General features: G+C 38.0%; 4 protein-coding genes across 12 annotated transcripts; 2 read left to right on the top strand and 2 right to left on the bottom strand.

Moving 5' to 3' along the window:
* Positions 1-724: 724 nt before the first annotated feature.
* On the bottom strand, positions 725-40,185 carry PROS1 (protein S). Its single transcript, XM_070750162.1, has 15 exons — positions 39,555-40,185; positions 27,107-27,264; positions 26,412-26,436; positions 21,451-21,537; positions 17,626-17,748; positions 17,371-17,502; positions 15,429-15,554; positions 13,663-13,784; positions 12,724-12,842; positions 11,797-11,986; positions 10,609-10,776; positions 8,579-8,747; positions 4,307-4,458; positions 3,026-3,242; positions 725-1,837 (listed from the first exon to the last, which is right to left on the bottom strand). The coding sequence occupies exons 1-15, from the start codon at positions 39,637-39,639 to the stop codon at positions 1,656-1,658; spliced, it is 2,055 nt and encodes a 684-aa protein (XP_070606263.1). The 5' UTR covers positions 39,640-40,185; the 3' UTR covers positions 725-1,655.
* A 2,714-nt stretch (positions 40,186-42,899) lies between these two features.
* Positions 42,900-95,038, top strand: ARL13B (ARF like GTPase 13B). Of its 4 annotated transcripts, XM_070750166.1 has the most exons (12): positions 42,925-42,987; positions 45,165-45,329; positions 47,328-47,398; positions 49,196-49,445; positions 69,941-70,046; positions 73,635-73,837; positions 76,416-76,530; positions 78,103-78,358; positions 78,932-79,045; positions 85,263-85,331; positions 86,578-86,616; positions 92,823-95,038. In XM_070750166.1, exons 2-11 carry the CDS (start codon positions 45,271-45,273, stop codon positions 86,583-86,585), a joined length of 1,251 nt encoding a protein of 416 aa, XP_070606267.1. In that variant the 5' UTR covers positions 42,925-42,987; positions 45,165-45,270; the 3' UTR covers positions 86,586-86,616; positions 92,823-95,038. The 4 variants fall into 4 exon arrangements, with proteins under 4 accessions (XP_070606265.1, XP_070606267.1, XP_070606264.1 ...); XM_070750164.1 differs by lacking the exon at positions 86,578-86,616 and having other exon boundaries at positions 42,900-42,987; positions 45,169-45,329; XM_070750163.1 differs by lacking the exon at positions 86,578-86,616.
* Positions 58,461-68,781, bottom strand: STX19 (syntaxin 19). The gene is made up of 2 exons (XM_070751736.1): positions 68,626-68,781; positions 58,461-60,643 (listed from the first exon to the last, which is right to left on the bottom strand). The coding sequence occupies exon 2, from the start codon at positions 60,585-60,587 to the stop codon at positions 59,706-59,708; it is 882 nt and encodes a 293-aa protein (XP_070607837.1). The 5' UTR covers positions 60,588-60,643; positions 68,626-68,781; the 3' UTR covers positions 58,461-59,705.
* Positions 95,039-97,797: 2,759 nt separating the features above from the next.
* NSUN3 (NOP2/Sun RNA methyltransferase 3) lies at positions 97,798-120,199 on the top strand. Of its 6 annotated transcripts, XM_070750168.1 has the most exons (7): positions 98,085-98,168; positions 98,528-98,637; positions 100,157-100,208; positions 102,265-102,608; positions 103,134-103,288; positions 106,629-106,750; positions 119,929-120,199. In XM_070750168.1, the coding sequence occupies exons 1-7, from the start codon at positions 98,161-98,163 to the stop codon at positions 120,188-120,190; spliced, it is 1,053 nt and encodes a 350-aa protein (XP_070606269.1). In that variant the 5' UTR covers positions 98,085-98,160; the 3' UTR covers positions 120,191-120,199. The 6 variants fall into 6 exon arrangements, with proteins under 6 accessions (XP_070606268.1, XP_070606274.1, XP_070606271.1 ...); XM_070750167.1 differs by lacking the exons at positions 98,085-98,168; positions 100,157-100,208 and adding an exon at positions 97,798-97,968; XM_070750173.1 differs by lacking the exon at positions 100,157-100,208 and having other exon boundaries at positions 97,875-98,168.
* The last annotated feature ends 23,980 nt before the right edge of the window (positions 120,200-144,179 follow it).

Genomic DNA, 144,179 nt, shown 5'->3' on the forward strand with positions numbered 1-144,179 from the left:
ATTCATTGGTATGAAGTAGTTGATTCCAAAATGTTTCAGGCTTATAAATGGTTTCTTTCGCATGTTTTTAGACAATAACTTGTGATGAAATCAAATCAAATATTTCCTTTTGCAAATGTCCTAGGCAGTCAATTAGTCACTTACAGTTATCTGTGGATTCTGTTTTTGTATATATAAAACCTATTTTCAGGAAGTCCTAGAAGTATCGGTGGGTTACTACTGGTATAGTATTATTCTACAAAGTGGTAGTGGTGGCAGGAGGTTCCCCCCATCTGTCCCAGATGCTTCTGTGCGTGCACAGAAGCGTATGCACGAACCGATAGCAATGGAATCCATCACTGTCTAGGTTTCTTTTTTCTCAGCATTCTAAAACACTCCTTGATTGCAATAATTCTTTGAAATATTAATTTTTTATACTTGTTCACAAGTGAAATTGACAGCTTGAAACATTTAGAGATTTTTAAAATAGTTTTACTCCACTTTGTAACAGTGAATTATCTTTGGTTTCAAATATTCAGACAGCTGTTTAAAAGAATCTCTATGACTGCAGAAAGTAGACAAATAACAGGTACTATCTACTAGAAATGTAAGGATATTTGTAATCAACTGATCAATGGAAATCATGATCTTAGATGCTTAGATGTTTCTAAGGTAAAAATAATTCTGAACCATTAAGACTCACAAGCTATGTGCACTGGGATTTTTAAAAAATCAAATATAAATCTTTCACTTGTCAAAATATGTTTATTCAACTAGAAAAATATATGCTATGCTGTGAAACAAAATTAGAAGGTTGTAATTCTCATCTGCAAAATCTTATGTGATACTGAACTTTTTTTCAATAACTATGCAGTACTGGAATGTTTCATAAGAAGACATTGTAAATATCCATATAGATCGTCAATCAACCCAATAAATTGGACATATCCTATTCATCCTATTTTGCTTTGTATTATTTTTAATAAATAATATAAAGTTATCTGTTTGGATCTGTAGTAATTATTTCTTTACAAAACTGAACATTAGTTTACATTTTTCAGTAAGGAGAAATGGAGTAGCTGTTTAACAGGAGCTGCTGTAATTAAAAGCTTATATAGGATTGAGATCAGATCTCATAAATTAGGATCCATATTTGTTTGAACAAATGCTTTGTGTTTTTTTTCCTTTATCAGTTTGACTATTATCCTTGAAACATTATTGCAAGTTTAAGAAAATGGATGTGCATCATCCAATGACAATTAAGTCATCAATCCAGTGACAATTAAGTAAGAGTTTATATCCTATCCTGCCCGATCCTATCCTACCTTCCCTACTCTATCCTTTTCAAAGGACCAAAGGATCTTAATTGCGTTCTTTAGAAAAAAATGAAATATCCTATTTTTATAACCAGAATATATAAATTAAGTGCAAATAGATGTTTTCCACTTTTATTCTTCCAAAATGCATGTAAAATACAAAATATGATAACTAAAAAACTAAAAATCCTGAAATGACATCAGCAATGCTATCCTGATGGAATGTTAACCTTGGTTCTGTCCATTTATGTTGGACATATTTTTGAAATGTATATGTTCACAAAACAGATTATTGGAAATAAAACAGCATTTACAGTTCAATCCATTTTGTGCAGAACAACTAGAGGTTTCCTGTAGATTTTAAAAATCAGAAGGGTAATCCATGACTTCAGGTCTCGGTTGCAACAGTAGAGGGCAAGAATGGGATCTAATGTCATTCCATTTGGAAATGGCTTCATCCAAATCCAACTCCTTATCATTAATTTTCACCTCCATACAGCCATTGTAAAAAACTGTAACTGGGGTTGCCTCAACTGGAACATCTGAATAAAACACAGAATAGTTAATACTAATTCACACATTAAAAAAAAAGTTAACAGGATAAAAATGTTTACAGAAAAATCATAAGGTCCAGGAGGGAAGTGTTTTTAATAGGAAAGTGAACACAAGAACAAGGGGACACAATCTGAAGTTAGTTGGGGGAAAGATCAAAGGCAACGTGAGAAAATATTATTTTACTGAAAGAGTAGTAGATCCTTGGAACAAACTTCCAGCAGGGGGTGGTTGGTAAATCCACAGTAACTGAATTTAAACATGCCTGGGATAAACATATATCCATTGTAAGATAAAATACAGGAAATAGTATAAGGGCAGACTAGATGGACCATGAGGTCTTTTTCTGCCGTCAGTCTTCTATGTTTCTATGTTTCGATATTTGATATGTGAATCAACTCTGGTTTTTCTGAAAGAATTTTGTAATCATTTTAGTACAATTCATTGACTTAGTAATACAACTGATCTCAAAACATTCTTTATATCACATTGTGATATTATCTCGGAAATATAGAATCTATATTTATGATTAACCTTCACATTTAATGGTATTGGTAATGTACTTACTAATTTGATAAAAGAATATAATTGTTACTACTGATTCCTACTTAAAAAATCTGTAGTATCTAAATAGGATACAGTAGTATCTGAATAGGAGATCATGCTGTAGATGGATATGTTTCTTAGTTAATTTAGAAATTCAACCTAAGAAATAAAATAGGCTCTTCTCTTGAGATAAACCCATTACAAATGGGTTGTAGAAAGCCCAAAATGTGGATGTATTAGTGCAGCTCTATTTTCTGATAATGTATTATAATTATTAGCTATTAAACTTTGTGTAAGGCACAATTTCTTGTAATAAGTACCACTAAGTGTTGCACAACATAATGTGAAATTCATGCCTTGTGTTGAACCAACTGTCTACTATTTCTTAATTGATTTTCTCGGGGCTAAGCTGAGCTATGAATACAATTAAATAACTTTATTGTCTAAGTAAAAAACTGAAATTTTATCATTTCAAGGCTGATTTTTATTCATTTTTCATGGATTCATGGAAACCCATCCTACCATAGTTGGTGAGTGCCGGAGTGGATTCTTTTCAAGTTTGCCTTCTTCACATATCTAGAAGACTGTAATCCTATATGCATTTATTGAAAGTTAATAAGAACAAGACTTACCAGGAATGCCCCCTAGGTAGGTATCAACAGATTCATTAATTGCTTCTTCAAGGACTGAGAGCTGGGGTCCTGAATAGGTGATAACTGAAGGTGAATCAGTTGTAAGTTCAAGCTGTTGTCTACTTATCTTGAGTGTGACTGACACTCTTTTTGAGGTACACAAATTTCTTGACTCTAAGTGAGCAACAATCACATTCTGAATAGATACAATGATTTCCTGAGATTCAGAAACAAAATAAGAGGGGGATAATCAATTTCAGTTTCTATTTCATTTTTCCATACCCAGAAAATCTTTAAAAGCCTACATAATGAATGAAATAGCATCACCAAATAATGCAGAAAATGCATTTCAATTAAGTGACAAGAATACTAGAAATATGAATATTTCTGTGAAAATATGCATGAATATACTAGTGAAAATAATTCAATGAATGTGAGTTTCATAGCTGAATAAATCAACTTATCTTTCTTAGTCGCATTTCAATAAATCATAATTAAACACAAATTTACAATGTTTGCAGCCCTGATCTGCTGCTTTAACATTTAGCACCAACATTTTTCAAACTATTTTCTAAATATAAACAAGATCATTTTTGACACGAAAAAACATGTTTCCAAACATATATATCATCTTTCAGCAGATGGCTTGCTTTTTAAATCAGAAGCATTCAGAGTCTTATTAACAAAATCAAGACGGCAGAAAGATCAAAGCCCTGTCCAATTTGTTGCATGCACGCATGCAATCCCATTTTACAAGATGGCCATATAAATATGATACATAAATAAATAAATGCCATGACTTCAAACTGTGCTGCTGAAACTGCCATCTTAACTTTTTTCACCTCCATCCTGCAGTCACTGCTTCTTTTAATTATCTTTTCATGAAAATCCTGAACAGTAAAGACGTAAATCAGAAAAATATTTCTTTATACAGATCCACAGATTTATTTCAAACAAGGAATTGCCCTACGAACATTTTGAATGATGTGATTGGGTGGGGGAGGGAGAATGAGAAATTTATTGCAATCTCCCTGGGGTTAGTGAAAAAGATTAATTTATGCTTGTCAAAATTTAACTAATTATACACACATCTAAACATAATTACCCCTCAATATCTTATCTGGCTTAAGCTGAGGGAAATTCTACTGAACTTAGTGGCGTCAAATTGTCACGGCAAAGGGACTAAAAAGTTCCCAATTATTTTTCCTTGTGTCATGTTGGTACTAGATACCTAGGTTAATTGTCTCCATCAGGCATGCATGTAGTGGGAGCAAAGAGTACCTGCACATTTCTTAAGTTGTTATCCACAATAGACAAAGCAAGAGGAACTGTTTCACCTGAAACCAAGGCAAATATTACTCCAGTGCCAGTGGATGGACGGATAGCCATTGCCACATTTATTAACCAATCATCTGCGTTGCTTGAGAAGTTATCTGTTTTAGTTTAAAATATACCAGAAAGCAAGAGAAAAGAATATATCAGCCAGTTACAAAATAATCATTTATTTTCAACTTTTCCACTTTTCCATCTTTTGAAATAGATTATTTTACTCTTTCCTGAAACATGTAGTTTTTTAAAAAATAGTGCCGGGTGGACCTCACTCACCGGCGCCTTTTGCTGGAGGGCTCGGGCAGACACAGGACACATGGCAGCCACCATGTTTTCTCGGCCAATGATCAGGCCAGGGTGGCCTGATCAATGACGTGTTCGGGTGGGGCCTGCCAGCCCTATAAAAGGGCGGGCAGGCCCGGGCTCAGCCTGTTCGCCCGGACCATCATAGCAAGCAGACACCCGCCCGCCCTCCCTGTTTTACAGTGTGCTATGCTGGGTCGCCCTTAGGCGGCCGAATAGGAATTTTTGGTGGTCTGGCCTCTTAGCTATGGCCATTTTTTCGCCCATTCCACACCGTGGAGAAGGATAAGCGGTTAGGGGGTGCTTGCACCTATTAGGTTAATTGGCTTACCTTTGGTCATTTGGGTAGGCAGGTTAGGGGCGGAAAACTGGGTGGTGGTTTAGCAACTGCGTGTTCTCCGTTGGGCATCTTTGGGGATGATTGACAGGTTCTCTCCAAGCTTGTGGTATTGGCGACCTGAGCAGTTGGGGGGAACCTGTCTTTGGGTCCCGCCCATTTAAGTCCCCTTCTAGGGGTTAGCCGGCGGGACCTCCCACATGCAAGTGCATGGCAAAGTCTCAGGTGAGGGAGGGGTCCCTCACCTGGATTAGCATGGAGCTACGCCCATAAGTTGCCCCGGAAGTTTATTCTACGTCATTTTCCGCCCCGGAAGCAATTGTTTGACCCTGCGGGTCCTTGTTAGGGTCATAGTTAATTATGCTAATTATGCTAATTTAATGAATAAATTATGCAAATTTTATGTTAAATAAAATGACCCAGTTTTAAATCCAGCTCTTGTGTCCATGTCGTTACTCCGCATCTCCTGCAAATGTTCTACTTATAAGATTTTCCCCCAGAAGAGCCACCTTATGTATTTCTCTATCCTGTTCAAACTGATAAGCAGACTCAATATAACTCTTGAAATATTTCTGCAATTTGCCAGCTCATATATTTGAAGTATTTGCAGATAAGAGGTGCTCCATCATAAGCAGCTTTTATCCAATAACATGAATAGGTAGATCATGGCAACAGTTTAGGCCTATAGCTTTGAAATACTTCTGCTATGACCTACAAGGATATCTGGGCAGAAACACCTACCTTGTAGGCAAGACTCCATATTTAATACAGCTGCAACAGCCAGTTTGGTACAGTAATTAAAGTATCAAGCTAGAAACTGGCAATCCATGAGTTCTAATCCCAGGTAGCTATGAAAATAACTGAGTGACCTTGGGCCAGTAGCTTCTTAGCTCTAGGAAACAGGTAATAGCAAGCTACTTTTGATATGTTGTTAAAAAACACAACTCCAGATGTTATCATTCTTGGACCCAGATATTTGAGGCACAATAGCTCACGATCTCAACATCTTCTGTTTGGATTACTGTTTTGATCTGTCTTTGAAGAATATTCAGAAACAAAATGTTGCAGCTCAAGCACTGACAAATAAAACCAATTCAACAAACTAAAACCATTTCTTTGGTCACTGTATAGGTCTCCCATAGACCTGTTACCTATAGGTCTCCTAATAAAATTCATATCATGGATACTGGCTATACAGTCATACCTCGTCTTACGAACCTAATTGGTTCCAGGGGGAGGTTCGTAAGATGAAAGATTCGTAAGACGAAACATTGTTTCCCATAGGAAACAATGTAAAGTCAATTTATCCGTGCAACCAAAACCCCCCCCCCCCCCCCGCAAAAAAAGGCGTTCGGCGATTGCTGGGAAGCCGCGCGGCTATTTTAAAAGGTGACAGCTGGGCTGGGGGGCTTCCCAGCAACCTCCCGAACCCCGAACCCGTAAGTTCGGCAAACGTTCGGGGTTCGTGAGGTTGCTGGGAAGCCCCCCAGGCCGGCTATCACCTTTTAAAACAGCCGCACGGCATCCCAGCAGCTTCCCGAAGCCCAATGCCAAACCCGAACTTCCACGTTCGGCGTTCGGCGACTGCTGGGAAGCCGCACGGCTGTTTTAAAAGGTCACAGCCGGGCTGGGGGGCTTCCCAGCAACCTCACGAACCCCAAACCCGGAAGTTCGGCAAAAGTTCGGGGTTCGGGAGGTTGCTGGGAAGCCCCCCAGGCCGGCTGTCACCTTTTAAAACAGCTGCGCGGCTTCCCAGCTGTCTCCGAACGCCGAACGCGGAAGTTCGGGTTTGGCGTTCGGCTTGGGGAGACAGCTAGGAAGCCGCGCGGCTGTTTTAAAAGGTCACAGCCGGGCTGGGGGGCTTCCCAGCATCCCCCTGAACCCCGAACTTTTGCCAAACTTCCGGGTTCGGGGGGGGCTGGGAAGCCCCCCAGCCCGGCTGTGACCTTTTAAAACAGCCGTGCGGCTTCCCAGCTGTCTCCCGAAGCCGAACGCCAAACCTGAACTTCCGCGTTCGGCGTTTGGAGACAGCTGGGAAGCTGCGCGGCTGTTTTAAAAGGTCACAGCCGGGCTGGGGGCTTCCCAGCAACCTCCCGAACCGAACCCGGGGTTCAGAAAAATTTTGCCTCTTCTTACGAACTTTTTTCGAGTTACGAACCGGCATTCGGGAGGCTGCTGGGAAGCCCCGCCGCCCGGCTGTCACCTTTTAAAACAGCCGCGCGGCTTCCCAGCTGTCTCCCGAATGCCGGTTCATAACTCGAAAAAAGTTCGTAAGAAGAGGCAAAATTTTTCTGAACCCCGGGTTCGTATCACGAGTTGTTCGTAAGACGAGGAGTTCGTATCTTGAGGTACCACTGTATTTGTTTCAAAAAGAATCTGCCTATCTTGTACATTTCAATGGAGAAGGCAGGTTATAGATTCATATCTACCACAAAGCTAAGGATTCCAAAGAAAGTCTATTTATCTTTTTGCTAGGAATCAACAGTAGCAAATAATAAGTCAAACAATCAGTTAATCAACCTGATAGCAAGGACCAAGGTGTAACTGGGCTATGGTTGCTCCAACTTTATGGAATATTTGTAACAAATAAGACCTTGTACATTTATTTTACTTATTAAAATAAACTCATATCCCATAATTAAACTCCCTCTTCAATTCCTCTTCCTAACTCATCACAACATTTAACGCTCGTAAATTTTCCTCTACAATCATATATATTTTTAACTCTTAATAATAAGAAAACAATAAGAAAAAAGACAAATCAATACATCTTATAGCCATTATTTGTATGGAATATTTGTATGGAATGTAAAATGGTACCTTTCCTATTAACATAAGAAGAAAGATGCTATGGTATATGTATTGTTGTATGTGCAGTGTGAAAAAATAAATAAAAATGCAAAAACAAAACAAAGTGTAACAAGAAATCAAAAACAACCCTCTTCATTAGGCTTATTTTGAGAAATATGTTTTGCCATACTGTATACTGTATATTTAACAGTTTTGTGATGTTATGATTGTAATTATATGTATGCAGTGGTGGGTAGCAGCTGGTGTGCTCAGGTGCTCCGTCACGGTAGAAAATTCTGGGATGCGTGTGCAGCTGCGCGTCCCCGCCCCACCCCTGTGCGCCCCTGCACATCTGCAACAAGCAAAATCTTGTGTGAGGACGCTAGCACAAGTGTGATTTTTGTGATTTTCATCGGTTTTTTGCTTCTGCGCATGCGCAGAAACAAAAATAACATCTGCGACAAACAGCCCTTCACTGTATGTATGTATGTATGTATGTATGTATGTATGTATGTATGTATATATGTATATACATATAGATGATAGATATTTATTTATTTATTTATTAATCAGATTTGTTTGCCGCCCCTCTAGATAGATAGATAGATAGATAGATAGATAGATAGATAGATAGATAGATAGACAGACAGACAGACAGACAGACAGACAGACAGACAGACAGACAGACAGACAGACAGACAGACAGACAGACAGACAGACAGACAGAGACATATACCAATACTATCCATATTTTGATTGGGGGATAGCTTAGAAATTTAAACAAGCAAACTTACTATAGCTAATGTGAAACTTTGCCATGCCGGTGCCAGGATAGTAAGATCCCTTTTCAACATTTATTAAACAATGTTTGCTTTGCTTCTCTTGAATTAAGTCTTTTACACCAGAGGTTCCTTGATTTAACAAGTTCCAACCACGAATACACCCATCCAAACGGGGGTTAATCTGTTAAAAAAATTATAGAGCTGATTACATCACAAATAATAATAATAATAATAATAATAATAACAACAACAACAACAACTGTGTTGTGCTTTCAGAGTTGTGAAACATTTCTTTCAGATGTTTTGCACTGCATTTTAAAAGTAACTATACATGCATATACAGTATATAAATAATCTGTGTCCTAGCAGGTTACATTCACAGATTTTTCATTGATTTAACCTAATTCACTAATCTATTAAATAGTGCCAGACTAACACAAAGCAATGTTAAAAAGCTTTGCATAACCAAATGTATTTCTATCTTCATAAAATTAACCCTACGTTTTGGAGTATGGATTACTAAGGTGACAACAGCTGTCAGTGTATGCTTAAAGTTCTGATGATCTAAATTTATTTATAACAATCTCTTGCAGATCAGGTTTTATTCTAACCTTTGGGGATATAATTCTCAAAAGGGTCACTTATTTTCCTGGTATAGGATTCCATAAAGCCATGTTTCAATATTTTCCAAGTACACCATTTGTTCATTGAGGAACAACTGAGTCCACAAAAATTTGGAATATGAAAATACATGATTGGACTCCAAGGGAAGGGACATAATGAATTACTTTCAGTGTAATTCTTGCAAACATAACTGACAGCTGGGATCAAATATTTCCTTTTGCTGAAAGCTAGATGTGATTTCTACATGTCAGGCAAATAGCCAACTACTGATCAGAATTTATGTCCACAGCATTTTTTCAGTCTTTTGTACAACTTGAAATTGCCCATTTTTTTGTGTGGAAAAAAAGAAAGAAAATGAATTATCTTTAGGTTAAAAATGTTTCAAAGCAGATAGCTCAGTAGATAGCCTTGAATTGTCAACATGGCTACATTTTCAAAATAGCAATAATGGAATCTCACACATTCAAACTTATTTATATTTACAGTCTTACTTCAGGCAGCGTTAACTATTATTAATCTTTTTTGCCATTTCATTCTATTACTAGCAACTCTGTCTTTTATTTTCTTCAGCAAAGTAGGAAGCATATAGTTTTTTTTATCTCTGGAACAGTGTTTTTCATGGTAGAGTGTCTTTATAAAGAGACATCGGATTTCTTCTTCTTTTTTTATAATAACAAACATCCTTAATGTCTTTTTACAGCTATCTCACCAAATGCTTAAAACTGAAGCTCCTTATTTCTTCCAACTATAATTTACTTCCAAATTACTGCAGGACAAATGCTACTCTAGCTCATGAAAATAGAAGGGAAAAAGGAACTCTTTTTGAAGCTATAGCATTTAATAAGATACCTCAAATTGTATTGCTTCATGGCAGATCACTTCACTCCTATTTATGCATGGAATAAAAGACAATACAAGATTTTTCAAGGATTTTTTCATTGTTGTTTGAACTCTGATCCTGCTTGGGGATCAGATTATTCTACAGGTGTCATGTGAACCTAGGAGGCAATTGACTCTCAAATAGGTGTGTATATTTAGTATATGTGAAGGGATATGAGTATAAATGTGCACATTTCACCACATTTATTCCTCTTCTCAGCCTTTCACAGTCCTGGGTTCTCTAGAAGTGTTGTGGCTGTGATTTCCTGGATTCTCAGGTAAAATAGTCATGCTATTCAAGAATTCAAGAAATTATAATCAACACTTAGTGAGAACATTAGATTAACAAGAGTCTAAAAAACAGTAGGTGTAGACTAGTATTACATTCTAAAAATGTAAATTCCTAAATTTGATTTTATACAATATACACATATCTCTATGAGAACAATGGCAGTTTCAAAAGAAAACAAATCCAAACATTAATGGCTATACCTAAATTTACTGCAGTATGATGCCCCAACAAACACTACAAAAATTACCAATTTAATGAGACTATTGTCCATTCTGCGAGGGAGTCCTGCAATGTACACTTTTGTTTCCAAAAATCCATTGTAAAGCTTGAAAAGAGGTCTTGGGTTATTGATGTTCATCACTGCTTCTTTCGCTATTTTCACACTGATGCTATGCTCTAGTTCTTCCACAGATATCTAAATATTTTAAAAAAAAGTATAAGAAGTGTATAAATGCTTAGAATCTGTTCCAATCCGAAAACAAGGATGTGTGTGCAGTAAGATTCTTTTTTGGTTGAACGGATTCACATAACTAGGACATTTGCTAAAAAATATGAATAGTGTGGTAGCCTAGAGGTGGAGCTCTTGCCTCACAATAAGGAGGCTGTAAGCTTGCTCCTAGGTAGAGTCTGATATTTCTCTCTGGGCACAATGAGAATTTATCTGCTGAAACAAACTCCGTATTGGCGACAGGAAGGGCATCTGGCAAGTAAAGACTCAGCTCCATTCAGTTGCCCAGACTCCAGCCCAAACAGGATTATGGGGTCATTTAAAAAAAGATGATTATTGCTAAAAAGAAATTAACCAGTTTAACATGGAGTGGCACAATGTACTTTGTGAGGCCCTATAGGCCCTTAGCATGTATCCATCCAGAACCCCAACACATGCTTTGTTTAATATACTAATAAATATAACTAGACACTTTGAATTAGTTTAATTTCCTATAGAAGACAAAAAGAGGCGGGTAGGGTCTTCAAAGGCCAAGCAGGGTTTTCTAAGCAGGCCAAGGAAAGTAAAATCTAGGTAGAACTTGGAAACTGGAAGGATTATGATGGAGAAAGGTGGATAGTTAGCCACCCTAATATAGATCTAGACCAGTGATGGCAAACCCTTTTTCCCTCGGATGCTGAAAGCGTGTGCACGCACCCTATCGCACACGTGTGAGTGCCCACACCCATAATTCAATGCCTGGGGAGGGCAAAAATGCCCTCCGTTGCCCCCACAGAGGCCCTCTGGATGCTAGAAATGGCCCATTTCCCGACTTCCGGTGGGCCTGGTAGTCCCAGTGGGCCTGGTAGCCCCGTTTTTCACCCAAAAATGCCCCCTCACCCCCAAAACCTAAAAGTGTATTTACTAAAGCTATTTTTCTCTGTATGTTTAGGTTTTTTATATGACTTTTTAATTCACAATAGTTCTCATTTATCGAAAAAGATTTACCATGTGCCACAAGCCATCATTAATAGCTTTACCACCACTTGTTACTTTTGTCCCAAGCTCATTTTTGAACTGAATTTCAATCTTTCCATCACGCAATGCAAGTAGAAACCAGGATGTACTGTTTATAGTTTCAGCATACAGTATCACACCTTCCTTATCATAAGTCCGGAAGTCAAATTCTGCAGAAAATCTGAATTGAAAAAAAAAGGGAAGCCTAAAAATTATGCAGCAAGAAGACTACAGCAGCACGAAGCTTACAACTTCAGCCTGATGATGGTGAATGTGATTTCACCGAAACCTCGCATAGACACTCAAAATATTACACCGGGAAAAACCCGAACTCAGAACAATCTACATACATACATACATACATACATACATACATACATACATACATACATATAGAGAGAGAGACAGAGAGAGATAACCTAGCAATGTAAGCAAGGACATAGAATATGGTTTATGAAGTAAAAGATAAAGTGTTAAAATGTGTTAATTAAACTAATTCAAAAAGAAGTCAGTAATAATGACAGTGTGAAAGTGTGAAAATATTTAAACAGCATTATTGGTTTTGGGTAAAAAATGGACAGAGGTGTGGAAGAAGGAAGTTACTGCCAGCTTTGGGGGGGGGTTGTTTTATTTTATGCACATATGTATGCCTTTCTCTTTTCTTTGGTTTATTATTATTATTATTATTATTATTATTATTATTATTATTATTATATTAATTAGATTTGTATGCCGCCCTTCTCCGAAGACTTGGGTCAGCATACAAACAATACTCTTTTTATTGTTTCCTTTATCTACCAGAAACAATGTTACACAATAAAATACAATTAATTGGCACTGCTAGTTATATATTCATCATAATAGCCGTAAGCAATAGAATTGCATGCTTTATCTGCATGCTTACTCATGTCTACTCACCTTGTAACCTCTGGCAATCTAAATCTCAAATACAAAACAGGGATTCCAATGAATTGTTCTGCCAGATAAAGCAATTCGTAATTTTTTTCAAGATTCAAAGGCAGACAAGCTGGTATAGTCTAGAAATAACAGGCAAAAGAAACATTACATAATGATTCTTCCAAACTCTTCTTGTCCAAATGTGCCTGCCATTGTTGAGGCCTAATATTAGTATGTAACCATTTGTATAGTTAATATTTCCAATGTTTTCAAAGGTAAATTGCAAAGGTAAATTACAGGCGAAACCCAAAACAGGACAAGAAAGGAAGATTTAACCATGTATTGTCAATCATAACAACAATCCATATAATATCTCCTATTCTTGCTCACTGCAGAAAAACTAAAAATCTCAATGATCCTACTTTCTAGTACCAGGATATCTCTGGGACCGCCTTCTGCTGCATGAATCCCAGCGACCAGTTAGGTCCCACAGATAGGCCTTCTCCGGGTCCCATCAACTAAACAATGTTGTCTGGCGGGACCCAGGGGAAGAGCCTTTTCTGTGGTGGCTCCAACCCTCTGGAACCATCTCGCCCCAGAGATCAGGATTGCCCCCACCCTCCTTGCCTTTCGTAAACTCTGCCGTCAGGCATGGGGGAATTGAAACATCTCCCCCTTGCCCATATAGTTTTTGTGTATGATTCGATTATGTGTTGTTTTTTAATATATTGGGGTTTCTTTTTTGGACTTTTTAATCTAAAACTGTAATCTAGATTTTTAAATATTAGATTTGTTACTATGTACTGTTCTTCACCATTGTTGTGAGCCGCCCCGAGTCTGAAGAGAGGGGCAGCATATAAATCCAATAAATCTAATCTAATCTAATCTAGTATTAGGGCCTGAATAAAAATGAAGCTCCTGGAATAAATAAAAATAAAAATAATTGTAATTATATTTCACCTCACAAGTCCTCATATCCTTGGAAATCTTGAAACCTTTTCTGCCATCACAATAGCATGTGAAGCTTCCTGGAGAATTGACACAGATTTGGGAGCAAGTATTCTCAGCACATTCATCAATATCTGCAGGGAAATGGACAAAAATGAAACAACTGGTAGAACCCTTGAGAATCATGTAGAAATAATATGAAATTGAAGAATTGAAAGAATAGCACAAACACATATTTAGGTGGCACCTAAGAATTCATGACTTATTAAAAATGGATGCAGCAATTCTACCGCATTTAAAATTATCAGTTACCAGTTATACCAAATGCGGTTGATGTCATAAATATCAGGTTTTTAGTTTGGGCCATAAATAACAACAAAGGCTTACTGAATATTTGGTAGGATGCCATTACTATCGATTTATCTTGGCAAGGCCCCTTGTACTACATTTTCGTGATGTTTAAAATGCAATTATAATGTCCCTAAGACTTATTTTTATTATATGCAAAAGAACCTTTAGTGATAGACTGCTTTAGAAAAGACTGCCGTTTCTAAATTCCAATAGCTGAGGCTTTATTTTCAAGTTCACTCATTAAATAAGCAACTAGAAAATGTATTAGTGTTATTATGAGGAAAAGGCTAACTGAACAAATAAAAACAGTCACTGAGCTGAGGTATTCTTGCTAAGGAAATTGTTGAGTATTGAGAAATAATAACAATAACAATAATAACAACAACAATAACAACAATAATTCAATAATACTGAAATCAACATTTTATGCTATTACTGTATATTGCATAGTAAATCAATAACATCTTAAATAATGTTTGAAATGTACCATATATGTATACTGTTTATATTCATTATAGGAAAAAGTAATTCAATCCAACTGTATCACATAAATCTCTGTGCAAATTCTGAAAAAACTCGGGAAGCAATTTTCCAGAAAGAAAATGTGAACTGAGCAGGACAAAAAATTATCTTGATGAAACAAATCGCCCCTCTCCGCGTTTCCGGAGAGAGGTGGCATACAAATCTAATAAATTAAATTAAATTGAGTTCTCTACTTTATTGACCAAACACAATCAGAAATTTGGAGGCAAATGACAATGTGAAATGTAGCGTTAAAACTTGTTTTTTAAAATCTTATTTATCAAATTTATGTGCTGCTAATCTCACAGTTCAGACAAATTTGAGCAGCTTACAAAGATAAAACAATTGTTCTAAGCTTATAAATATAAAATGGGTTAAAATTAAAATTACAAAAATAAAACAAGCTAAAACAAGAGTTGCCTTTTCTCTTTGTGTACCAACCATCTTCAACCAGTATCATTTTCTTCAGGACCCAGTCGCCATAGCTAGGTTTAAAGGCTTTTTCTGAAGGCTGTACACCCCTTATAAAAGGTTCTCTTTTGGCTTTTCTTACAAAAAAAGGTGTACAGAATAATCTTGGGAAAAGTAATTTAATTAATGTTTTTGTCTCAGAATTTCATCATTTCCTAACATTGATAGTCTAAAGCACTGATTACATGCTTTATGGTCTACAGTATACGTTTGGTGTGTGTGATTTTATGTTTTGCATTTTAGATATAAACAACATATTCGTGTTCTATACAAACCTATACATGGCATATTTCTGTAACATATCATATATTTTGCAACATGGAATTTATATGAAATCAAAATGGGATTTGTCTCTATGGAAAATTATAGTAAATTCTCTACGAAAGACAAATTAGTATTTTGTTTAGGAATCTACTTAAAATAAATATATATACCTTCACATTTCTTTGTAGTTGAATTGTAGAAAAAACCAGTTTCACATTCACATACATACTTCCCAGGTGTATTTTTGCACTGTGCTGTCCCACAAATGTTTTGATACAATATGCATTCATTCCTGTCTATACATAGAAAATGTGCATTAATTTCCCCACAAAGGGAATTGTTACTTTTCTATTCTGTTGCAATTTTATACAATGAAATAAAGCTGGAAAAGTCCTGCAAATATTAACTAACCCCAAGAAATTATGGAAAATAAAAACATATAAAACACAAACAATGTAAAAGTTAATAGGATGTGGACATTTTACTAATTGTAAGGATTCGATTCTCAAATGTTCATTAAATTGCTAAGGATACTTATCTCATTTTCTACATTATTGCTAATTTAATTTTTCATGAATTGTCTAAGGTTTCTTTCATGTGCTCATTTTAAGTTAGGCTTTCTGAAATTCCATTAATATCATCTAGCATGGGCCATAGAGTAATAAAATACATAATCCAACACATATGGAAAGAATTATATTTAAAGCAGGGATTTGTTTCAGGGACCTTTTAATTAAATGTAATTATCCTTCTCCATAGCCCAACATGGGGTGAAGGAAAAAAATGTTTTGTAAGCAAAGCATCTTAAGCCAAAGCCAGAACTAATATAGTGATCTTTCCTCTTTCTTTGGTCCTGATTCAATTTTATGTAAGTATAGACTAAATCTGTTAGCAAGCATGGTAGATTGCCTGAAACACAATGTCAACATGCTCACAAACTAGTTTTCCATTGTATTAATGGATGATAGATAAATTTGGGCATTTATGATATAGAAGTAGGAGGACTTGTGGCTTCGTGATAGGGCATGGAGGACATTCCAAATATAAGATGGACAGGCTGGTGCAAATCTTGTCTGAAGGCTGGAATGCTCTTGTTGACCACCTTATGTTAGATGACTGTAGTTTCACTCAATATGCAAGAGTTTCCTATGTTCCCATTTACCTCAGGGACCGCCTTCTGCCGCATGAATCCCAGCGACCAGTTAGGTCCCACAGAGTGGGTCTGCTCCTGCTCCGGTCAACAAAACAATGTCATTTGGCGGGCCCCAGGGGAAGAGCCTTCTCTGTGGTGGCCCCGGCCCACTGGAACCAACTCCCCCCAGAGATTATAATTGCCCCCACCCTCCTTGCCTTTCGTAAGCTACTTAAAACCCACCTCTTCCGCCAGGCATGGGCGAATTAAGATTCCTTCTCCCCCTAGGCCTTTACAATTGTATGCATGGTATGTTTGTATGTATGTTTGGTTTTTTATATTAAGGGGTTTTTAATTCGCTTTTAGTATTGGATTATTATTGTATACTGGGGCGGCTAACAGCGACAATAAAACAGTGTACAATAGTAATTTGGTATTGATGATTAAAAATCTATTAATATAAAAACCAAACATACATACATACATACCATGCATAGAATTGTAAAGGCCTAGGGGAAAAGAGGATCTCAATTTCCCCATGCCTGGCAGCAGAGGTGGGTTTTAAGTTGTTTACGAAAGGCAAGGAGGGTGGGGCAGTTCTAATCTCTGGGGGGAGTTGGTTCCAGAGGGCCGGGGCCGCCACAGAGAAGGCTCTTCCCCTGGGTCCCGCCAGGCGACATTGCTTAGTTGACGGGACCCGGAGAAGATCCACTCTGTGGGACCTAACTGGTCGCTGGGATTCGTGCAGCAGATTGTTGTTAGCCGCCCCGAGTTTTCGGAGAGGGGCGGCATATAAATCCAATAAATAATAATAATAATAATAATAATAATAATAATAATAATAATGTTCAGAACAGGTGCATTGATATCTGCTTGTATAGCAATGGGCACGGTGATTGTTACAATTTAGCCTTTTAGTCTTATTTCATAATATAAATTGAGTTTTTGTTTCCAGTGTGTTGCCATTTGTACTTTCTTACCTTTGCAGCGCATTTTATTTGGCTCTATATAATAGCCATCTTCACAGTAACAGCGGTAGCTTCCAGGAAAATTAACACAAATTTGATCACATCCTCCATTTTTATTTATAGGATCATCACATTCATTTATATCTGGGGGGGGGGGGAGAGAGAAAACAACCTTTTGTCATTTGCTGAACTGACACATGTATATTCAACATAAAAAAGATATGATAAAAAGATATACCCTGTTGTCAGTTAGCTTAGTGACCATACCTTCTTCACATTTCTCTCCTTGCCATCCAGGTTTACAAATGCACGTGAATGTGGCTTTTCCATCTCTGCATTCTTCATAACCATCAACATTGCATGGCAAAGGATTACACTGGTCTGGTATTACTAGAGGAAGATTACAGAATCAGAAAAGTACTAATATTATAATCAGCTCTCTTTTAATTCAGTTTCATTTTCATCCTAAAAAGGAAAGGACTTCAATGACTGAAGATAAAAGTCATTGTATCATACATATGCAATTTTAATTTTTGCTGGACTTTTCATCTTGTTCTCAGATGCAAGGTAGGACAAACTTCTGATCTCTTTGCAAGTGAATGCTACCCATTTATTGAATTTATTTATGAAATTTCCTAAGTAATTACAGAATTATTACAATTTACAAAATTAACATTTTAAAATTTCATAAAATATTATATTGAGTAAAAAAAAAAACCTACCAAAAATAATCTGTTCCTATTCTCCATGCATTCAATTAATCAAAAGGATTATATAAGCATAGTAGTTTCTTTGTGTCGTAAGTCATTTAGGATTTTATATATCAAACTAGCAATTTGAACTAGGCATTGTAACACTAAAGTGTAATCTGTGTTTAAAGTCAAATGTCAAATCATGATATTAAACATTCTGTCCATGTGAAAATTCTAAACTTTTATCAAAGGACTATTACAATTAATTAACTGGGCAACTTTGAAGCATTTATTTCTTTATTAATTTAATTAAATTTATAAGCCGCCCCTCTCCGAAGACTTGGGGCAGCTTACAACACATAAAAAAGAAAAACAATACAATATAATCATCTAAATCCAATTAATTTAAAACTAAGTGTACTAATCTATAAAACCCAGTATTACAGTGATCCCCCGAGTTTCGCGATCTCGATCTTTGCGAAACGCTATATCGCGATTTTTCTACCCAATGACGTCACTCCCTTCCTTTCTCATCTTTCTTTCTCTCTCTCTTTCTCTATCTTGCTTCTTCCTCTCTCATATTCTCTTCCTCTCTCTCTCATCTCTTTCTTTCCTTCTCTCTCTTTCTCTCTCTCTCCCTCTTGCTCTCGAGCAGCAAGCGAGCAGCCAGGCGGGCGGGTGAACGGGCAAGCGAACAGCCGGGCGGGCGGGTGAACGGGCAAGCGGAGCGGCTGGGCGGGCGGGTGAACGGGCAAGCGAGCAGCCGGGCGGGCGGGTGAACGGGCAAGCGAGCAGCCGGGCAGGCGGGCGAACAGGCAAGCGGAGCGGCCGGGCGGGCGGGTGAACGGGCAAGCGGCAAGCAATCTTGGGGTTTCCCCTTTGCCTGGGCGGCGGGAAGACCCAGGGAAGGTTCCTTCGGCCGCCCAACAGCTGATCTGCTCCGCAGCGCAGCAGCAGCGAGGAGCCGAAGATGGGGTTTCCCTGTTGCCTGGGCAACGGGGAAACCCCATCTTCGGCTCCTCGCTGCTGCAGTGCTGCGGAGCAGATCAGCTGTTGGGCGGCCGAAGGAACCTTCCCTGGGTCTTCCCCGCCGCCCACACGCAAACTCCACCATCTGCGCATGTGCGGCCATGTAAAAAGGGGCGCGCATGCGCAGATGGTGTTTTTACTTCCGCACGACTACATCCCGAAAAATCGATTATTGCGAGGGGTCTTGGAACGGAACCCTCGCGATAATCGGGGGATCACTGTATTAAGAAACCAATCATACCCTCTCAAACAACAATGTAACATTCATATGTAACATTCATCGGATAGGAGGCTGGGGTCTAATCTTCCCAACCCTGGTGGCATAAATGAGTCTTAAGACTCTTGTGTAAGTTGAGGAAGGTGGGGGCAGGGGGAGTTGACTTCAGAGGGCCGGCCGAATGCCCAGAGGGAGCTGACTTCAGAGGGCCGGAGCCCCCAGAGAAGGCTCTTCCCCTAAGCTGTGCCAAGCGACATTGTCTAGTTGATGGGACCTGGAGAAGGCCGACTCTGTGGGACCTCAATGGTCACTGGGATTCATGCGGCAGAAGGTGGTCCCATAGGTAACATGGCTCGATGCCATGTAGGGCTTTATAGGTCATTACCAACACTTTGAATTGTGTCCGGAAACTAATTGGCAACAAATGCAGTCTGTATTGGTAAGTGGGCCTGTTAGTTTGCTAGAAACTTTGGGGATTGAAGTATCCACATCTTAAATTGTCAAATTTTAAAAAAACACTGTATTGTATGAATAGGTATTTGCCAGTGATGGGTTCTAAATCCCATCACTACCAGTTCACTTATGTGCTTGTGCACAACACTTCTATGCATGCGCAGAAGCATCTGAGGCAGGTATGCAGAGCCTTCAACCACCAACCCTACCAGTTCATAGAACGGGACCATACTGGTAGAAACCCACTGCTGGTATTTGCCCAAGACTGGTCTTAGTGAGCGAAACAGCTAAAAATGAAATTAAAAGTCCATGCTACTTTAGCCTGATGGATATTCTGTGACGAAGCTGAGTGAAAAAGAATTCTCAGATATGCTTCTTTCTAGAGAAGTCCTTGAACCAAAATGTATTTGTAAATTATGCCAAAAATAAAGAAACTCAATGAACTCAGTCTGTATCAACCGGCAGCACTGAGACATATAAATATATACTTGTCAAGTGCTCTGCTGAGGCTACAAGCAAATTTGTTTCATTACAAATTGTTTAAGCTAGGGGTGTCTTAGTGATCAATTGCTAGATTTGTGTTTGTTTTGTTTTTCCTGTTGTCCCAATAGTTTGTGCTATGACACAAGCACAATTGAAGAAAAATGAACACCAGAGAATTAACTCTCGCTAGAGACTATTTAGCAAGATAACATGCTCAGGCATGCTTATCACTGATTCCATCCCCAGAGTCTTTAATGACAACAGAGAACACATCAAGGAATAATGAATAAGAACACAATTTAATTTGAGATTGCACAAACTTTACTGCAGCAGTTCTGTCCTCAGGTAAGACAATTAAAAATGGTTCCCTTTAAGCCTTCTTTGTTTTCGTGGATAAAAGACAGAAACTGTTACTGAAGAATAAAAATAACTGTACTTTGGATCTTTTAAATTTCCTTATATAATGTGAAAGATAACCAGACTATAATTTCATCAATACATACAAGAAAAAACCCTTTATAAAAAGAAACGTCAAAAGGAAAAAAAAACTTCATTTAAGTTTTACCCGGGGTGGGCAGCAGCCAGGATGGGGTGGAACACAGTTCCATCGGTAGAAATGAAGCTGTGTGCCCAGCTTCAGCTGATTACGCCCCCCCATCCTCTTCCTCCTCCTCGGAAAGCAGCAGGGAGACCAGCACCAGCAGGAGTTGCAGGGGTCCCATTTCCTCTCCCCTCTTTTCTCAACAGCTGATTGGCACTCATTCACCTAGCTACCCTGCTTGAGGCAGGGGGCGACCCAGGAAGGAGAGTGTGGGAAACGCAAAGCAAATTATCATCCCAGAAAGCGATACTGGTGAGATTGTAAGTTGAGGACTTAACAATTCACTTCAACAATGATGATCGTTCAAGCCACTTCCACCTGGTCACATGGCCGGCAAGCCACTCCCACCCAGTCACATGACCATCAAGCCACACCCACAGTGTGGCCGTAAAACTTTGGCTGCCCATTACTGGTTTTACCCACCAATTTCTTTCATAGACCTTTTATTCATTGTTTATTACAATAAATATTAAAATAAATACTTTCTACTCTTGCATTACATGAACAAATGTACAGGTAAATGTATTAATGCAATCAATTGCATTACTAATTGCAATTATTTTACATAATAGTTTCCATCTCAGTTCAGAAAGTATAAAACATGTAAGAAATCATACCTGTTACACAGGACCGCAGATCAGCTGGAGAATCTGGAGTCAGAGGTGGCGTTCTGAAAATTCCAGTTCTGAATGAAGCCAGACAGTCTATGAAAGCATCAATCACCTGTTTATTGACCTGCAATATCCACTAAAAACAACATTACATGGTGCAGGGCTTCCTGACCTGTACATTTTTTCACTGTATTATTTAAATAAATGAAGGAGTTATAATATACTATAACAACAGAGATGGAAGGGACCTTGGAGGTCTTCTAGTCCAACTCCCTGCTTGGGCAGGAAACCTTACACCACCTCAGACAAATGGCTATGCAACATCACCTTAAAAATGTCCAGTGTTAGAGCATTCACAACTTCTGGAGGCACGTTGTTCCACTTACAGTAACTGTCAGGGAATTTCTCCTTAGTTCTAAGTTGTTTCTCCCCTTGATTAGTTTCCATCCATTGCTTCGTGTACTGCCCTAGGTGCTTAGAGAATAGTTTCACGCCCTCTTGTTTGTGGCTGCTTCTGAGATATTGGAACACTGCTATCGTGTCACCCCTAGTCCTTATTTTCATTAAACTAGACATACTCAGTTCCTGCAACCATTCTTCATGTTTTAGGCTCCAGTCCCCTAATCAACTTTGTTGCTTTTTCTCTGCACTCTTTTTAGAGTGTCCGCATCTGTTTTACATAGCGGCGTCCAAAACTAAATGCAGTATTCTAAGTGTGGCCTTACCAAGGCATTATAAAGTAGTATTAATATTTCAAAATGAACTTGATTCTATCCCTGTTTATGCAACTTAGAACTGTGTTGGCTTTTTTTGGCAGCTGCTGGACGCTGCATATTTAAATGGTTCTGTACTTGGACTCCAAGATCCCTCTCACAGTTATTACTTTTGAGCAAGGTACCACATATACTGTACCTGTGCATTTTCTTTTTCTTGCCTAAGTGTAGAATCTTTCTTTATTTTTAATCAGGGTTTTTTTCCCTTTCCCTTGCAGTGAACAGTTTGATCCAACATTTAATGGAGTTTGAAATTTACTGTGCTATTATACAAATCAGTCAGTTTTGTGACAGTTTCTGACAAAAGTAGGGAATTGAAAAAATGGTAACAAAACCAAGGCCACCTAGGTTGCTCAATATTTACACAATGTTATATCTTTTTGGTTTGAGATGAACGCAGATGATTTTGAAAAGCAAATACCCTAAAGCAGACCTGGCTGTTATCAGAACAAGGAATACATGCAAAAGAGGGTCACTTCTAACCTTCTCCTTCAGTCAGACACAAAACAAGGAAGAAAAAAAATATAAATTGATGGCAGAAGATATGATGGTGAATGTGATTTCGCCGAAACGTCGCATAGACATGCAAAACATTACACAGGGCAAAACCCGAACTCAGAACAATCTACATATATATATATATATATATATATATATATATATATATATATATATATATATATATATATATATATATATGTTTTTTTTTTTTTTCTTATGTCGGATGACCCTGGTATATTTTTAAGGAACGTCACAGCTCCTTTTTTTTTTGCCTATAGGCCCAGCCTAGGGCCACTGCAAGGCAGTAATATATTTATAGCCGACAAACTATATTTTGTATGTGTTAAATGTTTATAGCTGGGATTTTAAAATTAAGGGAGACCAGGATAGATCTATTTCGGCCTTATTAGGCCTCATCAGCTGGCCACACCCATTCTTTTACTGGGATTCGATCTGGGAAGCTTCTGCATTGTAAAGCAGAGAGCTAGCAATTAGACTTAAAAATATACCAGGGTCATCCGACATAAGAAAAAAAAAAAAACATATACCCCTCCCTGGTACAAAGCTGGATGGATTCAGATCGGATGGGTCTAATTGCTAGCTCTCTGCTTTACAATGCAGAAGCTTCCCAGATCGAATCCCAGTAAAAGAATGGGTGTGGCCAGCTGATGAGGCCTAATAAGGCCGAAATAGATCTATCCTGGTCTCCCTTAATTTTAAAATCCCAGCTATAAACATTTAACATATATATATATATATATATATATATATAGCGCGCTGATGAGGTCAAAATAAGGACGAAATAGATTTATCCTAGTCTCCCTTAATTTTCAAATTCAGCTTAAACATTTGACATATATATATATATATATATATATATATATATATATATATATATATATAAATAATAATAATAATTATTATTATTATTATTGTTATTATTTATTAGATTTGTATGCCGCCCCTCTACGAAGGCTCACAACAGCAATAAAAACAGTGGAACAAATCTAATATTAAAAAACATAGAAAACCCTATCATTATTTAAAAAACCAAACAGCACATTCATACCAAACATAAAACAAAGTATAAAAAAGCCTGGGGGAAAGGTGTCTCAACTCGCCCATGCCTGGCAGTATAATTGAGTCTTGAATAGTTTGCGAAAGACAGGAAGGGTCGGGGCAGTTCTAATCTCCGTGGGGAGTTGGTTCCAGAGGGCCGGGGCCACCACAGAGAAGGCTCTTCCCTTGGGGTCTACCAAACGACATTGTTTAGTCGACGGGACCCGGAGAAGGCCAACTATGTGGGACATTATCGGTTGCTGGGATTCGTGCGGTAGCAGGCGGTTCCGGAGGCACTCTGGTCCAATGCCATGTAGGGCTTTAAAGGTCATGACCAACACTTTGAATTGTGATCGGAAACTGATCGGCAGCCCATGCAAGCCACGGAGTGTTGAAGAAACATGGGCGAATCTTGGAAGCCCCACAATGGCTCTCGCGGCTGCGTTCTGCACGATCTGAAGTTTCCGAACACTTTTCAAATTATATTTGATATTTGAAAGTAACTTTAATTCTTTTCATTGTGGTTTTATTATAATACATTACAAGGTTTTGAACTATATGCCTATTCATTTGTTCTATACCCCTTGTTGTTATACTCTTGATACTTCACGCTCTGTATATGCTAAAGTCTAACCCACCTCTGCAAAAACAAGAAACCAATGCAGTTACTTTTACTTAGGGGTGTACCTAGAAAATTTAATTCTTTGTGAAAATAAAATCATACAAATAAGTCTATTTTGACTGTTAGTGGTGTTTACTGTTTATTTTCTGTCATTTGTAATAATTATTTAATAATAATTTATTAGGCTTGATTACATAAAATCTGGTATAAGTGAATAGAAAAATAAAACTAATCAAGGATACACCTGTGCTGCACTCTATGTAACAAAGAAAGCTGATAAAATTATAAGAAGATATTCTTCTTTATAGTTTATTTCAACCAAAAATGAAATAATTATCTAATTATTTCATATAATTAAAATTTATTAATTATAATTAAAAAAAGAGCCGGGGTGACGCAGTGGGTAGAGTGCTGTACTGCAGGCCACTGAAGCTGGCTGTCGATCTGTAGGTCAGCAGTTCAAATCTCATCACCGGCTCAAGGTTGACTCAGCCTTCCATCCTTCCGAGGTGGGTAAAATGAGGATCCGGATTGTGTGGGTAATATGCTGGCTCTATTAAAAAGTGCTATTGCTAACATGTTGTAAGCCGCCCTGAGTCTAAGGAGAAGGGCGCCATAAAAATCAAATAAATAAATAAATAAATAAATAATAAAGTGTTGATTAAATAATACATTAATTAACAAGTTAGTAATGGCATTTAACTAAACCTTTGTAACAGAAATGAACAGAATCATATTGCAAACAACATGGTTTTGGTTTCAGCAAGTGTTCCAAAATACTTTTAGATCTGACTCTACAATGCCACACCAACTAGATAAAACAAATAATAAAGAGGGTGAGTCAAAAACTAATGCCATTTTCTTTATTTCAGGTGATGTTTTTGATAAAAATACCTGCAATTTTTCCCAGTTATAAGTGATTATATCATTTATGTTCTGAAATATTTTGTTTCTTACTTTTCAGGTTTGTAGACTCGCAAAGAAAATTCAGAATGGCTGCCCCCTTAGAGTAGCTTCAAAAATAAAGAACAGTGATTGAATTCCTTGTTGTTGTGGGGAAAACTCCTGTGAACATTCACATTCACAATTGCAAAATGTGTTTGAGGACAATATTTTAGATTATAGGCCTCATTAAAGAGGGTTTGGGAAGCAAACATTATTCCAGTGATGACAAAGTGAAAACTGCAGTGAAGAAGTGGCTCAAAGAACAGTGTGCATACCAGTCATGGCAGAGTCGCTGGAAAAAATGTGTACTTTCAAGAATTTTAAGTGTTTGTGCAAAACTGTTCAATAAATTCATTTTTTTTTAAAAAAAATTGCATTACTTTTGGAATGTACCCTGTATTTTGAGAAGTAGTGATGTGATCAACAGAGGACCAGCTTCATTTTGATGTATGCTACATGTTCCTGTGTTGGTAGTTATACCTGTCTAAATAAAATGGCATTACTTTTTGACTCACCCTCATACTCATAAGAGCCGGGGTGGCGCAGCAGGTAGAGTGCTGTACTGCAGACCACTGAAGCTGACTGTAGATCTGTAGGTCAGCGGTTCAAATCTCATCATCGGTTCAAGGTTGACTCAGCCTTCCATCCTTCCGAGGTGGGTAAAATGAGGACCCGGATTGTGGGGGCAATAGGCTGGCTCTGTTAAAAGTGCTATTGCTATCATGTTGTAAGCCACCCTGAGTCTAAGGAGAGGGGCCACATAAAAATTGAATGAATGAATGAATGAATGAATGAATGAATATATATATATATATTATGTGACACTTTTTTTCTTTCTTTAAAATATATAGGTGCCATTTTGTGCCAGGCATGGGACTTTCAAAACAGTCAAAAGCTATTATACTTGTAACTTTAAAAAAACAAAAGGTGAATCATAAAATCAGCACTAATTATTTGAATAATAAAACTTTTTGTATAAGCAAAAATTGTTGGTTTTTAAGTTTCATTAAAAAAAAAATCCTGTTATCATTTAAACAGTAATATTTTTTTAAAAAAAGTAAACTTACCTAAATACTTGGGATAGAAATAATCCTGTTTAAAAAAAAAAGAAATTAGTTAGAATGTATATGAATTGGTAAGAAGTACATATGCTTTGTTTAAAATAATGACTTGATTAATAGCTGGATCATGAGGTTAAAAAGTAGTTTTTTATACTTTATGTTATTAAATAATATAATAAATTTAATCTGTGCTTTTTAATGTAAATAAATAGATGTAACAAACTATCATTTTGAAAATGTATGAATTAAAACAATGTCCAGATATTTCACAATTATAACCTGTTCACAGGAATCAATTATATTACAATGCCATAGAACCTAAGGGTGGTCTTGTTTGAAAGAACCAGAACAGCTCTTAGAAGATTTCCTAAGGGGCATTCTATGTTCACAAAAATGTGTTCAGTGTGACCTCAGCAAATCCCAACCATCAACCATCCTAGAAACCACAGTGAAGCATCCCAGATCTGGTCCACAGCGAACAATGCGTAGGATTAAAAGGAAAGCTGCTAATTTCAAATTGGAAAAACTAAATACAACTTTTGATTGCTTCAACAATGGCGACCCCAATATCACAAGGACAAATGATAAAAATGGATACCAAGGCACACGTGTGTCACGATTAGGACAAAATGAATATGATTCCTCCGCTACGATTATTTTAATTTTGGGAAACAAAGCACCATAGGTCAGAGAGCTCTTACCGTTTCAGGGTTATTTTCAAAGATTTCCCTGGCTTCTTCTCTATTGCAGTATTCTTCAATACATTCCCTCTCCATATTCCCCTTCTTGCTTTCTTCCATAAAGGAATTTGCACGGCGTTTTCTGACCAAAAAGTTGGAGGCATGATTCTGAGGTAAAACTAAATGAAAGCAAACATTTTTATCAGCAACCTTGTCTTGTGTCATCAAATAAATGCCAGAAAATGAAATCAAAGTTCTTACAATTTTGAGGACTGTATTTAAGTCAACTTACAGAACTGGAAAGAAAGATCAAGCTTTCATCGATTTTCCTAAATGAACTCAAAAATGTGAAAACCAGAGAAATCCACAAATTCACCATAGGTACTTTAGGTTAAATTATTAAGAAAGTGTCTTATATGCAACTATTTTTAAATTTATTAAGTGGGTAACTTTTCTTTTAGAATCCCTGTAGATTTTGGCCTGTTTCTTGAACATTTATATGTATTCCACCTCTGCTTTTTTCAATACTATCTCTGATGACGAACTGATGATGAGAACTCAAACATTTCATTGTCTTTTATGAGAATTTATAGGAATAGTATTTTGTTATGATCTAATTATGAATTTAGCTTATTTTCTTTCTTCAATCAATACGATTCTTATTTTGCTGTTTTTAAGTATGCCAACATTTATTTGCACACAAATGTTCCTTCCTTTAAGAGATGCCCTTCTGCATTTCCTCTTGGGCAGATTTTTTTAAAACAAAAGACCACTCTAGGCAGCCTTTAATTTTGCTATATTTATAAAACCGCTGGGTGAGATCATCCAAGGACATGGGGTGAGGTATCATCAATATGCCGATGATACCCAGCTTTACATCTCCACCCCATGCCCAGTCAACGAAGCGGTGGAAGTGATGTGCCGGTGCCTGGAGGCTGTTGGGGCATGGATGGGTGTCAACAGACTCAAACTCAACCCGGATAAGACGGAGTGCCTGTGGGTTCTGCCTCCCAAGGACAATCCCATCTGTCCGTCCATCATCCTGGGGGGGGGATCATTGCCCCCCTCAGAGAGGGTCCGCAACTTGGGCGTCCTCCTCGATCCACAGCTCACATTAGAAAACCATCTCTCAGCTGTGGCGAGGGGGGCGTTTGCCCAGGTCCGCCTGGTGCACCAGTTGCGGCCCTATCTGGACCGGGACTCATTGCTCACAGTCACTCATGCCCTCATCACCTCGAGGTTCGACTACTGTAATGCTCTCTACATGGGGCTACCTTTGAAAAGTTTTCGGAAACTTCAGATCGTGCAGAATGCAGCTGCGAGAGCAGTCATGGGCTTACCTAGGTATGCCCATGTTTCACCATCACTCCGCAGTCTGCATTGGCTGCCGATCAATTTCCGGTCACAATTCAAAGTGTTGGTTATGACCTTTAAAGCCCTTCATGGCATCGGACCAGAATACCTCCGAGACCGCCTCCTGCCGCACGAATCCCAGCGACCGATTAGGTCCCACAGAGTGGGCCTTCTCCGGGTCCTGTCAACTAAACAGTGTCGGTTGGCGGGCCCCAGGGGAAGAGCCTTCTCTGTGGCGGCACTGGCTCTCTGGAACCAACTCCCCCCGGAGATTAGAACTGCCCCTACTCTACCTGCCTTCCATAAACTCCTTAAAACCCACCTTTGCCGTCAGGCATGGGGGAACTAAGACATCTCCCCCTGAGCATGTTTAAATTGTGTATGGTATGCTTGTGAGTGTATATGGGGTTTTCTTTTTAAATCTTAAATGTTTTAAATGTATTCAGATTATTTATGATTTGTTTTTCTCTGCTGTGAGCCGCCCCGAGTCCTCGGAGAGGGGCGGCATACAAATCTAAATAATAAATAAATAAATAAATAAATAAATAAATAAATAAATAAATAAATAAATAAATAAATAAATAAATAAATGCCATAATCAACCAATCTGAGCTTGGTTGTTTCCTTGGATCAATTCATTCTTAATATTACCTCATTGAATAATGAACCACCTACAGGCAAATAATCAAGTTTAGAAATAGCAATCACCCCTTTTTCCAACCTGACTTCTTAAATTATGATGGAATTACGGATCTGGAACATGAGTTTCAATTCAAATGTTCCAAGGTGAAGAACTCAGCTCTATTATTTTGTACATATGCTCCAAAGTGGGGAATGTCTATAATTTCATATATTAAGTGTCATTATAGCCATGTTTCTTATATTCCATAAGTACTAAATATAACAAATGTGACATGATGTTAAGATTAATTTTGTGTGAATCCCAAGCTCAAACAGTCATGCTGTATGTATGCATATACTGTATTATTATTTTACTGTCCCTGTTGTTTTTCTGGATAAAGTCAATTTGACACAATCCTGAAATATTTCCAAGAATTGGTTGTAAAAGTTTCTCTATCTCTAGATAATGAAGCAAAAAGAATTTGTTTGGGAGTCTTGTTTATTAGACTTTATGAAAACTATGCTGTTAGGGTTTGAGAATCAGAATAAAAGTGAGTAAGAATAAGGAATACAAAGAACAGTTTACACAAAGCACATTGAAATAACTACATTCCTATTTCCAATCTGAAATATTGGCAGATACAAGAGTCCCAGCACAGTGTCAATGCTCTCTTCATCATTCCAATATGGGAGTAGTTCTTTAGTGAGAAAAATCATTCCTTTTAATAATAAATGAAAGTGATAACTGCTAAGTACACAGTGCTAATTTACAAAGTAAATAAAGCAATATTTGTAAAGCACTGGGGATGGTAGTTTTTAAGAAAATATTAGATTATTTATTTATTTATTTTATTTAAAATAAAGTGTTGGGGGTTTGGGGATGACATTATGGAGTCCGGTAATGAGTTCCACGCTTCGACAACTCAATTACTGAAGTCATATTTTTTACAGTCAAGTTTGGAATGGTTAATATTAAGTTTAAATCTGTTGTATGCTCTTGTGTTGTTGTGGTTGAAGCTGAAGTAGTCGCCGACAGGCAGGACGTTGCAGCATATGATATAGAGTTGGGCTATAATTTCTTTTTCTGTGAAGACTGATACAAAGAATGAGTTAAGCAGCCCTGCTTTCTCTGTGTCACCTGCTGCTTCTTTACCATCCTCCCACTTTAGTGGACCAACTGTTTTCTTGATTTTTTTTCTTGTTATTTATACGTTGGAAGATATTTTTTTTTTGTTATCTTTAACTTTTGTTGCAAGTCTTTGTTCATTCTGGACCTTTCCTGACTTTGTCTTTCTAGATTCTGGTTATTTGCTAGTATCCTATCTTAGTCATGTGTCCCTCTTTCCCCCTTTTTTTAACTTGTCCTTTTTGTCTCTCAATTTGTCAGAGATTTTTGTGCAACCATGCTGGTTTCTTCTTAGACCAGGGGTAGGCAAAGCTGGCTCTTCTATGACTTGTGGACTTCAACTCCCAGAATTCCTGAGCTAATCATGCTAGCTCAGGAATTCTGGGAGTTGAAGTCCACATGTCATAGAAGTGCCAACTTTGCCTACCCCTGTCTTAGACCATCATCACAGCATCCCCATGGCCATGTGATTTACATTTGAATACTTGACAAGTAGTTCATATTTATGACAGTCACAGCATCCCAGGGTCACGTGATCCCCTTTTGTGACTTTCTAACAAGCAAAAACAGTGGGGAAGCTGTATTCACTTAACAGCCGTGTTACTAATTTAACAACTGCAATGATTCACTCAACAAATGTGGCAAGGAATGTAGTAAAATGGGGCAAAATTCACTTCACAAATTTCTCACTTGGCAACATAAATGTTGGGCTCAATTGTGTTCGTAAGTAGAAGACCACCTATAACTTTTTTTGTTTCATTCTGTCTGTATAAAATTGTGAACATTTGTAGAGAATTTATAAATAGTAAATATGTATTCAAATCTTCAAAAAGTGTTACGTTTAATTTTGAAACCATGTAGCAGTTTGGTTAACTACTGTTCCTATAAGCCTGTGATGACGAACCTATGGTATGTGTGCCAGAGGTGGCATGCATGTACTAGCATGTGCATCGTCACTCCAGGTCAGATCTCCACAGTATTTCTTTCATGAGCACTAGCTGGCCTTCATGTCTCTGCTGCACATGCAATGTCAGTGCATATTGATGCATTTGCATGTGCACTTTTCCATTTGGGAATGCACACACATGCAATTTGGGCACTTGATGTCTAAAAGGCATTTACTGAGACAAGGAATTTGATCCTTAACCTTCGCAATCAGCTGTAAAAGTTTAAAATAACTGAATAGTGTTTTCACTGTAGGGAACATAATACATTTATCTACATTCGTCAAAATGTTTAAGTATCTTTTAAATCTAATCTACTTAGGACAGATGGGCATGTCTAAAGATAGAATATATACTAATTTTTAGGCTTTAAATATTAATGTTGGATTCTTTCCAATCTCTTTCCAACAAAAAATACAGAATATTTGAGTAATCTACCCTTTTTTTATCAGGGTAGAGTTTATTGACTTCCAACAGGTATAGACAGATATAGAGAGTTCAAAAGGAACACACACAGCATAAATAAATGTGAAAACTTTTGAGGAATTGTTCAAAATCCTGGAGCTTTTCTTCTAATATAAATGACTGACACAAGTGATCTTCCATTGACAACAACAGTAGTTACATTTCTATTTTATATTAAGAAAAAAAACTTTTAATAAACCCTAATTAAAAAAGAGAAACAATTCATTTTCTAAGATGTGTATAAATGCATAATTTTTCCTAAAAAATAATAACCAAATAATATTCAAATGACTTCAAAAGTTTAAATACTAGAACAAATCCAAATAGAATGATGCTCAAAGATATCAACTGTAAAGTACTTAATTAAGATCGAGAAAAACTCCAGATTTACATTTTAACATTTCTTCAAGTCTTCACAGATATCCTCTGATGACATTGTAGGTCCCTATTGGTCTACAGTCCACAGATTGAGAACCACAGCTTAGGGAGTAGTGGATATACAGTTGATGTAGAATATTTCTGTTTAATGGGAAATGATCTACTTGTAATGCATTTATTAAACTTTTAAAATATTTTGTTGAATTTGTTACCGGCTGAAGAAGTCATAGTTGAGAAAATATTTTTATCATTCCTATTTTGTGTTTGGAAAACAACAACTCTTTAGTTATTGCAAACACAATACACATAATAAAGATCTGAATTCTTACAGAATTTGTCACTCTTGTTTTGAAAGCATTTCAAGGAGCTCAGTCATTCTTGTGCTCAGTTAAACTACAGCAGGAGAACCCCTTTACTTATGGAAGTATTTATCTGGAGGAAAATAGATGGCAGCTGTATTAATCAAACAGGCTGTTTCAGGACTTGTAGAAAGGTGGAAGAGGGATTATTGGAAGAGAGACTCCTTCTCCGGAGTCAGACAGGTCATTTCACCATATCCCAGGCATGTATGCATTTATATGTGTTATATTACACAACTCATAAGTATGACTTGATAGTAATTATATAGAGGTTTTTGGACTTATTCTATTAGAAATTTATTCTAATAGAAAACATCATTTGCTATATACACTGTAGTTCTGTTGCCTCTAGGCATTAATATTTTTAAAAATTGTTTCAAATAATGAAGTAATTTAGATGCAGAATGCATTTTTCAAATCGGTAAAACATAGGCAACATTATTGTTGCTTCGTTGTTAACAAAAATAGACCTCTTTTCTTCTCAAAGTACTAAAACCGGCAGAAAGTAACTAAGAATTTCAGCAATTCTCCTTTGGTGAGTTCTTTTGCCTATCATAGTAAACAACAGAGCAGAAAATCCTTTTGATTCTAAAGTTCAGAGAAAGAATTTCAATCAATGCATACATAATCCCTCGAGAGGCTTTAAGGTTACTAAATCCAGATCTTGAGAACACTCCATAGCTTTTAAATGTTTCAAGGAGAAATTTTATCAACATATGTTACTGGGAGGGTGGGGGAGAATACCTGCACATCTAAAAAGTAGTATCTTTTAAAGCTTAATATAATGGGTTTATGTGAACTACAATCTCCTTTTTATTTCCTGATGTAAAAATGTACTTTGGATATGAATAGAATACATTTTTGCTTTTTTTTATTTTAGTACTATAGAGGTAAGCAAGGATACAGAAGTTATCTACATCTTTGGCAACCATAGCATTACCGTTTCAATTTTTGTAGCATTATAGATTTCTGCTTTATCTCAAATATAAAACTCTATGACATACCTCACATTCTCCATTTGGGTAGCAATTATTTACTATTATTCTGTTGCTCAGTTGTGTCTGAGTCTTTTAGTTCTCTCCATCCTCCAGGGTATCCCGGAATTTGCTCAAATTCATGTTCATTGTATCAATGACACTATCATCTCATCCTCTGACATCCCTTTCCCCCTTTGCCTTCAATATTATCCATCATAGAAACATAGAAACATAGAAGAATGACGGCAGAAAAAGACCTCATGATCCATCTAGTCTGCCCTTATACTATTTTTTGTATTTTATCTTAGGATGGATATATGTTTATCCCAGGCATGTTTAAATTCAGTTACTGTGGATTTACCAACCACGTCTGCAGGAAGTTTGTTCCAAGGATCTACTACTCTTTCAGTAAAATAATATTTTCTTATGTTGCTTTTGATCTTTCCCCCAACTTTCCCCCAGAACATCATGTTCTTTTCCAATGACTGCTCTCATAACATTATAATTAGACAAGAGAATATAGCTTATATAGTGGTTATGATAACAGCAGCTCAATGCTTGTGCTTAAATGCTACTATGCACGGAATTCAGCATCAATTATTGTATTCAATTATTTATAGCAATAGCACTTAGACTTATATACAGCTTCACAGTGCTTTACAGCCCTCTGTAAGTGGTTTACAGAGTCAGCATATTACCCCCAACAATTTGTGTCCTCATTTTGCCCACCTCAGAAGGATGAAAGCTGAGTCAACTTTAAACCTTATGAGATTCGAACTGCCAAATTGCAGGCAGCCAGCAGTCAGCAGAAGTAGCCTGCAGTACTGTATTCTAACTACTGTGCCACCACAGCTCTTGTGAAAGTTAAATGCCACCTGACTCCCAAGATCATTGAATGCCCTTAAAAAATCATCATAATTTGTGAAGAGGTAAAATCAGCTATAGCCTTACAGATCTACTGTTTTAATGTGCATTCAAGCAAATTAACTTTTACCAGCTGCTCTCTGGTAATGCCACAAAACCTGACAACTAAAAATATCACAATGCTGGGGACAGAAGGAATCTGTACACCAACATGGGAAGGTGGAAATTTAGCTTAGTAAGATTTTCAACCAATGAGTTAATACGATAATGAAACAAGTGGCCCAAAATATACCCTTGTTTGATGTTTTTCTATATTGAGGTTGCTTCTGATAGTAGCCTTGATTATTAAGTTATATGTATACAAGTAGCCCTCAAGTTACAGTCACTCATTCAATGATCTTGTATATTTATGACAAGCTGAAAGAGTGGAATTTATGACTAGTCCTTCTAGTTCTAACTATTGCACCAGCTCCTCTAGTCATGTGATTGCGATTTGTGAATTTCTGTGCTGGCTTTCCACAAGCAAAATCAATGGGGAAGTTGGCAGACACAGTTGCAAGTTGCTCTCATAAGTCAACCCCTAAAAGAATCCTAACCGCACATATGAACTGAATAAACAAATTCTCGCAGCCAACCCACACTCAGTAAAAGACCTTGGAATACTAATATCAAAAGACCTAAGTGCTAAAGCCCACTGCAACAATATCGCCAAAAAAGCTTCCAGAGTCGTTAACCTGATCCTACGTAGCTTCTGCTCTGGCAATCTCACACTACTGACTAGAGCCTACAAAACCTATGCCAGACCCATTCTTGAATACAGCTCATCTGTCTGAAACCCACACCACATCTCAGACATCAACACTCTCAAAAACGTCCAAAGATATTTCACCAGAAGAGCCCTTCACTCCTCCACTCGAAACAGAATACCCTACGAAAATAGACTATCTATCCTGGGTCTTGAAAGCTTAGAACTGCGGTGCCTAAAACATGATCTAAGTATTGCCCACAAGATCATATGCTGCAACATCCTTCTGGTCAATGACTACTTCAGCTTCAACCGCAACAACACAAGAGCACACAACAGATTCAAACTTAATATTAACCGCTCCAAACTTGACTGTAAAAAATATGACTTTAACAATCGAGTTGTCGAAGCGTGGAACTCATTACCGGACTCAATAGTGTCAACTCCCAACCCCCAACATTTCTCCCTTAGACTCTCCACGATTGACCTCTCCAGGTTCCTAAGAGGCCAGTAAGGGGCGTATATAAGTGCTCTCTCTCTCTCTCTCTATATATATATATATATATATATATATATATATATATATATATATATATATATGTATATGTATATGTATATCTATATGTATATCTATATCTATATTATATATATATCATATATATTATCTCCCTATCTCTTATATCATATATATTCTCTCCCTCCCATCTACTTCTCTTCTTTTTTACTTTCTATCTTTATATATATTACTTAATGTCTATTCTCTTCCATATGTATTGTATATTGGACAAAGAATAAATAAATAAATAAATAAACAAATAAATAAATAAACAAACAAATAAATAAATAAATAAATAAACCTTGCTTTTTTCTCTTGATAATCCCAGATAAGAATACAGTGAACCCTCGAGTTTCGCGTCCTCAAGTATCGCGAAAGGGCTATTTCGCGAGTTTTCAACCCGGAAGTAAACTCCACCATCTGCGCATGCGTGCCCTTCCACGCATGCGTAGATGGTGGAGTTTCCCCGCCGGGCAGAGGCTTCCCTGGGTCTTCCCCCTTCCCCCAGAGGCTTCCCTGGGACACCCCAGCTCCGCTCCCCAGCTGGGAAGCGGCCCCAGCAACAGCGTGGGCGGGCGGGCGGTGCCCGCTTGCTTGGGGACATCCCAGCTTCGCTCCCCAGCTGGGAAGCGGAGCTAGGGAGTCCCCACCGCGCGCGCGTTGCTGGGGAAAGCGCGCGCGCTTGGGGACATCCCAGCTCCGCTCCCCAGCTGGGAAGCGGATCTAGGGAGTCCCCACCGTGCGCGCGTTGCTGGGGAAAGCGCGCGCGCTTGGGGACATCCCAGCTCCGCTCCCCAGCTGGGAAGCGGATCTAGGGAGTCCCCACCGCGCGCGCGTTGCTGGGGAAAGCGCGCGCGCTTGGGGACATCCCAGCTCCGCTCCCCAGCTGGGAAGCGGATCTAGGGAGTCCCCACCGCGCACGCGTTGCTGGGGAAAGCGCGCGCGCTTGGGGACATCCCAGCTCCGCTCCCCAGCTGGGAAGCGGATCTAGGGAGTCCCCACCGCGCGCGCGTTGCTGGGGAAAGCGCGCGCGCTTGGGGACATCCCAGCTCCGCTCCCCAGCTGGGAAGCGGAGCTAGGGAGTCCCCAAGCGCGCGCGCACCCCAGGCGCGAGCAACGGGGTGGGCGGGCGAAGGGCGGGCGGCAGTGGAAGCAAAAACACCATCTGCGCACGCGCAGATGGTGTTTTTACTTCCGCACCGCTACTTCGCTAAAAATCGATCATCGCGTGGGGTCCTGGAACGGAACCCTCGCGATGATCGAGGGTTCACTGTATTGTTTTCCATAGCAGCCCCTGTCCACTCATATTCCATACGAGTGCATGCCGGTAGCTCCAGAAAGCTTGTCCATAGTATAGACTACATAGTGACTCTCAGTGATGCCCCCTGAACAGACTGCAGCTGCCATTAACCAACCTGCTCCAGTGGCCCAATTTCAATATGTACTTTCTGCCCACAGCATTATCCCACACCTCGTAAGACTTGTACAAATGTCCATGCTCCTGCCTGGGACTCCCATCTCTTCTGCTTAACAACTACACAGTTCTGCAACCAAGACTGCTGGGATTCCCATGCTAAGTACTGTGGTCAAATAAGATTGTGATTTATGATTACATCAATTAGGAATAGAAATTTGGATCCTAATTGCCATTGACACCTGAGGACTACCTGTATGGTAATATAGCTTACCTATAGATGTTCACTAAATTTTATTTCATGGAATGTCACTAGTATCGGAAAATAATCAGAATTTATAGTATATTTTTCCGATAACATTTTATAAAATAAGGGTTTAATACAAAGACATCCCATTTTCCTTAAACTATATTGTTTTCACCTAGCCAATTAAGCAACATAGATATCTAGCTTAAAGCTTATTTATAACACTCGGCAGGTTAATTGGCTTATAATAAGCAAGATCTGCTTGATTTTATTTTTAACAAATATTGATCTTCATTCCTAGGGTATTATTTGTCTCATACAACAAAGATAATGGCAATACCTTTGGACCTACCAATCGATATTAACAAAAGGGGACAAAGTTTTCTCTTGAATATTTTCTTACATTTAGCTGTGTTGATAATCTCAGTCTGTAATTAGAGACTATTTATATGAACATTCTGTATTAAACTGTGATTGCATAATGGATCCAAAATTATCTGCAGATTTGAAATTAAAATGCATTTTAAAATTTCAATTAATAGCCAACTTCCAGAACATGCAGGGAGAAATATTTTGAATGCAGCCCTCACTTAATTAAAACAGTAGGAGAGATCAAAATAGTGGTAGGAATTGGCCCTTGATCTATATAATTCATAACGAACTACTAAAGAGTTATTTACAATAACACACTCATGGTCAGTATTAGAGACAGTTTTTTTTTGTTATTCTTCCACATATTTACATTGTGCATATTATATTATACTTACTTTTCTTGGCTTTTTAACTAGTTCTACAATTACCAACAATATATAATTCTAGCTTTTGCTGCAATTTGACACTAACTGATGCTGTAATTTCCATTATTCTTATCCTTTTCCTTTTACTGTCTTGTTTTGGCTACTTGAAAATCTGACAACAGGATATGTCAAAGCCCATGTGCTAAGCCTGAAGAAGTTCTGAAGAAATTCAGTGGAAGTTACATTTCTTGTTCTTTAAATTATAAGAAGTTTGGTAAATAATTGGATGAGGTATCTCTGTGCCCTAGTGAAATCTATAAAAGCCTACATATTCCATACCTATAATATGTTGAAATTGTACCTAATCATGAAAGTTTCCATATAGATTGCTAGAACATACTTAGTCATGGATTTCTTCTCCTCTGTAATTTATTTTTGAAATTGTTATTATTATTATTGTTGTTATTATTATTGTTATCATTATTAATTAGATTTGTATGCCAAACCAAAACTATATTACATTTAATGAAGGAAAGCATGGTTGCTAATGAATTTGCTTTCATCTCTTAATTTAACCTAAAATTAAATTGTTAATCCTTTTTGTTTTACAAAGTTGAACTGCTTATTCAGCTGTCCTAGGGACAGCAGAAAACTATTCAGGATCTGCTGCCCCTAATTTTTCTACATCTGTTTCAAGTCCACACAGTCACTTGATTACCTCCAGGGTAATGAGTAACAAAATCTAACTTTTGTTTACAACTAGAGGCTGCCTTCAATTGTATGAGAATAAAGAACACAACATTACTTTACCATCAGACATTGGAAAAGCTAATCATGGTTTAAGCTTGTGTAGTATGGGCATGTATTGAAGACAATGCTGTGAGGATAGGAAGAAACATGTTTTCAGTTATTGAAGATTACTGAAGATTTACTGCAAATGACAAAAGGTCATTTATCTCTAAACAGGCTGCATATATTATTTAAATGGATTTGTCGGAAGGCAGTAATATTAATTTTAAAAAACACAGATTGTATCCTTTACATAAAATACTTGTTTAAACTTTTCATAGCAGAAGTAATTGTAATTTTTTGATACTTTGTTTTTCATATTATTTCACAATACTCCAAATGCCCCCCTTTCTTACGCTAGACTTAGAATTTTTTTTCTCTTTCTCATTGCAATAATTACTCATTCTCTTGTAGTTTGGCCTTATTACAAATCTGATTGCTTATGGAGATGGAAAAGATACTTGCTTAGTTAAAACTAAAGAAAAAAAAGCTATTTCAGATCCTGCAGCGTTTAAGGGCACGTGAGAATCTCCCGAACAATGCAGGCAATAAGGAACCAGATCCACCTAACCCTGCAGCTAGAACAAGGTCCCATTAAATACCGTGCTAGTGCTATAAATAAAATAAAAATAAATATTTATTTTATTGAGTAAATGTACAAGTAATCAGATTGCATCCCTGGGAATTCGAAGGACAGAGAATTCTTTTCACAGAAAAGGCTCTGCTGTACGTCTGTATAGAACTATACAGACCATACAAACTATATTACTATGCTTTACAAACTCTTCCAACAGACAGCTTGAGGAAGAAAGCACAAAAAAGGTCCAAATTAATTAAAAACCGCAAGCCCCACTGAAACTGTCGAAAGTTGGGAAGCAGACCAATTTTACTTACACGTCCTTGCCTCTGAGAGGGAGATCGCGATCGTTGTAATAGAGAGGCAATAAATAAGCAGGCAAACAACGTCCGGGTGTCTCATTCTGAGAAGCTGAGCGTTAGTAGGCTAACTGGGTCGGCGTATCTTTCTTTCGGACCTAAGGAGCGGATGCTGGCATCCGCTCTCCGTTGCCGTTTGGTTGTTCACACGGTGCCGGGAAGCTAGTGCGGAGCGGGAGGGAGAGGAGGCTGGTTGGGGGATGGCCTCATTCGAAGGCAAGACAGTTCCTGGAAGCGGTCCTGTCCATTTCAAGTGGTGGGTAAACAGGAAGGCCGAGGGGAGGACATTATGGCACTGGCCCAGAAACTGCTGAACCTCCCGGCAGGTCTGGCCTCTAACCGCTTTTTTTTTGCTCAAAGGGACCCTGTGTGCGCGCCTTGTGTCCTTGCGTGCGCGCGTGAGAGAGGAAGATACAGAAAGGGGGCGAAATTGCGTTTTTGGTTGCTTGCTAATAACAGGGGTAGTTCACCTTCAACTCGTTCCTCCTTCCAAAAACCCAGAGCTGCCCTTCGGCTAGCGTGAGGCTGTATTTGCACAGCGAGCTAGAAACGAAGCCCTCAAGAGTTTGAAGCACGTGAGATACCAGCCTCTTGCTGATAACTGCAACTCTGTTTTATGCAATCTCAGGACAACTGATTTTGCTGAATAAACCGGCGCATTTAATTTTTGGAAAAGCTGTCATGTGATGTCCACTGTTTACTGTACATAACGTTAATGCGACAAGGCTTTGGAGGAAGACTGTACTCCAAAGGCATCAGTGAATACAGTATATGACTTTAAATGAATTGTTTCCTAAGTAGCTCAGTCTTGGATTTAATTACATATTACAATTGAATTCTGGCTAGAGATAGTTTATTGATGAACAAGAAAAAAGTCTGAGTGGCATCTTAAGTGGCATTATTAGTGAATCCTATTGACCTAAAAAAAATCTAAATAGACACAGACTTTTATTACAATGGCGCAATCCCACATGGACTTGTCAATTAATAATAATAATAATTATTATTATTATTATTATCATTATTATTATTACATCACACAGTCCTAGGTGCTTAAGAAGCGTCCCAGAACTGTGATTTAATAATAATAATAATAATAATAATAATAATAATAATAATAGTTGTTATTCTTATTATTAATTAGACTTGTATGTTGCCCTTCTCCAGAGACTCGGGGCGGCTCACAGAATACAATACAAAAACGTGTACAAATCTAATAGCTAGAAACTATAAGCTAAGATCCTATTACCGTACATTAAAAAGCAGTCAATTAACTCAATCACATTCACACATAACATTTAATGGTGGGGGTGGGGGGGCATGATCTAACTGCCCCAGGCCTGGTGACATAGATGGGTCTTAAGGCTCTTGGGAAAGGTGAGGAGGGTGGGGGCAGTGCAAATTTCTGGAGGAAGCTGATTTCAGAAGGATCATACACTCCAAACGCAATCATGACCGATTGGTGAAGATACCTACGATTTTTTTTTTTGGTGGTTAAATAGTCTTTGAAATATCTGCAATTCTTAAGGCAGCCATTTTGGGATTTTTGAGATGGGGGGTGGGGAGTAGGGTCTCAAAAGATTATTTTATGGACTGCATGGAGCTTCCTTTTTTGTTGCCCTGATGTTCAGGTTTGAACTGCAACCAGTTTATTGACATACACTTTCATGCATTGGAATCATTTTGCTTCTTTACGAGTTTGATCATTCTAAAAAATATAGAAAAAGGACAGGCAGAGCCAGGAAGCAGAGTCTAAAATTATCAGATATTTACATGTCCATGAAAGATTTAAATCCAACTTTTCTTACATTCCATTCACTCTTATCTGGTGTGAATTTGATGCTGGCTGTTAACTGAATAAATTCATAGACAATAAAACTGGAACTTAATGTGTATACCGGTAACTGATTTTTAGCACATGACAGAAGGCCTCAGCAAGAGCAGAAGCTTGGCTGCTACCTGCAACTAAACAGGGAGTTCCAGGGCTGTTGGTTATACTAGGAAACTGGAAAAAAAATCCTGGAAAAAGGCAAGGGCAACCAAGTTTTGTAACCCTGCCAAGTTAAATGTCCAGATATACAGTACTCACATTTTTTTTTTTAAAAAAAAACTTTCTGTAATAGAAGATATTTGTCTGATAATTGTCAATGTATAGCTTGTGTTTTTATAATGGCCATTTATCAACAGCAACAAAAAACCTCAATCCACACAGGAAAATCCATTAAATCAAACTTGAGGTCACAATATACACTGCTCAAAAAAAATAAAGGGAACACTCAAATAACACATCCTAGATCTGAATGAAATATTCTCATTGAATACTTTGTTCTGTACAAAGTTGAATGTGCTGAAAACATGTGAAATTGTCAATCAGTGTTGCTTCCTAAGTGGACAGTTTGATTTCACAAAAGTCTGATTTATTTGGAGTTATATTCTGTTAAGTGGTCCCTTTATTTATTTTTTTTGAGCAATTTATATACACAGACTTTTCTGATCTCAATAAGGCAACTTAATAATAAAACAAAAAGGGAGATAAAGTTGTAAAAGAGGGATAAATGTACAAGGTTTACTTTACTAAAACACATGAAGGTTACTATGGTATGTAAATAATTGTATTGTGAATTACAACATTCTAATTAAATTTAAAGATAAATTAAATATAGTGCATATAAAATTATGCAGCAGCCATAACTCAACAAGCTAGATATTGGTGATGGAGTACATTTCAAATTAGGATAGCTAAAATAAACGAAGAAAGCAAAACAAGTAAAATTCTTATATTTTTGGAACATTTATATAATAAATTATGGCTTATGAATCAATAGTCCTGTGACTCCAACTCGGTTCTTCCAAGCAGAAAACGTGAAAATGTTAAACTTCTCCAAATCTGTGATCACGCAGTACAGTACCAAAGTATTTTTTTTTCTTTAATGGTCGCTATTTAACAATGAGATTGTATTGAATCTGACTATGCGGCTTTGTAAAATCTTCAAATCCCCCCCTCCCCCGCGTCATTTTCAGGAGCGCACGCGCATAGGGAATAAAGCAGCAATCCAATTCAAAAAATTCCAGGCACCCGTCCGTCACTCTGGAAATTAAATCCTGCTTCCTTGCGGGATCAATGATTGGTGGGTGCCATCAGTCAAGCAATCCTTCATTGGCTGTTTCCTCTTCTCATTTGCGGTCTTCCCCACCCCCTCTCCCCCACCCCGTAGCTAAGGGAGACCGACGTAGTTACGCGTCCTTCCTGCGCACGGTTGCTATCGAAGACTAGCCAATAAGCATAATCCGGGAGCATCACGTGAGGACGTATAGATAAACTGCGAAAGAGGCGCGCTCACGTGACTTTGTAGAAAGGCCGCCCCGAGGATCTCTCAGCGACGAGAAGACGGTCAGGAGGCCCTTGGGGGCGGGAGAGCTTTGTGAATCTAATTTAACGTAGGGGGCGAGGGAGGCGCCTGGGCTGCTTGTTAGAAGCCGAAGGCTTGGCGCATTCCTTTTTTCACCCCCCCTTTGGCCACCCTAATGAATAACTGTAACGGCAGTTCTCATAATTCGGTCCTATTCGTTCAGTACTGGGCTGCTGGGCACCGCTGGCAGGGCTCTGGTACGACAGTCATTCCCGAGTCCAAAGATTTCGTGGCGTTAAATAACTGTCCCCGTCCGTGCGTCTCGCGTGTGAACACGCTCGTGTCTCGGGCTTATGACACAGGAATTTAAAATAGATAATGGAATGCGGTTAATATTTATGCTGCTTTATTGGTAGAGTACACCACATCGTAGAATATAAAAAGCAGAAGCAGTGCCTTTCTAATGTAGGATCAAATCTTACAATTATTTGTAAATTTGTAGAATAGACGGCTCACAAAATACACTTTTTGGAAGTGAGCGTATTTATATAAGGGGTTGTAGTGTTTTTAGATTATTTGAGCAGTTTCATACACTATCAAGAAGGAAAGCTCTAAAGACCCACCTTTGCCGGCAGGCTTGGGGCTATTGATACTTTGATATCTTGCCCCGCCCAATGAATGAGTGTAGGATGTATAAACTTGTTTGTCTAATTCAGTGTTTCCCAACCTTGGCAACTTGGAGATATTTGAACTTCAACTCCCAGAATCCCCCAGCCAGCGAATGCTGGCTGGGGAATTCTGGGAGTTGAAGTCCAAATATCTTCTAAGTTGCTAAGGTTGGGAAACACTGCTCTAATTCTTAACTATGGGTTTTTTAGAATATAATTTTATTTAGATTTCTAACTTGATGTAAGCCTCCCTGAGTCTTAGGAGAAAGGCGGCATAGAAATCAAATCAATCTGAACTTGCCTGTAGAGAAGTGTTTAAGGGGAGTCAGCAGCATGAATCAGAATTATCTCTGCATTTGATGTTTTACCTAAAGCGTCATGAAACATGTATGATGCATGTATGAAGTAGTATTGAAAAATCAGGTGGCTCAGTCTGACAATAAGGTGCAGAATGGACTTTAGTTAAGATTTAAAAACCATCCTTGATCCATGAAGCTCTCTGACTTTTAAAAATCATAAATAAATCCATTGCTTTCATAATTACTGGTTCTTATTCCAGTGTCATTAACTACCTCTTTAACTGTATTTTTAAAAATCACATACATAATGCTCCATTAGAAGTTTTTGATACATTCTACAAATCAGCCTACAGTAGATATTATACCTGATTTATTGGAATAATATATTAATGAAACAATATTTTATATTTGTCTTACAAATAATACATGTTACAATTGGATGCATAAAGCTTTTCATTACTTTTTGCAAATAATACTATTAACAATGTTATGATGTCTCTCTCTTTTTAAAATTCATTTATTATAGAATGTCCAAATTTATTATCTATTTATGTTAGGGAGATTGTAAGATGATTCTGCCTTATTACCAGTCTTTCTGATAGTGGTTGTCTAATATAACAACCAGTGCTTGTTCAGAGGTGTGCCTGTAGTATGCAAATTCTAGGAAATACTGTATATTGTATTTAAATCACTGTTAATTCTTTCCTGCCTGCTTTGAATACAGTAAATTAATTTTTTAAAAAATAATTATTTTGGCTTTATACATTGCTATCTATTTGGCAATGAAGAAACTTTTTAATTTTTATTCTATTTTCATTTATTCAACCTGTTTTAGGTCCTCTTTTTCTTTGATTTGTTTAGTTTTAACTTTTTTTCTAAAAATATTTTATGTACTGGGAATCCTGGGAATATCCTGTTTTTGCTGAATGTAGCTTTTACAATTCCAATTTTTGATCGGATATTCAGTCAACTCTTTTCTGATTAAAGAATGGGGTATGAAACTATGGCCAGGTTGCTTCATATGCATGATTATCTAAAATTGCTTTTCTTGCATAAAAGATGAATGTGCTGCACTCTTCCTGTAAATATAACATTTTAAATAGAGGCGTCTTCACAAAATAAAAGCTCATTGTAGGAGAGTGCTTGCTATGTTATAGAAGTAGTACTTTAGTGAGATTGGTTTGAAGGAATAAAGTTGCCAATAACTTATTGTGTATTCTCACACTCCTCTTTCTTTATTTTGATAAAAAGGCAGTATTCAAATTGATCTCTTCAACTTTGAGTTCCCCTTGATTGAATATTCTGGAATTAGTCTATATACCATACCCGCACTACTCTGAATGGCTGTTGGAAAGGAATGTACAGTCTGATGGCCAATTGCTGCAGCTGGCTAAAGCGGTGGCGAGAACCCCTCAGGTAAATAACAAGGCTTTAAAATACTCATTTTTAAAGTAACTTTGAATATTATATATTGTTCAGCAGGTATGAAGATATGTAGATCTGTAGTTAACTCTTACATTAGGCATACTTATCCAATTGTTTTTGAGCAGTGTATATGTATGTATGTGTGTGTGTGTGTATGTGTGTATGTATATGTGTATGTATGTATGCATGTATGCATGCATATATATATGTGTGTGTGTGTATTTCGGCCTTATTTTGGCCTCATCAGCTAGCCATACCCTCACTGGGACTTAACTTGCAATCTTTGCCTTATAAGGCAGAGAATTAACCTCTAGGCTACAGTATCCAATCCTTCAGCTCTGTACTAGGGAAGGGTTACATGTTTTTTTTGTATCGAATCATACACGCATACATACATACATACATACATACATACATACATACACACACACACACAGAGATGCAGATACAGATACCTGTGTAGCAAAAATACTCTCAATACAGGGGAAAAAACCTGAACATACCAAATACATACATACATGCATACATACATACATACATACATGTGTGTGTGTGTGTGTGTGTGTGTGTGTGTGAATGATTAGAGTAAATACGTTGATAACTAAATTGCAATTAATTTTTTTCTTTGTATTGCTGTATCTGCAGGTTATTCTTGATATTTTCACTTCAAATAGTTCAATGTTGTGTTCTTAGTATGTCAAGTACTGAACTTGTCATCTTTAAATTTTCCTTTCTCTATTGGCTTTTGTTATCCATTTCATTTATAGTGGCTGGGTTTATACTGCATACTGATCCATAAAATATGGTTTATAAACTACAATAGTTAATACACATAATATGCTTTGCCAAGATCATAGAATCATAGAGTTGGAAGGGACCTCCAAGGTCATTGGGTCCAATCCCCTGCTCAATGCAGTATTCTTTAAACCAGGGGTCCCCAAACTTTTTACACAGGGGGCCAAGACTTTGCGGGGGGAAAATTAAGCTTTAACCACATATTTAGGGATGCTATACAGATTCTTGCTTCGACCCTTATCAGTCCAGTCTCCAGGCGCAGAAGTGCGTTTGAGACGCAACGTGGCATCTGGAGAATTGCTCTAATAAATTTGGATTGAACTAATTCTAGTGGTGTAAAGTGTAAAGCTGAAGCTGGCAGTCCAAGCAAGGACCTGTAAAGCAGCTGAGCTAGCGACTTGGCCTTAAAAAGCTTGATAGCAGCAGGAACATAATAACCTCCCTTTGTGTGGAAAAAATTGAGAATGGTGCTCGCTGATCTTTGACCCAAGGCAGCGGCATATTCTCCATGTGCGTTCCTTGAGCCATTGACCTGAAAGACCACCCCCAGGTATTTAAAGGTGGTTACCTGCTTTATTTTGTGCCCATCAAGATATCATGAGTAAATTTTTGGCCTTTTTGCAAAGGCCATGATCATTGTTTTTTCATAATTTATACTCAGGTTATTGTTATTACAGTACTGAAGAAGGGCTCGCAAGACTCTTTTAAGGCCTACTGGCATCCTGGAGAGGATCACGGCGTCATCTACATAGAGCAAAAGGGCGATGCTTCGGTCGCCTATTTTGGAGGGGGGAGGGTAATTTGGTTTGTTCAACCATTTTGCCATATCATTTGTATAAAAGTTGAAAAGTAGGGGAGCCAGGATGCATTCCTGTTTAACCCCTCTTTCAGTTTTAACTGGCTTTGAGAGGGACCCTTGCGTATTACACCTCACCTTGAGGGACATAATGTATAACTGAAATAAAAGTTACGTTTTTCTCTTTTGCTTCCTTCTCCTTCCTATATTTTTCCATGTGTGTTTGAATTTGTTACAGACCACTTAACCTGCACTTTGTAAAATAGATGAAATATTTGTGGAATCTTTGCTATTTGGTTTTGGGTGATAATATTGAATGTATATTTATTTGTTGTAAACTATTACGTGCTTTTTAAAAGGACAGAATTCTAATTTCTTTTTTTTTTGGCATATCAAAGGAAGGTGACATTGATCATGGTGGGTCTTGATAATGCTGGGAAAACTGCAACAGTAAAAGGAATCCAAGGAGGTATGTTGGATATTCTATTTTAGTGTACAATTTTTCAAATAATACTTTTAATTTTTTTCATGCTTAAACTAGACTACTTGTAATCAGGATCTGATACTGTAATATTTACTCTGTTAAATCAAATAATATTTCATAATTTTAGCAGAAAGAAAGTATATGCTACTACCATCTTCGTCCAAAGAATTTAAAGAAAATGAAGCATCTCTAAAAATAATACAGATTTCATATTTTAACTTACATATTTTTGGTTGGTGGAAATATGCATAATTGTTTTCTTGGTTTCTTGTTATGTATATTTTAGATATCTTAGAATACCCAAAATCTACTGAATATATCCTCTGAGTAAAAAGAGCTCATATACATTTTTCCCATTTATTTAAGTGGCTCATCTTCCTCATTTATTTAAGTGGCTGTTCTCTAAAATCAGAAAGCTATCTCTGTATGTTAAGGAATTCCACTTCATGCAGGATAATCATAAAAGAAAAATCAGATCCTCTGGTATACTGTATCAACACTGCATATGGAATTCTCTAGATCCTATCTAATACGTTTCATTCAAATTCTTATTGTACGGACAAGGTTTGAAATAAACTTTCAGTAAAAGCAAACTTCATTGTAAAATTACTGTTGCTTTGAAACAATTAAGTATTAGCTTTCGTATGTGTGTAAGTTAATGATTAATAATATTTTTACTTGTACAGTAAAATATAATATTTAACATTAGTACATATCTCTGTTGCATTTTGGAATTAATGAGGGGTAATTGATCATATCAGAATTCACAATAGGTCAAGTCTGCTTGTTTTCATGTAGAAATACATTTAACTGCTGCTTAGATATTCTTATGTGTAGGGCAGTTTGTAATGTACAGTAGTCCCTCACCTATCGCGGGAGTTACGTTCCAGACCTTGCCGCGACAGGTGAAATCCGCGATGGGGAATTTATCCTCCTTCCCACCAGCTCCGGATGCCTGGAGGCGAGCAACGGCCGGCTAACCTTCCCCCCCCACTACTACTTACTCTGTTCTTTGCAGAAGTTCGGCCAAATGTTGTGTTTTTTGCCTTGCCCCGGCTGTAAAGTCCCTGGTGAGCTGCCCCGGCTGTTTCTTTTTTTCTCTCTCTCTCTCTTCCGCCCTCGAGCACTTCCTCTTCCGCCCTCGAGCCCAGTCTGGAAATCCCCGCCGCGTCGCGTTCCTTTCTTTTTTTTCCTTTCGGCACTGGCGAGGGGGATTGAACGAGGGGACGGGCCTCCGCCGGAGCTCAGTCCCCGCCCCGCTTATCATTTGGGAGTCCCGCTGGGGGATTCTAGCGCTTGTTTGTGTGGTAAAATCATTCAAATGAAGCTGACTTCAAAACCCGCGATGAAGTGAAGCCGCGGCAGGTGAAGCGCGATAGAGCGAGGGACTACTGTATATGTAGCTATTACATAACAACTAGATGTCTGTATAATTAATGAATAGTGTAATATTGGAGTAATCCCCCTGTTTCTTTTCCTTATTCTTATTCCACAAGTATGAAACAATGTAATTCCTTTCCAGCTTCAGATAATTGCTGACCCTGAGTTCTGTTTGCCTCTATATTGTTTTGGGGAAAATATAAAATGTTGGGAATATATTTTCTTTCTTTATTTGTAGCTTGCCTTTATTATTTTTACAAATAACTCAATTCTGCCTATTCTTTGAACTGTACCTGTGAGAGACCCAAACAATTCAATACATTATTAGTTTATTAGAATAAATCAAAAATTTTATTCGAGTTTCATCAAACTGTCTCTCATAATATATTTTATTTTTCTCAGAATCCCCTGAAGATGTGGCTCCAACAGTTGGATTTTCTAAAATTGATCTTAAACAACGATTGTTTGAAGTCACGATTTTTGACTTAGGAGGTGGAAAACGTATCCGGGGCATTTGGAAAAATTACTATGCTGAATCCTATGGAGTTATATTTGTTGTGGATTCAAGTGATGTGGAAAGAATGGAAGAGACAAAAGAAACAATTTCAGAAGTTCTAAGACATCCCAAGATATCAGGGAAACCTGTATTAGTGTAAGTAACATAAATTTAAAGATATTTAAATATTATATATTGAAAATTAGTGTGCTATTGTTAAATAAATAGAAATAATGGGGAAATTGTTACATAAAGCCCATATTGATTCTGTATACTCTTTTTTTATGTGCTAGTCTTTTCTATGGTAATAAAAATTTGACTATTACAATTACAGTAGTCCCTCGCTATACCGCGCTTCACCTACTGCAGCTTCACTTCATCGCGGGCTTCTGAGGAAGTCGATCGGCAGATTTAAACAGCCCGCCGAACTCGATCGGCAGGTTTTTTTTAAAAAAATATATATCTAAAATTGTAAATACTGTATTTAAATACTGTATCTAAAATAAAGGTTTATAAACACTTAAAACAATGAAAACTTACCAAACAATTACAATATAAATACTTAAATAAGTACAGTGATCCCTCTATTATCGCGAGGGTTCCGTTCCAAGACCCCTCGCGATAATCGATTTTTCGTGATGTAGGGTTGCTGAAGTAAAAACACCATCTGCGCATGCGCGCCCTTTTTTTCTATGGCCGCGCATGCGTAGATGGTGGAGTTTGCATTCCCCGCCACCCACGCAAAGGGGAAACCCCATTCGGCTCCTCGCTGCTGCTGCGCTACCGAGCAGATCAGCTGCTGGGTGGCCGAAGGAACCTTCCCTGGGTCTTCCCCCTCTTGCTGGCGGGCGGGCGAGCGGCGGACATCAGCAAGGAGCCGGGGTTTCCCCTTTGCGTGGGCGGCCAGGAAGACCCAGGTTGGGGGTTCGGGGGGGTGCTGGGAAACCCCCAGGCCGGCTGCGACCTTTTAAAACAGCCGCACCGCTTCCCAGCTGAGTCCTGAAGCCAAACGCGGAAGTTCGCCTTTGGCGTTTGGCTTCAGGACTCAGCTGGGAAGCGGCGCGGCTGTTTTAAAGGGTCGCAGCCGGCCTGGGGGGCTTCCAGCACCCCCCCGAACCCGGGTTGGGGGTTCGGGGGGGTGTGCTGGGAAGCCCCCCAGGCCGGCTGCGACCTTTTAAAACAGCTGCGCCGCTTCCCAGCTGAATCCTGAAGCCAAATGCGGAAGTGGTTTTTTTTAAAATTAATATTTTTTTTAAAATCGCGATATAGCGTTTCGCGAAGATCGAGATCGCGAAACTCGAGGGATCACTGTACTATCAGTCGATAAATTCCCCATCGCGGATTTCACCTATCGCGGCCAGGTCTGGAACGTAACACCAGCGATAGGTGAGGGACTACTGTATAACTATTTGATTTTTGACTATTGATGCAGTATTAAAATATAAATGGTCTATTAAAAATATCGCCCATTACAAGAGAGTGCCCATCACAAGAGGGTGCCCATCACAAGAGGGTGCAATTGATGCATTCTACTTATTGTTAAGAGAGAACTGACATTATCAAACAAACAATTAACCAAATGTTAAGATGGTTCTCATCAGATAGAATTTTACTGTTTATTTGATATATTCTCTCAAAAATGTTCTTAATAGAAAAGCCCTTATAAGGTTTCAATATTTTGAACTTTTCTATAATGCATTTGTGGAAAAAATAACATTTTAAAAATGGTATCTTCTGTATTTTGCTATAGGTTTACAGATTCCATTTCTTTCATCTTTCATTTTTGGGTGTAATACAGCAGAAAAATCGGGTTATATAATAACATTGAGATATAGGCTCTTTAGTTCATGTTGTTGCAGAATTTATTTGTAAATACTCAATTGCTCCAGAGAATATTTGTATCCCAGAAGAAATCTCATTATTTACAATAGAAAATTTCTATCCATAAAAATAAACCTAGTCTTTTACATGTACAAATAGGTTCTTACTATATGAAGTTTTTTGGTTAGTAATCTGTGTCTATTTATTTGAATCTAATTCTGAGAAACATTTTTAGCTTGAAAATATTTAAATTTATGGTTATTTGTGCTTTTAAATAATGAAGCAGAATTGATAAATAATTTGAATGACTTGTTGTGAAAACTATTTATGTTGACTAATTATCTAGGAAAGCTAGCTACATTCTGAAAATTGGTTCAGCAATATGAAGAAGAGTTTCAAGCCCTCCTTTATAATATAAGTTACAGTGGTACCTGGTCTTACGAACTTAATTGGGGGGAACACAGCAGAGGCTGCTCGGAGGGAGCCTGGTGGGTGATTAACATACGCGGGAAGTTGCCTGGCGGCTTGTCAGCCAGCGGGGCTTTCACCCTCCTTGAAAGTGTTTTCGGCGGTGGCAGCAAAGGGGAATCCGGAGCTTTGGCCACAGACAAGGCTCCCTGGCTCTCACTCTGGTGTGTGTGTGGGGGGGTGTCCCTGAATGCCGGTAGAGAACCGGGGGAGGCTCCTTTCCTTCCCCTTTGCTCACGGGGATCGAGCTCTGGTCCTCAGCAAAGCGCAGGTGATGGAGACGCGGTTTAGGGGGAGGTCAGTCTGTCAACTAAAAAAGAGCAAAACTGGAGTGCTGCGGGCTCTGAGGATGGCGGGGGGGGGCACGTTTCTTCCATCTGGTTTGGGGTGCGCAATTATTTAGTTCCCTTAAAACTTAGTGAGGAAATTGAGATACGGGCTCTCACAGCCTCCTCATTTTCTCTCCCACCAGGGGAGGCTCTCTCCCTCTCTCGCAAGGGACGGCAAGGAGTGGCCGTCTTTCCTACCCTCCTCTCAGCTCTGCTACGTAAATTTTCCCTTTCAGTTGATCCAAGCGCTGGCAGGGAAGATATGAACTGAAATGCGAGTCAGGTGTCCTGGAAACCTAACAAAAAAGGGGCGGGTGGAATAATAATTGCGAGTGGGGTGTCCTGGAAGTTGAGATACAGGCTCTCACAACCTCCTCATTTTCTCTTCCCGCCCCTCGTTTCTTTAAGGCTCCCTCTCTCTCTCAGAAGAGAAAATGAGGAGGCTGTGAGAGCCTGTATCTCAACTTCCAGGTCACCCCACTCGCAATTATTACTCCACCCTCCCCCTTTCTCTGCCTCTCCACGCACTCCGCTAGCCTTGCTTTATCCACCCGCAGCTGCGGAGAGCTCCTGGGACGCGCCGATTTCTAGTAGATGAGATGGGCGGAGGTGGGAGACACCGCACAGGAAAGTCTGGCTCCATTTCCCTTTTGATCATCAGAGGTGCAAATTTAAAAGTGCTTGTTTTGGCCACTGCTTGCAGCAGCAGCAGCTGGGAGAGAAGCGAGGGTTCGTTAGACGAAAATAGTTCGTGAGAAGAGGCAAAAAAATCTTGAACGCCCGGTTCGTATCTCGAAAAGTTCGTATGAAGAAGCGTTCGTAAGACGAGGTACCACTGTAATTGCATTTTCCTTATACCACTCCAGATTTTTGTTTACTACCTCAGTAATTCCAGAATTGTAAAAGCAGTAGATAATTCCCAAAGGTATCTTGTCTTTTTAAACTAAAACTAAACTAATTTGTTAATGGACCAGTTTCTAAGCTGAAGTATACTTTAGCAGTATACTTTGTGTCTAGACCTTTTTTCAGGAATGAAAAAATCTTTTGTGCCAGAGTTGTGACTAAAGCCAACTGTAGGCCCATTATAGAATGTTCAACATGCAGCTGCTCATTGAGATTAAATCATAAGTAAACATGACTGATTTCCTACTTTTGTTGATACATCTTTGTTATTGAACTCTTGTAAGAGTTGATGCCAGATCAGTGTTGAAATGACTTTATGGCCTTTTATATGATGTGTTAGTGAGGAAGTTAATATTTAAATAGGATTTTTTTTTCTGGTAGCACAGGAAACATTATTTGAAAAAAAGAAGAAATGCTAGCATTTTAGATAGCATAAAGACTATGAATGCATGAAAGACTGACAATGATTAGTCATAAATTGCTTGTATATAAATACAGATGCTAGACATAGAGTTAAGGGTAGGGTTGGGTTATCTCATAACTCTTAAAAAATTATAATCCTTTTTGTCAGGGTTCTGATGGATGCCCATCACCCCTGGCCTATGGCAACTCGAGAGCAGGCCAGGGATGCTTTTGCAAGTTGACATCTTGACATTCCAGTATTTATTACCAGGAAATTGTGATTAGTTACTGTTCAGGTGAATTGTAGCTCAAAGTTTATAAACCCAGCATTACACAGTCTATAATACCCAATAGCTCCATTTTACACCCTCTTTCCTCCATGCTCCTTGCTTGGGACTCCACCTGTTTCCATTTCATGACCCACACAGTCCTGGGATCCTGACAGTAGCCAGGATTGCAGGTGCTAAATAATGCAGCCATATAATATTGTGCTTTCCAATTGCATTGTTAGCAATGGAAATCCCTGTTCCGATTGCCATCATAATCTTGAGAATTATCTTATTATAGTTTAGCATTAAGTGTCAATCCAGTTTTTGTGATACAGTTCACAAACCATTGCTAAAAGAAAAAAAGTATGTCTGGTAAGCTTACTGATGCTTACTTTTTCTATTGAGTTAAAACAAGTCTCACAAAGGTTAAAAGCTTTTTATACTGTACTAGAAAAACAGCAGGTACAGCTATGTTTAGAAATAAGACATGTTGTAGTAGCAATATTGTCTGCTTGAAAGAAAACAGTTAAGTGTAACAAGTTGAATGAAAAAGAGCCATGACAGAAAAGACATATCTCTCTTTCCTAGACTAGCATTATGTTATTTTCTGAGCAGCTCCTTATCTTTCCCCCCTCTCTCTATCTAGCATTCCGTGAGGAATGCTGAGCCTTGCTTAACTGGTTTTTCTTCTGTTGCTGCCTTCAAATTATGTCCATACAGCATTTATTTATGCTGAAAGCCATAGAAAGAGCACAGCTTTATTTCTTTTACAGTTGGTTAAAAATGGCTTCTTATGCCTTTGACTATGATCACTACATACAACTTTACATTGTTCATCTTGGTGAAGGATTATTTTGGGTGGGTGGGGTTTGCAGAACTCTTAACAATTGGTGATTTGGCAACTTTTTGACAAGTAATTTGTCATCGCCTTTTTCCTGGGGCTAAAAGAAATATTGGGATAAAGTCATCCAACTGGCTTATTTCTGAAGCAAGACTAAAATTCTGTTCTTCCAATTTTTGGCCTTTATGCAGTATGCCAAACTAGTTGCATTATGTTTTAGGGAAGAAAATATTCCAAATAACTAACAATTATGCAGAGTATCACAATAACTTGCTAGTATTTTTCATAGGCCAATATTTGGATTATATCTATCACCGATCAGCACATTACTTTCTGTGTCATTTGGGAAAGACAAACACAGTTTATATGGAACAAAGTGTTTTGCAGTAAAATGCCCTCATATGTATGATTGTAGCATTCCTCTCCCTATTTTTTCTAGTATATATCTGTAGACCGATCACCCACCCCCCAAAGCACAATTAAATAAAATCTGCTTGCTTGAAATACAGAAATTTGTCTGAATAACACACAATCCTTTCCACTACACTATTGCCATTATTGGTCTACCAAATGATTTTAAATTGGAAGATCGCATTAACCCTGAGTAGGGTACTGTTTGAAAAAATATTAATAGGAATTTTATTGGCTATGTTGGTCTGAAAAATCTGTCTGGTTGGTACTGACTTTTATGTCCAGGAAGTACCATATTTTTGGAGTAGTAAGATGCACCTGTGTATAAGACACACCTTAGTTTTGGGGGAGGAAAACAAGGGAAAAAAGACTTTGCCCCCTAGCAATTTTCCAAAGAGAAAACAGGACAGATGATATACAGTACACTGTTTGCTGTGTATTTCTGTGCATGTGTGCCTGACCTATAGAAATAGCAAAGAATTGAACAAATTCGGTGTATAAGATGCATGTTTTCACCCTCTTTTTAGAGGGTAAAAAGGTGCCTTATACTCTGAAAAATATGACAACCCTTTGTTTAAAAAATTGAGTAGTTGGGGGAAAAATTTAGAGTAAAAAAACATCTCCAGCTGCTGGGGATTATTTCATGATTTATTTTTTTATGCTCTTTGTGTCAAGTCTTAAGTTTAAATGCTAAAATGTGAATGAATTATATTAAATGTGTGAAATTCATACTTATTCTCCTATAAAGGTCCTCTCTCTTCAGACTTTATTCATGCTTGTATAAAGTCAGAATTCTTTTAGTCTCATAATTGGGAATCCGTGACTTAATCTTAGTTTTAAAAAAATAGCCTAGAAGATTATTATTTTTGGATTTTAGTAATGTTTTCAGTGGTGAGATTCAATATTTTTTCCTACTGGTTCTGTGGGCGTGGCTTGGGTATCACATGGTTTGGTGGGCATGGCACAGGAAGGATACTGTAAAATCTCCATTTCTACCACTCTAGGGGAAGGATATTGCAAAATCTCAATTTCTTCCCCACTCCACAGGAAGGTTACTGCAAAAGCCCCACTTCCTCCTGATCAGCTGGGACTTGGTAGGCAGAGAATAGATGTGGGTGGGGCCTGTCAGAGGTGGTATTTACTGATTCTCCAAACTACTCAAACCTTTTGCTACCGCTAAATCCCATCTCTGATAGAGATGATATATTGTAAACTATTCTAAGTAAAACAAAAATTTTGATTTTATACAAGTGAAGATAGCAGCTACTACTGTAATACATTGTGGAAGAAATATTAATTTAGCTACTCCAGTGTTTATTCCAGATTTTATAGTTAATTGTTTGTAAAATGAGCAACACTGACTAAATTTATCATTTAAGTGGAAATTAGTTCCTTGCTTGATTTCTGTTCCTATATAAGTAGTGTAAAAACATATGCCTTAATGAAAAATTTGTTTGTTTATTCTGAGGTCAAAATGAAAACTTAAATTGTGTTGAAAATAGACTGGAGCTTTGTCGTTCTTTTTTTAAAGCTTTTTCCTTAGTTATGAAACATTCTGCAATTGGGAACTTAATGTTTGTAATAGTTGTATATTTGGGTATTATTAACATTTTTAATTATCTTGCACAATAAAAATAATCTCATTTAAATCTCATTTACAATAGTAATTGTCTTCAGTGATGCTAATAACATTTCCTGGTTTTCTTCTGTTTCTGTTTTCAACCTATTTACAAACCTGACTTATATAAGGAAAGAGTTAACTTAAAACTGAATTATATAATTTCCTAAAAATGATATTTTTGTTTCATTGCAGTAATCCATTAAAGAATTCTATTTTTGTTTTTGGAGCAAAGTTGAATCTCTGTAGCAATTTTTAAATTTTATCTAAACTTGTAACAGCATTGTGTCTAATCAATGTATAAACCTACTTAAATTTCCTTTTAGATTTTTTTAGGAGAAAAGGATGCTTGATTAGTTAAGCCTCCTTTGCCTTACATGTAGTGAATTTAAGGTGCATTAATTTTAGAAGAAACCAAAGAAAAGATGGATTAATAAAAGTGTCTTAGTATAATTTTCAAATCTAATTATTATCAGTGTTAGTTACAGGAAAAAATGGAAAGCATGTTCATTTTTTAAATATCTAGTGGTTTTTCAGATTTAATTTAATCAATATAGACTTCAATTTTGATTTTAGTTCTGTTTCAGATATTTTTCTATATTCCTTGTAATCATAACACAAAACTGTTTCTTCCTGTTCTCTAACATGTGGATTGATGTAGTTTATTTTACTGTTAAACACACACACACTGTCTGTCTGTCTGTCTGTCTGTCTGTCTGTCTGTCTGTCTGTCTGTCTGTCTGTCTGTCTGTCTGTCTATCTATCTATCTATCTATCTATCTATCTATCTATCTATCTATCTATCTATCTATCTATCTATCTATCTATACCAGTGATATATTGGCACTTTATGAAACAAGCAATAATTGCCTTCAGGAAAAACAATATTTTATACAAACTAAATATGTGTTTGTGAAATATGATTGACAACCAAGACCAGAGGTGACTGATAGCCTAAAAGTTACCTTCCATGCAAAACAGAACTTCTTGATTACAGATAGTCTTCGAGTTATAGCTGTAATGGAGTTTAATGACATTACATGAACTGCCTTAAATAATGACCAATCATGAAACTTAAAAAAAAAAAATCTGTAAAAGTTGTGCAACAAAATGTAGGATACTGGGTCTTTGTAAGCTTTAGCTTCCACATGACTGCCTATAGAAGACAGTCTATAATAGTGATGGCGAACCTATGGCACAGGTGCCACAGGTGGCACGCGGAGCCATATCTGCTGGCACATGAGCTGTTGCTCTAGCTCAGTTCCAATGTGCATGTGTGTGCTGGCCAGCTGACTTTTGGCTGACATAGAGGCTCTGGGAGGGTGTTTTTACCCTTCCCCAGCTCCAGAGAAGCCTTTGGAGCCTGAGGAAGGCAAAACAGGAGCCTACTGGGCCCACCACAATTTGGGAAAAAAGCTGTTTCCGGCCTCCAGGGGGCAGTGGAAGCTGTTTTCATCCTTCCCAGACATTGAATTATGGATGTAGGCAGTCGCGCATGTGCAGTAGCGTGTACCCATATCCTTTTGGCACCCAAGGAAAAAAAGGTTCGCCATCACTGGTCTATAATCTATCTTTTAACTAAGCCCTACAGCTCAGAATTACAGCTAAAGCTTGCAAAGACCCAGCATCCTTGATTTCATTGCACACATTTTGGAGATAACATTTTTTTTTCCAATTCAAGCAAGAGATGGGGGCTTTGCAATCTTCCACTGGCCAGCTGATTGGTGCAGTCACAGGACATAGCCCTTTTTTGACTGCAGGATAATTTTAGAACAGGTGAGCTGGGGAATCTTACTGGAGTGACTTGCAATCGTCTCTGCCAGCTTTCCCATTGGCATTGCTTGTTTGAAACCAGGAAGAAAGGTCACAAATGTGATCGCATGACATATAATCGTGAGCTGCATATCCAAGTGCCTGCTTGGATTGTAAACACATGATGTCAGGAGTACTGAGATAGCAGGAGGTTGAAGGTCATAAATTTGAACAGTTGCTGAACAAATTGATGTCGGCTGAAAACTTCCTGTACTCCCTAACTTTCGTTACAGTAGGTTTGCAGTTTTTCTTTATCCAAACTACTTAAACAGAATTTCTAGGAAAATTAATTTAATTCTAGGAAATTTGGCTAAAATATACTATGACAGTACAGTTGTGCTTTTGTCTCAAATAGATGCTTCATTAGTATCTACAACAACATAATAAATTGATAATAATACTCCTTTGTTTCATATTCATACAGTATTTTTAAAGCGGCATGTAAAATGGACAAGGCTATTCCCCTCTTCACAGTTGTAAGTACCACTGTAAGGAATTACAGTGGTACTTCTACTTAAGAACTTAATTTGTTCCGTGGCCGGTTCATAAGTAGAAACGTTCTTAAGTAGAAGCAATTTTTCCCAGAGGAATCAATGTAAAAGCAAATAATGCATACAAACCCATTAGGAAAGAAATAAAAGATCGGAATTTGGATGGGAGGAGGAGGAGGAAGAAGAGGAGGAGGAGAGTCACTGCCGAAGGAAGAAGGCTAGGTGAGGGGAATCAAAAAAATCCAAAATGTTAAGGCTTAAAAACAAAGGGGGACTCTGAGGCAGCGACGACGTCCCATACACCCGGCATGAGGCTGCCTCCCATATACTAGCTGCCTCTCCTGCTACCTGCTGCCTCTTCCTTCCCATGCTGAAGGGCTCCCCTCTCCTCTCGCTCTCTCACACTTTGTAGCAGGCACCTTTCCTTCACTGTGGTGACTCCTTGGTTGGGCTGAAGCCGAGTTGATCCGGCCGGGGAAACAGCGAAGTGGTTTATTCCCTCTCCAAGCACCCAGAGAAAGGAAAATGCTTCATTCGCTCTGGACTGCCAAAGCCTCCTTAAGCATCACCAAAAGGCTCCTCTGGCAGCCCAGAAAAGCCCGAGATGGCCGATATTAAAGGGGGAAGGGCAGGAAACTGTCCGGGCCTTTGTGCCATTCTCAAATTTCCGGGGAAATTTTTACAGGCTCGGGTTCTTAAGTAGAAAATGGTTCTTAAGCAGAGGCAAAAAAATCTTGAACACCCAGTTCTTATCTAGAAAAGTTCTTAAGTAGAGACGTTCTTAAGTAGAGGTCCTACTGTACTCAGCAACCAAAGTATAATGGTACATGGTGAACATTGGCAAGATCCCTACATTTGATCTCTTATTTTTAAAGTAGCAAATTCTTCTCTTAGCAAATTCTGCATTTGAGACATGTAACTAATAAAAGCAAATATGTGAAAAAAATGTCCATAATCTTAGTAGTACAGCAAACCACTTTCCTTATAACTATTTAGTCCTGTTCAGTATTTTATGGATCAGCTCTTCAGTTTTAATTGCCCAGAGGACAAATCATTTGCACCAGGAGCAGCAGCAACAGCACAGCGCTTTGCATGGATTCTTTTTCCGATACTTTGCTGCCAGCCTGAACTTTTCTCTTGACATTTGAACATAATCCTGAGTATTAATGATTTCCATCTCAATGCTGTTGATCATTTCACCTTGTTCATCTACCAAAAGTGAGATTTGGAAAAAAAGGCCTCTTAAATCTTTCACTTGATTTTCCAGACTGACCAGTTCTCGGTGTCGTTGTTCAATCTCGGATAATTGGACTTTAGTAATCTTGACCTCTGTGAGCAGATTTTCATTGAATATTTCCCATTTCCCTTGTTCAACCATATTGTTTAGTTCTTCCTCTGATACTTCTTTTCCTGCCACTTCCAACTGACGCGTAATGAAATCCTTACACTTTTCTTGTTTGGTTGTTATGGCATTATTATACATAATCATTATATTTTGGAAACGATAGAATAGGACTGCACGCTGAGAACTGAGGACTCTTCTAAGGACAGATGATGAGCCATGTTCTTTTTCTTCCCTTTTAATTATTTTTGAAAGATCATCCAAGCCCTTATTAATGTGCTCTGCTTGAACTTTAATTGCCTTTGTATTGCTGCATTCTTTTTTAAGCACACTGAATCGTCTCATGGAAGCCATCAAGCTTTTCTGCTGCCGACTAAACTTTTGAACATCCGTTGCCAAACGATTAATGTCATTATGAAGTTGTTGTATTTCATGCAAATACCTTTCAGTTATGGGTTCCTTTTCAAAAATAACAGCTGCTTGTTCAAATTCTCCTTGTTCCTCTCTAATAGCATTAACAACACGATTGTTCTCTTCAAGTAATTGTAGTTCCTTTGCTCTCAGTTTAAGCTCTTGAAGGCGGTCTTTCATCTTCTGTTGAATATATTAAGGTTCAGCAGAATTAAACCCAAGGCAGCAGTATATACCTAGGAATTAAAAATCACTTTAATTAGCATTTATTAATCCACAATCATATTAGACCAGGGGCATGTTGCACCGGTCCGTGGAGTCAGCAGCTGCCGGCCCTCATGCCGCCACCCCCTCCCTCCAGCGCTTCGCCTCCCGCCGGGCAAGAGGCCTCGGGAGGCAGGTTCTGCCGGCCACAGGATGATGGACGGGACAGAGGGGCGGGAAGGACCGAGAGGCTCAAGCCTCTTTTGGCTTCTGCCGCGGGGCGCTTTTGCATTTTTGGCTGGGGGGAGGCAGGAGGGCCAGCCTGACCCCCTGTCTCCAGCGCTTAGCTCCCGCTGGGCAAGAGGGCTTGGGAGGCAGGTTCTGCCGGCCACAGGGCGATGGCGGGAAAGAGGGGCGGGGAGGACCAGCACCCCCATGCTTAATTCCGCCCCCAACCACACCCCTTTCCGCCCCCACCGGGCCATAGAAAAATTGTCTTGCTGAAACTGGTCCCTGGTGGAAAAAACGTTGGGGACCACTGTATTAGACCATAGCAGAAAATGATGTAAAGAAAAGTTGCAGAAATTTGCTACATAGCATAGCAAACAATTTTTTCTGGAGTCTTTGTATCCATTATTTTTTACATCTTAATACTGGTATATTATTTCTTTCCTGCATTTTCTCCATTTTTGCAAATTAAAATAATCAACATATAAACTAGTATTTTAATATACATATATGAGTTTTTCAGAATGGGTGAATTGCAAATATTGTACTTATTTATAGCTTTTTTAAAAATGGATGTATTATTGGAATCAAGCTTTTGTCTGCTGTTCCAGATCAATTGGTTATTGGAAACAGATTCTATGCTCGTGTTCCTAGCACATTTCTTGTTTTTAATCCAAGGAGCTGAAAAGTTCTAATCTCTCTTTCTTATATTCTAGAAATAAGGCCAAGTAGCTTAACTTCTTTCCTGAAAGAGAAAGAGGTTGTGCCTTGATCTAGTCTTCTGTTGCTCCAGGACAAATGGTTTGCAAAATCCTTCATATCCAAATGCCCTTATTTTTATCTGCTGTCACTTCTTTCTTTCCTACATGACTGCAAGTGTTATATAAAATAAGTTCTAGTAGCATGATTATTTAAGTAAGGTATGATCATTAAGAGAAATCAAGTAATTTAAAAGTAAGTGGTAAATTAAAATGCAGATGAAATGTTTTAGAAGGAGCTCATTAAAAGTATTGTAGCCACATCACCATCAAGTCTTTTTTCTGATTGCCTCATTTCACCATTCTTTTCTTTTTATTTTCAATTCTCTGCCTCCACCCCCACCCACTTACTATCATCACCATGGCTGGTAATCATATGTCCATCGGTACTCTAATAGAAACTGCTGAGCACCATAGATGATCAGATTTGAAGAGATGAATTTCATTAATGCCAAATTATCTCCCCACAACTGATGTAGCTGATTAGGTACTGTCAATGAATTTTGCATCTCTTACATTGTGAGTGGTCCTCTGGGAGAAATGAGCTGGTCAAGGCATGGGAAAGAATGAATTCTTACGGTAGCAGACACTAAATTCTCAGTCTTTTGGTTGCTTGTAAAATAGTGCTTATGCTTGGACTTAATGCTCCTTACTCTTCCACTGTCAGAGCTACCCTTAAATTCAACTTCAAATTAGTTTCCAAAGTTGTCTGAAACAGATAGTACTGGTGGTACTTTACACATTATTTTTAATAAAAGACAATATATTTTGGGGGGATGTGCCTAGGAAAAATACATCACACTTCCTTCAACTATCATTTCATCTTCAGAATTAGGAAATATCTTGGCTTTAATTATAATATTATTTGTATGATTCCCCTCTCCTTAAGATATTACCAGTCTATATGCATTAGTTAGAAATCTAGGCTATAGCATTTCTTTTTGAGAATAGGATGCAAAAAGCATCATCCCTATGAAGATTAGAAGTCTGGTAGATTATGTACACCTGTGGAATCAAAAGAGCACAGATGCATATTTCTTAACAGAAACTAAAGCTACGGTAAAGCCATAAGATTTGCTTTTGGCCAATTTACTCAGAATCTATTAGAAAGAAAAATAGCAGTAACTTCTCTTGAACTTAAAATATTTCTTGAAGATTCAGGTGTTTGATCCAGTGCCATTAACAAGTACTTAAGTTCTTATTTAGTTTTCATATCCCCATAACACAAGCACTGATTGACCAATGTCAGGTTAAAGTGAATCAGCTGGTATCTAAAATATTCAAAGTTACCTTACCGAATAAAATGCAAAAGAAGTCGCAGGTGGTATACTTAAATATCTCTATCATCTTGGTTTACAGAAAGATCCAGTACAAATTTAATTTATCTTAATTTGTGTTGGGAAGATTTATTTAGATCAGGGGTGTCAAAATCAATTTTATTGAGGGCTGCATGAGTGTTGAGTTTGACCTTGGAGAGTGAGGGTGGGTGTAGCCAGCTCAATGTCACTCATGTTGGGGCGCCTGTGGCAGCTCTGCCAGCAAAAATGGGCTCCCAAGTTCTATTTCCCCCTGCAACAGCCTCCTACAACCATCTGCCAGCAAAAGTGCTGCCATGGTCCTTGCGAACTCCATTTTCACTAGCAGAGGCATTGCGGGCCAATTCTTCACTGTTTCCATGGTGGCCCTGTGGGTTAGATCTAAGCACACTGGGCCGGATCCAGCTCCCGGGCCTTGAGTTTGACACTCCTGATTTAGATAATCGTAGTCACAAGGGTCCACTGTAAATTGAAGAAGACACTCATAATATTGATACTTCCAGGACCAATTAATTTTTGTAGGAATCGCTTTACTTCTTCACTAAGGAACATAAGAACAAACATCAACACTAAGGAAAACTGCCCTTCCTTTCTATCCAAAAGAAGTGTTCCAGTATTGCAGCCTCCACAATGGAATCAACTATTTAGTTTCTCTCATAACTGGGAAACTAAGTTTTTGAAAGTTTGGGAGTACTGATTGCATTTTTTTCTTCCTTTAGTAGAAAAGAGAACAAACAGATAAGGGTATATGTGTGCCTCTTCTAGTTGGCAAGAAGAGAATTGATGTTTGTTCTTATGTTCATTGGAGACGAAGGCAGATAGACATTGTAAAGAAAGGCAACCAGCTGTTTTCCTATTGCAGTTGTGAGGCAAATGAAAGCCTTCAGCGTGTAACTGATTACGGTCTTGTCAACTTCAGGCAGCAGCAGCCAGCCAGCAGCGGGTTCTAATCAACTCATTTGAGCTTTTTACCTTGCAGTTAGTCCTTTTAGGGGCATGCTCGGAAGAAAAGGAGCTCAGCAAGAGATGGCTTTTTTAAAGCAATATTTTTACTCTGGGAGTGGGAGGGAAGGAGGAAAAAACATCCATTTAAAAAAAAAATATTTTTTTCCCCTGTGCTATTTCTTGCTAGCGAGAAAGTAAGTACTCTTACCTATTTTAAATGTACTATTTATATTTAATGGTATATGGTATATTGCTTTGTAATGGAAGAGCAAATTATAAAATTGTTCTTTGTTGTCATTTGAACAATGGGCGCTATCTAACAATATGAAATTCAATGGTGAAAAAAGTAAGGATCTACATTCAGGCAAGAAAAACAAAATGCACAGCTACAGTATATGTGGTACATTGCTCAACAGTAGTAAGTGTGAGATGATCTTGGAGTCCTAGTGGACAATCATTTTAAATATGAACCAGCAGTGTGCAGCAGCCGCCAAAATAACCAACACAGTTCTAGGCTGCATTAACAGAGGAATAGAATCAAGATCCCATAAAGTGTTAATACCACTTTATAAGGCCTTGGTAAGGCCACAGTTGGAATACTGCATTCAGTTTTGGTTGCCACGATGCAAAAAGGATGTTGAGACTCTAGAAAGAGTGCAGAGAAGAGCAACAAAGATGATTAGGGAACTGGAGGCTAAAACATGAGGAACTATTGCAGGAACTGGGCATGGCTAGTTTAATGAAAAGAAGGACCAGGGGAAACATGATAGCAGTGTTCCAATATCTCAGGGATTGCCACAAAGAAGGAGTCAACCTATTCTCCAAACCACCTGAGGATAGAACAAGAAGCAAAGGGTGGAAACTAAAACAAGGAAAGAAGAAACTTACAACTAAACAGACATTTCTGACAGAACAATTGGAACAGCTTGCCTCCAGAAGTTGTGAATGCTCCAACACTGGAAATTTTTAAGCAGATGTTGGATAACCATCTGTCTGAAGTAGTGTAGGGTTCCCTGCCTAAGCAGGTGGTTGGACTAAAAGACCTCCAAGGTCCCTTCCAACTCTGTTGTTGTTATCTATTAAATGAAAAGTGTGTGTGTGTGTGTGTGTTAACTCTAAAAAGTCCTTTCTGTAATAATACTGCATCTTTTTTCTTACACAATCATTGCCTCTCAGTAGTATATATAGTAGATTAGAAATATATAAATTATTTGGACGCCAAATTACTGTGAGTTTTGAATGACTGTGAGTCTGAATGCCAAAACAGTAAGTAGAGAAAACGTAGCTGGGGAGTGGGCCACACTAAATTTAATTTAAAACGCTCCCATCATTTTTGTTCACTGCCATATTAAATTAGAATTTATAATTTAATCTGCTTTTCATGTAAAAGATATCAAAACAATTGACAATTTAATTGTGATGTCTAGATTTGCAGTTTTGGAGTATCTTACATTGCCCTTAGGTTATGTACTTTAAAAGAAGAAAAAAATATCCAAGGATGTTCTGCCTGAGTTAGTCCAAGTATTGTTCTTTCAATAACATTTTATTTGGAAAGTCCTTGTTGATGTTTATTGTAAATACCATGTATGATCCTAATGATACAAGGTGGAGATAATTAAGTTAATACTCCCAGAGAAAGGCAGCATGGTTAAAAAAAGAGGTGGAGTTATTGTATACAATGGCTTGTAATGAAATTAGAACAATGTAGATCAATCTGCAACAACAAACCTGAGTTTTGAGTACTATATCACTACTGTATCAACATAGGTCTGTGACGTATGTATGTTAATGCTGCTGGGAGTAAGAAAGTAAGAGTCTTTCAAGAAGTAAAATCGTAATGTGATATTTGTTGAGCAATATTAAAAATACTATCTGAATTTCCCCCAATTCCTATTGAGGGTTGTAGGGATTCTTTCTTTATAGATATTTTTTCTTGCTGTTACTGATGACTTTATGCTGTTAATTTGAAAGGCAAATGCATTTCTCCATTACAGATAATCCTTGACTTACATCCACAATTGAGCCCAAAATTTATTTTGTTATTTTTGATCCATTTTATGTCTTTCTTGCCACACCTTTGCTAAGTGAATCATTGCAGTTGTTAAGTTAGTAATCCGGTGTTCCTTTGGACTTCGCTTGTCAGAAGATCGCAAAAGGTGAATTCATGATCTTGGGACACTGCAGGTATCATTAATACAAGTGCCATAAATATGAACCAGTTGGCAAGCATCTGAGTTTTGATCACATGACCATGGTGGTGCTGCAATAGGCATAGGTGTGAAAAACAGTCCTAAGTCACTTTTTTCGGTGCCAGTATAACTGAACAGTCACTAAATTAACTGTTGCAAGTCGAGGACTACCTGTACATAATTAACATTACAATATCTTGGATAGCACTGCCACAGAGACCTCAGCCATTGAGTAAACTAAATGATGAGACTCTTACCAAGCATTTCAGAAGCCAAGTGAAGTAATCTGTGGCGGCCCCAACCCTCTGGAACCAGCTCCCCCGTGACATTAGAACTGCCCCCACCCTCCTTGCCTTTCATAAACTCCTTAAAACCCACCTATGCCGTCAGGCATGGGGGAACTGAGACATCTCCCCCGGGCCTATACAATTCATGTATGGTATGTTTGTGTGTATGTCTGCTTTAATAACGGTTTTTTTTAATGTTTTTAAATTATTAGATTTGTCTTGAATTGTTTTATTGTTCTTGTGAGCCGGCCCGAGTCTACGGAGAGGGGCGGCATACAAATCTAATAAATAAATAAATATTTTCTGGTTGAATGTACTTCCAAAAACAATAAACTGTGTTGATTGCAGTGTTTATGCAAAATGATTTTTTCCAAACTACATTCTAGTTCAGTGATTGGCGTGTGTGTGTGCCCACACCCATGCCCTCCCGTAGCGCATGCACACAGCCCCCATGCTGCCTTCTGCACATGCACCCCCATGCTGCACCCTCATACATGTGGACAGGCCTCACTGAAGCTTCCTGAAGCCTGGGGACGGTGAAAAATGGCCAAATGGGCCAAACAGGAGTTTGGAAATGAACTTCTGGCCTGTTGAGCCATTTTTTGCCGTCCCAGGATTTAGGAGGCTTTCCTGAAGCCTGGGCAGAGCAAAAACGGCCCAAAAAGGCGGCCAGAAATCAGCATGGACACTAGAGCTGACATGGGGCAACACCTCATGCATCCTCAGATATGGCTTCATATGCCACAGGTTCTTCATCACTGTTCTAGGAAAATCTAAAATTTATTTATTTATTGGATTTGTATGCCGCCCCCTAAAGCATCCCCATTCACCTACTCTTCAATGGGGGCAAAATAGTAGAAAGATTACATTAGGAACAACTTGTTTTCTGTCATTTCTTGTGATAAATACTATTGAGGAAAATACTATTATGCAAATTTTAGGGCAATAATTTAGGGTAAATTTATTTTATAGATTCTCCCCTCCCTGCTATTTTAACTATTTACACGTATTGGCGGTAAAGCCAAAGAGAGATCATTTGTAACTATCATTTATTTTTATAGTTCCTTTATCATTTCCTTTAAATATCTCAAGGTGGAGAACATACCTAATATTCTTTCCTTGCCCTATTTTCTCAGCAGCAACAACCTTGTAAGGTGGGTTGGGCAGAGAAAGAGTGACTGGTCCAAGGTCACCTAGCTGGCTTTCATGCCTAGGACAGGACTAGAACTCAAAGTCTTCTGGTTTCTAGGCTAGCATCCTCAACAATTACATTAAACTGGGTCAAACTGTACTCTAAATTTCTTAAATAATGTGTCAACATTGGTAGGCTTGATGAGATTCACAACTCAATCTAAAGGAGCTTTCTAAAATCAAAAGTTTTAAGCTCATGCTCAATGTACTTGTTATCTTTGTGCTGCCTTGGATAAATCAAATATCAAAATAATTCAAAACCAATTTCAAAATAGTTTTTACATTTTTATAAGCAAAGGAGGGGTAATAATGCTTTGCACTATATTTAGGTAGAAGCATGCTGATGAAAATATACCTTAACAGAAGAAGTAATAATATTTTTTAAATAAATTTTGTTCAGATAATATACACAATTCAGAATTATGACGATCCTAAAGTAAATTTGCACGTTAGCACTATTAGAATCAGCTCTTGTAGCTGAACTGAACTGCTGAATTTCCATATTCAGTATTTTTTATGCACAGCAGATGATGTTATTGCTAGCAAATGTACACATACACTCCCCTTCTCATAATTCTTGAAATAAAAATGCTGAAGTTATTCAACTGCCTGTTTAGACATTGTCTTAGTAAAGGATTTTTTTCTGTTTCTTTAATTCATTTCAAACATGTGTAATAAACATATCATTCCCAAATCAAAATGTGATTTATGCACAACACATAAACACAATTGTTCACTTAGTGTTGTGTGCAATGTTTTTAACCTCACAACAAGATCTCTCTGTAGTCTGTTTGAGTGTTAGTCGGTGCATTTTTTAGAGCACAAACTCTACCTTTATTTTTCAGTAACCCAGTTTTAAAAAGAAAAAATTATGTGAAAGAAGAATGTATTCCCTGGCATGCTTTCAAAAGAAATTACATTTAATTCATTAAATACTTTTTAACAAATTAGCATTTCTGTATTAAAGCGATATATTTCTTCAAACATGTACAACAGAAATAAGCTTGCATTTAGCAGAGGACAAAAATCTATTTTGCATACATTAAATATTACATATTTTTAATTAGAATTATTTGGTATATGATAGACAATACACTTACCTTATTCTTTTAAAAAATTCTATTTTTCAGTATCGTTTTGTACTTAAGGATATGACACTTGCATTATCCATATCTGCATGCTTAATAGATCTGGAATGTGATTCCCGTTTTAAAAGTTTCTGCTTGCTTAATCCCTCTAGAACTTAATTACTTAGGAAGTGTATCTTGAAAAACCATGGATCGAGAGAGTCTTAGTTGGTTATGTTGCCCTGTAGTAGAAAACCAAATTAGTTACTTAACTGCTAGAGAATCTGGTTCTGCCTGTTGGAGATACTGTACAACCTTTCTTCCAAGGCGGGTCATTTTATTCTAATGAGCCAATACCAGGAAGTATTTTGTCTAACTCTTTCCTTACTGTAATTTCTAGCTTACAGTGAAAATATCTCTTGCTTAATACTACTGCCTTCTTAAAACTGAATTCCCTGAACATCAAATACTTTTAATGAAAACTGGGAAAACATTGAGGAAAGGGAGAATGTATTACCAAAGGTTTCCTTATGTTTAGTAATGTTTTATTAGTAGTTGTTAACTTCTATTTAGCTTTCTATTTTTATTCTTTTGTAATTTTGGTGTAAACTATTAAAGTTTATAAAAATTAAATTAAGTTTTAATGTAGTTCTTGTCAGTACTATTTATCTAGACATTTTCAACCTACAAGTAGGAAAAATGTTTGCCTAAATGTGCTGGTTTGTAGTTCATTTCTAAGAAATAGAAATATTTTTCTGAACTTTTAAATAACTTTGCTGTTTTATCAACTACATTTTGTATAGGCTTTTGTATATTTCAAATCCTGTGTTTTTTCAAACATATCTCCTCCATTGAGTTGGCAACCTATCTGTAATTTAGGGCAGCTCAGAACCTTATCAAATGGATAGATAGTTCACAAATCTGGAAAAGTTCATCTGTTACAAGTACAGGACTTTTTGCAAATTATTTCCCACATATATTTGCTTTTCAGAGATTGTTCTAAAAAGAGCAGCATTTTCAGGAAGTGTAGGTTCTCGAAAGTATAATAGGAAAATAAAGCTTTAACAACAGAATTATTTGAGTTCAGTTCACCCATGATGGGTTCAATCAAGATACAGGCTTTCTAACATTTTAAGAATGAGAAAATAAATTAACTGTTTCCATTTATTCCATTGAGAATAAACTGTTAATAAACAGGCAATAGCAATATTTATGTTTGGCTATAGAATACTGTTTTGTATCTTACCTATTATTTGTATAGATTCTGCTTATCCATATTGATTTGAATTGACTTTTAACCATGGTAGATAGCATTACCATATTTTTATTTGATCTTTTCTCCCCTCAGATTAGCAAATAAACAAGACAAAGAAGGTGCCTTGGCAGAAGCAGATGTGATTGAATATTTATCTCTTGAAAAGCTTGTCAATGAGCACAAATGCCTCTGTCAGATTGTAAGTGCATTTTAAATAAGATTAATTTCCTTAGACACGTTGCTTGGCAGAATTTTGAAATAAAATTATGCAACTCTATCACTTTATTTTTCTCTATATCATATGCCTCTTCATGTCTGATTAGTGACAGCCATGAGAAAGATGACTTGGTGGCTTATTACCTGGATGATAAGCAAATTTCCGAATGTCATTTCTCAGAAAAATGTTTAATGGAATATCAGTCTCTGTAATATCAGGTGTTTTTTTAAAGCATTTAATTTCCTGATGAAACATAATATTCAGGTACTACTATCTGTTGGTTCTTAAGCTGAGAAGGCTAATCAGTTCAGCCTTTTTAAAACCGTCTGGTCTGTTATGGAACCACAACTTCCTATAAGTTATAAAAAAATTACATGGAAATATCCATGTAGTCACCAGGAACTATGATTGATTTGAAAGACCACCACCACCACAACAACAACAACAACTTGCTATGTAAACACAGGTTTCTGTTAACAATTATATTTTCTACAATTCCCTAATACAGGTAGTCCTCGACCTACGAACACAATTGAGTCCAACATTTATGTTGCTTAGTGAGAAAGTTGTTAAGTGGATTTTTGGCCCATTTTATAATTTTCCTTGCCACATTTGTCAAGTGAATCCCTGCAGTTGTTAAATTACTAACGTTGTTAAGTTAATTTGGTTTTCCCATTGATTTTGCTTGTCCGAAGGTCACAAAAGGTGATCTGGGATAAAACCATCTTCATAATTTGTAATTTGTAATTTAATTAGATTTGCCTTTGTACTTTATTGTTATATGCTGTGAGCTGCCCTGACTCCTCGGAGAAGGGCAGACTACTACTACTACTACTACTACTACTACTACTACTAACAACAACAACAATAATAATAACAACAATAATAATAAATTTGAAGCAGTTGTCAAGCATCTGAATTTTGATCACATGACAATGGAATTGCTGCAATGGTTATAGGTGTGAAAAATGATCATAACTCAAATTTTTCAGTGCCATTGCAACTTCAAACAGTCATTAAATGAACTGTTGTAAGTCTATGACTATTCATACAGTGAAGATGGTCATACATTTACAGGGGAAGGAGAATGCCAATATTCTCCATACAAATGTTTACTTCCCCATATGAATGTTTTCTATAAGCATCGAAATATTTCCTTCCCCATATGAATGTTTTTATAAGCATTGAATGTTGGGGAATTGCACATGCATGCACAGGGGTCTGTACACATGTGTGGGGAGAAGCTTGGGGGTTGCATGTGCATGCACAGAGGGTCATGCATGAATGCGCAGGGACAGGAGGACCACAAGAATCATGTGCACGCATGGGGGGTGGAGGAGCACAGGGAGTCAAGCACGTGCTGGGGTGGGTGGAGTGCGACGGCTCACACATGCATGTGCGGGTTGTGCGTGCATTGCATAATTTTGTTGGCATGCAATGACAAGAAGTTTACCCATCACTTCAGTAAGGAAAGGTACAAACACTGAGAGAGACAGAGATATTAAGGGATAGGGAAACTTATGGAGATAAAAAGTAGATACTCTAGCTAGTTTGGTGGATACGGGATGCTAAATTCTGCAGAAGTGGGCCAAGAAGAAATATAATGAAATAACCAAAAGGAAGATTCTAAATTATTGTGGAAATGAAATAGAACAAAGTAACAAAGGTTTGAGATGGACTACTGCAGAGTGTAATGTTTTGTGGCAGAATATTTGTTTTATTCTTGGAAAAAAATTGATTTAACCTTGCTGTTCAGTTCGGGTCGTATGTGACCCGAAGCCAAGTTTGAGTCCCTGTAAAAAATTTTCCCTGCATATCTGAAACTTGAAATTTCATGACTTTTCATCATTTCAGGGGTTCTCTCTATGAGAATTTTTTTGGGGGGTGGGGGGTTTCTTTCTTGCTGAAAAACAAAAAGTCACACTAGTTGTGTTCCCGGGTCACCCTGAGCCGGACCGAAAACTCTTAATTTGAAGTGCTTATGTTTGGTCAATTTGAATACTTTTTTTCACTTGGAAAGTAGTCCGAACATTTTTGCACACAATGATATGAAAATTGAAATGAAAAAAGTAATTATTATTGGTTTATTTTGCTGATAGAATGCGTGCCCCCCCCCCCCCGTTTTTGTGAAATATTTTTCAATTTATGGATAGTTTTGCTTGCAAAATGTGTTCAATTTTACTAAAGTTGGTGTGGGATTGGTAGTTTGAACATTTCTGAATATAAGAAAAATATAAATGAACTGAAAGAAATGTTTCTTATTGGTTGTTTACAATCATAAATAAGCCCCCCCCCCCCGGCTGCTTGCAAACATTTTCACTTTATATTTACGCAAGCTTCAAATCCGAAATATTTTTAATATCTTATGCATTCATTTACTCAATTTAACATTGCTGATCATCAAAACAATATTTTTGGGGTGGTGGCTAATTCTTTTCTGGGCAAAAAAAAATAAAAATCACTTCGAGTCTGTTTCTGTTTGTATATGACCGGACCAAAAAGAATTTTTTTAGGTACTTGCATTTGATCTTTTTGAAAACTTTTTCAACTGGAAAACTAGTTTGAACATTTATGAACATAATGATATGAAAATTGAACTGAATAAATTGAGGCTTATATTTTTATTTTTATCAAAAAGGCCCTCCCCCCATGTTTTCTGATTTTTTTTTTCAATTTATACTTTTTTTAGGCTACAAATCTCTAAGGAATATTCCCCCAAAAGTTTTGAACAATCCTGAACATAAGAAAAATAGAAATGAACTGAAAAAAATGATTCTTATTGGTTTATTTTTGCCACAAAAGGGCCACCCCCCCGGCCTTATAAACCTAAAAAAATTCCACAAACAGGGGGGGGGAGGAACATTTATGTGCAAAATAAACCAATAAGGATTAATTTTTTCAGTTCAATTTTCATTCCATTGTGTGCAGAAATGTTCAAACTTGTTTCCAGGTGAAAAAAGCTTTCAAAAAGACCAAATATAAGTACCTAAAATGATCAATTTGCAGTCCGGGTCAACTAGACCTGGGAACATAAGATTAGGGAGTTTTCTTGAACTGAACAGCAAGGTTAATCATTCTTGTCATAAAAAATTCGAATTTCAAGACAATAAATTATTGTGGATATTTATTGGGAGCAGTTTTTGAAAAGTAATTTTGAGAGCATATAGGCAAACCTGAATCTATAAAATTTATTTCATTTTTAGTATGATTTTATTGAATGGATGCTAATGAAAGTTTTTAAAGTTAGAATTTTTAAATATTATTTTTATGTGTATTAATTGGATTACTGTACTATTGTGTCTTTGTATATGCTGTGAGCCGCCCCAAGTCCTTGGAGAGGGGCGGCATCCAAATCCAAATAAATAAACAAACAAACAAATAAATAAATAAATCTGGAAAGTTGTGCATTAAGAGGTGAGATGGAATCATTGGATGGATCAAAATATGAACAAGTTATTGACAAGTGTGCTATTCAATCATTTTAGGAAATTGTCAGTGGGTCCATAACATTGTTCGATTTCATATTGCTATAACAATATGAGGTAGTGCTGATTTTTCCGTTGGTTATAGGAGCCTTGTTCTGCTATTGTGGGCTATGGAAGAAAAATTGACAAATCGATAAAGAAAGGTTTACTTTGGATGTTACACACTATAGCAAAAGATTTTGATGCCTTACATGAAAGAATTCAGAAAGACATCACAGAACAAAAAGCCATTGAAGAGCAAGAGAAACGAGAGCGAGCAGAAAGAGTAAAGAAGATAAGGAAAGAAAGGTAGGTAGAGTAAGTCATCTTTCATTTATCTGAAACTTTTATAATACTTTACAGATTGGATTTCAAGGTACTATACATCAAAGACCAGAATATTTAGATTTAAGCTGTAATACTTTCATAATTGTGTTTTCATATCAGACATGATATGACATAGTCAAAGGTATTAATAGTGCTCATTAAGAATGACATTTCCAATCTGACCATTGGTTATTCCAGACAAGCAATAAGGTCCGCAGTGATACTGGTGCTCATCATATTTGATGAATTCTAAAGCAGTTTTGTCCTTGGCTAAAAATTATAGGCTTTAATACCATACTTGGTAGATGCCTGGTTGGGAAAAGTTCATTTAGATGCTCTGAAGGATTTGCAAAAGTGGGTACTACTTCAGACTAGCAGAGCAAAAAGATGTATTTGCCCTGTAATATAGCTACTGTAGTTAATCTTTATTAGTATTTTCTCATTTTATGCTAATTTTGGGCAATGTATCCCAGATTCTGAGAGAGCCCCAAATGCAGAATTTGTCATAATTTGATATTATATTTGAATTATAGCTAAAAGCAAAAGCAATTTATCATCTATATGTTCCAACTTCTGATGGAAACACTTAGTTACAAGTGTTTGTTTTTAACAATTTAATATATGTATTGACTTGTTCACTGAACATGGACTTTGAAAAAGACTAGGTGTGCCACTTCTAGCAAGAAGGAAAACTTAACACTTCTTTCTAGCCAGTGGATGGAATTCTGCCCCTCCCCTCCTTTTGCTTTGCTTTTTATAAGGAAGCAGTGACTTTGTTTATGCTCCATCTTAGAAGCCAAGAAAAACCAATAAAATAAAGTAAAAACTTAAAAATGGGGATATATAATTGAACACCCCGCAAAATAAGTATGAAATTATGTAGATGACTCTACCATCTAACATCAGCTATGTACTGTGCCAAAATAGGCTGATATTTAAAAGACAGAATGAGTGGCATTAGACTTAGGCTGATATGGACCAGGCCAAGCTAGGGATACCTTAGCAGCTCCTCTCTTTCCAACAGACATGGGCAATAGTGGTGATAATCTTGCTTTCTCACAAACTCTCTGTGGCAGTAGCAGTGGCAGACAGACCTGACAACAGTCAGCACCATCAGCAATCCTCTCAAAGCTAGGATACATAGAGGCTGGTAAAAGCCCAGAAGTGCTCAAATCCTCCAGCTGGAGATCAAGACTAAATACAGTGGTACCTCATGATACGAACCCCTCGTCTTACGAAAAACTCGAGATACGAACCCGGGATTCAGAAAAAATTTGCCTCTTCTTACGAACTTTTTTCTTCTTACGAACCCCCGCCGCTGCCGAGAAGCCCCGCCGCCCGGCTGTCACCTTTTAAAACAGCCGGGGGGCTTCCCAACGTCCTACTAAACCCGAACGCCAAACCCAAACTTCCAGGTTCGGCGTTGGGAGGCCGCCGAGAAGCCCCCCGGCTGTTTTAAAAGGTGACAGCCGGGTGGCAGGGCTTCCCAGCAGCCTCCCGAACCCCGAACCCGGAAGTTTGGCAAAAGTTCGGGGTTCGGGAGACTGCCAGGAAGCCCCGCAGCCCGGCTGTCACCTTTTAAAACAGCCGGGAGGCTTCCCAGCAGCCTCCTGAACCCCAACGCCAAACCCTCCATGCACTTTGCCCTGAATGCCTCCTGGCTCAAGCCGGCGGCGGCAGACTGCCTTCGGGTTTTCGGCTCGGGGGGGGGAGAAGGAGGACCTTCCTAACTCCCTCCCCCCAAGCCAAAAACCCAAAAGTGGTCTGCTGCCGCCCGCTTGAGCCACGATGACAGGCAGGGCGTGGAGGAATGGGAAGCTCAAACGTCGGTGGCTTCAGCTTCCCATTCCTCCATGCACTTCGCCCTGAATGCCTCCTGGCTCAAGCGGGCGGCAGCAGACCGCCTTTGGGTTTTCGGCTCGGGGAGGGAGTTAGGAAGGTCCTCCTGCTCCCCCCTGAGCCAAAAACCCAAAGGCGGTCTGCTGCCACCCGCTTGAGCCAGGAGGCATTCAGGGCGTGGAGGAATGAGAAGCTCAAACGCTGGTGGCTTCAGCTTCCCATTCCTCCATGCACTTCGCCCTGAATGCTTCCTGGCTCAAGCAGGCGGCAACAGACCGCCTTTAGGTTTTTGGCTCAGGGGGGAGCAGGAGGACCTTTCTAACTCCCTCCCCCCGAGCCGAAAATCCAAAGGCGGTCTGCTGCCTCCCGCTTGAGCCAGGAGGCAGGCAGGGCGTGGAGGAATGGGAAGCTCAAACGCCGGTGGCTTCAGCTTCCCATTCCTCCATGCACTTCGCCCTGAATGCCTCCTGGCTCAAGCGGGCGGCAGCAGACCGCCTTTGGGTTTTCGGCTCGGGGGGGAGCAGGAGAATTGTACGCAACATTTCATATCAATTGTTTGACTTCAGGTCAGTTCTTTGAACTTCACATCCATCTTTTACAAGTTCATTAATAAAACTTTACTGCTTTTTGATGTAATGCTTATAAACTGTTTCAAAATTTGTAATATTCTAAGAATTTTTAATTTTAGTTGATTCATTTTTTTTTCTTAAAAAATAATCAGAGAACAGAAAGAGAAAGAAGAAAATGAACGGGAAGGAAGGAGCGTTTTGGATGAAGAAGACCCTGAGCTTGTAACTGGAAACCCATTTCAGCCCATATCAACTGTAATCACTAAGGTATTGGAGCAATTGCCCATGGGAAATATTTGTGAAAAATCAATTCATTGTTCACGAGTGCTTTAGCCAGTATTATATTTTTGAAACAAATTCAAATTCCTTTCTTTTATATTTGTCTCTTTTTCCTTTCCTTTATCTTATCTGGTTATTTATTTATTTTTGCTTTGCTTTCTATTTTATTTTTCTTGTTCCTGTTATTTAGATCTTCGTTTTTAATTACTATGTTTGCTTGTCTACTACCTCCTTTTGTTTGATTTAATTTTAATTTATTGGGAAATTTGAATCCATTGCTATATAACGAAATATTTTTTTGATAAATCTCTATCAAAATTTCTTTTGCAACCTTTCTCACCTGACTATACCAAAGTAGTTTGTATTTTTCTACGGGCGCGCATTCCCCATCCCCCTGCCAGCCCGCGGGGGGGAAGGGGGCAGGGAGGCGCCGGCAGTAGACATGGGTAGAAGGAAAGGGAGCTGCGGCCACCCCTGCCTCCCCACGGTGCCCTCGCGCCCCTGGCCTCACGGCGCTTCCGCCCGATCCCCCCCTCCAGCTTTCTCCTCCTTCGCCTCCTGCCTTGGGGCGCAACTTCTCCTGCGGCGGTCGCTGTAGCGGCTGCGGCTTCTTCTCCTCCTCATCCGTGCTCCCAGCCAGGGGGCTGCGAGAGAGGGTTTTCTCCATGTGCTTCGGGAATGCCCGCCCCGCCCCTCTCGCAGCCCCTTCGCTGAGAGCGCTTTCGTCCTGGATGTTCAGCAAGGGGGCTGCAGTAGAGGCAGGGCAGGCATTCCCGAAGCGCTCGGAGAAAGAACTAAGGCCAATGAAAATTTTTGCATAGTAAAATTTCAACTACCTGAAATTCAAAGCAATTAAAATGTAGCAAAAGCAATAGCATTTAGATTTATATACTGCTTCACAATGCTTTACGTCCTTCTCTAAGCGCTTTGCAGAGGTTTATAGAGAGTAAGCATATTGCCCGCAACAATCCACCAAAGTAAGCATATTGCCCCCAAACGACCTTGGAAAGATGGAAGGCTTAGTCAACCTTGAGCCTACTGAGGTCTGATCTGCCAAACTGCTGGCAGCCAACGATTGGCAGAAGTAGCTTGCAGTACTGCACTCTAAGCATTGCACCACCGAGGTTGTAAAGTTATATAAACAGTTTTCTTAGAAGAGCTGAATATTAATTAGAGGTTCCATTATATGAAATTGAAGATTATTTTATATTGTTGATGATTTGTTGTCTAGTATGAAGGGATAGTATAAAGACATAAATATCTTAAGCTGGCCATGATTTTTATTCATGTATGTGTTTGCTGCACTATCTGCAAAGTTGTTGTGGAAAACACCAAAGTATCTTGAGAATCTAAAAGTGCAGTTATTTAAAAAAATCTTGATTTAGTGCTTGGTGTAAATCCATAATAATGCATTAAAAACAGTTTTGTAAATTTAATATATAAAATGTATTTCAGTACTTCTTTTAAGTATTCTCTGATTTGTTGTTGACATTAACTCCTCCCCAAATAACACTTGAAATGCTGCTTTAATAAATGGCATTTTCTTCTGTATTCTGTTAGAATGAAAAGAAAATTGAAAAAGAGAAGAAGAGGCAAAGGGAAGAGAATGAAAATATTGCTATTGCTTTGAAACCTAAAACAAATCAGGAGATAATAGACGTTCAGAGTCTGAACAGTGAACAATCTAATGAACAGAGACTTATAGAAAACTATAAATCTGCACTAACACAACAAATGGAACATGAAGATGAGAATGACCAGCAGATCTCAGAAAGTCTTGACTCTGGTGATAATGTCACTTTAAATGCAGGAACAGGTAGAGTGATAAGGATTTGTAAATTCTGTGTTACCATCAAATTTCTCTTCGGTCTTTGCATACGCTCCTTCTGATTTCTCAGAATAATTTAGTAAGAACTGATGAAACTTTTTCATTTACTCTGAAAAAAAACCAGCAAAATTATTTAGAATTCTTTCACATTTTTTGATTTAAAGAAACTTGAGTGAGAAAGACAGCTCTTATTTAATTTATATTGAGGTTTGCAGAGGATAAAATACCTCATGATTTGGGTTAGCTTTTCAAAAGTATATTTCAACATTGGAGAGAAAGGAGAATATGGCAGCATTTTTTAAAAGGATTGGAAAATTTAATGAGCTTCCAAGTAATTGATACACATTTTTATTAGGTGACAAATTTAAATTCCAATAGTCTATCAGGAATATATAGTCTTAACTGAACATTATGTCTACATAATTAAGAACTGTGTGCTTATTACCAAATAAAGTTTTGTTACACTCTGATTAAAATCTGTCTTTATGTAAGCATTGAAGCTTCCAATTGTAGTTCAAATTATTTATGTAACATCATTGATTTTATTTATTCTTGGTTTAGAAAACAGTAAAAAGAAAGCAAAGAAGCTAAAATTAAAAAGAAATCGAGTTGAACCAGTCAATACAGAAGAAATTGTTTCCCCGCTTCCTACTCCAATTGTAACTCATACACCAGGTAAGTACAATGTGCATCAGAGTTTAAAAGTTGAGGTGTTGAATACATCAATAACACAACTTAACATGAAATATTTCAAAAGGAAAGATACGTAGATTAAGTATATGGCACTGTTAAATGATGACATGTCAAACAAATCTTGGGAACATAAAGAAGGGAAAAGAAAAGCATGAGAAAGAGATTTAGAGTAATTCTGCCTTAATTATACTATGTATAACTTGTGTGGGAAAGTTGTTTTGTTCTGACCTAGGCTTCCTGATTAAATAAGATGGTACAAATGGCATCCCACAGATATTTTTTTATTTGTAATGACTGATAATTATTTTCATTACCAGCCATAATAAGTCCAAACAAAGGAAAATAAGTCTGACAAAAGTCTTTCAGGAAGAGACAAATAACACACAGGAACCTTGCTCTTCTTTAGCAAATTGCCAAGGACCAATTTGCAGGAAAAACTTGGCAGGTTCAAATAGGAACAAAAACTGAGTTCGAGTTGCAATGACAAGCGCTAACTTGAACTGAGTTGCTTCCTGCAACAATCCCTGTCATGTTCTCTACTTATATAGACTATGGGAGGGGCCAATTATCCCCAAGTCTTACTCCCAAATAGTCCCTTTCCTCTGTAACTGTTCTTGCTTTCTGGCAGCTCTGTGCATACGCAGATTGACACACTCTCAGTGGCCCTGGCTGGATCCTTGCCTCTGGCACCTAGCCTTCTCCTGATTCCATGTCTGACCCAGGTTCTTCCCTAGCCTCCTCGTTGGCCAACTCTGCTGCCAACTCATCAGGCTGCTGGCGGACTACAACATATATTACCCAAGTCACCATAAAGATCTTTCCAGATTATGGCTCACAAACACATAAAACAAAAATCATGTGAATTTCTGGAAACATATTTGTTGCTAATAGAATAATAGTACAGAATCTTGAAAGCTTGATGGAGAGGGGTGTGGTCATCTGCTGTGGCAACACGGCGTTCCTTTCGCATCTGCGGGGAACACCAAATCCCCGCTGCTTGGGAGTGCTGATTAAATTTTGAATCAGCCCAGAACCTCCCTGAAGGGGAGGTGAAGAAGGGGACCTGATTGGAAGTCCATTTTGGGGTCAACATACCCCACGGAGGACCGTCTGAGAGCCTCCAGCAGCAGCAGTGTGAAAATAGCTAGCCGTTCTTAGCTGTGGAAACTACGTAACAGGAAGATTGGATCTAACAAATGGAAGTCACCTGGAGAAAAAAGAGAGTGTAAGTGTTGTACTGGAGGAAGAAGAGACAGAGTACTGTTGCGTATGCTGAGCATTTACGCCAGAGGAAAAACTTTTTAAACTGTGTCTTTTGATTAATGGTGGAACTATACAGAGAAGCTGGGGGAAGCAGCTAAATTGATACTTGAACTGTTCAATTTGTGATGAATGAAGCTAGAAAGCTGTAACTAAAATCCATGTTGAAAGAGTTTCTTTTTTTGACTTAAAAGTGAGTTAGAAGAACTTTGAATTTGAAAGTTTTCAATTCTGTTTGGACTTAAAAGGTATTATTAAAAGAAATATTTAAAAAAGAAGCAAAATATCTGAGGTTTTTGTATTGGTGCCATCTATTGACAGAGGTTGTATCTGTGAGAATGAGTTTGAGTTTGTGTCTGTCCAGATGTGACCTTGAAGAAAGAAGATATTTGGACTAAGTAGAGCCTTGTTGTTGGCTTTTGTACTATAAAAGCGATAAGGAAAGTTTGAACTTTAACCCTGCTGTTCTGTTCGAAAAAAGTTCCTAATGTTATGTTCCCGGGTCACCCTGACCCGGACCGAAAACTCTTCATTTGCAGTGCTTATGTTTGGTCTTTTTGAAAGCTTTTTTCACCTGGAAACATGTTTGAACATTTCTGCACACAATGGAATGAAAATTGAACTGAAAAAATTAATCCTTATTGGTTTATTTTGCACATAAATGTGCCTCCCCCCCCGTTTTTGTGAAAGTTTTTTCAATTTATGGATAGTTTTGCTTGCAAAATCCATTCTATTTTACTAAAGTTGGTGTGGGATTGGTAGCTTGAACATTTCTGCACACAATGATATGAAAATTGAACTGAGAAAATTAATCCTTATTGGTTTATTTTGCTCATAAATGGGCCCCCATGCTTATACTCAAATAGGCTTATACTCGAGTAGGCTTATACTCGAGTATAAAATGATATGGTCTTATATTCAAAAATAAACCAATAAGAATCATTTTTTTTCAGTTCATTTCTATTTTTCTTATGTTTAGGATTGTTCAATTTAGTATATCAAAACTTGAGTTTATTGATAATTTTGCCTGCAAAATGCATTCTATTTTACTATTCTATTTTGGTGTGGGATTGGTAGCTTGAACCTTTCTGAACATAATGATATGAAAATTAAACTGAAAAAATGATCCTTATTGGTTTATTTTGCTCATAAATGGGCCCCCATGCTTATACTCAAATAGGCTTATACTCGAGTAGGCTTATACTCGAGTATAAAACAATAAACCAATAAGAGTCATTTTTTTCAGTTCATTTATATTTTTCTTATGTTCAGGATTGTTCAATTTAGTATATCAAACCTTTTGGGGGAAAATTCCTTAGGGATTTGTAGCCTTAAAAAATATAAATTGACACGAAATTCAAAAAGGATGGGGGGAGGGGCTTTTTGATCAAAATAAAAATATAAGTCTCAATTTTTCCAGTTCAATTTTCATATCATTATGTTCATAAATGTTCAAACTAGTTTTCCAGTGGAAAAAGTTTTCAAAAAGACCAAATTCAAGTACCTAAAAAAAATCATTTTGATCCGGGTCTATATGACCCGAACAGAGTAAAGGTGACTATTTTTTTTGCCAAGAAAAAATTTTTTCCCCCACCCCCACAAATATTTTTTTGATGATCAGCATTGTTAAATTGAGTAAATGAATGCGTAAGATTTTAAAGAATATTTCGGATTTGGAGCATAAAAAAATAAAAAGTGAAAATTGTTGCAAGCAGCCAGGGGGGGGGGAGGCCTTATTTCTGATGTTAAAAAAACAGTAAGAATCATTTTTTTTCAGTTCCTTTATATTTTTCTTATATTCAGAAATGTTCAAGGTACCATTCCCACACCAACTCCAGTAAAATAGACTGCATTTTGCAAGCAAAACTATCCATAAATTGAAAAAACTTTCACAAAAACGGGGGGGGAGGCACATTTATGGGCAAAATAAACCAATAAGGATTAATTTTTTCAGTTCAATTTTCATTCCATTGTGTGAAGAAATGTTCAGACTACTTTCCAAGTGAAAAAAGCTTTCAAAAAGACCAAACATAAGCACTGCAAATGAAGAGTTTTCGGTCCGGGTCAGGGTGACCCGGGAACATAACATTAGGGAGTTTTTTTTTTTCAGCAAGAAAGAAACCTCCCACCCCCCAAAAAAAATTCTCATAGAGAGAACCCCTGAAATGATGAAAAGTCATGAAATTTCAAGTTTCAGATATGCAGGGAAAATTTTTTACAGGGTCTCAAACCTTGATTTCGGGTCTCACAGACCCGAACAGAACAGCAGGGTTAAATGAAGTACAAGAGAAGAAAAAGATGGAGATTCAGGAGATGAGATCTGTTTATTGATCTTTGTAAAGCTTCAAAGAACTTAATGACGCGATAAAGAATGGTACTGGATTACAAGTGAAATAGAAGGAGGCACACAGGAAGCTTTGGATGTCAAGGAGACATCCAAATTGTCATTTATTGCAGTAGAATTGAAGAAGAAGCTACAGAACAAGATGGACAGTATAAAAATAGTGATGAGATTAAAGTTGTACAAATTGAAGGACATATATACCCGTGAAAATCTACGAATATATATATATATTCGTAGATTTTCACGGGTACAGGTATGACGGTCTTGGTATATTCGGGTTTCTTCCCGTGTAGGATTTGGAAATTTCTGGCGATGTTTCGACGAGGTCTCACTCGTCATCTTCAGCCTGGTGTTTCTGTCCTTGTTCTCAGGCGAACACTGCGAGACCTGAGCTGCATTCCTTCTATAAATACTGGTGGCTGGGTGTGGTTTGATGGCTCAGCAATTGCCTGCTGTGTAGAAACTTCCTGGTGAGTCAGTGGGGTAACAATTGGGGTCGTTGATGTAGCTGAGGTATGCTGATTAGTTAATGGTTGTAGATTAGGCGTGATAGCCTGCAAGTTCCAACTACTCAGGATATCACGCCTAATCTACAACCATTATCTAATCAGCATACCTCAGCTACATCAACGACCCCAATTGTTACCCCACTGACTCACCAGGAAGTTTCTACACAGCAGGCAATTGCTGAGCCATCAAACCACACCCAGCCACCAGTATTTATAGAAGGAATGCAGCTCAGGTCTCGCAGTGTTCGCCTGAGAATAAGGACAGAAACACCAGCCTGAAGATGACGAGTGAGACCTCGTCGAAACGTCGCCAGAAATTTCCAAATCCTACACGGGAAGAAACCCGAATATACCAAGACCGTCATATTTTGAAAAGGGTTTGATTAATGATGGGTTCAATGGTCATGTTGCATAAGGTGATTTTACTACTTTTAGCACTAATAAAAATGGAAGGGATGTAAGCAGAGGCACTGGATAGGGTTAAATGGAAAAGAAGTTAAAATGGAGATTAAAAAAATAAAGGAAGATAAAAAGATGAGTTTGGTAAAGATGGGACAACTAAAGAGAAGTAGGGGAAAGAAGAAGAAAAAGAAATAGAAAATTCTTGGAATTAGACAAGAGAAGGGGGAATTTTAAAAAGGGTGATTGAATTTTGAATATTTTATAATAATTTTATTTTCCTCTTGTTTTTTCTTTTCAACTATATTTAGTAAATTTAGAAGTATACATATATACTTCTCAAAAAATAAAGGGAACACTTAAACAGCACAATATAACTCCAAGTAAATCAAACTTCTGTGAAATCAAACTGTCTTCTTAGGAAGCAACACTGATTGACAATAAATTTCACATGCTGTTGTGCGCATTCAACTTTGTACAGAACAAAGTATTCAATGAGAATATTTCATTCATTCAGATCTAGGCTGTGTTCGTTGAGTGTCCCCTTTATTTTCTTGAGCAGTGTATATGAAAGTATTAAAAGATACTAAGGTGATATGAATTGATTGAATTTAGTAATATGAATGTATAAAGTTAGATATGTTTTCCCCCCTTGCTATGGCTTTTATGGGTAAGGTTTTTATTATGTAATGGTTAAAATAAGGTTGTATAAGGGTTCTTAGTTTTTTCTCCTTTTAAAATGTATAAGAATAAGCACTACAGCTTAGTTTTCTTATTTTTAAAATATTAGGGATACTGTTTTGTTTTCTGATAAGTAAAGGAACATTAATGGTGGATATAATTATAGGGTAATTGAGTGTATCTGGATGACAAAATTAGAGGAAGAGGTAAGGGAGTGTGATTGATGCCAAAATTAAATAGAGGGGAATTAATAATTTATTTGTTGATTATGTATGATTTACTGATTTGATACTATTTTATTGTAACAAAAATAGGTGGTATGTGTTTACTGTAAGAATTTATCTGGAGAGAAAAATAAAAAAAACTATACCTGAGGAGGGTACCCACCCCGGAAAAAGATCTTGAAAGTTTATTAAATAATTCTTCCACATAACATACATTGTTAAGGCAGCTTTACTCTTAGTCTCTTTCTCAAGCTTTCCTGTAGTTTCTGGACTCAACTGTTAGAAATGACATAGTTTCTCTGTTTTATTCTGTTGTACTCTTGTGCTCCCAATATTTCATCTCAGAAATTTACGTGGCAAGTAAAAAAAAGCATTGCTTTTTATTTATTTTTATTTTTATTCCTTTTATAAAAAGAATAATACCTTATTCCTCAACTGAACTAGAGAGAGAAAGAACTCAACAAAATATTTTTTTAATTGGAAACTAAAGATATTTTTGTCTTATTTTATTTTTTGAGTGGGGGACAGGGTTGTAAAAACTATAGAATATTGCTTTACTTGTTTATTAAATGCTATGCATTTATCCACATCCAGGGAATAAATTTTCAATATCAAGTGTATTACTCGTATGCAAATTAACTTCTATACCAATATATCTACCATGCTCATCAGTAGTAAATCAATAATTCTGGTTTAGTAGCTTGAGATTTTTTGAACATTTGCTTTATCAGGATTGTTTGGTTATAGAATTGCTGTTTGATTATATATATATTTTTTGACAGTTGGATGGGAAACACCAAAAATTAACCGAATTCGAAAACTTGAACCCCTTGGTGAAACTCATCATAATGGTAATTTTGAAGGAATATATTTTATTTTGTACACTGACTTATTTCTTTCATTTTGACTAATTTGGTGCTTCTTTAAAGCACAATCCATAATATTCACTCCTTGTTTTTCTCTTTAAACTATATGTAAGTGGCATCTAGTTCATATTTTTATTGCATTCTCTTTGCTTCAGGACAAATATGTTGCTTATTGAGGTGGTCATGTATGTTGCTCAGAGGAAAAAAAATGGAACACATTAAAATGTAGAGGATCATATCCATTCTTAATTATTCTCCCAAAGAAGGTCGTCTATGAATTACTATAAAAAGATTTTAAGAAATATTGAATATCACCTAATAGTAGAAAAATTTCTTCTGAGCAAACAAGCATTCACACAATCTGTATTCTTTTCTCAACATCTATAAATGTTGAACCTTAAACATAGATTAATCACTTGCTAAATTTGATAAGGTGAACAAGTTGAGGGGGACTGTTATGAGTTAATTAGGCAGGAAGACACTGTGTGCCTAACTTATGGTTACTTATCTGAATATCTAGAAACTATTTGTAAGTACAATGCAGTGTTTATTAGCATATGGTTTTCTAAAAATATAATTTTGCTGTTAATCTTTAATAGCACATGAAAGGTTTTAATTCTTTCCTAGCAAATACTGATTTGTAATATCCTCTTTATTGGGGATAAGGGTTGTTATTAATAAGAATTGTTCAGTGATAGAATATGTGTCATACATGTATGATTGGTATTCAGGACCTCTAAAATGATATTGATCAATAACACTGCAGAAGACTAATGCTTGGGAGGCTGGTTTGACCTGCTTCTCAGAGCATGTAACATTAAACTAGATCAAGGTTATCCAACTTTCTCTAGCTAAGGGCTAGATTTTACCTTTAATATGGAATACCTAAGACTATACGTAAAAAAAAAAAAGGTTATGGTTAGACAAAAACTAATTTTTATTTCATCTATGGTAAATGCAATTAGTTAATTTTCAGTTAATATGGCGAACCCCATATATTTCATCCCCCACCCCCATTTCTTTCACAGTAAAATTTATGAAGAAACAACTTTTGGAAGAGTTGTAAAATAATAACTAAGATATTCAAAATTTACTTGCAACATTGTGGCCTCAGAATTTACTTTAGATTAGAAATATGTATGGAAAATGTATGTACATAAATTGGTATCCTTTGTAATAGACAAGCGTATAATTTTCAAGAGTTTGTTTAATATCCATATTTCTTTTTAAGGAGTATAAAGAAAAGAAAATGAAAGTACAGAAAAAAGAGGTAGGGAGGAGAAGGGCCATGTTTTTGGATTATAATCTTTTTGCTCTTAATTATTGGCCTGATTATATCTGAAATTAAAGTTGTCATTCCTTGGGAAATATTTGTGTTAAAAAGTGGGAAAGAATTATTCTTATGCAAGAAATACTTCTGATTGCATGTTGTAAGTCACATTTGTGTTGTACAGATGAGATACTTTCTACAAGTTTGGATTTTTAACTCTCAAAGAATACAATTACAGTGGTACCTCTACTTAAGAACTTAATTCGTTCCTTGACCAGGTTCTCAAGTAGAAACGTTCTTAAGTAGAAGCAATTTTTCCCATAGGAATCAATGTAAAAGCAAATAATGCATGCAAACCCATTAGGAAAGAAATAAAATCTCAGAATTTGGGTGGGAGGAGGAGGAGAAGGAAGAAGAGAAGGAGGACAGTCGCTGCCAAAGGAAGAAGGTGAGGTGAGGGGAATCAAAACAATCCAAAACTTTAAGGCTTAAAAAAAAGAGAGGGACTCTGAGGCAGCGAGGAAGAGTACGCGGCTCCCATACACTGGCTGCTGCTGTTGCTACCTGCTGCCTCTTCTTTCCCATGCTGAAGACCTCTCCTCTCGCTGGCTCGCTTTGTAGCCGGCGCCTTTCCTTCGCTGTGGTGACTCCTCATCTGCCCAGACCAAAGGGAACGTTTCTTTTCTCAGGGAGCTGGCAGAGGTTTATTCCCTGCCCAAGTGCCTAGAGAAAGGAAAATGCTTCGTTCACACTGGACTGCCAAAGCCTCCTTAAGCACCACCAAAAGGCTCCTCTGGCAGCCCAGATAGCTGGGATTAAAAGGGGAATGGCAGGAAACTGGCCGGGCCTTTGTGCCACTCTCAAATTTCCTGGGAAATTTTTCCGGGCTCAGGTTCTTAAGTAGAAAATGGTTCTTAAGTAAAGGCTAAAAAATCTTGGACGCCCGGTTCTTATCTAGAAAAGTTCTTAAGTAGAGGCGTTCTTAAGTAGAGGTACCACTGTATTTACAATTTTGCATGAACTTCTTTCAATTCTTGTCAAAATTTCATTGAAAACATGACAACTTTGATTTCAGATGATGAAAGAGAAACTGTACATCATTTGAGTACTATTCATTCTGAATTTATTGGGAGTATTACGTGCCACTGACTCCAGTTTTAGAAGCTAATGTGAATAATTACTAGAATTTTGGATTTTTAGCTTCCTTATAAATTGAACTTTTCTCCCTCATGGTGGATATAGCAGCCATGTATGGGTTAATCCTGTCTGCTTGTTGATTGGGCTGAGCCTGCCAAAGCTTCTTGCAATGTCATTGTTGCCTTGCTTTCCCCAGTTTCTTCCTTCAGTCGCTTCGAGTTGGACGCTAGTACTATAGCTCTCTATCTTCCCAATTGTTGGTGTGTTTTAAGGAAAAGTTTGCCTTCGTATCATCTCTCAATTGTGAGTCCATTCCATCTGGGAAGATTGGGAGGTGTTGTTTGCTGGAACTGGTTTTGCTGGAGGTGGGGGACAGAAGCCTCTGCCCAGTTCCCTGCAAGACCTTTCCTTCCTTGTTTTGCTTGCTCGCTTCCTGAGGGCTGTCAGGAAGCTAAACAAAATGTGTGGAGTGATCCCTTGGCAGAGCCACATCTCAGCTTCTCAGTGGGAGATCAGAGTGCCGGGGGCCACTTTCACTTCAGCAGAGTGAGCGGAGTAGGGCCCACCATTTTGGGGCAGTTCTGAAGGCTTTGAAACAGCAGAGCCAGCTTATTTAAGGAATCGGCTTTCCAAATTAAGCCTTTTCGCTGTAGCAAGCTCAGAATCTCACCTCCCTAAGATCAATGGACACTTAGCCATTGCCCTCCTCCCTCCTCCCTCCTCTGCTCCATGTGGTGGACGGCCATTTTGAATAGTAAGTTGGGACTTCCTCCTTCTAAACAGCATGCGCCAGGCTCCTCGTGGCCTACAGTTGCTAACCTGTGGACCTGTCCTTCTTTAGTCATCCATATTCCTCCCATCTTATAGATTATTACTTCTAGGCTCTAATAAAAATATTCAATAAAATATAACTAGATAATTAAAATAAAACAAAAGCAGCCTAATGCTACTGACCATCCCAGAGGAGTCTCGTGCTCCCAGGTCAGCAGCATGCCACACCCCAGGCACGGCACCCAACCTTCTAACCAACTAATTGCTGCCAACAATACTCACCTGCTTCTTGCTTACCATGTCCTTACGGTATGGCCTCCCTTCAATATCAACACCTTGGTGGGAGCAAACCATCTTCTGGTCCTTTGTGTGTGTGTGTGTGTGGTGTGTGTGTGTGTGTGTGTGTGTTTGTGTCATGAATAGAGTTGACCACTTCCTCTTCTCAAGGCCAGGAATGTTACAGAGTGTCTCACAAGTCCTCTTGCACAGAGATAGCAGCTGAGGCTCCCAAGATGTCCGGAAAACATACTTCCGAGACTTCCAGTGTCATGAAGGCAGCAGAAAAGTGTCACCATAAGGCACTAGACAAGTTGTATAAGAAAGCAGCAGCCAAATATAATTCCACAACCTCCCCAAACTCCGCTCATTTGGGCAAGTTAGAGATAACCTGTTTGTGGACTCCATTTTGCCTAACTCAAGATGGCCAAATGTGGAGTCCAGGGGTGGATTTTCTCCCCTTATCAGAAGGGGTCTCCTCTGTGTCTCCACCCAAATGGGCTCCTCCAGAAGCCATACTCACACCCATTGCAGATAGACTTTGACAAGATGCAGAGGCCAAGTCCTCCTGCCTGATGATATGCGAGCCTTATTCACTGAAGCAATCCAACAAGCCATTGCGGCAGACATCCAGAAGGCTTGGCAACAGGACAACTGACTACAGGCAGCCTCTTACCGCCAGAGGGAGCATCAACTCTGGATAAGGATGTGGAATTCATCCAGGGTAGAGGTCTGATCTTTGGTAATCTAGTGGATAAGGACCAGGAGGAGGAAGAGAGGTAGTTCCTATCATCACTCTGCTGGAGGACAATGCTACAAGCCTGGAACTATCGGAGGATGAGGAGCCCCAACCAGAATAATTTCCTTGTGTGGGACTCACAAGAAGCTTTGTGTTTAGCTTGGCTTCAGCTGTTTCCTTGGTTGTCAGATTTGTTTTGGCTATAGTATTACACAGTCTGTCACTATACATCTTCATCTGAATCTGGGGAAGGCAAGGCAACAATGACATCACAAGAAGCTTTGGCGAAATGAACAGGGCAGGAAACTAGAGTGGGGAAGGAACACAATGACCCTTACCTCCAGAATCTTAAATATCAGGGAAAATTTAGCAACAGAATAGAGAAGCCACAATTCCAAATTGTAGAATTATTAGATACAGATAGGCCTCTCTTAAAAACTGCAACTTAAAAACTAGTATGAAGTAGTATGATTGTTATATGAAACATCATGACTGCACCTGACTTAATGACATTAGCTCTACTGTAGTCATTAAGCAGATCACTCATGGTTAAGTGTGGTGTCACATGATTGTGCCTTGCAACTTACTGCCAGTTCTCCTGCCAATTTTGCTTTTCAGAAGCTGGCTGTGATAGTTACAATGGTGATGTTATGACAATCATAGATGTGTGCCACTGGTGAAGGCCATCAGTTTGACTGCAGATATGGGCATAAGTTCCAATCATGTGTCACTTTTGAAAAAGGCAAAATTTTTGCTTGTGATCATTACCTTAGAAAAGAGACTGAAAATAAAACTGAAAACATTGCCATTCCTTTATAGTAATTTGGTATATTTGAATCTAGAATACTGTGTTGTTGCCACATTTTTAAAAAGAATAATATTTCTGGAAAAGGGGGAGATTACAGAAATCGAAACTACTAGGTTCTTGAACACCTTCCTTATGAGAAAGTCTAGAACATCTTTAACTTAAAAGTTGAACTATAAATGACGGAGGGCAAAGTTAATAATTGAGATATATAATATCATGCATTGGATAGAGAAAGTGAGGGAAGTTTTTCTCCTTTTTTAACAACCCCTAAGCCCAGGAGTCATACTGTGAACCTGACTGAAGTTTTTGAAAAAAGTACTTCTATACATATCAATCAATGTTTGGTATTCAATATTGCAAGATGTGATGTCCAGTAATTTGGGTCTCTTTTAAAGAGAGTGGATACAATCATGAAGGACAATTCCATTAAGGGCCATTAGCTCTGAATACTAAATATTATCTCTCAGCTGGTGGTAAATGCCTTCAAATACAAGTTGTAGAAGAACATCAGCAGGATGATTGACTGTCTTTACCCCCTGCTTCTGCATATTGCGGGAGCATAGGTTGGCCAGATAAAGAAAACACTGGACTAAGACATCATACCTATGATTCAGCAGTTCTCTTCTGTAAAAAGGATTTTGTTATCTTAGAATATTATTGTAAGGATGTGTAACCAAATCAGTTACGTTACGTAATCCAATTATGTACTTGAAGTATTTTTGATTTATAGAAAATGTATAGGAAATACATACTTAATATTCTGTTAATGCCAAACAAAATTTTAAAAAAATATCTTAATATCTTGCAACATTATCCAGGCCCTCAACAGTCGGGTTTCAGGCCCGGCTACAGCACGGAAACTGCTTTGGTCGCGTTGATGGATGATCTCTGGCGGGCCTGGGACAGGGGTTTATCCTCTGTACTGGTGTTTCTTGACCTCTCAGCGGCTTTCAATATCATCCACCATGGTATCCTTCTGTGCTGGCTGGAAGGGTTGGGAGTGGGAGGCACTGTCCTTCAGTGGTTCTCCTCCTATCTCTCCTGTCGCTCACAGTCGGTGTTAGTGGAGGGTCAGAGGTCGACCTCTAGGTCGCTCCCTTGTATGGTGCCTCAGGGGTCGGTCCTCTCCCCCCTGCTATTTAATATCTACATGAAACCGCTGGGCGAGATCATCCAAGGGCATGGGGTGAGGTATCATCAGTATGCTGATGATACCCAGCTGTACATCTCCACCCCATGTCCAGTCAACAAAGCAGTGGAAGTGATGTGCTGGTGCCTGGAGGCTGTTAGGGTCTGGATGGGTGTCAACAGACTCAAACTCAACCCTGATAAGATAGAGTGGCTGTGGGTTTTTCCTCCCAAGGACAATTCCATCTGTCCATCCATTACCCTGGTTGGGGGATTATTGACCCCCTCAGAGGGTCCGCAATAACAATAACAACAACAACAACAGATTGAAATTTCATAGGTTTTCTTTGTTGTAGAGTTTAAACAGTTTTAACAGATAAGATTGATTAGCAATTTACATCTGGTGAGGAAGGAGGAGTTTTGATAAACTAAACAAAACATGATATTCCAATCCATATGACTTTAAAATATATAATCAACACAATTAAAAGTAAAAAATACCCTAAAAACTGGTGAATGCAACATCCTGTTCTGCCTCCTCAGAATGCATCCACTATCTTTTTATAGCTTTATAATTTTGCATATTCTAAGCCTGCATGATGTATGTATTTTAAAAAAAAAGGATTTTTCTGTTCTGCTGTAACATGGTTTAATATTTTGACACTTGCCTTCTTTTCCTCTTTGAAATTCTGCTTATGTTAAAAAAATACATTGTCATAAAAATCCTTGGATACTTGGTTTTGCAACTGAGTGCTAACTGCCATTCACATCTCCAAATCACTAAGGCTTATATCTACTTTAAATCAATATATAATGTATGAAACATAAAGTGGGTTAAGAGTGGCAATAACAGGGATTTTTGAGATAACTATATATAATAAAGAATACTTGCCGTCTGGTATTCCATCAACTTAGATTGTTCTCATTATATTGAACTAAAAACTCATTTTATGTTTTCAACATTATTAATTTGTAGCAGTTGGGAACAAGGTCCTTTACATTTTTTTTATGTCTAGGATAGAGTAGTTGTGGACTGAGTATTTGTAATTCGAAAACTGTTTAACGTGTGTTTCTCTCTTTCAAGTCATTCTGAAAATAAAAGTTATAGCCAGAAGGAATAACAAAAATGTATTAAAAAAGATTGTGAAACTGATAAACATGTATAACAAACATGTATCTTTCAGTATATATTTTGCACAAGATAGAATTATCACATGAAAGCTAAAGATTTCTGTAGCCATATTAAATAAGCAGAGAATTCCATGCCTTTTTTCTGTTCAATTCACAATAGTTGGATAAGAGCTTTATTGTCTGTTAATTTGATCTCTTTTCTAATTTGTGTTTTAGATTTCTATGGAAAGCCATTGCCACCACTTGCTATACATCAAAGACCTAATAGCGATATGCATGGTATAATTTCTTAACCAGCAGTCATTTTGTAGCTTTCAAGAGGAATCTAAAATAACATTACATTAGACATTCCTTTCTTTTTTGAAGAGATACCTGCTGTTCTTACAAGTTGCTGGACAAGGGCATCACGGTTACATTGGGTTCCTGCTAAGGATGTTTCTTCTAAAAGTTAACAATCCTGCTTCCTCAATTTACCAGCTGCTCTTCAACGTTAATATGGAACAAGGAAACTCATACAAGCAGAATTCTTGGAAAATAAATGACAACAGGATATTTTTTTCCCCTTGCTGGAAACAATATTCTCAAGACCAAATTCAACTTGATTATGCACATACATGCTTTCAATTTTGGATAAATATTTTTCTATAATTCAACACTTCAAGAGGTTTTTTTTAAGTACATGCATGCTCAAATGGGAAAAACATGAACTGTACATTTAAATAAGTTGATATATTTTTATAGTATTTTATTTGTTTTTAAGAAATTATTTGGTCAGCAGAACTATTTTGACATTAAAATGCCTACTTATATTCATAAGTATCTACTACATTTTTTTGAAAAAGCAATATACTTGTCTGTGATTTGCTTCACAGTTTGCCTAATTGTTAATTATGTCGTTTTATCTTGTTCTTGGTCCATCAGAAAGAAATGTGTTTTGGAAGGAAACTGTATTCATGTTTTCCTTGATGGGAAACAGCACTTTTGGAGTTAATTGACACCATTAATTTTGTGTTCTTGGAGCTTTTGACTTTCCAAAGGATAGAAAGAAATGTCCTTCCAGTACTGTATAGAATATTTATGGCTACTGCTCTTGCAGTATTCGTTTCATTTTAGAAAACATGTAAACATATGAATTGGGGAACTAGGGCTGTAGGTCACTTTAAAGTAAGTAGAAGTAGAATTGTACAATTGAGTTATAACTCATTACACCAAATGTAACAAATGTATCTTCTCCCAGGCTTATGGGGCAAGCTTAATTGTTTTAAAGAGTAATAGGTGGATGCAAAGTTCTTGTTCCTTTACAATCCAAACTTTGGATCTGAATTCAGATTACTCCACAACCTTTATTTCATTCATGCAGACACGTTTTCCCATTATGCTGAAATAAATGAAAATGTTTATACATAAAAAAGTTATCTTTCTCCCCTGAAGATTTTTTTATTGCTTCAGTTGTTAATAATTGCAAATATTATTCTAAAAATGAACATTTCTAAAAATGTTTAAATGCCTTTCTTTAAAAAAAACACATTAGAATTCAATTTTTACTTTCTTTTTCTTCATTGCCTATTAGAGGTAAATGATCGAAAATGTGCATATGATCAGAGGTTTCTCTGTATGCCCAGATAGTGAAAGTAATTGAATGGCTTACAAATATCATAAAGCCTTAACACTAAAGTGAAAAATCTGTGAATGTAATGATGTTTGGAAATTTTCACCTTCCAGCAGCATCTTATTCAAAAGCTTCTGTTTCTTTGCAGTTTAAAGTAATGTTTTGTTCTGCTTTATAATAGTAATGCCCATGTCATGAAATTATTGGTTTGAATCCTTTCGTAAATGATCTGTATGTATCCTAAAGCCATATAAAAATAATCTCATAAGCATAGTCTGTGGCTTGCACACAAGCTAAATGAGATTGCTGTTGTAAGATTACTTTCTGGCTAACATAAAAGATAAAGTGCATAATTCATGGTACATGATTGTTTCCATATATATGCAATTCCTGGATTTTTAGATTGCAAAAATTGAAGTTTGTTTTTCATTTCTCCTTTTAGTTAAACTCAAAACCGTTAAGGACTGTCCTCCTTTTTGAAGCTCAAAAACAGTTTTTCCTCTCAAGGCTTATGCAATAATACTTCCTCCTAACCCATTCTGTATTTTTCCCTGCCTCCAGTCTTCAAAATCTTATTCAAATAGATTATCTGTCTGGAGAACTCATGGTTAGGAAGAATTATTTACCTTCTATTTTATTAGTGGAAATAGATTCAATAATGAAATATATTCATGGGATTTTTGTTGTTACCAGATGTATAAGTACTAGGAATATGTTTTTAACATATTGACTTTCCTTTTGTTTATTATGGATTATTTATTGAATAGTATATTTAATGTTTTTATGTCTGAAATAAAGATACACAGAAATGTGATTGAATATTTCATAGTATAATTCACTTTATCTGAAACAGAATTTTTATTTTTTTAAATTGTCAGTAAGTTTCATTAATGACTTGCTAAAGAAACCAGTTGAAGTGCGATAAATTTTCAATTTTTCCCAAACTATTTGAGTACACGGTTGGATGGAGTAAGGCTTCTGTTTCAGAAATTATTTTTTAAAAATACCTTGTCTCTTCTGTGAGCACATCACTTCTCCATTGTTCATTTTACCAACCATTTCCAATCGATCCCTAGGGGAAAAAGCAGTGCTTTATACGATTGAAACTGTGAAACAACTTTAAGGAGTCAGTTCATTGAAGTTAATGTACTTTAAAGCAGCTACTACTTTTTCCAGACTTGCACAGCCCTAACGTAGAGCAAGAGTTAGCAATTTGGAGTCTTAACAACTTTTGGACTACATACAACATATTAACACCTACAAAGTAGCAGGTTGCTTATCTCTGCTGTAGAGTCTGGGTCTAGCATATCCTATCATTACTTAGAAAACTGCAAACCTACTTCTTTGCATAAATGACAGACACAGTAGATGATAACTTACAAACATCAGCTAGTTGGGATTCATCCAGTTCCTTATTTTGTTCAAGACTCTTAAGTGCTACTTCAGAATATCAATTGCCTTACCTATGTTAGGTTTTTTTAAATGGAGAGGGAGAACTTGGTATCACCCATGTAATTTTGACATCTCAGCCTACAACAAGAGTTTAATGTAGATGTTAAAGAACAGGAGATAAAATGGAGCAATGAAGGACTTCATAGCCATAAAAATGAATATCATGTTTCTTATTTTTAGACAGTATTCACATGAAACTACCATCAAATAAGACATCTGCATTCACTGAGCCATTGTGGCTTAACTCCCAGCTGGTTTTGATGCTACCAGGACAAAAAAAGCCTGGACTGAAATGGATCATGGATGCCAATGAAATTATCAGAGAATTACAAAACTGAACCTATGGAAATGAACTCTAAGATTTCTTGAAAAAAAACATTGGACAATCAGTTATAAAACTAAATTCTAACATTTATTTTATGGTTAATTCTATGCAGATTAATTACATGTGATTTGTGGTTTCATTTGAATGGAATTCCACATCTTATCCCATTCCTTAAGCAGCTTGGGCATTTCTCCAAATGGAGAATTACTGACCAACTGACAAAATGAGGGATCAAATTTATAAACATTTGCTATTAAAATCACCAAAAAATGTACATTTTAGATGGGACTTCAATTTTACAGCAGGACTTGGCACCTGCCCACACTGCCAAAAGCACCAAAATCTGGTTCAAGGTCTAGAATTACTTGATTGATTGATTGATTGATTGATTGATTGATTGATTGAATTTATATGCCACCCCTCTCCGGAGACTCGGGGCGGCTAACAGCAATAATAAGACAGTGTACAATAATAATCCAATACTAAAAACGATTAAAAACCCATTAATATAAAAACCAAACATACAGACAGACATACCATGCATAAAATTGTAAAAGCCTAGGGGGAAAGAGTATCTCAATTCCCCCATGCCTGGCGGCAGAGGTGGGTTTTAAGTAGCTTACAAAAGGCAAGGAGGGTGGGGGCAATTCTAATTTCTGGGGGGAGTTGGTTCCAGAGGGCCAGGGCCCCCACAGAGAAGGCTCTTCCCCTGGGTCCCGCTAAGCGGTATTGTTGACGGGACCCGGAGAAGACCCACTCTGTGGGACCTAACTGGTCGCTGGGATTCCTGCAGCAGAAGGCGGTCCCTGAGATCTAAATCCCTGTGCTTGATTGGCCAGCAAACTCACCTGACCTGAACCCCATAGAGAATCTATAGAGCATTTCTAAGAGAAAGATGAGAGACATGAGACCAAATAATACAGAAGAGCTGAAGGCTATTGAAGCATCCTGGTCTTCCATAACACCTCAGCAGTGCCACAGGCTGATAGCTTCCATGCCATGCCGCATTGCTGCAAAAGGGGCCCAAACCAAGTACCGAGTACATATGCATGTTTATACTTTTCAGAGGTCTGATATTGTTCTATGTACAATCCTTGTTTTATTGATCACATGTAACATTCTAATTTTCTGAGATGGTAGATCTGGGGTTTTCATGAACTGTACCCCATAATATCACAAGTATGACAAATCATGGCTTGAACTATCTTGCCTTGCATTTAATGAGTCACATTTCATCTTTTAAGCTGCATTACTGAAATGAATGAACATTTGTAGGATATTCTATTTATTTGAGTTTCACCTGTAGGAGCCAGATAAGTAGTGAAGCAACCGGGGAATCCAGGGTCTGTCTCCCTTCAACTAGAGAAGCCCATTAGTACCATTGGGCCAGCATTGCAGGGCGGTTATGAGGGAAAACGGGAGTACTATGTAATTTGCCCTCAACTTCAGAACAGAAAATAGAAAACAAATAAACTACTTTTCTAGCGTTAGTAAGAAAAACTAAAGGGACGGTAGATTAAGTAGAAATTAAGGGACCCTTAGCTTTTCAATAAAACATCAATGACTTTTGAAAAAAAAATACTGGCAAGCAAAGATCAAACGCAAGTATATCCTGTTTTTATCAGCCAGCTTTTCATTTATAGACTGAGCTCCCTACCCAGAAGGAGTTCTTAAAAATGAAGAACTACCGTAGCTACGTTCTAGCTCCACATTCTATTCAGCCTAGTCTGACGCTGCTGCGCTACGAGTCGTTGTCTGCTCCTTTCCGGCAGGAGGCGCTAATTGCTCTCCCCTCGTCCCCTCTCCTCCCGGTGAACTCGATTTTCTAAGACGCTTCCGCCGGCCCGACTAGGGAGAAAAGGACAAGATGCGCGCCGCTTCCAGTGTTGACCATGTTGTCGCGGGGAATGCTTCGGGCGAATTCGGTTGCCGCTTGGCGACACAGAAAGGAGCGCTATTCCTCGGCGAGGAGCCAGGTGAGCGTGAGTCGGTTGAGAACATCGCACCTTTGCTTCGCCGCCTTTCCGTGGCTTTTCTCAGAAATGCCCAAAGTTTTAAGCGGGCAAAGTGAAATGATATCCTATCGACCTAAGAGAGGGGGGTCTCGCCTAGCTTTTGTTACGCCGGTGCAATCAAGAAAAAAGATTTAGACCTCATTTCCGGTGTTAATGGAAAGGTGTGTTTTTCTTTTCTTTTTTTCTCGTGGGGATAGGAGGAGGGGGGGGTTTCTACAATTTCTTTCGGAAAACAATAGCGCAAATGCCTGAGATTTAGGCGTTTTCTTCTTGCCTTCTGTCCCCTGTCCTAATGTTTCTCTTACTAGTATCATGTATATAAATATATCTTTGTATACCACCAATACGAATGTGACAAAACAAACAAATAAATAAAAGGTGTAAGCGATACGAATGATCCACCTTGCAAAATAATCTCGCGGAAATCGGCCTGTTTTAGAGCTATTTACCGGTTTAAAATGTAACTTGCATACAGGGAATTTATGCGCGCTTTCTCTCTCTCTCGCACATGTCACGTCAGAAAGAGTCAACGTCAGGAAGAAAGCCTCAGAAGCAAATATGCCAGGTGGTTCTCAATCACTTCGAGAAACAATACTCTGAAGAGTTGGGAGGAGCATGGGATTCAGTCAGGTTAATTTCTCCTTTTGTTTTGTTTTGTTCTTACTCTTTCCTCCTGACCTCAATCCATCATTTTTAAAAATAATTAAAATTGTACTTGCCCTCAATATGCCATAACTTTTTAATGTTAGATTTTTCTTATAAAATGGAGGCATAGAATCAAAGCTGAATTGGTGGTATACATATATATCACTGTGTGATATGTGTACATACATACATTCACTGCTCAAAAAAATAAAGGGAACACTTAAACAACACAATATAATTCCAAGTAAATCAAACTTCTGTGAAATCAAACTGTCCACTTAGGAAGCAATCCTGATTGACAATCAATTTCACATGCTGTTGTGCACATTCAACTTTGTAGAGAACAAAGTATTCAATGAGAATATTTCATTCATTCAGATCTAGGTTATGTTATTTGAGTGTTCCCTTTATTTTTTTGAGCAGTATATATATATATTCAACAGAATGTGTGTGTGTGTACACACACACACACACACACACACACACACACACACATATCCAATGAAGTCTGCCCCGGTGAAATGCTCTCAAATGGTTCACTGCACACACCAAGACAACTGGACAGAAGAACAGTTTTTCCTGAACACTATCATTCTGCTAAACAAATAATTCCCTCAACACTGTCAAACTTTAATAAGTCTGCACTGCTATTTCTACTAGTTTTTTCTCATCATTCCTATCACCCATTTCCTCCACTTATGGCTGTATGACTGTAACTTTTTGCTTGTGTCCTTAAGATTTTTATTAATATTGATTGTTTCTTCATTGCTTATTTGACCCCCATGACAATCATTGTGTTGATTCTTGACAAATCTATTATTTTCTTTTATGTACACTGAGAGCATATGCACCAAAGACAAATTCCTTGTGTGTTCAATCATCCTTGGCCAATAAAATAATTCTATTCTATTCATTATCCTATTCTATTCTATTCATTAAGGAGGAGGATAGATATATTCACCTCCCTAATGACCATGCTCTTAATTTAATATTTCCCAAAATAATATTTGGGAATATAGCTCCCATCATTCCATGAGATGGGATGGTTTATGAAAGGCACAAGAGGGCACTAATCAGCTTTCAATACTGGAATCTTTTGATATGTATGCAGATCTTATGAATGACTTATTGTAAGATGGTCATTACAACTTGATAAAATTGGGTGATGGGAATTTCAAAGTAAATGCTTTAATAGTTTTTGATAGAGGTGCAGCAGAATTGCTCCTGTAGCAGGATCTACAATTTTCTAGCTAATTCTGTTTGGTGTGAAAAACTGGAAAGATAATCTAATTGAAAGAAACATAAGACCAGAATAGCTAAAAGTGTAATGCTCTACTTTCTACAGTAGATGTTGCAAAAGCAGAATTTTTTTATTTTATTTTTCAGATGGTTTCAATTCTAGAACTGTGGTAGGTTCACCAATTAGAAAAGAGAACCATAGATCTGGTCTCTCTGCAGTCCCTTCTCAGCCTACTACAGATCTACTTCCTTTTGCTTATTATAGATGTCAAGAGTTCCCATATTGGAGAGCAATATATTCAGAATTCTTGGAAAGCGTAAGGAAGCTGTTTTCCCCTATGCGATTGAAGGTTGTGTATGTGTTGAAGAAAAGGAAATTGTGGAATTTACTTTCCCATCATAAAAAAGCTTTGACATAGAAATCTATATTTTAAAAATTAGGCATAATAATTTTCTGGATTGGTTCTACAGATTCAACTCAAGCTAAACCTGATTCCTATGCTAGTGTTTCATCTTAATAATACCATGCATAGTTGAATACGGGGGATGCGTTCCGAGATCTCCCGCGAAAGTCGAATTTCTGCGAAGTAGAGATGCGGAAGTAAATAGATTATTTTTGGCTATGAACAGTATCCCAAGCCTTCCCTTAACACTTTAAACCCCAGATTACAATTTCCCATTCCCTTAGCAACCATTTAGATTATTACTCACCATGTTTATTTATTAATGTTTATTTAAAAAAATATTTATTAAAGGCGGACGAAAGTTTGGCGATGACATATGATATCATTGGGCGGGAAAAACCGTGGTATAGGGGAAAAAACCACGAAGTATTTTTAATTAATATTTTTGAAAAACCGTGGTATAGACTTCGCAAAGTTCGAACCTACGAAAATTGAGGGAACATTGTGTCTGCAAATATTTTTCCTTTGCTTGTGAATTAGACACATCAATTTGCTTTAGATATCTGAGGTAGAGGAAGATCATTTCTTCCCATGTTTCATTTTAAAAAATTACATAGGTTTATATATGTATTTCTCAGTTTGAATTATGCTTCAATGCAATGTCACATAATTACAATGTGATAGAAAAGAAAAGAGGTATACTTTTAAACCAGTGTTTCTCAACCTTGACAACTCAAAGAGAAATGGACTTCAAATCCTAGAAAACCTCAGCCAGCATGGTGATTAAAGAATACAGTAGTTGACTCAAAAATTATATGGTTTTGGTAAATAGTCTCTTGGAGATACTGTTTCTTTCCACTGACCCAGTGTGTTTATATAATTAGATATAATTAGATAATTTTTTAATATCAAGATCCATATTTAGCTTTTAAATGACATTCTAGGAGCAACTTAGTGCAGGATAGGCAGAACCTGCACAAAAGCTACATAAATGTGATTCAATTAAATTCAGATTTAACCACAATTAGATGTATTAAACATACAACATATGATCAGCCTCTTTGTGTAATTTTTCTCTTCTCAATGTCCTGCACCCAAGATTTTAGGAGGACAACATAAAGGTTGTACAATAGTTAGCATTTATGTTGCTTATTTTTGTTCACCCAAGCCTGGCTACACAATGACAGATCCAGTTCAGCCATTGGTTGAATTTGCACTATTTATTTAACCACGTGACCTTGTAGTTGCAGTTGGCTAATAATCAAATGTGTGCTGCCTTAAGATTCTAAACAAAGCTGGAATATTAATTTGACATCTAGAAAAATAAGTTTTAATTTGGCTTTCTATTATGCAATCCCAACTCATTAAATTAATTTATTCACTGTTTGAGCTGCCCCAAGTCCACGGAGAGGGGCGACATACAAGTCCAATAGATAGATAGATAGATAGGTAGGTAGGTAGGTAGGTAGGTAGATAGATAGATAGATAGATACATAGATAGATAGATAGATAGATAGATAGATAGATAGATAGATAGATAGATAGATAGATAGAATTAGCTCAGTAACCAAGTTAAGTAAGTCATATAAAAACATATGTTAAATTCCAGGAGCGTTGAATATTGATTTGATCCTAAAACCAACAGCCTAACCATTATGCCAGTATAATCCCTTTCTCTATTGGCCTTAATGATAAGAAAATAAACTGGGTAGTGATAAAAGACATGAATTTTTCTTGACTTCATGGCCACATTTTGTAACTGAGATCCTGCACCTTTCACCTCAGGCATACACATTCAGAGTGGCTTATTTCAGATTATGCAATATACTGTCCTGATTTAATTGCCTTCATCTGTAACTCAGATGAACCCCTCAGTTTAACCCCTCTAACCTTTCAGATACAACTACTCATATTAATAAATTATTGAATTTTTACATATCACTGCATTTTTTTCTTCTTTCATCTGCAGGGAAGTTCTTATGACACCGCAATATTGGCAATATGCAGTCCTCCTTAATAAATTCAATTGCTCTTCTGAAATGGAGTCTTACTTGTGTTTAAAGAACTATCGCCTCCTTTTCACAAGACCTTCATCCTCTTTTTCACAATCATTGAAGTGTTATATTAGTGATGCTCCCGGAAAATTCCCTGCTCAGAAACACAGAGATGGACAATTAAAGCAGTATTACTTGCTAAATGCTGCCTCTCTGCTGGCAGTACTGGCTCTGGAAGTAAAAGATGGAGAAAAAGTATTGGATATGTGTGCTGGCCCTGGGGGTAAATCAGTAGCCACACTGCAGTATGCTTGCCCAGGTAAGAAGGAAAGAAAGGAGACAGGGTGGATTTTATTTTGCTAGTCGTAATAGGGAGTGGCGCTCATCTCTATTTCAAGGGTTGTTGAATGTGGCCAGCATGACGTCACAGCACTGTTTCCTCTTCACCAAGGTAGTACATTTTTATCTACTCACATTTACATGCTTTTAAACTGCTAAAGTAGGCAAAGACAGGAGCTTACCCTGTCGCACAATGCTCAAGTCTCGAACTTGGAGTGTTGGCTTTCCAGCCAACAAGCCCAGCATCTTAACTGCTGAGCCATCATGCTATTCCAGGTAAACCACTCCATTAGTGAACGCAATAATACATTGTTAGCAAGCTTGTTCCCCAAAAAACATTTAACAGTTTATTCATATGCACTGATAAAGAATGCTCTCATGGCATTCTTTTTTTTTTTTAGGCTGAAACCAGGAATTAATTTATATTCCAAATATAGTCTAAGTGACTTGAGAAAACTGGCTTAGCTATGTATTATTATTTTTTAATTTTAACTTTCTTACACAGGGCTTTTACAGTCAAATGAATATGACAACTTGAGATTCCATTGGTTGAAGCAGACACTAGAATCCTTCATTCCAGAATCTTTGATGAGCCTAATTACTTTTTCTCTGAATGATGGAAGAGAAATAGGAAATCTTCAGCCTGAAAAGTTTGATAAGGTATGTCTATACTGGCTAATAATTTTATGGAGGCTCAAGTTTTTCTCTTATCTCTTGTTAACTAATTAAAAGATATTATAGTGGTAGCTCTTTCTTTGTACAGAATACAGAAAAATACATTTTTATTTTTTGTTCAGAAATATAGCACTGGTTTCTTTTGGGTCTCCTCTTCAGAGATAACAACAGAACATAGAATAACAGGGTTGGAAGTAACCTTGGATGTCTTCTAGTCCAACCCTCTACTTGAGGAGAGCCTATAATATTATGGACAAATGGTTTGTAGTCTCTTCTTGAAAACCTTCACAAATGGAGCAGCCCATCTTCTGGTGGCAAGTCAATCCACTATTTAATTCTCACTGTCAGGAATTTCTCCTTAATTTTAGGTTGGATCTTTAATCATTTACCCATTGCGTCCTGCCATCAAGTGCTTTGGAAAAGTCATTAGACTAGACAGTGATGGCGAATCTTTTCGGCACCAGATCATGCGGAAACATTGTGTGTGTGCACACTCATCAGGGTCACACTCCAGAAAAACCAAACTTCCAGGCTCTAGCGCACATGCACACCTGACAATGAGCTGGCGGCACACATTCACAGGTCAGGTTTTGGAACTGCCACATGTGTGAAGAGATCACACTCCAAGAAAGCTGAACTTCTGGGTTTGGCACGCATGCGTACCCGACAATCAGCTGGCCAGTGTGTATGTGCACATTGGTTTTTGGCACTGCCATGTGGACAAAGGACATCTGATCATCACACATGCATGCGTGCCAGAAACCCAGAAGACAAAAAGGCAAGGGCATGCATGCCATGCGACATGGCTTTGCATGCCACTTTGGGCACAGGTGTCACAGGTTAGCCATCATGGGATTAGACATACATAATTCCTTCAACTTCTCAGCATAGGGTTTAGCCTCCATACCCCTTATCAGCTTGTTTTCTCTGCACTCTTTCTAGAGTCTCGGTATCTTTTTTATATTATGAGACAAGAACTGGACACAGTATCCCAAGTATGGTCTTACAAGTTCAGTACAAAATGGTACTATCACTCGGGTGAGTTCCAACTTACCTTGCTTCTGGTTTGCTTCCTCCCGTGCTGCGTGGCCGGTCTCATGGGCGAGTGTGTGCTTTGCACATGCACAGTACAAAAAAACCCAGAATTTTTTTTAAAAAAAACATGCCAAAAACAAAATGGCAATGCATGCACAGTGGCCGAAATTCGGCTTCTGGGCATGTACAAAAGAAATTTAAAAACAAAGAAAAAGGGGGAAAATAGCATTTTAAAAAAAAGATGGCGGTGCTCATAGATTGGCATAACTAATCCGGTTTGGTGACATCATCATGACATCACCATTGGGTCACTGCCGGTTTGGCTGAACCGGGAGGAACCCACCCCTGCTATCGCTACTCATGATCTTGATATTATCAGTCTGTTGATGCCGCTTAGGAATGCATTGGCTTTTTTGCAGTTACGGATAATATAACAGAATTATTCAAGGCTGGTACTTGAAGGATTTAGTGGCTTGGAGCTCCCATTGTCCAGATTCCTGCCTAATGTAGAACTAGCAATTAAAAATGTAATTATAAAAACTTTTAAGAATAGCCACAGAGTATTCTATGTGTGTCCATGAGTGTACGTACATATGTTTGTGCCTGGAGTGGGAGACATAACTCCATCCATATGGTATCCACTTCATATGCTTCCTAAATGGTGTTATGTGAGTAAATAATTGACCGAGAATTGTGTGAGCATGCTTGGGATAAAATTTGCCTTTGTAATATAATTAAATGTATCCATATTGTCAGGCATATTCTTTCCATTAGCAGGGAATTCTGCAGTTAACTTTTTAAAACTTAAATGTAGAAATAAGTGAAAGAAACTAGAATCAAAGTTAAATAATTGCCAGAAGGGAAAGTATGAAACTGTGTTAAAAGATAGATTAGTATCCCCACAGAATAAGTGGAAATTGTTACAGAATGCCAGTGATAAGTGTGGAGACATTATGAATGCATGCATGAGAAACATCCTTAATAGCATAATGAAATAAATGATGAATCTATGAGAAAATTGCATATAAGAGAATGATTAATGAAAAAAATTGTGGAAAAAATGTATAATGTATGGTTATGCATCTAGCCTAGGGACTCAAGGGAATTGGTGAACTAGTGAGGTAGCTCTGTATTAACATATTTTTGCCTATTTAGCTGTGTTTTATAGTTCGTACAGTTTTTAATAATGATTGTTATTTGTAAAGAAGTTTTTTTAAAAAAAATCTTTTTCATATGCTGCTGAGATGGGTGGCTACATACATTTAAAAAAATAAAGTCTGTATATAGAAAAAGAGAGCTGAAAAGATGTAATAACAAGCAAGGAAAAGGTTAAAGGAGAGAAAATGTAGAGTGATTACATGGAAATAAAATTGGAAGTGGGTAAAAAGGTTTGAACAAGGAACTTTTCACAGAGAAAACTGAATTAAAAGTAAAAGAGATGAAATTATTTGGGATGAAATCAAAGTGAAGAAATGCTGAAAGAGTGTTTTAGAGATTTATAGGGGAATGACAGTGATGTATTGAATGTAGAATTGAACTGAATGGTCTAAAAATTAATGCCCTTGATCGTAGAACACCCTTCCATCTGCTACTTCCCAGACTGCTGGAAACCAAGAGTAACCTTTTCCCACGAACGTTGAGTTAGAATAGGAATGATGTCTAGAAAAACTTAAAATTTTGACAATTGTAGGAGACTTTTTTTTGGAGTGCCATGATGTTTTGTTATAAATTTTATTAAAAATTAGAATTTATTTAATGTTCTGAGAACTATCCAAGGTTATAGCGTGAAAACTGGGTAGCCACAACACATCTTAATAAAATGAAATACAAAATCATAAATACTGTGAGGGTCAACGATGAAGTGTTTTATGTGAACTTTTGTGTAAGTTGAAAATTGGTTGCTAATTATTAATGTATGATGGAATGAAAACATGTATGAAAATAAATGAAATCCTTAGTGAATGGTTTGATCTTGAGTTAGGAATGTGCCTGTAAGCTTCTCATGAATTGTTTATGTATTTACAGACAAAATGCATGAGGAGGCTTGTGATGTTACAGGTGTGATGTACTTTTGGTACAGTGATGCTGTGTGGTTGGCTAAAAATTCAAATGATTAGTATTGAATAGTAGACATTGTAGGAAGAGAGTCTGTGATACCAAATATCAGAAGATGTAAAGATGGTAGAATCTGTCCCGGCTAACAAAATTTATAGTTCATTTTAACTTGGTGATTCTGTTTCCTGATTCTACTAATGCTAAAAAAATATTTTTTTTGTCATTGATTATTTAGATCCTAGTGGATGCTCCTTGCTCAAATGATAGAAGTTGGTTATTCTCTTCTGATATCCAGCAGGCTACTCTGCGTTTAGCACAAAGGAAGCTGTTATCTGCTTTACAGATACAATTGCTCAGGTAAAAATTGAAAAGAAAAAGGGACTTCATTTCCAGAATGAAGGACGTGCTAAATCATATTCTGATGCTCTATATCTCTTTGACCTAGTATTATCCTCTCCATATGTAGTCACACTGAGCCAGTCATTGTTCCAAAAAGCATAGAGCTACCCTGCTTTCTCCTGGTGTAATTACCATAGTGTATAGAGAGCACCATTCAAGTTTTCCTGCTGAGTTCTTTCGCATTTGTAACTAGGACATTCCCAAAAAGTGGAGGAAAGGAAAACATCAGGCATCCGTATCTGAGTTTTAATGTAGTGTACGTGAACAACAGCAACAGATCAATGCCTGGTAATCTTTTTAAAAACACCTTACGCACCCCCCACCCCAAAATTGCAATTCTTAAATTGAAGTAATTAGGTAAAAGTTGTGAGTCCTATAATCTACAAATTCAAGTGAAGAAAGCAATACAGATAATCCTTCAGCTATGATCTATGAACTTGTGATAATTACAAGTTACTCAATATTGAATCAATGTGGTTACGACCAGTTGTCGGAGTTCCAGTCATTCCAGAAATCCCATGGCCATGTGATCACAGCCTGGATACTAGGCTCTCTGCTCGCACTTATGACTGGTTGTCAATGCCACATGATCACCATTGGCCACCTTCACAATACCTTCTCTGTCCTTCCCCTGGCATACCCCTTCTCCTAGGTTCCCATTTGGCAGGAGCCATTTACTTCCTTGCAACTTTCTGCTGGCTTCCACACTGATTTTGATTGTGAGAACTCAGTGGGAAGTTGCCTTGCCTCACAATCGTGCAATTGTGGGATTTTGTGATAACTGGAATTTCAAGGATTATAGTCGCTAAGCAATACAGTTGCACTTTATGACTTCAATTCAAAGTGTTGGTCATCACCTATAAAGCCCTTCATGGCACAGGACCAGGGTTTCTACGAGACCGCCTTCTGCCTCACGAATCCCAGCAACCGGTTAGGTCCCACAGAGTGGGCCTTCTCCGGGTCCCGTCAACAAAACAATGTTGTTTGGCGGGCCCCAGGGGAAGAGCCTTCTCTGTGGGGGCCCCGGCCCATTGGAACCAACTCCCCCCGGAGATTGGAATTGCCCCCACCCTCCTCGCCTTTCGTAAGCTCCTTAAAACCCACCTCAGGCATGGGAGAACTGAGATATTCTTTCCCCCTAGGCCTTTACAATTTATGCATGGTATGTTTGTTTGTATGTATGTTTGGTTTTACAAATAAGGGTTTTCTAACTATTTTAGTATTGGATTTACATGCTGTTTTGTACTACTGTTGTTAGCCGCCCCGAGTCTACGGAAAGGGGCGGCATACAAATCCAATAAATAAATAAATAAATGACTGCATTGGTTAATGAAAAATTTTAGGCCCAATTGCTATCATGAGTTAAGTACCTGTAAGAAGGATCTAGTCTTTGTTCCTAATCTACTTCTTTTCTTATGTATTGTATTATAATTCTCAAAACTCCTATGAGCAATACTGCCAGGGGATTAAAAGTCCAATATCATCCGGTGGACAATGTAGATTTTAGACATTGGCATGAGATGGAAGCAATGCTGGTCCCTCATGGATATTCTGTGATGGAAGTTAAATTGTGAGAGCACAACCTCCCTTGTCTTCATCTCATCAGCCTTCAGTATGGTCAACAACCATATTTTCTGAATAGCCTGCGAGGATTAGAAATTCAAGGCACATTCCTACCTGTGCAAGTCAATTCGGTCAGTTTAATGAAAGGAAAGAGGTGGTCTCGGGACTCAGTTCTTTCTCTCATTCTGTTTAAGATAAAGCTTCTGAGAGAGGTCATCTGCCAATTCAAGTTGAGATGTTAAAATATAAGCCTAGCTATGTATTTCTACTCAGGCCAAATTGGTGATTTAGTTTGGGTGTTTTACTTTAATTAATTAAATAAATAAGTAATCGGCAGCATACAGAATAAAATAAATACAAACTCTTAAAACCCCAAACATTAAAAGATAGCCATTCATCCAAAATTCATCCAATACCGCTAACATACTTGGACGGCTGGTTTATTGAGGACATGCAATCCATAGAGCCAAGATGGCGCAGCAGGTAGAGTGCAGTATTACAGGCCACTAAACCTGATTGTAGATCTGTAGGTCAGTGGTTCAAATCTCATCACTGGCTCAAGGTTGACTCAGCCTTCCGTCCTTCCGAGGTGGGTAAAATGAGGACCCGAATTGGGGAAATTATGGGAGCTCTGTTAAAAAGTGCTATTGCTAACATGTTGTAAGCCGCCCTGAATCTAAGGAGAAGGGCGGCATTAAAAAATAAATAAATAAATCAAATAAATAAATAAATAAATAAAATGAATCATATCAAATTGCGTTATTTAGCAGAGATGCATACACACAGAGAGATACATGGACAATGCACATTATTGTTATCAGGATTTTCTTTTTTCTCATAGTGTTATGTAATGGGCAGTCTCTTGGAGCCATATTTTAAAATGTACAGTATGAATAACACAAATTATCATTTATAAACTTCATATATAAAGAGTCACTTGTTTGACTTGGTCTGCATTCTTGTCTCCATCCTATTTGGAAAATGCTTTATCCCTATTTTAAGATTAAAGATTTCACTTTCCATTTGTATTTAAGCCAACCATAGGGTTTTTTTTAGCTATAGTCTGAGTCCTGATTACAACTTAATTTATCAAATAAAGATCAGTTTTTTTCTGTCTTTAGTTCAAATTCTTAGCCATGTTAAAAAGTCAAACAGTATGCTAGTGTTATATAAACTAATCCCTTGTCTCTAAAGAACAGCCAGTTGAAACCAATATGATAGTCATAGCATCCCTGTAGGTTGCCCAGCTGTTACATGAGCATTAGGTTTACTGGGAAAAAGTCTAGCTACATATCAGAATAGGTGTAATTTCTCAGGAGCTTTGGATGGTGCTTTCTTAATCTTTCCAAAAGATCCACCAACTCATAAAGATTAGTATTATTGAATTATTTGATGCATATTAGTTAATTAAAATATTTAAGTTTTAATTAAGATAACAAGTTTGGTGTAGTGGTCAAGGCACCAGGCGCAAAACCAGGAAACTGACTTATAGTCCCATGTCAGGTACAAAGACAACTGGGGGGTGATGTCATTGTCTCTCAGACTTAAGGAAGAAGGTACTGCAGTGCTAAGCCATTTCTGAAATTTTGCTAAACATTAATGTGGGGTCTTGTCCAGGCAGTTGCAAACAATCAACACTGACTTGAAGGCCAGTGAATTGAAATTAAAGTGTTTTTTTTCCTAGATCTACTCCTTTGCTCTGATCACTTTTTGCAGTAGGCATTCAAGGGATCGATCCAGTCTTGGCAAAACACAGAGATACATGCATAACATTTTGTACCTCTCCTTTGACTTGATTTATTTTATTTGTTGGAACATTTTCAACCATAGGTTTTAACAGCACTATTGTCTTCTTAACACAATAAGCTTGATGGATATGAGAGAGGCAGCTATTCAGCTATACAAAAAGTGAGAAAAAGGATTCATTGACCTAGACTGATAGATGTTAAATTTGGCTTAAGCAGGCATAGAGTTGGTTTAGATTAAAGTAGCTTATTCCATTCATTTATGTGAACTGATATTGAAAGGTTAACTAGTACTTACATTTTCTGAGATAGAACCATAGAAACAAAGTCTTTCTAAAATTATTGTCTCTGTTGCCATTCTTTTTTCTACTTTACCATGGCAACACTTGTTGGGAGACAGAGCAGTGAGATACACTTTGAAATTAGTAAGGTGATAGCAATAGCAGTTAGATTTACCTACGGCTTCATAGTGCTTTACAGCCCTCTCTAAGCAGTTTACAGAGTCAGCATATTGTCCTCAACAATCTGAGTCCTCATTTTACTGATCTTGGATTAATGTAAGCCAGTGAGGATCGAATTACTGGCACTGAGCTGAATTAGTATGCAGTACTACACTCTAACCACTGCACCATCATGGTTCCTAGGTAAAAGTCTTCCTCCCCCGTCCACCCCCCAACCCCCCAACTTGGCCATACTGCAATGCCAACATTGCAGTTGAAAGACTGGACCATCTTGTATTATTGGTGTGTACAGAGGAGTCACCAGGCCTGGCAGAGTCATTTATTTTATGCTAATAGGGCCGGTGGGTGTTGTTGAAGAGCTGTCTTTCTTTTCAGGTAGATTCGCGTAGAAATCCATCTTAATTTTACAAAGTAGCCCTAGTCTTACTTAATTACCACTGCAGTTTTGCAAAACATTGTTTGGTCATTGCTAATCATCTCTTCATTCTGCAATATATAGTCTAAATCGTGTGTCAAACTCGGGTTGTCGCAGCAGCGTCACATAATGTACCGGGACTTTTCCTCCCTTCGCTAAACCAGGCATAGGCGTGGCCAGTGTGTGACACATCCCAGCCCATAGGCCGTGAATTGATAGCCCTGGTCTAAATAGTATCTATACCTTTTAAACCTGTTAAAAATATTCAAAATTTTGAAAGAACAACACTCATTTTGCTATAGATTTCGCATCTCATGTGGCATCTGCAAAACTCTGTATAAATGGGTTATAATATCCTCCCCCCTTATTGCATGGTCCCAAGTCAAATTGTAGATCATATAGTGGCCGGGCTGTAAGTTGAAGGCATATACCAGTCCGGTATCTGATTTTTTAAAATATAAACAGTACTGTGCTTCAGTGATTAGATGGCCTAGACCCATGATGGTGAACTATGGCACGTGTGCTACAGATAACATGCAAAGCCATACCTGATGGCACGTGAGCCATTGCCCTAGCTCAGTTCCAGCACGCATGTGCACAATGGCCATCTGATTTTTGGCTTGTGCGGAGGCTCTTCAGAGGGCGTTTTTGTCCGGAGATTCTCCAGAGGGCAGGGTAGATCATTTTCACCCTCCCTGGGCTCCAATAAAGCCTCTGGAGAAGGTTAAAAATGGGCCTATCGGGCCCACTGGAAGTTGAGGAGCGGTTGGGGGGGGGGGTCATGTCCACATGCACAGGGGATGAGGCAGCATTGAATTATGGGTATGAGCACTTTTGGCACCTGGGGAAAATAGGTTCACCATCACTGATCTAGACATACTTGAACATAGATCTTTTTAACACAATATTTTATTGTGTTTTACTAATATTAATATATATTGCTAGCAAGAAGATTAATAATAAGCAAGTATTTTTCTCTCTCTCTTTTTTCTTCTTCAGTAATTTATTGTACATTATCTCCAGCTATTGCTCATACATACTCATTGTCAGCATAATTGAGCGAGAAACAAATAGTTTATTTTCAAGGAAGTGGAGCTTTTTCTGGAAATCTGTTATAACAGCATCAAAAAGGGGTTGGGAGGTTTGTGTTTTCCTACTGCTTTGTCTTAGGAGGGAGTGACTTCCTACCAAAAAAGGAAGCCTGTGATTTATAACCAAAATATGAGTGTCTTATTGCAGTAATGCATCATGTCACCCATTTCCTTTGGAGAAATCAATCACATTTAAAAACATTGACCTCCTTCAGTTTTCTTTTCCCAGTATTTGACGTATAGAATCTAATTTGTGGACTTCTGGCTGTAGGAAGCATACATCATGCAGTGAAATTTTTGCAAATTTGTATAAATCATTCTAAATTATGTCTCTAAAATGGAACATTTTTGACAACAACAATCTTGTTGGTAGAAAAAAAATACTAGCAAGCTGAAATTGCCCCATTCCCCTAAGATATTTAATCAAATTGGAGCCTGTTTTCTTGAAGAAAAAGAAATTGGGGCTTGATAAAATAGTACCTAGCTAAGTGACAATACAGCAGTGGCTAATTTTCACTTTCTTCCTCTGGTGGCTTACTGCACCTGTGTACTTCAAAGGCCAAAAAGCTTTAAAATGTCCACATGTCAGCCCTTGATTACAGAATCATTTTCCATTCTCCTGTATAATTTCATACAATTTTCCTCTAGGATGCAGTAGAAGAGTGCAACTAGGAAGCTTTGCTACACTACCATTATGCAAATGAAATTGACCAAGAGCATTTTTCAGAGTTTAATCTTGAAATGGGGGGGGGGAGGGGGTGTACTAACATTAGCTTCCTAGCTAAAATTGCACGCCAAATTTACTAGAGAGCTCCAAGTTTAGGATTTAGAGGGGATGAAAATTATAACCAGCCCTGCAATGTCATAAATGTAACATTCCATAAATGGAAATGTTATAATATATTGAAGATTAAAGAATACATTTTTTAAAGGATTTTGACATGGGGTTTTTTTTGGTCCCATGTTAAAATGCAAGTAAAATATGGGGGGGGGGGGTTTGCATTCTTTCTTTAATACACATGTTGATTCACTATTATTTGCTCTCAATTATTCAACCAATTGTTTCTTGAGGATAGGATAGAATAGAAAAGAATAGAGTAGAATTGAATTCTTTATTGGCCAAGTGTGATTGGACACACAAGGAATTTGTCTTTGGTGCTGTTCTGTCGAGGTCTCTGGTAGAATCCTCCCGAAAATTCACAGATACAAATGTCAGACACACACACACGTTTGAAAATTCAAAACAATGTTCTTTATACCAAAAATCCAAATAAACTAAGCACTCTTTTTGTATAGCAAAGAGCACTTGTCTCCAAACAAACTGGTAATTTGTACAAGTCCCTTATCAGTTCTGAGATACTTAGCTTGCAGCTGTGAGGCAATTCACAGTCCTTCTTTCACAAAGTGAAACACACTTTGTTCTAGTTTAGTTTCAAAGCGGGGGAAAATCAGTACACAAAGGTCGAAGTCAGCAAGGCAGGCACGAAACACAACGATCAGGTAATCCTCTACAATGGCCAAACCCACAGGCTGCTATTTATAGCAGCCTCACTAATTACCACAGCCCCACCCAACCACAGGTGGCCTCATTTTCTTTGATAGTAATCTCTCAGTTGTTGTTGCCTATGTACCGCTTTCCGCATGCGTGGCTGTATCATTAACTCTTGTTCCGAATCCAAGGAGGAGCTAGATAATTGATCTCCTGAGCTGTTTGCCACACTCTCCTCCTCCCTGTCACTCATGTCTTCTTGGTCAGAGGAGCCTTCATCAGCAGATTCCACCGGGAGCAAAACAGGCCTGCGGCATTTTGGATGTCTCCCCCACATCCACAGTCCCTGGGGCAGGAGCTGGGCTAGGGCTAACCACAACAGGTGCATATGCTCTCAGTGTACATAAAAGAAAAGATATATTTCTCAAGAATCATGAGGTACAACACTTAATGATTGTTATAGAGTACAAATAAGCAATCAGGAAACAATCAATATAAATAATAAGGATACAAGCAACAAGCCATAGGTGGGAGAAGTTGGGTAATAAGAGTAATGAGAAAAACTGATAGTAATAGTAATGCAGCCTAAATGAACAGTTTGACAGTGGTGAGGGGATTATTTGTTTAGTAGAATGATGGCATTAAGGAAAAAAACTGTTCTTGTGTCTGGTACTGAGTACTCTGAGTACTTTCAGAAGACATAGAAACAAATACTGGTAAGTAGATTTAGGTTAGAGCTTGAATGTGTCTCTGGATTTCAATGTTTGCTGGGCTCACCACATTTCATTTATCAATATATTTCATTGCTATATAATATGCTTCAAAGCTCTCATACTTTTCTCTTTTGGGTAAACTAAAGGTATTAATGACATAAGAAAAGAAAAGGGGAAAAAAGCAAATAGCTAAAATTCACCAATGACATTTATATTAGCACTCAGGATCTTTCAGTTATAATGGTGATCCCATTGCTATAAAAATCAATGAAACACTTGAAAGCAAATACAGCATTTGTAACTGGTTTCCCTTCAATTAACAATTTTTTAAAAATAAATCCTCTGAGCCAATAGAGATTTCCAGTGGAAAAATATGCATCCTTTCTGAAACACTATAACATTATAAATATGTTAAAGAGGGGGTGGTGGGGGTGGAATTCTCTCTTCACAACTAAGGCCAGCTTTTCTTCTCAGTGGGGGGCCATCAACTTGAAATTTTCCAGTGAAATATTAGAGTTGCCTTTTACCCAGGCTGTTAAAGGCTGTTACCCAGCTTTAAAAACACAAACTTTTTCAGTTGTCCTTCAATGATATCTAATTGTGCTGTATAGTTTCAATATCAATTTTTAAAAACTTAAATAGAATAGAATAGAATTTTATTGGCCAAGTGTGATTGGACACACGAGGAATTTGTCTTGGTGCATATGCTCTCAGCGTACATAAAAGAAAAAGATACATTTGTCAAGAATCTTGTGGTACAACACTTAATGATTGTCATAGGGGTCAAATAAGCAATGAAGAAACAATCAATATTAATAAAAATCTTAGGATACAAGCAACAAGTTACAGTCATACAGTCCTAAGTGGGAGGAAGAGGATAATAGGAATGGTGAGAAAAACTAGTAGAATAGAAGTGCAGATTTAGTAAAAGGTCTGACAGTGTTGAGGGAATTATTTGTTTAGTAGAGTGATGGCGTTGGGGAAAAAACTGTTCTTGTGTCTAGTTATCTTGGTGTGCAGTGCTCTGTAGCAACGTTTTGAGGGTAGGAGTTGAAACAGTTTGTGTCCAGGATGCGAGGGGTCCCGCCCTCTTTGACTCGTGCAGTATACAGGTCCTCAATGGAAGGCAGGTTGGCAGCAATTGCTTTATAGCTTTATAGTCAATTTTACTTGGACAGCCTTTATTTATTTATTTATTTATTTATTTTTACTTACTTACTTACTTACTTACTTATTTATTTTATGCCACTCTTCTCCTTAGACTCAGGGTGGCTTACAACATGTTAGCAATAGCACTTTTTAACAGAACCAGCATATTGCCCCCATAATCCAGGTCCTCATTTTACCCACCTCGGAAGGATGGAAGGCTGAGTCAACCTTGAGCCGGTGATGAGATTTGAACAGCTGACCTACAGATCTACAATCAGGTTTAGTGGCCTGTAATACTGCACTCTACCTGCTGCGCCATCTTGGCTCTATGGATTGCATGTCCTCAATAAACCTTGAGCCAGTGATGAGATTTGCATGTCCTCAATAAACCTTGAGCCGGTGATGAGATTTGAACCACTGACCTACAGATCTAGCATTTAGCTTTAGTGGCCTGCAGTACTGCACTCTACCCACTGTGCCACCTCAGCTCATGCTAGACTTTTGGTGTTTAAGACCCTGAGATTTTGCTCTAGCTATCAAAAAATTAATATTCCTCTGCCAGTGTTTGTGTAACAAAAAGTATATACAGTAGAACCCCGACTTACGAGACTAATTGGTTCCGGAAGGAGGCTCGTAAGTCGGAACGCTCGTATGACGAAACATTGTTTCCCATAGGAAACAATGTAAAGTCAATTAATCCGTGCAACAACAAACAAAACCGCTGCCGCCGAACGCGGAAGTTAGCGTTCGGCTTCAGGAGACAGCTGCGAAGCGGCGCGCGTGTTTTAAAACGTGGCAGCCGGCCTGGGGGGCTCGGGGGCTTCCCCCCGAGCCCCCCAGGCCGGCTGTGACATTTTAAAACACGCGCGCCGCTTCGCAGCTGTCTCCTGAAGCCGAACGCTAACTTCCGTGTTCGGCTTCAGGAGACAGCTGCGAAGCGGCGCGGGTGTTTTAAAACGTCGCAGCCGGCCTGTGTTTTAAAAGGTTGCAGCCGGCCTGGGGGGCTTGCCAGCACCCCCCCCGAGCCCCCCAGGCCGGCTGCAACCTTTTAAAACACGCGGGATACGAGCGCCAAGGAGCTGTCTCCTGAAGCCGAACGCGGAAGTTAGCGTTCGGCTTCAGGAGACAGCTCCTTGGCGCTCGTATCCCGAATGTGAGCTCGGGAGGCGAACAAAAATGTCGCTCCCCTCCCAGCTCTTATCTCGAGTAGCTCGTAAGTAGAGCTGCTCGTATGTCGAGGTTCCACTGTACCGTAATACCACGCAGAGGCAACATTATCCTTTAATAAATTACCATTGCACTTTAATCTGAATTTTATTGCACTGCTTTAAAGCCTGGCTTGGGCAGGCCCGTAGAGATTACAGCACAGGATTTTTTTTAGGTTCTTTAGAATTCCAGACAAAGCAGGGTGGTTTTTTTTAAAAAAAGGCAAGGATCTATCAAGGCCTTCTATGAAATTACTCTTGGAACGTCTGGCCAATCTTCCAGCAGCTGCATCTACATGTGTTTATCACTATAAATTGTAAAACGTTTCAAAAGTCTTTGTATAACACTCCATAATTGAAGAAACACTCAACTACCTATTGAGTCTTGAGTTGAGGGAAAATTTATGCCTCTGATCTTAGAGAAAGAAATGCTGGAAACTTGATACAGTGGTACCTCATCTTACGAACGCCTCTTCTAACAAACTTTTCGAGATACAAACCTGGTGTTTAAGATTTTTTTGCCTCTTCTTCCAAACTATTTTCACCTTACGAACCCAAGCCGCTGCTGCTGGGATGAAGGGGTTTCTTTTTTCCCCCTTTTTTGAAGAAAGAAAAGGGAGGGGCGGCTTGGAGGGGGAAAGAGTTTGCAGAGAACAGCATGCTTGCAGAGGCACTGAAAGGGTGTCTTTTGAAGAAAGAAAAGGGAGGAGCGGCTTGGAGGGGGAAAGACTGCATTAACAAAAGTAGGAGAAGAGCGTGCTTGCAGAGGCACTGAAAGGGTGTCTTTTGAAGAAAGAAAAGGGAGGAGCGGCTTGGAGGGGGAAAGACTTTGCATTAACAAAAGTAGGAGAACAGCGTGCTTGCAGAGGCACTGAAAGGGTGTCTTTTGAAGAGAGAAAAGGGAGGGGCGCCCCCCTTGCCTTTCTTCCTTCCCACTCACCCTTTAGCCTAGCCTTGCTTCTTCCACCCGTCCCCTTTAGCTGCTCCTCCCTGCCCTCTGTTCGCCTCCCTTCTAAAGTTTGGGATTTTCCTGAAGGGTTTGCATGCATTATTTGCTTTTACATTGATTCCTATGGGAAACATTGTTTCGTCTTACGAACTTTTCACCTTACGAACCTTGTCCTGGAACCAATTAAGTTCGTAAGACAAGGTATCACTGTATAGGCAAAGCTTTCTGGGGCTTCATTTGTATTGTCTCAATACAGTTCAGCCTCATGATAAATATAAAAATGATAAAATATTTTAAAAATTGTATGTTGTGGATACAAATAGAGTTTCTTGCATCTTCCAGTGAATCTGTAAGGAAGAGAAGCAGGCCATTGCAAGAAGAAATTGAAATCAGATACCGCTAGCTATAATTTAAAGATGCCATGTTGATCAATAAAAGTAGAAAGTGGGAAACACAACTTCTCTTTTATAAAGAAGGAATGTAGGAACGAATGTCAGTGTTATTTCTGTGGTTTGAATGGTTTGGAGCAGATTTTTTCCCTACTGATCAGATCCATCTCTGCAGTTTCAGAAAATAGTTTCTGCTAATGAACACAAGATGGCAGCATTGAAATATGACACACTGTCTTCACTATCTGCCCTGATTATTTTTTTTCCTTTTTAATATGGAGAATAGATAAATTAATGACAGAGTTAATCTTGGCCATTCTAGTAGAATACAAAACATGTAATTAGTCTCTCACGGAGTGGGCCGAGAGAGTGAAGTTTGTAGCATGAATTGCTATATCATTTCTCTTTTCTGATGTATACCTGTATCCTTTAATAGTTAAGTGTGAACAGGCGACCCAAAGATAAAACTCTCTAAATGCAATATAGCAACCAATCACAAAATTGTATTTGCTTTTTGGCATTTTGCAGTGAATAGTGTTTTGGGGAAAAGCTGTGAATGTCTTGAGTTTTTACAATTGCTAAAAATTTGAAGTGATAATTATATATTTCTTCCTCTTTAAAGTCAGCTTTTTACCCATTAAAAGTCATTAAAATTTACAACACTATTTTATTATTTATTATTGAGACTTTTATCCAAAGACTCTTGGCTACTCAAAACTAGCAAAACTAATGTAATCATAAATAATAAAAACATGCAAAACAAAATAGTAACTAAAACACAATACTTCAGATCAACCTTGAAATGCCCTCCAGAAAAGTTATTTTTAACTGATTCTGGAGGGCAGATAAAGTTAGAATCAGTCAATATGAAGCTATTCCAAAGAACTGGCTCCATCACAGAAAAGCTCTTATATCTGATGTGCCAGAAATAAAACTAGCTGTTTCTCCTGGTAAAACTAAATGCCAACTCAAAGTAAAGATTCAATCTTGGAGGTAATTTGGTGCCAAGCTACAAAGTGCTTTATATATTAGAAACAATAGCAAGTTTTGTGTGATTAAGGCAGTGGTGAAATCCAAATTTTTTTACTACTAATTCTTTGGTGAGTGTGGTATGGCTTGATGGGCATGGCAGAGGATGAATCCTGCAAAATCCCACCCCACTCTGAGACCAGCCAGAGGTGGTATTTACTGGTTCTCCGAACTGCTCAAACTTTCTGTTACCAGTACACCAGACTACTCAAATTTGTCTTGGTGCATATGCTCTCAGCGTACATAAGCTGCTTCTTCTCCTGTTTTTCAAGGATATTCCCTCAGAGCCTTACATATACAGACATTAAAAGTCTTCACGCACCAGGATGATACTTTGATAGCATCTCCAGTGTGACCTGAATGTTGCAATATATTACCAGTTACTATTCATTCAACTGCTGTGTATTTGATAGCTGGTCTGAAATAAATGTCCAGTTGATTTCTGTAGTTTAAATTCTATAATCTGTTACTTAGAGGTGGACCTCATACTGTACATTTAGTTTTTAATTAGTGGGGGAGAGGCTCAGGTATTTTTGGTAAACTAGGGTTAGAATATGCAGTTCCTTATAACTAGTTCATTAACCAATGACTTGGGTTGATGCCTTTTCTCCCTTCTTTTCTCTTAGTTATTCTTTTCTCCAAAATTTATTGTTAGTTTAACATTTTGTCAAAGTTTGAAACAGAACGAGCTAGTTATGTCCTATGGGAAAAATTTAGTATTTCCCTCCAACATTTTAGTAATGGATTCTAGTGTATGTATTGGCTGAGCAATAATAATCACATGCCATTATTGAAATGTTAAGCTTAATCCACATAAGCATACACGTTTTTTCTGGCAGCTAAAGATTCCAAGTATAAATATGTATGCTGATGGTTCCAATTTAACAGAATATATTTACTCTCTTTTTTTGCTTTGTCTTTCTTTTATTATTTAACAGATCTGCAATTAAAGCCTTGCGTCCTGGAGGATATCTGGTTTATTCTACATGTACTCTTTCTAAGGCAGAGAATAATGATGTCATAAATCACATCCTTGATTCCTGCAGCAATGTTTTGCCAGTGGATTTGCACACCCTAGTCACTTCAGTATCCAAAGAATTCCATTTTGCTGCCAATGTCCAACAGCATGAACTTTTGGTACTTCCAGAAAGAGGGAAAGCATGGGGACCAATGTATATATCTAAATTAAAGAAAGTATGATTCAGGAAATGTGTGTGTAGTTCTTATGAATCATAATGACAGCGATTGACAAGAATAATGTACATCTTTGTATTTTCTTTTTAAACTAAACCACTTCAAATATTTGAGAAATTGTAGGATTCCTAAAGAGGAGAGATTTCTATTAAATCTTATAACCATATTACAGCAATAACTGTGGATACAGAAATTGGAACTATTTGGTATAGATCTATTGCTTCCAAAGAAAAACTGGTACAGTTTAAAACAGCATCGGTTTCTAGCTATTAGAAGTAACTTTTAATTTTTTCCTAATTTGTGTTAACAATTTTGTTTGGGTTAGATGGAATGTTCAGAGAAAAGTTCTGAATGATAACTGTATATAGTGTATGTTGAAAAACACTGATTTCCAATTAAACCATATTAGCATATGGGTTCTTCCTGATAGTCAGAGAGAAAACAAACAGAATGATTTGCCTTTCCAGCCTAAAAAAATACCTCCGAAAGAAACCACTCATAACTTCCAATTTATCTTCAAGACCTGTCCAGACAATTGAAAACATACATGGGCTGTTTGTCTTGTGAATTTGCAGCTCTTGTTCCATTTCTTTAGTGGTTTTTATACAGTTACAATATGTATTTTGTAATGGAAAGAAGCAATAATTTAGGACGGGGAAAAAAACTTAAGACAATTTCAGATCTGGAAACCAACTTAACCATCGTTATTTATAAACAGTTAATTAAAGTGTAAGCACCTGACATAATGAGATATTTTTATTTTATATATGAGAAACATATGCCAGCTTTTCTAGTTTCCCATATTGCATGTCACAAAGCTAGTTTTTCTAACTTAATATATGGCAATTCAGCATTCTTGGATATAGTATCAAATGGTTTCGTTCAGAGGTGGGATTCTCATAATTTCCCTACTGGTTTGCCCAGTGTGCGCATATTCACTGGTCATGTGCAAGCCTTCTGCTCATGCATGTGGCCTTTCGCACATTCGTGGCTCAAAAGCATGGCTAAATAGGACGACATAGTGCCGGGGCAGATGGGCGGTCCCGCAGGTTGCTACTACTGGTTTGCCTGAACCGACTGAATACCACCTCTAGTTTCTTTTCAAACACCAGGAAAAACAGTTCATATATAAATGAATAAATAAATAAATGACCCTTTTATAATGAAGCTAATCTAGCTTCAAGCAAAATCATTCTGAGCCAGTAGGCTCTTCCTGCTGCTGAAAATCACAAATTATATTGAAACAATTTTAATTTAATTTAATTTATCTACAGTTGTCCTGTAGATAACTAGGCATCCAATGATAAAGAATTTTATAGATCAACACCTACTCTTGTTTATGCAATGAACACAAAGGAATCACTTCAGTAATATTTTTATCCAAGCAATATATTCTATATATGGAAGCAAAAAAAATTTCTCTAGTTGAATTCTTTTTGGCATATAACCTAAAATATTGATAGTGTATGGAAGCATAATTCTTAGGTAGAATTATTCTGCTTTCAATCGACATGACATCTGCCTTTAAAATGAAATCAAGTATCTTTTCTTTTTCTATATTATTAATCCACTCTAAATACTAACTTCCTGTCCTGAAGTCAATCTCAGGCTCTGGAAATATGCCATACCTTGGAGTCCAATGTCGGACTCTAAAATATGCCATATGCCATATCTTTGCTTACACAAACTATATTTATGCTAGCAAAGAGGGATCATTGTTTGATTCTCTATTCTAATATACTGTTCTTTTTAGAGTAATCTGGAGTTGAGAAAATTTTTACCTTCAAGTTGAGTGCTACCTTCAATTTATCTCTTTCAGTCCTTATAACATTAAAAATAAATATATAATTTAGAGGGGCGGCATACAAGTCTAATAATAATAATAATAATAATAATAATAATAATAATAATAATAATAATAATAATAATAATAATAATAAATGACTGTATGAAATATCCATTGACTCATATTGCACCAAGCCGGTCCTAGATGCTTATGTCATAGTAGAATAGAGGGGTGCAATTTGAAATTCAGCTCTTCCAAATCTTTGGTGCTGATCCTACCCATTTAAAGTTAGACGATTATAATTTTCATTTTGATTTATTTTGTACCTTAGAACAGTGACTACTGATTTTCAAGAAAAGCTCTGAGGACCATTAAAAGCTTGTGGGGTTGAATGTACATCTCTAATGCAAAAGATTGTGTTCTCTTGTTTCCTGCTGAGAATCCTTTCAGCTGAATGCCATTGCACATTTTAATAATTCTCTCAGCCTTTGAAATACTGAAAGTTATCAGCCAGTGTCTCTTATCTGTCTGCCATTCTGTCTGTGTCATCTATCTATCTATCTATCTATCTATCTATCTATCTATCTATCTATCTATCTATCTATCTATCTATCTATCTATCTAATCTATCTAATCTATCTAATCTATCTATCTTATCTATCTTATCTATCTATCTATCTATCTATCTATCTATCTATCTATCTATCTTATCTATCTTCCTATCTATCTTATCTATCTCTCTCTCTCTCTCTCTCTCTCTCTCTCTCTCTCTCTCTCTCTCTCTCTCTCTCTATCTATCTATCTATCTATCTATCTATCTATCTATCTATCTATCTAATCTAATCTAATCTAATTTTACTGGTACATATCTTCCATAATGTTGTGGTTAGCTCCGGCCTAGCTCCTTCCCCAAGGACTGTGGATGTGGGGGAGACATCGACATGCTGCAGGCCTGTTTTGTCCCTGGTGGAATCTGCTGATGAAGGCTCCTCTGACCAAGAAGACATGAGTGACAGGGAGGAGGAGAGTGTGGCAGACAGCTCAGAAGGCAACAACAACTGAGAGATTATTATCAAAGAAAATGAGGCCACCTGTGGTTGGGTGGGGCTGTGGTAATTAGTGAGGCTGCTATAAATAGCAGCCTGTGGGTTTGGCCATTGTGGAGGATTATCTGATCGTTGTTTCCTGCCTGCTTTACTGACTGACCTTTTGTGTGCTGCTTTTTTCCTGCTTTGAAACTAAACCAGAGCAAAGTGTGTTTCACTTTGTGGAAGAAGAAGGACTGTGAATTGCCTCACAGCTGCAAGCTAAGTATCACAGAACTGATAAGGGACTTGTACAAATTACCAGTTTGTTTGGAGACGCGTACTCTTTGCTATACCAAAAGAGGGCTTAGTTTAAGTGACTTTTCATTATAAAGAACATTGTTTTGAATTTTCAAACGTGTGTGTGTCTGAAATTTGTACCTGTGAATTTTTGGGAGAAGTCTACCAGAGAGCCCGACAGAACACATAATATGGAATAAAGAAAAACATGGTATTAAAATCTTGCAACTTCTGAGGCATTTAAAAGACATATTTCCCCAATCTTGGTTAGCTCTATGAATACCTTGAAGATGCAATGGGACAAATTGTACTGTTTATATGGTAGGAAGTGTATTTCCTCAGAATAGGCCTACATGGAAGTAAATCCTTTTCTCTAATACTTATTTCCAAAGAAATAAGTTGGCTAAAATTGCAGGATTGCTTCAGTAATAAAACTTGTTTTTTTAAAAAAATAGATTGTATTACTTCAAGTTATTTTCAGCTACCAATGTTTGATCCTTGTCTTGAAATATATATATTCCTGGTTGTTTACTACATTTTGGTAGTAAATATTGATGGAACATTTTTCTGCAATGTTGCCCAACTGAATTTTTAACTTGAGGTCATTCCAAATACTGTATTACATGCAGTATTTTGGGGGGGTTACTGGTGTTATCTATTTTCAGATTGTCATCTGAATTTATTAATAAGCATCTTCCTTTATATGATTTTTATTCAAGTTTCAAGGACAGTTGTCTAAATTTTATCACTCAGAAAATCAGTTTAAACACATAGGAAAGCTGCCTTCTGCTATGTTGGTCTGACTGGCAACAGCTCTCTGGGGCTTCTTATCCAGAACTAAAGATGACAAAAATTGAAGCTGAGATCTTTTGATGCAAAGTGTGCTCTCTGTAACTGAGCTACAGTCATTTTCCCTAAAGTAAGTGTAAAAGAAAGCTGTCAGATGGTTTTTATATCTTTTAAGAAATGACAATGTGACAGCCAAGCCCGGAGCATTTGCATGTTGTAGGTGCTATTACAAAATGGTTGCTATGGTTGGCATGGCGTGACACGAAAATTTACCAGAGGGCAAGCACGCTGTCCAGATATCCTCGGCAGGCAGTCATACTTTAAAACAAAGCCTTGGGTTATACTCCTCTGTTTTCCTAACTTTAGTCATAGAGCTACCTATGGAGTCTGCATATTCCAGGAGAATTCTTGGAATAAAGCTAATGTTATAGTCTAGGCCAGTGATGGCAAACCTTTTTCCCCCAGGTGCCGAAAGAGAATGGGTGTGCGCTGTTGTGTATGCGCAAGAGCCGATACCCATAATTCAATGCCTAGGGAGGGCGAAAACAGGTCCCCCAAATACACAGAGGCCCTCTGGGAGTTGGAAACAGCCTGTTTTCCAACTTCTGGTGTGCCCAATAAGCTCATGTTTCACCATCCCCATGCTCCAAAGGCTTTTGATCTTTCCCCCAACTAACTTCAGATTGTGTCCCCTTGTTCTTGTGTTCACTTTCCTATTAAAAACACTTCCCTCCTGGACCTTAATTAGCCCTTTAATATATTTAAATGTTTCAATCATGTCTCCTCTTTTCCTTCTGTCCTCCAGACTATACAGATTGAGTTCATTAAGTCTTTCCTGATACGTTTTATGCTTAAGACCTTCCACCATTTTTGTAGCCGGTCTTTGGACCCGTTCAATTTTGTCAATATCTTTTTGTAGGTGAGGTCTCCAGAACTGAACACAGTACTCCAAATGTGGTCTCACCAGCACTCTATATAGCGGGATCATAATCTCCCTCTCCCTCTTGTTATACCTCTAGCTATGCAGCCAAGCATTCTACTTGCTTTCCCTACCACCTGACTGCACTGTTCACCCATTTTGAGACTGTCAGAAATCACTACCTCTAAATCCTTTTCTTCTGAAGTTTTTGCTAACACAGAACTGCCAATACAATACTCAGATTGAGGATTCCTTTTCGCCAAGTGCATTATTTTACATTTGGAAACATTAAACTGCAGTTTCCATTGCTTTGTCTTAGCATTAATCAGAAAACATATACATATACATAAAATCCAAGCAAGATTTCATATGTTTCCTCATCATTGTCATTATCACCATCATTTTAGCCATTGTCTGTCCACTGCAGGGTGAAGAAATCGTCCTCATGTTTCCAACCAATACAGACCTCAGCTTTCTTTTGCCAATTTGGAGTCACAATATTTGCTGATGTCATTGATCTATTGTGTTTTCATCTTTTTACTGTATACTAAAAGGGTTAAACAAAGTTAGGTTCAAGAGTGAATATGTTAGCATAATAAACACGGATTTAATGCAGACATGTGAGCAATATGAAAGAAATATGTTGAGTCAGTGTGGTCATATAAATAGAATGTATTTATTAATTTATAGAACTAAATGGTTGCTTATCTTATACACAATCATCTTAGGCAGCTCACAACAGCTTAAAAAAACAAAAGATAAAACAGTAATGTCACACTACACAAAGGAATATCACACTCCCTACCAGTGTTATAATATCCATCAAATTCACATTTGCTGGGCTAATTCCCATCCATATCCAAGCGGGAAGAACCAAGTCTTCAATAAAAAACTGAACTGTAGAACAATTCTCTGAAGGAAAAGAAAATTGAGTGACAGGGAGAGGATTGGTAGAGCTAATGAAATCAAAATGAGAAATTAAAAGAAATAAAATAAACAGCACTGTGTGATGTGCTGAGCTGATGCGAAAGCAAGGATAGAAAGATAGTGAATGGAGGAGTTGTGGTGCAGTAATTAGAATGCAGTATTATAGTCTAACTCTACCCACAACCAGGAATTTGATCCTGACTCAGCCTTTCATCCTTCCAAGGTCAGTAAAATGAGGAAACCTGATTGTTGGGAATAATATGCTGACATTGTAAGGTGCCCAGGGTGTGCTATAAAGCACTACGGGAGATATAGGTTTACAGGAGTCCCTCACCTATCACTGGTGTTACGTTCCAGACCTGGCCGCGATAGATGAAATCCGCGATGGGGAATTTATCGACTGATAGTACTTATTTAAGTATTTATATTGTAATTGTTTTGGTAAGTTTTCATTGTTTTAAGTGTTTACAAACCCTTCCCACACAGTATTTATTTTAGATACAGTATTTAAATACAGTATTTACAATTTTAGATTTATTTTTTTTTTTGAAAAACCTGCCGATCGAGTTCGGCGGGCTGTTTAAATCTGCCGATCGACTTCCTCAGAAACCCGCGATGAAGTGAAGCTGCAGTAGGTGAAGCGCGGTATAGCGAGGGACTACTGTACGTCCTATTGCTATTTCTATGTTATTGGTTTATATCAGTTTTGGGTATGTTTTCTTTGTCTCATATCGTATCTTCAATCTCCTTGACTTTCCATTTATTGTTTATCCCTCCATAATAATATTGATTGTAAAAACTAAAAGTACGGTGGGTACATATGCATGACTTTAAATATGGATTCTTCTAATACATTTGTCATCTGAGAGGATTAGATGCTATGACTGGCTTTTGGGAATCATACATTAAAAATAGAGGGGGGGGATCTGGCCATGTTGTGGCTCATTGCAACTCATCAATGCATTCCTGACAGCTAGCCTAATAGTCAGCCTAATATCCCATATCTTGCTTGCAGCAGGGCTACTCAAGCTTCTGACAGCACCCTACTGTTAAATATAAATGCAAGTAAATATGAAATTTATTTACTTGTTCAGTAATCAGGTTATCAAACTGAGATGGCCAGCATGGGAATGACACACTCATTTCTCTCACCTTTCAAAGTACTGAGTGCCTCCCATACTTAATACTGACTGGAGATAATTTTGCATAAGCTCTTTCATTACAGTCGAGAGACATCTGTCAAAAACAGCCTTCCCAGCCTGCCTGTTGAGTCCTTGGAGGGAAGGGGAGGATAATACAGTGGGCACTGCATCATACACACCTACACTCACACATTACAGAGCCTCATGCAGTGTTCAATAAACCCCATAGCTCAGAGGGTCTTATTTAGAATGCAATGTAGGCAGAAAGTAAAATAAAATAAAACGAGTCACTACATCAACAAAGATGTCATAACCTTTTCTCACGGATGAACTATTCTATGAAACTGTTTTCAGAGCAAGGGCCCAGTGTTAAATCCAATGAGAAATATAAACACACAAACTCTGCATCACAGCCTTCTTATTTTTTTTATTATTTGTATTAGAATTTGTCAAACAAAAATGAGAACAAGAATTAAAGAAAAATACAGTGAGAGAGACTATAGGCACATGAGTACATTAATGCACACCCCCTTCTCAATGTCCCCTCTAATTTTTTTTCGGGGTGGGCGGAAAAGTATAGTGTCTGAACGGCAGTCCACTTGGGACTGGGCGGCATAGAAGTACAAACAAACAAACAAACAAATAAATAAAATCCTTACTTTTTTATTAAAAGAAATTAATAATAAAACAAAACTAAACTCTATTACTATTAAAACTAAAACAACCAGCAAATCCAAAAACATAATTATTAATAAAAACAGGTGAGGGCTAGGGTTTTTTTTCTCTGTTATTATTTAAGTGCTTTTACCATATGCTTTAAATCAAGAGTCACTTCTCTCTCTGTTTCTCTCTCTTTCCTGTCATTCTCTGCCTCAATCATTTTCTCATTTCTCTTTCCCCCACTTTTTTCTATAATTTCTCTCTCCCTCTCTCTTCCTTCCACTCCTCTCTCTCTCTTGCTTTCTTGCTCTCTCTCACTCTCTCTTCCTTCCTATCTTCTCTCTCTCTTTCTCTCTCCCTTCCTTTCTTTCCTTCTCTCTTCCTTCCACTATTTTCTCTTTCTCTCTTTTCCTTCCTTCCCCTCTTTCCCTCCCTCTCTTTCTCCCTCTCTCCCTTTATATTTATCTCTTCCTTCCTTCCTCTATTCCTCCCTTTCTCTCTCCCTCTCGTTCACTTTTCTCTCCCTTCCCTCCCTCCCTCCTTTCCTCTCCTCTTTCCCTCCCTCTCTTTCCTTTCTCTCCACATCTCCGGCTTTGCTGAATGGCACAAGGCTCAAGCCAGCTGCCCGGGGAAGCAAGGAAGGTCCTCCTGCCCCCCCAGCCGAAAACACAACGGAGGTCTTCCGCCACCAGCTTGAGCCTCGTGTTGCTCCACCCCGCTTCGCCTGTCATCCTGGACTTCCGTTGTGTTTTCGGGGGAGAGCGGCAGGAAAGCCCTGTGCCGGCCAGGAAAGCCGGGTTTGCTTTCCGTGAAAGCAGAACGCCTTTTAAACATGCTGCTTTCTTGCAACTCTTTCCTGGGTGGGGGGGGGAGGAGGCCACTCCCCCTCAAGGAAAGAGGTGCAGGAAAGCAGCGTGTTTAAAAGGCGCACTGCTTTCATGGAAAGCAAACCCGGCTTTCCTGGCCGGCACAGGGCTTTCCTGCCTCTCTCCCCCGAAAACACAATGGAGGATGACAGGCAGGACGAAGCGGGGTGGAGCAATTCGAGGCTCAAGCAGGCAGCTTCCACACGTTTCTTTCGGCGGGAGAGGAGGAGAGGGGACGGATCGGGTAGGCGGGGGCAGCGCCTTCTACTGCCGGCGCCCCCCCCCCGCAGGCTGGCAGGGGAATGGGGACTGCGCGCCCATGGAAAAGGGTGTGCGGGGGGGTATTTTGGGGTGCGTGCGCACTCACGTGCGCAGCCTACGGGGAACAGTGTCCCTTCTACTGACCGCTTAATTAGGAAGTAAGTTCCATGGAAGTCAATTTGCAGATGATGAAACTATGAACATTTGTAGTTGAGACAACTGGATCAGCTAGAGCGTGATGGCAAACCTATGGCACACGTGCCAGAAGTAGCATGCAGAACCATTTCTCTGGGCATATGGAGGTGTCACCCCTTGTACTTCTGGGTTCTGGTACACTAGCCAGCTTGTTTTCATGCATACAGGTGTGCCAGGAACCAAAACAGCCACCCGTTGTACATGCATGCTCCAGGAAGATGATCTTCCTGTTTTGAGTGTGTATGCATGCTGGCCAACTAGTCTGGTTTCTGGTGCTCATGCGAGGATAAAGACCAACAACAGGTGCGTGTGCCAAAAAATGCAGAGTGGCAATACCAGCGGTCGCTTCCTAAGGGAGCAGAGCAAGGTAAACCGGGCTTCCCTCCCTCCCTGCCCACATAGCTTTCTTGTGTGGCCCCAGGTTGTCCAGAGCAGCCGGTGAGGACAGGATGGTGGTGGTGAGCTACCTGTGCAGATGACTCCGTATTCTGGCTCGTCCCTGCTAGGAGCCACCATTCTCCAGCTGCCAGCAGCACTCTCTTTCCCCCAATCTTGGTAGCTGGAGAAGCTCCAAATGCATGGCCTTGCCTGGGATCTTCCCTGCTGGGAACCACCATTCCCCAGCTGCCAGCAGCACTCTCTTTCCCCCTATCTTGGCAGCTGGAGAAGCTCCAAATGCATGGCCTTGCCTGGGATCTTCCCTTTCCCCAGCCAGTGGCAGCACTCTCTGCCCCCCACGTCAGCAGTCACTGGCCAGGGAACAGTGGTTCTCAGCGGGGAAGATCCCAAGCATAGCCACGTGTTTGGAGCTTCTCTGGCTGCCACACACAGGTCCCTCTGAACGTTTCTCCCTACATAGCTTCCCCACTGAACTACCCCAGTGTTTATCCACCCAAAAGGAGCCCACCCTCTGATCTCTTCCAAGCGCCCGCTCTTTCCTGCATGAATGAGCTGGTGGCATGAAACGCGCTTCCCCTCTAGTTGCATGTTGTTACTGGCTCTGCACCCAGCCCACCCCAAAACCAACAAGACTCTGCTACTCTGGGCCTCCAGCCACTACCTGGCTGCAGAGGGTGGTGAAGAGCCAGTAATAAGCAGCATGCAGGTAAAGGGGAAGAGCTTTTCATGCCCCCAGTTCATTCGCTGCAGAAAGTGGGCATTGAAGAACTCGGAGGGCAGGCTCCTTTTGGTTGGGCGATCAATGCCGTGTCGCATAATTCAGTGTGGAGGCTACATAGGGAAATCTGTTCAGAGGGACCTGGGTGAGACGAGGCCCATCTAATTCAGCTGCAATTTTTCCATTCCAGACAAGCTCCGAGCTAGTGGTACAGGCGACAGCCTAAGAGCTGCTGAGGTTTGTGCACAGCTTCCTTGAATCTGCTCTGGAAAGAAAAAAGGGTCTAGCAGGGGGGAGGGAAACCGCAGCCTGTTGTTCCCACTTCTTCGCACCTGGTGGTGGCAATTCTCACACTGCCGCTTCCCCGATGGCTGTGGTAAGTGGTAAGAGGCGCATTGGCTGGGAAGGTGGGGCATGTGCAGAATAGTCACAATTAATGTTTTCACCTTCCATTATATCAAAAAAATATAATGCAATTTTGGGCATAGCAACCGAAGAAACTACCCCCCCCCCAAACAAAAAGCAAAGGGAGGGGGGATACAAGCTAACCTGGTGTTGAAGTCAGGTTATTTTATTCTTGTACTTGTCCATTCATAATGAATGAACAGAAAACATTTCTATTGATTAAATAAAACATATATAAAATATGTCAAAGGAAAGCTCAGGACTGTATTAGTTGGAAGACTTCGTCCTGAAGTGGATAGTCAATGGCTAACGTGATGATGATGAAGAATGATGATGTTGATGGTGTTGTTGGTGATGACTATGATAATGGTGATGATGATGATATAAAATATAAACATGCACAATATTTTTTTTAAAAAACCATTACAATAACCTACTTCATTTATCCATTCCACTTCTTTTTCTATTTATTTATTTATTTATTTATTCGTTCCACTATTGTCCCTGTCCTACTTTCCCCATTTACCTGTACAGTGGTACCTCTACTTAAGAACTTAATTTGTTCTGCCACCATAGGAATCAATGTAAAAGCAAATAATGCATGCAAGCCCATTAGGAAAGAAATAAAAGCTCGGAATTTGGGTGGGAGGAGGAGAAAGAAGAAGAGGAGGAGGAGGACAGTCACTGCCAAAGGAAGAAGGTGAGGGGAAGAGAATCAAAAAAATCCAAAACGTTAAGGCTTAAAAAAAAAAAGAGGGACTCTGAGGCAGTGAGGAGGAGCACGCACGAGGCTGCTTCCTATACACTGTGCCAGAGAGAGAAACCCGGGGGAATGGCAGGAAACTGGCTGGGCCTTCGTGCCGCTCACAAAATGGTTCTTAAGAAGAGGCAAAAAAAATCTTGAACACCTGTTTCTTATCTAGAAAAGTTCTTAAGTAGAGGCGTTCTTAGGTAGAGGTATCACTGCACGTACTTACTTACTTACTTACTTACTTACTTACTTACTTACTTACTTATTTATTAGATTTGTATGCCGCCCTTCTCCAAAAACTCAGGGCGGCTCACAGGATATAGTGTAAAAAACAAAGCGTATAAAACAAATTTAATACATTAAAAAACTACAGCTAACTTCCTTTGTTCATGTTTATACCTATAACTGCTATCTTGTAAATGTTGAAATAAACAAACAAACAAACAAACAAACAAATAAATAAATAAATAAATAAATAAATAAATAAATATCTTCAGATAAGAGTTCCCAGCAAACAGAACCAATCGGAGAAAAGTAAAAAGGAAACAAACTAACTAGATAAACAGGAGCAGAATTCACTTAATTCCCAAAAAGTTTCTTTCCATATAAAGAACTGCAGCTTTATATAACTATCTGCCGGACCATTACATTTAATTTGCTTTAAGCAAACTACTTCATTTAATTTGATTTAGTGTCAAGATGAGGCTATATTTTCCACAGACTGGAGAATTTAGGCGAAGTATTTTATGTGATGCTTTACATTTTGCCTTGCTTTTTTCTCCCATACTGAAATTAAAAAGTAGGTACTATGTCAAATGCCTCGAAACATTTCTTTTGGTGCTTGCTGTTGGTATATTTAAAAGATTAGTATTGTAAGGGGACTGTCAAACACAGAAGCTAAAAGAGCAGGTTATGAAATAGTGGAATAAATAGTGCTGATATCCAGTATGCTTTCTACTCACCATATTTTCAATCATACAACTAACATGAGCTTTTTTATGTTGGGGAATATGAGAAACAAAGGCTGAAAGCAAAAATTTCTAAGAAGCCTTTTAAGACCCCAGGGAAGATTTTTTTTCTTGTCAAAATTCAAATGACTGTTCATAACAGCCTTGCTGAAAAAAAAGTTTTCTTTTCATGTCACACAGATTGAATTATTAGGTATGATTTTAAAATAAAAGACCAACCTCACTGAAAAAGGCTGGTTGCTTTACTAATCCATATTTTTAAGCAATGGTATTTTGCTAACACCATTCTACCATTCTAATTTTCAAGTGTATATCAAAACATTTTGCTTTATTTTTTTTTCAATTGTGCAGATATTTCAATATTTCCTTTCTCAATTGTTGTTTGTTTAGATGTCAGTTGTTCTATGCTAAAGAGTGCATTTACAGGAAAACATAAGAATCACCTTTTTCGTTCTGACTAAAAATGGCAGTGTTATATAAGACTTTGAAGAAAAATCTCTTTTTTTCCCTCTGTACATGCACAATTTAAGTAAAATCGATTTTTAAAACTTTTTCTACATTAGCCTTTTGAAGGAGAAGTGAACCTTAGCTTCTCCGATGACATTTTTCATTTCTAGACAATATTAATTTTAAATGTAAAAGTATCAGAGGAAACTATAGTGGTAGATGAATAATATAGTTTTATCAGCACAGTGTTCAGGTAGGATGGGTTTCAGGTCCATACTGGTTGGAAATTCTGTGATCTGGATGAACATATATACAAGGCACAAATTTTGGGATACCAGCAATATTATTGAGATTTATATACTTGTATAAACATATTCGTGTGTGTATATATACAGTTCCTTTGCTATGATAGTCTCACAGCAAAACTAACATTGTCCTCCTTGCCACAGTCAAAAAAGGAATTAAAAGAAAGGGCAAGAATTTAAAATGCTTATCAAGAAAAAGAAATAGGGCTAAAAATCAAGGGGATTGGGGAGAGGAAAAGACTAAATCAGTGATGGTGAACCTTTTACTTGTTATGTGCCAAAAATGTGTGCAGCAGTGTGCGTGCCTGCTGGCCCCCATAATGCAATGCAACTCCTGCACATGCATGCATGACACACACACACCGTCCCCCTGTGCATATGCACATGATCCTCCTACGTTCTCCCCGCCCTCTCTGTGCGTGCACATGGGATTGTCCCTGTCCCCTCTTTTGGGCCCAACACACCTTCCTGCCACCTCCTGGATCCAAAAATGGGCTGTGAGGGGGCCTGCCGCACACACTGCATGCCTCATTTTGGGCCTAGCAGGCCTCTGTACTCCTACAGGTGTTACATCTGCCTTGTATACAGCTTTGTTCCTCTTTAGCATTCATCTCCATTGTTTTGTGATGCATTTCCTGCCTCTTAGGATTTACCTCTATTTGCTCCTGTGAGAGACTTCCTGTTCCTGTTGTATGTTCTTGATGTTTTGAATTGAGTTTTAACTACATTTTGATTTTGAAACAACTTTAGGCAGCCTCCTAAAATGCCCCCCTGCTCTCCCTGCCCCCCATGCATGCGTGTGTGTTCCCCTCTCTTGCACATGTATCTCCCATGCATGAGCTCAGCCTCCCCATCCTGAAAATCAGCTGGCCAGTGGGAGGAACCAGCACACACATGCACAATAGTGCTGAGCTGGGTGGCGGTTCCTATGCCCGCAGAAAGGGCTATGTGTGCCAGCTGTGACACATATACCATAGGTTCACCATCATGGGACTGGATCATTTGTGAGGGGAAATTAGATTGCCTTTAATTAAAGTTTCTAGTGAAATTCATGCCATTTGGGGATCCACTCCCCCCCATCTTCATCAGAATGCCATGCCGCTGGCTGGTTTTGTGCTGGGGCCGGGAAACGCGGCCCTTGGCGTAGCCACCATTTTGATCTCACTGAGATCTCGTGAGTTCTCGCGAGATCTCGGCTGGGCCTAGCAGCGTCGCCGGCCTATGAGGCTGCCTGGGCAGAGCAGGCCAGCCCTTTATAAGGGGCTGTGCCTGCCTGGAGCCCTCCTTTTCACCCCGGCAGCCAAAGGGAGAACACCCGTCCTCCCTCCCTATCTTTCAGTGTGCCTGGTGGGTCGCCCTTAGGGAGGCCAAAATAGGAATTTTTGGTGGTCTTGACGTTTTAGTTGTGACCGTTTTTTTGCCTATTCCACACTGCAGTGCGGGATTGATGGTTAGGGGGTGCTTCGCATATAGTTTTGATTTGGTTAATTCGGCTTACCTTGGTCACTGTGTAGGCAGGTTAGGGACAAAAATTGGGAGGTGGTTACCAACTCGTGTTCTCCTTTGGGCATCTTTGGAGATGATTGCCAGACTCTCTCCAAGAGCTCATGATGTCATAAATCGGCCTGAGCGATTGGGGAGAGATTGCCTCTGGGTCTCACCCCACCCAATTGCCTGGCATGGCTTGGATCCAGGTGAGGGCGTGGTCCCCTTCACCTGGATCAGCAAGGAGCTACGCACATAGTTACCCAGGAAGTTTATGACATCATTTCCGCCCCAAAATTCTTAGTTGACCTCTGCAGGTCTCAGTTTTTGTTGTTTGATTAAATAAAGTTATATTTATTTAATAAAAGTGACCAAATTTTAAATCCAGCTCTGTGTCCGCGTTTTTACTCCGCTTCTGGCGCAATCCTGATGAGGGCCAGTTTGTACAGTATTCCATCTGAACACACAGAAAGAATCTGTGGTGGAATGAGCAGAGGTTATAGTCAAATGTGCTTCGGAACAGTGGAGAAAAACCAAATGATACTTCACACAGTGAACTGGAGCCTTAGGCAGCAAAGAAAAAGGAGCTGTTCTCTGGGAAATGAGCTTTCTACTATTTCAGTCAGACAATCTGCATATTGGAATGAATGTAAACTGATAATGGGAACAGTATACAGTAGAAAAAGAGATCAAAGAATTATAAGCAATTTATGTATTTTTTTTTATCCCAATAAATGTTTTTTTTTTAAGCTGAAACTCTCAAACCTTTTAAAATGTGGCATATATGTTATTAGAAATATGAACTAGCCTGCAGCTTTGGAGATTCCATAAAGTATAATTTTCATCTGTTGCCTGAAGTCCTATAGTCTTGCGGTGTAGCGTGGTAAACCTTTACCTACTGGAAACCTTTGATTTTAATAGATCTGCTGGATGGCGTGCCTGAAGCTACAGAATTGTTGCAAACCTAGTGCCAAAGAATGATAAAACATTATCACTTTTCTGGCCCAGGAGATCTTTCTATTCCCTGTTGTTTTCACTGAAGATTTATTGAATTGTGTCCCTCATATTTCCATTATCAAGGTTGGCAGGTATAGTACTGTACTTGAAAAGTGTTTTTAAAAATTACCTAGAGACTATTTTATGTGATGAAAATAAACCAACCTCTTGATAGGTTTTGCTGCAGAATAAATTACATTAAAATATTGGTAGAAGTAGGTAAAAATAAATCAAAACCTTAGTGGTGTGAAAGCTGTCAGACCTCTTAGTTTAAACCTGGCAGATTCTAACCAAATATTTGGTTCTTTGTATAGCTAAATAAATACCCAAGAATAGAATCTTTTTGAGCAGTTGATTTCCTCCTCCCTAAATTGAGATGCTTTTTATTCCCTGACTTCATTGGGATGAAGTGATTTAATTGCAGCATTTATTTTCCCCACTTTCCATGATTTAATGGTACATAGTCTTGTGCTTCTCAACCTTAAAAAAAGGCAACTGCTGGTTGTTAACATAAAATATATTTTTGCTCCGAGAACTCTTGCTTCCAATGTAACTCTACAAAAAGTAGCACCTTTATTACTTTATCAAAGATTCTCTGTTTTTCAGGAGGAGGAAAGAGAAGAAGAGGGAAAAGAGTAAAGAGAGAAGGCAGGAGGGGAAGTAGGGAAGAGTAGAAGGAGAGAGGGAGGGGAAGTATGCTTAGAAAGAAAAAGGGGAAGAGAAGGAAGACGAAGGAAGGAAGGAAGGAAGGAAGGAAGGAAGAAGGCTGTATGAGATAGAAAGGGAGGATGGTAAAAAGCAACCTTGAACTAATAAAGCAATGATAAATATAGAATATATTTGTAAAGCTCTAGCAAAAGAATAAAATGAGAAATGAGATGATGATATATGAAAATGTCTGTATGTAATAAAAAAAAACTTTTAAGAAAAAAAAGATTCTCTGTTTTTCCGTATTCATGAGAAGACCTAAATATTTAAAGAGATCTATGCAAAAGAATCAATTAATGGATGAAATAAGTGGTAAGAAATAACAATGAGGATCTGTTTTATTTGTCCTCCAAACCTCCAGAGAAAAATTCATAGTTCTCATATTTTAACGATGGTGGGTTGAGAGATAATAACGGTACCATCGTCAAAATTATTTTTATTCTACTTTATTGGACAACTTCCGAGTTTTAAAAAAACATGAACCAAAGCAAAGTTTGCTATTTTTAATACAACTCCTTTGAAATTAAATATTGTTCTGAGAAGCTCATTAGTCAATTAGGATTGTGTTAAATTTAGATGGGACTCGGTCTTGTATCAAAATTGCAAAGTTACAGCCAATGAAAAATCCCAAATGACCACATAAAGCAATAGATGATGGGGATACCGTCAAACAGACACAAAATCATAACATAGTCCACTAAGGATATGCTAGGTCATATCACATTGGATGGTGCTTATTACAAAATTGTGTCTTCATAAATCAGAATAATAATAAATAATAATAATAATAATAATAATAATAATAATAATAATAATAATAATAATAATAATTTATTGGATTTGTATGCTGCCCCTCTCCGTAGACTCAGGGCGGATAACAACAATAATAAACACAACATGTACAATCCAATAATAAAAAACAACTAAAAACCCCTATTATAAAACCAAACATACACACAAACATACCATGCATAAGTTGTAATGGCCTAGGGGGAAGAGCTATCTCAACTCCCCCATGCCTGGCGGTATAAATGAGTCTTGAGTAGTTTACGAAAGAAAAGGAGGGTGGGGGAAGTTCTAATATCCGGGGGGAGTTGATTCCAGAGGGCTGGGGCCGCCACAGAGAAGGCTCTTCCCCTGGGCCCCGCCAAACGACATTGTTTAGTCGACAGGACCTGGAGAAGGCCAACTCTGTGGGACCTTATCGGTTGCTGGGATTCGTGCGGTAGCAGGCGGTTCCGGAGGTAATCTGGTCCATTGCCATGTAGGGCTTTAAAGGTCATGACCAACACTTTGAATTGTGACCAGAAACTGATCGGCAGCCAATGCAAGCCACGGAGTGTTGAAGAAACGTGGGCGAATCTTGGAAGCCCCACGATGGCTCTCGCGGCTGCGTTCTGCACAATCTGAAGTTTCTGAACACTTTTCAAAGGTAGCTCCATGTAGAGAGCATTGCAGTAATCTAACCTCGAGGTGATGAGGGCATGAGTGACTGTGAGCAATGACTCCCTGCCCAAATAGGGCCGCAACTGGTGCACCAGGCGAACCTGGTCAAACGTCCCCTGGCCACAGCCAAAAGATGATATTCCAATGTCAGCTGTGGATTGAGGAGGATGCCCAAGTTGCGAACCCTCTCTGAGGGGGTCAGTAGTTCCCCCCCAGGGTAATGGATGGACAGATGGAATTGTCACTGGGAGGCAAGACCCACAGCCACTCCGTCTTGTCTGGGTTGAGTTTGTGTGTGTGTGTGTGTGTGAGAGAGAGAGAGAGAGAGAGAGAGTGCAAAAGTTTCTGGATTTCTAAGGAAGACATAGGATCCTAGCCATAATCTAGCAATAGCATTCTAGCACAGTGCTTTACAGCCCTCTCTAAGCGGTTAAATAAAATCTTAAAGCAGCCTGCAGACCCATCAACTGTCACCTGAAGTTTTGAATGCAAGAAACTATATTTTAACTTGGCATATCTATGAATAAAGCCGGCTTATCACTCCATATCTTTGCAGATTCTTTCTGGAACACTGGTTTCAAAAATAAATATGAATTATGTACATGAAATTAGAATGGCAAAGTCTTGTCCTAAAGAAGATCTAATCCCATATGTTTTTGATCCTGAAGATATACACATCTGTCACCTAGAAAATTTTGCTAATTCATTCTCAAGAATCTGTTACATCAATGTAGACTAGTGTCAATATTAACTTTCAATATTAGATGCATAAAATGTACTTTATGCTCTTTTAAAAGCTTTTTTTTTAAAAAAAATATGTATTATGAGATTTGGATATGTCAGCAAGAAGTTTGCATTTTATTTGAGCAATTCAGATCTCATTACATTAAGCAAATACTGTACCAGAAGAAAGTGGATCATGTAAATACTCTAATATACTTTTAATATTTATAAATTTTCCAGCCAACCCTGTGTTGAAAATATACCATAGCTATTTTCTTATAAATGACTTTAATATCTTCTAGTGTGTGAATGTGTTCATTACTATTTAAGATGATTTGGTTTATTTTATTAGATATAATTTTATCTTATGATGTTTTGATTTTCATCTGCATTTTGCCTATATATTTTAATTATTTTTTGCATTCTCTTTCTAAATCCTACTTCTCTATTAGTCCTCACTTCATAATATCAGTTGGAACTGATACCTCAATTTCATAAATTTATCTGCAGGCCAGGTTTTGTAACATAATTTTTTGCTGTGTATCCATCCATTTCTGGAAATGAGCATGTTATACTAATTATTTTAAATCAAATACTGAACATTTTACTTAACTTCTGAGAAAATAGGATTTGTTGGTAAAATATTTTGTAGCAAAAAAAGAAAATATATACAGTATGCGCTATTTACCGTAGCAATATAATTGCTACTACTCTAGTCACTGTAACTTTCTTGTTTCATTAATTTCATATAAAACAATTCTTTGACTTAAAATTTCTAAAAAACTTCATTTTTACTTTACGCTTTAAAGTTCTAAAAACTTTATTTAATACATGTCTCATGATGAGAAAAAGGTGTGTGTGTATGTGTATATGTATATGTATATGTATATGTATATATATTCTTTTTTATGGTACTAAAAATATTCGCTACACAATGTTACCAATATATTTAAATCTAATTTCCATAAATATGTATTTTAGGAATTGACAAGATTTTTAAATAGCTTATTCTTTTGATGTATCTTTTTCACCTACTGTATCTAGATCTGGTATTACTTTTGTCATAATTTGTATCTATTTTTACTGAATTCTCCTCTCCTCTCCAAACCAAGTTTTAAACATGATTTTCTTTTCTTTTTCATTAGGCTTTTTAAAAACTATGCAATTGAGATTCGCTTCATTGAGCTCATCCTCCACAATTGACAATATACATCTTCTGATTCTTTCAGATGATAATTAGAACAGTGTAACATTAGTACAGCATGAATTAACCTTTGCACTCTCATATAAATATTCGATTCAGCTGTATTTTCTTGATGTGGAATGTTTTCAGAGATTAGCTGCGCTCCCATTAGGTTTCTGAAACATATAGTATTGATTGGTACAAAAAGGCACTAATTAGTGACTTTTGAAAGGTCCAGAGATTCATAGATTAGTTACAGCATGCCAGAATGTATAGATTTTCAATAAAAAGGGATAAAGAAGATAGATGTGTGGGATTTAGAAAGAGAAGAGTAATTATTCATTTCATTATGAGAGATAACAGCCTGTTCATTTTGCTGTGGTTTGTAGATTTTTTTTCTTTCAGATTTAACAAATACTAGATTTTTAGATAAGTGACAGAAACCGAATTGGAAGGTACATCAAAGATCATCTAGTTCAATGCCCTTACTCAGTTATGATCTGCATGAAACAACTGTTATCACCAGTGTTCCCTCTAATTTTTTTGGGGGGTGGGCAGAAAAGTATAGTGTCTGAACGGCAGTCCCTTCGGGACTGGGCGGCACAGAAACAATAAATAAATAAATAAATAAATAAATAAATAAATAAATAAATAAATAAATAAATAAATAAATAAATAAATAAATAAATAAATAAATAAATAAATAAATAAATAAATAAATAAATAAATAAATAAATAAATAAACAAACAAACAAACAAACAAACAAACAAACAAACAAACAAACAAACAAACAAACAAACAAACAAACAAACAAACAAACAAACAAATAAAAAACCCACCCTGTTTTGCCTCAGAGAATTTCAAAATAAAATACTGTACTGTGTGTCTATAACAGTGAGCTCATAATAGGGCAACTCTATCAATATCAAAATGCCACTTAAAAAGTTGAGCTAGTTTCAAACTAGATTTTGATTTTCTTTCTCTCTTCCTTACTCCCATTCTTTTTCTTTCTCTTTTCCTTCCCCTCTTTTTTCAATCTGTTTCTCTCTCTTCCTCTCTTCCTCTCTCTCTCCTTCCCTCTCACTCTTTCCCTCTCGGCTTCTGGGCAGGTTTGGAAAACTCTGAGTTGATGATTATTTTTAAGTGAGCGATTGCTCACTGCTCAGCTTAGAGGGAACTATGGTTATCACCCATCTATAACTTTTGGAAGGATCCTGAAACTTGACTCCTGTAAGCATATTTAATAAACACACTTCTTCTCAACAGCTCTTTACTTCACCTTTTTGTGGCTAAATATATATTTTAGACAGCAACACACAGTCTTATATGGAAACTAAAAAGTACACTTACATGGTCTGCTGCAATCTGGTTGTTTCATGAATCATAATTTCAAATCAGTTTATGCAGCACCAGAAAATATTTCTGTCTAAATTGACCTTCAATTAAGGATTGGAGAAGGGAGTTGGGGTGAGATGCTTTCTCTCTCTCTCTCGCTCTCTGTGTCTGTGTGTGTGTGTGTGTGTGTGTGTGAGAGAGAGAGATTATGAGTATGAAAGTGGCTAGATTTTATTTTGTAAATTATATAGAATTGTACAGTTGGAAGAGACTTAACAGGTTACTAAGCCTATAAAAACCTTATCAAATTGGGTATGACTCTGTTAATAACCGTCTTGCTTAGGAAGAGAAATTTTGATCTCAGTTTATGACTACTTGTAGGTGGGCAAGAACAAAGAATTGCACACATTTCATTTGAGATAATTGTAGTTCTAATCCATGATTAAAAACTGTGAGACAAAATGCTGTTACCCTATCCCCATTTAGGGTGAGTTTAATAAGGCAGAGTCTCTTCGAATGTTATGAAATGTGCCTTTCCATTTTTCTTGATGCCTGAGCTAAATCCCTATTTGTGAGCTGCATCATAACTTCATTTATAACTGTTGATTATTTACTTGCCTTTCTATCCCTTTTGCAACTTCCCCACAAATTCTTACTATGACTTCTGTCATAAATTTTCAGCAATCAGACCACCCAAATTTGGCAACGCAGTCAAATAAGATACCAAAGGTTGGAGTGATATTTTCTTCCTTATAGTCTCATTATCTAAATGGTGTTCCAGTTCTAATTTCAAGTTTCTCTAAGATAGCTTATTTGCTATTTTTTAAAGAAACATTGGTACCACAGTTTGTGTTCCTAGATAATTATATTAAATCCTGTTTATCATATGCCTGATTTATTTTATTTTATATTGTATAACAAACTACAACCTTGAAAAAAAACATAGATAAAAACGGAATTAAAAACAATATAAAGCTTACAAGTTAGAATTAAAAGTCAAAGTTAAAAATTCAGAAGGTTTAAAAGTTAGTGGGAATGCCCTAAAGCAACCAGCCATAAAGTCATGAATGAAGGCAAATATATGTGTCTCAAAATAATGTTGCCATTGATTACTGGAACTCATGCTGGAGTCCATCTTTGAGGAACTTCTGTCTATCAGAATGTATGTTTTGGACTATTCTATAATATAATTTATGTGGTGCTTGGTTGTTTATTGTGATGTTACTAGCACACTACAGTAGTACCTCTAGATACGAGCTGCTCCACATGCGAGTATTCCAAGTTAGGAGCTGAGACCATAGTTCCCTCTAAGCTGAGCAGTAAGCAATCGCTCACTTAAAAATCATCATCAACTCAGAGTTTTTCAAACCTGCCCAGAAGCCGAGAGGGAAATAGTGAGAGGGAAGGAGAGATAGAGGAAGAGAGGAAGAGAGAGAAACAGATAGAAAAAAGAGAGGAAGGAAAAGAGAAAGAAAAAGAATGGGAGTAAGGAAGAGAGAAAGAAAATCAAAATCTATTTTGAAACTAGCACAACTATTTAAGTGGCATTTTGATATTGATAGAGTTGCCCTATTATGAGCTCACTGTTATAGACACACAGTACAGTATTTTATTTTGAAATTCTCTGAGGCAAAACAGGGTGGGTTTTTTATTTGTTTGTTTGTTTGTTTATTTAATATTTCTGTGCCGCCCAGTCCCGAAGGGACTGCCGCTCAGACACTATACTTTTCCGCCCACCCCCCAAAAAAAATTAGAGGGAACACTGGCCGAGACACGAGCAAAATTTCTGTTTGACACCCAAGCTCAAATGCAGGATAAGAGCCGAGCTTCCACTAGGTGGCGCAAGAATTCCATGCTTCCAGTTATCTCGGCCCAGAAAAACAAAGTCTAAAGGCATTTGTTCGAGATGCGAGTTGATCGACATACGAGCTCGGGTCTGGAACGAATTAGACTTGTATGTTGAGGTACCACTGTATTAAGATTAAACCTCCGGACCTCATGACCAATCCAGATTGGATCCTAGATTACCTACTTTTTAAGGAATTGGCAAACTGCCTAAACTGTCAGATTTTTATACAAGATGACAAGAGAGAAAGTATCTGAAAGAACAGGATTTTGGCTTGAGAATTCCCGAAGTACTAAAAGTCAGAAGCAGAGCAAAAATTGAGAAGACGCATCCAAAACTTTATCTCACTCTTCAAAGTTGGATTGTTTATTTCTTTTCGGAGATTTCAGAGAATTGTAGAAATTATATAGTAATTAATAAATCTTAAATGAAATGTTACAAATGTTAATCAATTTATGTGACATTTTAAAACTGATAATTCTAAACCTCATTTCATCTCTTTTGTATATCCCTTATAGCAGGGGTGTTAAACTTGATTTCATTGAGGGCTACATCAGATTGACTTTGGAGGTGTGGCTAGGGTGGATGTGGCCAAGATGGGCATGGACATTAGGGGGGGGGGCTGTAGCGGCACAAGCTGTGGTTTATTCTTCAAACTGAAATGAACCATTGGGTAGCAAGATTTGTTTTGTAATAAAATAAACAGTACATAAAGAGGGCCTGGTTAGGAAGTAAATAAATGATGCACCTTTCTTCCTGATGTTCAACTTCCACTTCTTTGGACATTGATTTTTGTTGTTATCTTGCTTGATTTGCACAGAGGCTTTTATATTTATTACATTTCAAATACATTGCATCACATAGCTGACCTTAACTGACCTTTACAAAGTTGGCGACAGACCATCAGAAATTTTCATAGCTTTAGGCTAGACTGGAAATTGAGGGAAAATACAATGGTAAATTATCTCAGAATGTTGCATGGACCATGAGGAAATCCAGAGTTAAGCTCAACTTCAAAAACTTTTTTGTTGTTATCTACCACGGATGTGGAAAATCCTATATTGTTATTCGAGATAACCTAACACTCTGAGAATATTATCTGTAATCCAGCAATAGCACATGTTAATTTTATAGTTCAATACAGCAATAGAGATATTTTTGGGGTTTTGGTGCTTCACTATGAATGTGAATTAATTTCATATTATTCTTCAGATTCTTGGATGGAATGGACTTATGACTTGTAGACGATCCTAGTAAGTTCCTTTAAAAATGGAATCCATAAGAATAAAAAAACTAAATTTATCTTTACTTGATGTTGTGATTTTCAGAAGAAAAAATTAAAAATCAAACAGCCAAATATTTGGCTATAATGCAAGCAAAGATGTTCTAGAAATATACTGTAGTTAGAT

The sequence above is a fragment of the Erythrolamprus reginae genome, chromosome 4 (assembly GCF_031021105.1).
Source record: "Erythrolamprus reginae isolate rEryReg1 chromosome 4, rEryReg1.hap1, whole genome shotgun sequence".
Lineage (NCBI taxonomy): Eukaryota > Metazoa > Chordata > Lepidosauria > Squamata > Dipsadidae > Erythrolamprus > Erythrolamprus reginae.

What these genes read in the sequence shown, in the direction of transcription:
- ARL13B (XM_070750164.1), top strand. Translation starts at nt 45,271, where the DNA reads ATGTACAGTCTGATGGCCAATTGCTGCAGCTGGCTAAAGCGGTGGCGA. An exon ending in TATCAACTGTAATCACTAAG is followed by an intron (nt 76,531 to 78,102) that starts GTATTGGAGCAA and finishes GTATTCTGTTAG; the next exon opens with AATGAAAAGAAAATTGAAAA. An exon ending in TGGTGAAACTCATCATAATG is followed by an intron (nt 85,332 to 92,822) that starts GTAATTTTGAAG and finishes TTTGTGTTTTAG; the next exon opens with ATTTCTATGGAAAGCCATTG.
- STX19 (XM_070751736.1), bottom strand. Translation starts at nt 60,587, where the DNA reads ATGAAAGACCGCCTTCAAGAGCTTAAACTGAGAGCAAAGGAACTACAA.
- PROS1 (XM_070750162.1), bottom strand. Translation starts at nt 39,639, where the DNA reads ATGAGACACCCGGACGTTGTTTGCCTGCTTATTTATTGCCTCTCTATT. An exon ending in TCTGCGGTCCTGTGTAACAG is followed by an intron (nt 17,749 to 21,450) that starts GTATGATTTCTT and finishes ATCTTCCTCTAG; the next exon opens with TAATACCAGACCAGTGTAAT. An exon ending in ATGATGGCTTGTGGCACATG is followed by an intron (nt 10,777 to 11,796) that starts GTAAATCTTTTT and finishes TAAAATATTTAG; the next exon opens with ATATCTGTGGAAGAACTAGA.
- NSUN3 (XM_070750167.1), top strand. Translation starts at nt 97,885, where the DNA reads ATGTTGTCGCGGGGAATGCTTCGGGCGAATTCGGTTGCCGCTTGGCGA. An exon ending in GGAGCATGGGATTCAGTCAG is followed by an intron (nt 98,638 to 102,264) that starts GTTAATTTCTCC and finishes TTTCATCTGCAG; the next exon opens with GGAAGTTCTTATGACACCGC. An exon ending in AGCCTGAAAAGTTTGATAAG is followed by an intron (nt 103,289 to 106,628) that starts GTATGTCTATAC and finishes TTGATTATTTAG; the next exon opens with ATCCTAGTGGATGCTCCTTG.